Here is a 142730-nt window from a genome sequence, read left to right as displayed (position 1 = left end):
TAGAAAGTAAGAAAATGATAAATCACTATGAATTGCATTTAGCCTGTTCTGATCTAGATTTTCTATATACTTTAACATGCCATGTTCACAATGTCACAACTGAAATGCAACAGGAACATTGAGATGTTTTGGTAATGAGGAAGGAGGGACATGCCATGTTCACAGGGTCATATTTAAAAAAAATGGCACAGTAAAATTTCCTAAAGTTCAGAATTTTGATAGTCTGTTCAATTGTCTCTCACACCTCAATGTCAGACTTTTTAGATATTTTTTATAACCAGGGGGTAGGTTTATAGCAAGAAGCAGAAAGTGCCATCACCCGTTGCTCATCCTCGGTTAACCATATATTCTCATATGCCATGTTCTAAATGTCCCATTTATATTAAAAAGTTCTTGTAAAATGCAAGATTTTAAGACTTTTTATGATCAGAAGGTAAGGTCGTGGTAAATATGCAGAAAGTGCCTGTGAACTTATGTTTTGTCTTATTTACTTATTGTGTTTGTGTTATTGTGAGTTTTGAAAATTGGTTTACAATTTTCTGAAATGTGTTTCACACAAAAATTCTATTTGGATATTCACTACTTACATATTCCCCTTTGCTGAGGATAAATACAGTAATCCATCCCGATTAGTACTTTTAAAAATTACTGTAAAGAGCCATCTACAGGTGAAAGGCGGCATAACATCACAGCAGCAGCATTTAAGGCAGAAGAAGCTGGCGAATAAGAAGCCAGATTCAGCTTCGTTAATGCAATACCATTGGGTGAGGTGGAAAAATATTTCTTGCTCTGAATCCTAACATTTGTATAGGAGGTGTTCTAGTACTTCTTGCCTCAGATAAAACTACCAATACACTTATTTCTACTCCATCAATAGCAGCAGTGTTATCGGTACTGAGTCCTAAATGTACAGATGCAGCCATTCAAAATGGGTGAGGTATTTCGCGGCATACCCCGGTGGGCGTGTCGCGGTATCACGCGGTATCACGCAGTTCACGTGTGTCACGTGACTTACTATCCGGCGTTGCCTTGTAAAACCGCCAGGGGGAGCTTAACCTCTCATGTACAGCATTTGAGCCTTTAATTTTGAACTGTGTATTACAGCATGTTAATCATCAGTCATTAAAATGTTGGTATATTTTATGAAAGCAAGATTGCTCAGTTGGACAAAAGTACACAACCTACCTTTATCAGAAATATTTATGCATCAAAGCCTTTACTGAAGATATTACTAATAGTATTAATAATGGATGACTTTGGACAAGCTGTATACTCAAAGTATAATTTCTTTAGCACATTTGTACAAGCACTTGGAATCTGTACAAGCCATACTTTGTCAGGCATTTTGTTTTACTTCAACGGGCATAAAAACTTCCTTGCTTTTAACAGGGCGTTTCATAATTTCTAGCTACGAAAATGATTTAAAATGCGACACCTATCATTCAACTAGAGCTTAAAATATCACAAGGAAAAATACACTCCGGTATTCCATTTCTCCCTAAACATTGTAAGCTTCGAAGTCTTTAACTAACGTGATACCGGAGTCAACAAGCATACTTTTAGAATTTGATTAAAAGGGAATATAATATGGAATTGCGTATCTAAAGAATTTAATAACGGTATGATTATATCCGTGTACTGCAACAGGGCTGTGTAGGGCTGTTTCGCCTGCCTGATCATTGTGTTTACAGACATTGCGAGCTGTCTTGTAGCCTACTGGTCTAGGTGCATGACTACCAACTGGCAGGTTGTGTGTTCGAATCCAGCTGGTGCTGGACTTTTCTTTTAACAAACATTTCTTCGAAAAAATAGGTAAGCGATATTATGGACAATCAATTGACTTTTATATTTCAAAATATCGCAACATGATCGATATTTGCGATATTTTGAACATATCTTCCCTTCTGACAGCGGTTCCTGCTTCTATTGTGTGTGTGTGTGCAACAGTAAATTTTTATAGAGAAATGGAGGCTGGACAGTATGCGTTACAATATAAACATTTATATTGATTTAAATCGTGTTCTGATTTAAATCGCAAACGCGTGTTTAATTATGTGTTTTTTAATCATAATCAGGCTAATGCATTTCTACATTTTCTGTATGAACCAGCTTAGAGGTTCATACAGAAAGACAGCTTGTGTTTAAATTGAGTGTAAGGTAATTTATGCTTCTAAAGTCATGGTCAGTATTATTGTACTGTGTCACATTATTTTATAGCGTTTTTATTGCGTTATTAAATCCGGTGGCGCTGTGTTAGTTTCCTGACTCACATTATTTAAATTACGACACTGATCATTCATCTCTAAATAAACTTTATTTTATATAGCGTTTTAAGCGAATAGGTAATTAGATTGCTCATAAACCTAATCGCTTTTTCTACATAAACACAGCGTGATTGCTCTCTGAAAATGCTTTTCCTTTATTTTTAAAGTAGGCTCAGATTTCAACTATAGATCGTATTATTATAAACTTTCTTGGAAAAATGTATTTTATGTAAACCATGTTTGCTATTAATTCATTTAGGGCTAAAATACGTTCATTGTCTTCCAATCGAGTCGAGTTGACATTGGAAGCCTGCCACACCCGGACTGTTAAACCAACGCATTAGCACGTCAAAGCCCATTGAGCCAGTATTGGCTTTAGTATTCCCCCCCTTCTCCCCTCAATTCAATTCAATTCAAGGTGTTTTATTTGCATGACAGATGGGTACAAGCAGTGTTGGGTATGTATATTGTAATGCTTACGGCAGACAGGCACTGTGTAGGAGCCGACGCACCAGAGCAGCGCACTGAGGGAGCGTCTGCATTTATAACTTAGTTTTTAAAATTAGTCAAGCAATACGAAGCATCTCCTTTTACTTAGTGCCTGAGCATACTGCAACGCGTGTGAGCCCATAAACGATATTAATTTTGGAACTTAAACATACAGTATATGGCTGGTCTCGGTACTTTAAAGAAAACATACACACCAGTATTCCATTTCTCCCTAAACATTTTAAGCATCGAAGTCTTTAACTAACGCGATACCGGAGTCAACAAGCATACTTTTAGAATTTGATTAAAAGGGAATATAATATGGAATCACGTATCTCAAGAATTTAAAGACCAGACAATCGCAAACTCGTTTTCAATAAAATTATTTTATTCATTCAGCAGTTTGTGAGAGGGACATCCAGCAGGGAGAGACACACACACCGGTTTTCATTGACAAAATTGTTTTTTTTCAATTCCTCTTGTCTAACAGGAATGTTTTGTTTGTGGACAGACTGTTAGACAAGAGGAAAAGACCGCCTCCTCCTACGAAGCATTTCGTTGATCCGATCACGAATTCTTTTCCAGTCGTACGCAGCAAGGGTTGAGAATCTCCGATTCACCATCGTACTAATGGTTTCCCGGAGATTGCAAGGCAAGGCACTTTTGCCTCTGGACCCATCGAAATTTACAGACGTGGTCCACCCCCAGTAAATTTCAAAAGTCACAAGATTTCGAAACACGAGGGCGGCGTAGCGGTCGGCTCTTGCTTTCCCGTCTATGCCGATGCACTGCAAGTACAACCCCCCCTCCATCTCCTGGGTGATGGGTAGCAGTTGGACATCTGGGAGAATTATTCGTCCCACTGGCATCTGTGAATTCCGCTGTGCTTCCTGGGGGGAGATAGCCGGCGGGGACAGCATCAACAGATTCCTGCGCGGTGGTGAACTGAGAGGCCGGGATGGAGTGTCCTGAGGCAGTGTGTGCTCTGCGGGGGGCAGAGCTTCCGCCAGGCATTGCAGCCTGCGCGGCGGGGAGAGGCACTTTTCGGGAGACAGCTGCTCAACTGTTTGACTGCTGGAACTCTAGCCTCCCAATCCTCCCCAGTAATGCATCGTAATGCTCCCGCTGCTGCCGAAATGTCTCCATACAGGTGCTGCTTCTACAGGTTGGCACCCTGGCCAGTGGCCGAGAGCAGAGACCCACGGCCTGTGGCAAAATAACATAATTCATGTAAGAAATAAAGTCACACAGTAGTATTCATCAGTCGCGGAACAGAAGTCAAAATAAACTTTTCTTTTTTTCCGTCTTACCGCTTTCTTTTTTACTGTCCTGGTGGTAGATCGTTTCGCCCGTGCGGTGTTTTCTTGAAGAACAGGCTACGAAGAAATAATTATAATTGAATTTAAAATTCAAAACGGCAATAATACCTTGTAATATGCGCTGTAATCGCGTATTTCAGATGAAGTCTGCTGTATTTGCTTACCCTTCGCTCTTTGGAAGCTGGGGCGGCAGAAGCACCCCGTCTCTTCCCGTAAAACGCCTTGGTCTCCATACTGTACTATGGTCGCTGTAGTGCAGGTTCGCAGTTTTTTTTTTGTGATGGGAGCTCACCCAATCCCTTGGTGTCTTTTATGCGTCACACATACTGTATTTCAGCGCCATATATTTCATGGATATTATGGAATATAATGGATGGATATCTTAGTTATCTTTCTAGTTCACAGGTTTGCATGCATAATTTAATTTTGAAAGCCACTGAGACATCAGGTACTACTGTTGTATTTATGAAAAAGAAACAAAACAAAAAACATACTAACAACTGTGCCATCCTACTCCTTAGTTAATACATTTTATTATTCATAAACAGTTAACATTGTTAGCAAAATATTTTGAATTATATTTAACCCTATTTTTTCTTTAGTTTTGTATTTAACTTATTATATGATAGTCAGACTTAATGTATATTTGAACAATGAAAATATATTTTTACAAGATTTTACATTAAGCACTTAAAATGAATATGGTTAATAATAGTAAACTGTAACATGCTGTAACAAGATCGGTTAAACTGCGAAGAAAATGCTTTCAGAGAAAATGTTTCAGGTGTGAAGAACATAGATCTCCAATGCAATTTCAACCAAACCTGTTCCCACACACCCTGCCCCCACTACCATTAGAATATACACAAACATTTTAGCATTTCATTCTGAGCAGAAGACCCTCACACCTGAAGAGTGCTGGCTGTGACGAATTAAACCGGTTTTACAGGTTTCAATCACAGACCATGTGACATGGGACTCAGTAAAGTAACACACAGCGCCACTGGATTTGATAATACCTAACCAAAATCCGCAATATGGAAACAGAACCTGTGTAATTATTGATAGATGATGTACTCGTAACATTTTTTCAAGACGAACTACAACATTTAAAAAATGACTTGTATATACTTGATATCTCTAATCAATCCACGGGTTCCAGCACAAAACGAAACTAAAACGCATACCGTTTCGCGCTTCTTATTAGTTGCTCAAAAGTAATTTGACCGTATGAAATGCATAATATAAACCTAGAAACATATACGTGAGCAGTACTTAAGCACTGTAGTATCGGTGTTAAGACATACCTCTCAAATACTGTAAATCAAGTTAAAAATATCTCAAGACCGATTCTGGTCGTAATGAAACCATGTTTCGTGTATGTTTTCTTTTTCATCTTGAAATAACTCATTTCTAAATACCTTTTTCACTGTTAACATCTTGCAGCAACTTTGCGACAAAATATACACTCTGACAGTTCATCCTGCTACCAACATTAAATAAAACAAATCTTAAGATTTCTATATTTATGTCTTTATTTAGTGGTTTCATTCGAAGCTTACAATGTTTAGGGAGAAATGGAATACTGGTGTGTATTTTTTTCTTTAAAGTACCGAGACCAGTCATATACTGTATGTTTATGTTAAGATTTCCCTTCAGTGGTAAACTTAGATATGAATATTCAGTACTTAAACGGGCACAGTTAAGACATTAAATATACATATACATATGGTATACAGTACAGTTTGCATACGGTAATATGTTTATGTTACGCGATTAAAAAATAAATAAATAAAAATGAAAGGTCCAGCACCAGCTGGATTCAAACACACAACCTGCCAGTTGGTAGTCACACACCTAGACCAGTAGGCTGCAAGACAGCTCGCATGAACAGGCAGGCGAAACAGCCCTACACAGCCCTGCCGCAGAACATGGATATAATCATACCGTTATTAAATTCTTGAGATACGCGATTCCATATTATATCCCCTTTTAATCAAATTCTAAAAGTATGCTTGTTGACTCCGGTATCACGTTAGTTAAAGACTTCGAAGCTTACAATGTTTAGGGAGAAATGGAATACTGGTGTGTATTTTTTTCTTTAAAGTACCGAGACCAGCTATATACTGTATGTTTACGTTCCAAAATTAATATCGTTTATGGCCTTCACACGCGTTACAGTATGCTCTTATTCTTTTTATGCTCAGCTACTAAGATTTCCCTTCAGTGGTAAAATTCAATATCTACAACGGGCACAGTAAAGACGTTTACAGTAAGTCTTTCTACGACAGACCAACGGATCACGAGTGCCCCTGTCGGTCAACCAATCACGCACCGCTGTACCCCGTGTCATCTTACCTGCGGTACGTGTCTGTACCACACACTTTGAATGGCTGCATCTGTATGTCTTGTCATCATATAAAATGTCAAAAGTTTCGACTGCATTCAACTGATCAAATTTCTCTTCGATGACAGTTATAATTTTATCCAAAATACATCCGAAACAAATTTGCACTGTTTTTTTTTTTTTATCCAGAAGAGCATCATCATGAGACTCAAAACATACCTGTTTTTTCTTCTTTCCAGGAGGAAGGATTGTTCAGATGCAAACATTGGTCCAAAATCAATGTACTCTCCTATCGCTGTTGCTTCTTTAAATCCTTCATTTGAACGTCAATATTGAGGGATGATATCGTACAAATTGTGGTTTTCTTTTAAAGCAAATTATATTAAAATATGAGCCTTTGTTATAGTTGTCTTGGAAGTTTCGGAAGGTATAATAGACCCCCTTGTGCCATCAGCTAAAATATGATAAAATACAACAAAATGTATTTACATAGAACAGCATTTATGGTTACATGTATATTAAAATTAAGATAAATATACAAAAGTATTAAAATACAAATGTACAGTCCTAACATAATCATGCTGTCTGAAGAAAGATGTGAAGACGGGGGTTTGAATTTAATCCTTTCTGTAGGGGGTTTAGACTTCACAAGCTGGGGTTTATGGCAGGAAAGGGGGTTAACTGATAAGGATTGCAGATGCAAGCTAGGAACCCCCCTGGGTGTAATGTTAAACTGACCATTTGTCCAGAACATCGTAAACTGGCCAAATACCATGAACTCTTTACCATCAGACCGAGTGACATCAGAAACGGAGAAGAAAACACTATATAACCCAAACGTTTGTAACAGTACGGGGAACAATACTTCGGTTTTGTTGTTTCTTGCAGGAAACAAGACTTCGGCTTTATTGTTCCTTGCATGCAATAAACTCATTTGTTTTACTTCATCTCGGGATCAAGAACCTTATTTCTTCTGTTACAACAGTCCAACTGTCTTTTTTGCTTGTCAAGTTCTTCAACAAATCTGTGTCGTAATTTTAAATATTCTATCTAAGGATGCATCGAGAGCATAAACGAATTCTTCTGCCAGCCATTCGAAGATCAAACTGTTCTCTGCTGCATTCTGGATTAGCAGGTAAATATTGGTTTCCATGCATGTGTAGGGGTTTTGTGTATTTACTGGGACAATTATTAATTGTAGCAGTAAGTCACAAAATGATTCTTTGATGGCTATGACCTTGCGGGTTAACTCATTAACGCACACACACAGATACTAATACACTTATTAATACATAAAATGTGCATATAAACACAACAGATCTTAAGAGTGTGGGTTAGCAGAATACAAAAGGTATATATTAAATCATGAAGAGTTCCAAACCAAGAGGGACATTCAGTATACCATTCAGAGGTAGCGTGTGACGTCATAAACACAGTCACAGCCAGGCTACAAACAAAGCACCCAAGCGCTTTTATAGCTATTTCAGGAGACTTTAACCACGTATCTATTTCCACCACTCTGCCTACTTTCCACCAGTTTGTTAAGTGCCCGACCAGGGAAAACAAAACACTGGACTTATTATATGCCAATGCTAAGGATGCATATAGTTCCACAGCCCTTCCCCCCCTTGGCAGATCAGATCACAACCTTGTCTTGCTTACACCACTATACAAGCCTATTGTCCAGCGCCAACCTGTGACCATGAGGACCGTGAGGAGATGGTCTCAGGAGGCTATGGAGGATCTACGTGGTGCTTTGGAGGCCACCAACTGGGATGTGCTGTGCGAACCACATGGGGAGGACATAGACAGCATGGTGGACTGTGTCACTGACTATATTAACTTCTGCGTAGACAACAGCATCCCCACCAAAGACGTACACTGCTTTTCAAATAACAAACCCTGGATCACCAGCGACCTGAAGGCTCTTCTGAATGACAAGAAGAGAGCCTTTAGGAGGGGAGATAAGGAAGAGGTCAAGCGTGTACAGAGGGAGCTAAAGCAGAAGTTAAGAGAGAGCAAGGATGCCTACAGGAGGAAGGTAGAGGACAAGCTGCAAAGGAATAGGGTGAGAGATGTATGGAGCAGCATGAGAGAGATCACTGGCTTCAAACAGGCTGGGGTTGCAACAGAAGGGAACCTGGAGATGGCCAACAAGTTGAACCAGTTCTTTAACAGGTTTGATTCTGGGTCCTCTGTGGCGCAACACCCATCCCCCCACAGCCACACGCTCCCTAACCCTTCACAGCTGCAACTGCCCAACACCTCCTCCATCCCCCCACAAACATGGCCGCCTACAGCTACAACCCCCGACGGCTGCTCACCCACCCATCCCCCACAGCTGCCACTCTCCAACACCTCCGCCATTAACACCTCCGGCACTGAAAGCACTATGAGCATCATCCCCCGGGCCAGGCTGACCATCACAGCTGACCAGGTGAAGAAGGAGCTGAAGAGGCTGCACGGGGGTAAGGCCACAGGACCAGATAACATCTGTCCCAGAGTTCTGAGGGCCTGTGCTGATCAGCTGAGCGGAGTGCTCCAGCGACTGTTCAACCTGAGCCTGCGCTTGGAGAGAGTCCCGGTGCTCTGGAAGACATCATGCCTGGTCCCGGTACCAAAGAAAGGGCGCCCCTCTGTCCTCAACGACTACAGACCAGTTGCACTGACTTCTCACATCATGAAGACACTGGAGAGACTGGTCTTATCCCACCTGAGACCCATGGTCAGCTCATCACTGGACACCCTACAGTTTGCCTACCAGCCCAGTGTTGGTGTGGAGGATGCGATCATCTACATGCTGCAAAGGGCCTACTCACACCTGGACAGGGCTGGCAACACTGTAAGGATCATGTTTTTCGACTTCTCCAGTGCCTTCAATACCATCCAGCCCTTACTTCTAAGGAGGAAGCTGGAGGAGATGCAAGTCGATGCCTCCATGACCTCGTGGATCACTGACTACCTGACGGGCAGACCACAGTCTGTGAGACTTCAGAACTGCGTGTCTGAACTGGTAGTGAGTAACACAGGGGCACCTCAAGGGACAGTTCTTTCTCCATTCCTCTTCACCCTCTATACTTCGGACTTTAAGTACAACTCAAAGTCATGCCACCTGCAAAAGTTCTCAGATGACTCTGCGATTGTGGGATGTATCAAGGGTGAGCAGGAGGAGGAGTACAGAGGACTGGTCAGCAGCTTTGTGGAGTGGTGTGGGGTGAACCACTTGGAACTGAATGTTACAAAGACAAAGGAACTGGTGGTAGATTTCAGGAGGAAAAAGGTCAAACCTACTCCTGTCTACATCCATGGGAGTGGCGTGGAGATGGTGGACTCGTACAAGTACCTGGGAGTGCACATCGACGATAGACTGGAATGGTCTAAGAACATCGAGGCCATCTATAAGAACGGACAGAGCCGACTTTACTTCTTGAGGAGGCTCAGGTCCTTCAATGTGTGTAGTAAGATGCTACACATGTTTTATCAGTCGGTGGTAGCGAGTGCCATTTTCTACGCAGTGGTGTGCTGGGGCTCTGGGATTAGAGCAGTAGATTCCAAAAGGCTGAACAAGCTCATCAGGAGAGCGAGCTCTGTCATTGGGTCTGACCTGGACCCCTTGGAGGTAGTGGCTGAGAGGAGAATGATGTCCAAACTGGAGGCCATCATGGACAACTTCTCCCATCCCCTCTATGACAGGCTTGCAGGAATGAAGAGCACGTTCAGCAATAGACTGATTCACCCACGGTGCGACAGGGAGCGCTACAGGAGGTCATTCTTGCCGTCTGCCATAAGACTGTACAACGCATCCACCTTGCGTCTTGGCAGAGGCAACAGCGACAGTGACCTGTTTCTGGACTAAACGCATATACACATATACTGCTACATCTGTTCTCTTTCTTTTTCTTTTTCTTTTTCTTTTTCCCGTTTACAACCACTTTTGTGCAATATATGCCAGGGACCTGTGCAATACATTTATATTTATATTTATATCTATGGTTACATCTATATTTATATTCATACGTGTGATACGATTTTCTGTGTACTGTTCTGTTCTAGTTTCCTCTTGTGTGTCCGGACTGTGAGTAACTCTTGTATTGTATTGTATGTATTGTACTATTAGTATATAATTCGTTACACTGTGGCTGTGTTGTGTGTGTTAAGCTGCTGTTGCACTGCAATTTCCCTCACGGGATCAATAAAGTATCTATCTATCTATCTATCTATCATTTAGACTGTTTTGTAAATGGGATTACAACTTCTACACTAGATACTCAAAAGCAAGTACATCACTCATAGGTATTAGATTGATATCAATTGTGGTTGAGGTAACAATTGAATTCTCAAGCTGTAATGCAGAATGTTGAATACTTATCCGATCTGTGTGGATTCAGATCTCCCGCGGAAACAAAGAAGCAGTGGCAGGCTGTTGCTGTGTCCAATCGGCGCTCTCTGGCTCGGTGCCAGGCAGTGGCCGGTGCGGCTGGCGAGAAGGAGAGGAGGGAGAGATTCCTGCTGCGATGTGCTGCTAATGCTCTTAGAAGACCGGCTAGTTAGTGTTCACTGAAACTAGCAGAGCTTGTGCACGTGGAAAGTGACTGCAGGTCCAAGCAAGTCACACTCTTTAGATGGGAAGAAGACCAGTTCGTTCCCGATGTAGTGCTTGTCCTGAATCCTGTGATTCAGCTGTCGACAGTTCCAACCGTAGTTCAATCGTTGATCAGGCGAGCTTTGGCGGTGGAGTACAGATCTTTTTATTATGCACGGGCAACCTCCGTTCTCGACTCTTAAAACAAAGTTAAGTCCTGGCACTCGGACACACTGGCCGTCACGTGATTTTCCGAGCTGAGTCTGAGAACGTCCTGGAGGGGCACCTTCTGGGCATTGTGCTGCCTGTTTTATCTGGAGGAACTACGGTAGTTCAGTGGCTTAAAGTTATGCAGGCATTCGAGACCCACGTGGGGTTACCCTGCCCTTCCAGTTCCTGATTGGCTGATTGAGGTGGAGGATGAGTAACAATGACCTCTGACCTTAGGGTTGTAAACCTTGGGATGAGACTCTCCCATGGAATCTCCCAGACAGTAAGGCGCCAGAAATGACCATTTATTAGGGTGGCTGGTGAATCTCAGCCTTGGGAGCTGTTCCTTATCAGGAAACTCTATCAGCTCGAAAAACACCTTAAATGTGAACCAGATGGAATGGCCTCTCTGTATACAGCTGCACTGAGGTGAGGGAGAGAGGGACTGGCAAGGGAGCAGCAAACTTAATTCCTGTATTTTAAATAAGCCTTGCCGCTACAGAAGTGTCCTTAGAAGAAAAACATCTTCTATGATAGTGGTACAGTCCATCATGCCCCTCCTATAGCCTTTCGAAGAGAAAAAAAACTGACAACAAAGTATGTCTATGTGTGGTGTAACGTTGCCATAGCCAAAATGTAATGTAGTGTGCTCTCTGAAGGCACCAGTTCTGTAGGGTTTGGGCATTTACTGGGACAATTATTAATTGTAGCAGTAAATCACAAAGTTGATTCTTTTGATGGCTTTAGAATCCAACCATGCGATATAACTCAAACAACGCACACACACAGGTACTAATACACGAGGATACATTTATTAATACACAAAATATGCATATAAACCTAACAGATCTTATCGAGAGGGTTATCAGAATACAAAAGATATATATTCAATCAGTTACAAAGAGTTACATATATCAAGAGGACATACGTTCAGTATATCATTCATTTAGACCGTTTCATAAATGAACTTGGTTATAACTTCTACATTAGATACTCGAAACAAGTACATAACTCTTAGGAATTAAATTGATATCAACTGGTTGGGATAACAATTGAATTCTCGAGCTGTAATGCATTGAAGTTGAATACTCATCCAATCTTTGGGGATTCAGATCTCCTGCGGGCACAAAGAAACAGTTGCAGGCTTGTTGCTGTCCAATCCGCACTCTCTGGCTCGGTGCCAGGCTGTGCTGTGCGGCTTGCGACGGTGCGCTGCAGATGCTCACTGACCGGCTAGTTAGTGTTGGCTTTAACTAGCACCGTTAGTGCACAGGAGAAAAGATGACTGTGGGTCCCAGCAAGTCAGGAAGAGGACCGGTTTGTTCCTGATGAAGAGCTAGTTCTGAATAGTGATTCAGCTGTCCACAGTTCTGACCTGTTCACGAGGCCTGCTGCTGATGCTAACCTTGGGTGGATCCTCTGGTTACTCCCTGGCAACCTCCGCTCTAGACACTTGGACACACTGGCCGTTCCGTGGTTGTCCGGGCTGAGTCTCAGGATGGTCAGGAGGTGCTCTGCGAGAATGTCCTACCCTTGGGGGTCTTCTGCTCCTGGGCCGTCCTGCCCTGGAATTCTCCTTTGAATTCCCTTTAGAAAAGTCCACAGAATTCTCCTGAATCTTACTGAATCTCTTGAATCTCTCAGGCTCTCTGTGTTGCCTGTTTTTACCTGGAGGAACTTCAGCTCGTTGATTGGCTGAAAGTTCCAGGGGCAGAGTCCCACGTGAGTTACTCGGCCCTACCAGTCCCTGATTGGTTGATCAAGGTGAGATATGAGTCACTTACTCCTGACACTTAGGAATGCAGTCCAGATGTCCATCTGGCACTCCCTAGACAGATAGGCGCCAATGGATGACCATTGATCATGATAGCCAGGCTTAGCTAAGTGCATCCCCCTTTGGGAGCTGTCCTAGGAAACCTTATCAAAGGAAACCTTAAATCAGCCTGCATGAATAGTTTCTCTGTGGCTGCACCACAGAGATGAACAGAGAGATGAGGCCTAATTTGGGAAAGCTCAGAAACACTTAATTCTGCCTTATTAATAAGCCTCGCCGCTACAGTGGTAATCAACCAGGTCTTACAAACATTCTTAAACCCTTCCACCTCTTTTCATTGCAAATGATTTGTACATGTTAGAAGGTTAATTTTGGCTTCTGATATTATGGTGGATTAAGAGTCCTGGAATCTTTGTAGAAGTACAAAGATGAAAGAAAGAGCAGTGTAATCATGGCCAAGAGAAGGCAAATGTTGGATTATCTGCTTGGAGTGAATGGAGCAAAACGTAGGCAACTCCTTGAGCAGAACCTGCTTCATCCTTCAGACTGGGGTTTCTGAAGATCTGTACATTTGAACTTTCAAAGTGACTAAAGTAAAGGAGTTTTCCCTTTTTACCACATAATTCCCACAGATCAACACTAACAGAGAGCCTAATTCCAGCCAGGATTCAATCACTGTCTCTCAGGCATCCCAGCAGTGGATTTCATGACTTCAGAAAGCCATCTTCACCAGTGGAGAACTCAATGCTCTGAGGTTTACTGGCAGAGTCTCACACTGGGTAATGTTAGATGTTGATAAATAATGTCCTATGGAATTCTACTATTGATAAATTCTACTATGGAACTGCGATGTGTCCTGAAAAAAATCTTCTATGATAGTGGTACAGTCCAGCACAGCCTTTAAAATAGAAAAAAAAAACGGACAGCAACAAAGTAAGTCTGTGGTGTAATCAACTAGGTCTTGCAAACAAACTTTACCTCTTCCAGCTACCAACATTACAAATGCTGTTTACACATTAGATGGTTATTTTTGGCTTCTGATATTATGGTGGAAAAAGAGCCCTGGAATCTTTGTAGAAGGACAAAAGATGGAAAGAAAGGGCAGTGTAACCATGGCCAAGAGAAGGGAAATGTTGGAGAGATCTTTTTTCATTCACTTTTTATCATTGTTTTTCCAGCCCAACAAAGATTAACATATATGAGCAGGCGTCCTGTGTCAAATCCAATCTGCCTTCCTTCCAAGCATACAGGAATGTCAGTGAATTAAATATTGACATATGAAAATACACAAAAATATGCAATCACACATATGGAGTTTGAGCAAATATAAGACAATAACAAAGTACCACAAACTACCAGGCATCTAGTATCATTAGCAGTTCAGGTGGGGAGCTGCGTCAGCATGTGTAGGCTGCAAAGGAACAAGTAATAGGTCTATTCCATGCTTAAAAGAGAAGAAAGAAAACACAACATTTCAGCCGTGGAGCCCTCACACCTGAAGAAGGCTCAACGGCTGAAACGTTGTGTTTTCTTTCTTCTCTTTTCATCTAGTGTCATTAGCCTTTTAACAGTTCCTGTCAAAATAAAATAGAAATGGATAACATTCTAGAGAGAGTTTGAAATACCAAGGTACAATTTAAACCATATTTCTTCCACTACAACCACAATATTTTGGAGAGATCGTTGAACCTCACTGGTCTGACATGTCCGTTAGCCTCCGTCCTGCTTCAGCAATGAATGTGGCGGGGCACATTCTGAGGGAGATGAGGTCAATCAGGTGGCAGGAAAACCACACTATGCTTTTTTTTGAGATCCTGAAAAGGACAGAGGGGCCATCTATATGTGTGCAGCTGGATATGTAATTGCAGGTGGCGAAGCAAATTCTGCTGAAGCCCCACTGCCTGGTGTGGACAGTAGCTGTGCATGTTGCAGCAGAATTGTGCATGTGAGATCAAGGGGGCATGTCATGTGTTTCAGCACTTCACTCCCTTCAGTAGCACATGATTCCCTGAGTTCTTTGGATGACCTGTGGACCGATCTTTCATGATGAAGAATTCCTTAAGAAGAATAGATCTCGGCCCACAATCCCAATGCCTCCGTCTCAAAACAGCAACCTTCCACTGCCCTTAATCTGCAAGGCAGTCCTTTCAAGTGCGATGACGATGCCTGGACCTTCGTTGCCTATTGTACAAGCTGAACTTTTGTGCTCATCAATTCAACGCTCTTTCCATCAACTCATCTTGTCTTTTGATGCTTCGTGTTTTGCGCTCCTTTGCCTATCGACATATCGGGTGACTGCAAACACTGAAGTTTTTGCTTACGGAGTGTGGAACATTGTTTTGAAATGATCGCTGTTCTGTTATGTTGACGCCAAGTGAATCTTTCTTTGGCAACATGGGCAGGCTGACAGCAGCGCGAGCGAAAGTAATGGCAAATTTCTTGACTTATTTCTGAATGTGAATGTTCTTTAGAAAAGGGATGCGGCGTTGCTTCTCCCCCTTGTAAAGGTCATGCATTCCAGACGTGGTTATGAGCGAACAGTTGCCGCAAGTGTTCTGCCCCGTGTGAGGATCAAACTCAGGCCTTTCAGATGATAAGACTGACGCACTACCAATTACGCCAACGAGCCCAGCTGCAGTACACACACCAGAAAGTTTGCCTCACATGGATTTCAGTCGCCCGTTCCCTAATCTTTAGATGCCCTCTGCTGAATGTTGCATTTGCCTTTTGATCTCACCGATACAGTTTTGGTCTGTTTCTGTTGCGAGTCCGTCTTTCAGATCTCACCTAGCACAAGTCTCTCTGGCTGAAGTGGCCTCTCTGCTTCAGCATCGTGCCCTCACTCAGCCATTAAAAACGTCACTCGGACTTCTGATATGCTGACATGAAATGTCAAGAGAGAGTGGCGGAGACGCTTAAGCCAGAGAGAAGATGAAAAGGGGGCGTGGCTGCGAAACGCTTGACAGCTGCACAAATGCTCTCCACGCAAGGCGTGACCACAGGCTAAAGGACACCTTTCGGCACATCAAGCTCTAAGCACACACCTGGAGAATGCAGGAATTGATCCTGCTACCTCGCACGTGTAAAGCAAGCACTGTACTATACAAGCCAACCCCCATCACTGGGGCGCATGCCTCGGCGTCACCTAGTGCCGCTTGTTCCCCTCTTACCGGGCGCAGTTCACTGCCCTTTGTCTGCAAGGCAGTCGTGTAATTGCGGCTTTCTTGACTTATTGATGAAGGTCTGACTGGACGAGTGAATGACACCTCTTCCCCATCCTCAAGCTCGCTGACAGATTGAAATGGAAAGTGCTGCTGTGGCTCGTTGGTCTAGTGGTATGATTCTCGCTTAGGGTGCGAGAGGTCCCGGGTTCAACTCCTGGACGAGCCCTTGTGTGCTCTTTTCCTCCTCTTCCACAAGACTGGGAACTTATATCCACATCACTTCGCAGCGTCTGCTTATGGCAAACGATGGAATGTGACTAATGACTGAACGAGCCTGGTGAATTCTCATCACGTGGCACAATGAGAGCATGCAGTCAGCTGTCCAAGGTGGCAACCTCATTGCTTGTTCAAAAGAACACGTACTGAAAACTCATCACCACTATGTCGTAGATGAGCACCGCGATCGCTTGTTGTCATGCGTCCTTACTTGGGAAATGCAGAAGCAAAAACTGCCCTCTCTCAGCCACCGAAACGTGTGTGGTTCGCCTTGCGCTCTCAGCGCCTCGCATATTTGTGGAGCTGTCTGCTCTTCTTTCCGTTGAAGTACTCAAGTTACAAGGCGTCCTGCAGACTATGATGTTCTCACTGAGAGCTTTCAAGATTTTAAGGAAAACTACGAGCTTGATGGCTCAAGTCGAACGAATGTGATTGTTAAGCAATCGATGATCAAAAGCACGTCTTCTAACAATTCGTGAGAGTATTAACAGCACTGTTTTCACTCAGATATACTTTTCACTTGCTAAGCTGACAAATTGGACGAGAAAATGCCGGAGACGCACTCAGTGCAGACTGAGGTTGGGAAGGAGGTGTGGCGCACAGCGACAAGAACACCTTGAACTTTTTCTATAAGTGAAGGAAAATTCAAAAGAGCATGAAAAGTATGGATCATATAAAATATCCATGATACAACTCGAGAAAAAACTGAAGGACTAAACAACGACTTTTGATGATTACTAGAGATTCAAGAAGCACAACAGTCCGCACACGGGCTTGGATCCTGAACGCTTAAGTTAAAAGACAAAGCGAAGGATACGAACTGTAAACTCTCTTCTCGTCTTACGGTTTATGAAATAAAACAATTTCTTACATTCTTCATAATTTATTACTGCTGATAGATGATTTATTGCATTTTAACAAAATCACAATTACAAACATTTCGGGTTGAACTGTTATTCACATACTTGAACAGAGAGAAACGTTAGTGTCTTCAGGTGTGTGAGCCCATTTAAAAAAAAAAGTTATATGAAATTAATTGTTCTACTTTTTAGGCTTGCATAGCCTTATGAATGTTTCGGTTAAATCTTTTTTTCTGTAGTAATTTCGGTTGATATTAATATTAGTCATGATTTACAATTTTTGGACAAGGTTCATCTTAAATAATTTTGTAATTAGTTTCGGTTTTGGAAAATCGCACCCAGAAGCTACCAAAACTGGTAATGTTCATATAATGTGTAATGCAATAGCAGTATTTTGGGTGGGAAAACAAAGAGTATTTCTTGGTATGAATCCCAATGCTTCATAAGCGGCGTTCGAGGACTTCTCACTTCAGATAAAGCTGTCAATACATCATAGATATTTCATCAATTTCAGCAGTGTTATCGCTACTTAACGCTAAATATAGATCCTGGCAATACTTCGTGAGATCTTCGTAAGAAAATCCAAAATACAACAGAAGCAATCAAAGGTATATGTTTCTTTTGGATCGAGAAGAGGATAATTATGAGACTCAAAACATTCCTGTCTTTTCTTTTTTTGAGGACAAATGGATTATTGAGGTGGAAAGATGGGTTCATAACCAATCATCTGCTATTGCTGCTGTTTCTTTGATAGTTTCTTCAAATCCTTCAACTGATCATCGATATCGAGGAATAATATTATACAAATTGTGATTTTCTGTTAATTGCCAATTTTATTGTAGTTACATCTTCGTTTACAGATGTAAGACAAAAGTACAATATGCTTAACAACATTTATGGTTATATCTATATTAAAATGAAGGTAAATATACCAAGATATTATAATACAATTTTAAAGCCCTAACCTAATAATGCTTGTGAAGTTTTCCAATAAATCCGAACTGTAATTTTGAAATATTATTGCTGAGAATGCAAAGAGAGTACAAATATCTAATTCAATGAGTGAAAATACAAAAGTAGTTCACTAAACTGAGTTTCTTCCCTGAAATGATTTGCTTGCGAAACACTGAGCAGCTTTGAACGGATCGCTGGAATCAAATATACAGATGGGTTCAGAGTGTGCTTTCCAACTTTTGAGTAACATTTTTCTTTGATAGGGCGGAGTTGTCTTCACAATCTGGTTTAAATAAAAAGGAGTGACGTCAATACAAAACAGCTTTCCTTCTTGGGGAACAATGGTTGTGTTCCATATTTCTAACTATTTTGGTTCCAAGATCTCAATTTAGTGAGATAAAAAAAAGCCAGCTGGCTAAATGGTCTTTCAACTAATCGCCCGTGCAGGGATCAAACCCCAGCTGCTGGTACGAGTAGCGCAAGGCTCTGCAACATGCAGATGAGGAACTAATCTCTGCTTCTTCATTATATACACAGTGAGCTATATTTGGGAGCCTACTGCCCCCTACGGGCTCTGTATTTCATTGCGGTACAAGACTGATCGTGGAGACTTCTCGGTCTCGGTGAAAGTGATACACTCCATAAAATTTCCGGACATTCATTTGTTTTTAAAGGAAAATCACCAACAGCGGCCGAGATCTGTTGGAGTTTTTTTTTCATTCTATACTGCGATTTCTGAAGGTTACCCTGTGAAAATACGAGTTTTGACGAGAAGGGATGGACATATATGGTCAGCAGGCTTGGGGAATTGGACCTTATGGTGAAGGGTGAGGGCTCAGCAGCAGCAGAACCTGATCAGTATCGGTTGACTCCGATATTTACCTAGTATCGGTATACTAAGATGTTTTGGTAACGAGGAAGGAGGGACAAAGCAAATTGGCAGAATGTGTGCTATTTTGTTGACTATAAATCCCCACATGCTGTGTTCAGAGGGTCATTATTAAAAAAAACGTAACAGTAAAATCTCTTGTACTTCACGATTATGAGTGGCTGTTACATTGTGTCTCACACCTCAGTGTCAGAATTGTGAGACGATTTTGTAATCAGCAGAAATTGTATTCACCTTTTCCCAATGCATTCTCACATGCCATTTTCTCACATGCCATGTTCAGAGGGTCATATTTTTAAAATGGTACAGTAAAATGTCCTGAAGTTCAGGATTGTGACAGTCTGTTATATTGTGTCTCACACCTTGATGTCAGAAATATGAGACAATTTTAAAATCAGGAGGGAGGGCCCTAGCAATATAGCAAACATAGCATTTACCATTTGCCAATGTATTCTCTCATGCCATGTTCAGAAGGTCATATTTAAAAAACGGTACGGTAAAATGTCCTGAAGTTCAGGATTTTGATAGTCTTTTCCATTGTCTCTCACACATCTGTGTCAGAATTTTTAGACATTTTTATAACCAGGAGGTAGGTTCACAGCAATAAGCAGAAAGTGCGATCACGCCCTGCTCATCCTCAGTTAACCATATATTCTCATATGCCATGTTCTAAATGTCCCATTTAAAACTGCTATATTAAAATTTCTTGCAAAATGCAAGAGTATGAGACTTTTTATGATCAGAAGGCAAGGTCGTGGAAAATATCCAGAAAGTGCCAGTGAACTTATGTTTTGCCTTTGTCTTATTTACTTGTGGTATAACATGCCAGATTGTTTTATTGTGAGTTGTGTTTCTGAAATGTGTTTCATACAAAAATGCAATTTGGACAGTGTCTACTTACATATTCCCCTTTACTGAGGATATGTACAGTAATACATCCGGATAAGTATTTTTAAAAATGACTGTAGAGGGCCATCTACAGGCGAAAGACGACATAACATCACAGCAGCTGCATTTAAGATGGAACGAAAAATGCAAAGCAAAGCTGGCGAATAAGAAGCCAACTTCAGCCTTGTTAATGCAATAGCATTAGGTGAGGTGAGGTAAAAAATAAAAGCAAATTTTATGCTTCAAATTAAATACATTTTATTTATTATGAATGTGCCTGACATTTTTCAGTACTTTGGAGGGTTCTGCCACTTTAGATGTTATGCTGTTCCTGTCTGATTTGTCAAATGTGTCATTTAAATCTCCCGTCATTTCTATATCAATCTGAAGGCCTTGAAGTAAAGATTGCAATTCATCCAAAAATACAATTCATCCAAAAAAAGTTTCCCACTGGTGATACATACAAGGAAATGAATGTACATTTTCCCCCCAAATCAACAAATTTAAAATCAAATACCTCCCTCATCTGCAGGTGGAGAGAATAATGTCAGAATAAATACAGGTTTAAAAGTCAGGAGCATTGATAGTGCTATTTTAAAATGACACTGCAATGCTCACAATATATTAAAAAGCTCTGTAAAATTATAAAAAAATTAAAACAAGGTAAAAAGAAATAATACACAGTTATAAAGCTCAGGAATTATCAATGGGAACTTACAATGGGTTGATATGATTTGAAAAATAAAATTTTTGAAAAAATCCACTTACAATATGCTAAAAATGGCAAGAATACTTAAAACAGGTTTTAAAATAAAAAAAAAATAAAACAAGTTAAAAATAAATACTAAATGGGTTTAAAATTCAGGAATGTGATTGGTCAGATGCTTACAATGAGTGTTGCTGGTGTTTCGTGTGATTTACTGAAATGAAAAAATATTCAATTTAAAAACGGCAAGAGCTCGTATGAAAAAAAAAGTTCTTAAGTATCTTTGTTGTAAGAGCTGCGCCAGAACTCGTGTATTCATATAAATCAGAAAAGTAGCTGAACTTGACTGGTTTATATTCAGTTATATGCATTGGGGACGAAAAGGAGACTTACATGGATTTTATTAGGTTTTAGGAATCAGAACATTTATTTTTACACATTTATGCCTACGAGCAGAAATAACTTCCTGCTTTCAGCGCTTTTATTGTTTCTGCTTGTAACCTCGAACAGAGAAACCTAGTACTGACTCACAGAAACGCCCCGGAGTTTCTGTGTTTCTGGGATTTAAGAGGGATGTACTGTATGAAGACAGTAAAGGGAGTTTTTTTTTCCCGCTGTAGAGTATGAAGGCGGTTTGATGAGTCTGGAGGGAGGAGACGAGCACGGGGAGCACAGAACAACGAGTTTCACCTGCAGCTCCTGTCCTATATAACCGCTGAGCCTGGAACACACTGAGTCTCTAACCAGTGTTGGAGATGTAAAGGGTTAAACCCAGAAATCGAGAGTGGAGTTTTTGTATAAGTGTAAGATTAAGGGAATAGGGTTTTGGGGGGTTTGGTGCACAGAAGAGGTTTCAGTTTAGGTTTAGTTTGCTTTTGACACATTTGGAACGGCCATGGCGGCCTGTAGAGTCGGCATGCGCCGTTACTTTTGCGGACGTTTGGTGTATAAGGGTGGTGAGGTTTCGGCTCACTCGGGTGATATTTCACGGTTGGACTTCTCAAGGAAGGTGTTACAGAAAGGATTAAGGCATTAGATGTCAAATGCTTAATCACTTTGCTGAAGGGAATTGGTTTTGACATTAGTTTCAATCGGCAAAGTTACTGGAACAATTTTGGATGAAAATAGAGGAGAAAAAAAGATGTGGGCCTGATTAGAATGTTTGAATGGCAGAAGCTGATGGATCTTTCTAATGTGGTGTGAGCCTGGTCAGTACCTGGATGGGAGACCTCCTGGGAAAAACCAAGGTTGCTGCTGGAAGAGGTGTTAGTGGGGCCAGCAGGGGGCGCTCACCCTGTGGTCTGTGTGGGTCCTAATGCCCCAGTATAGTGACGGGGACACTATACTGTAAACAAGCGCCGTCCTTCGGATGAGATGTAAAACTGAGGTCCTGACTCTCTGTGGTCATTAAAAATCCCACGGCGTTTCTCGAAAAGAGTAGGGGTATAACCCCGGCATCCTGACCAAATTTCCCATTGGCCCTTACCAATCATGGCCTCCTAATAATCCCCCTCTATGAATTGGCTACATTACTCTGCTCTCCTCCCCACTGATAGCTGATGTGTGGTGAGCGTTCTGGTGCACTATGGCTGCCAACGCATCATCCAGGTGGATGCTGCACATTGGTGGTGGTGGAGGGGAGTCCCCATTACCTGTAAAGCGCTTTGAGTGGAGTGTCCAGAAAGCGCTATATAAGTGTAAGCAATTATTATTAATTAATAGGACTGTGATTGTTTGCATGTTTAATGAGATGGTGATGAAGGAAGATGTTGTGACATGGTTGTCTAAGTATTGTTCAGTGAAAGGTGAGCTTCAGAAAGTCTTGGATGATGATGGCATCTGGAACTGTGCATGGAGAGTACCTGTTTCATTGCATGAAGACAAAAAATGGTTATGGTGGATTTAAACACATTCCTTCTTTGATTGGATTAGGTGAAAATAGAGGCCTTGTGTTCTACCAAGGGCAGCCAAAACCGTGCAGGAGATGTGGGGAGATGGGTCACTTTGTGGATGCCTGTACAAAGGTGGTGTGTGGTAAGTGCAAGGAAATTGGACATGCATATACTGAATGTACAAGCGTGAGGAAATGTAATCTCTGTGAGTGTGAAGGTCATGTGTTTAAAGACTGTCCAAATTCCTTTGCAAATAGAACAAAACTGGGAAGACCAATGCTCTTCCAATAGCCTGCCACCTGTGGAGACTGAAAGTGCTCAAATGAAATGTACAGAACAGAGGGTGCAGTCTAAAAGAGACATTGGATTTAGAAAATGATTGAACTCAGAGCAGAAGAGTGAGGGAAGATCATTTTCCAAGTCCTCAGGTAGGTTCTCCCATGGGTTTAGATGTCTCCAATATATGTGATCTTACTGACCAAGCTTTAGAACCAAAGACTCAAGGAGGGCAGGTGGTGAAATATCCTATGGATTGTGGGGGTGGTAGAGGAGGAGACAATTAAAGCAAAAAGGGGGGGGGGGAGGCCTGTATAGTAGGTGTCACCTACTGAATGATTGTAGCCAGAGCTTTTAGTCTCCCCTGGTCCTACTTTAAGTATGGCTCTTAATATTGTGTCAATAAATGTGAGAAGCATTCGCTCCAAGTTAAGGGCAAGGACTATACTATCATTTGTGAGGAAGGTAAATGCTGATATTGTGTTGTTACAGGAGTGGGGGTTACCCTTTAAAAACTGCTATAAGGATACGGAAGAACTGTGGACATTGGGCCCATCAATCTGGAGTGGGTCCAAAGAAAATAAATCTGATGGTATAGCTGTTCTAATTAAAAATAAGATGATAGAGGTACGTCAACACCTTGTAATGAAACCAGGGAGAGCACTGGTGGTGTATCTGGGTTTCATGAATGTCTAATTTAAACTCTTAAATATATATTGTCTGAGTTGCTCACATGACAGATATGTCCTAATTCAGGAACTGAGTAAATTGATTGGGATGGGATTTGAATTCTCTTTTAGAAAGAGAAGGCAGAATGAGGGGCTAGAGACGGGTCCAATTTGATAAATCATCAATATTATTGCAAACATTATGTAAAGATTTTAAACTGAAAGATGGCTTCAAACTTCATAGTCAGGGGAGGGCAGGTTTCACATGGCACTAGTCTCATGGGACCCAAGCCTCACGCATTTTGTTTTGATACGTGATTTTACTTGCAAGACCACAGGCCTAACTATCTATTCCAACAGCTGTTACTGTGGGGAAGGGTGTGTGGAAGCTCGATATTTTGCTTTTGGAAGGTGAGGAAGTGACGCAGAGGTTCAGGGAAAGATATAAGGAATGGCAGTCTTTGTATGACCTGTTTGGCACAAGAGCACAGTGGCTGACCCTGCGCTCTGACCCCCAGCTTCTATCCCTGTCTGTGTGTCTCATGGAGTTAGAAAGGAGTTACAAGCTGTGCAAACTTCCAAATCTGTAACATCATTTCAAGGGTGTATGATAGATCATTCACAAGATCAAATGGCTGTTTATTATTGTAAGATTGTAGTTCACTACTGTTCTTTTGACTCTTGAGCTTGCATTATACAGCCGTTGAGTGCATTTTGAATCTAAGAGATATCCAACTGATTCAACCTGTCTGATGAATGTCTGATGAATGTTAAATGGGTTGTGACTTTTGGCAAAGTTTTTTGCAATATTATTTGTTTCATGAATACCATTCATCTCTAAAACAATAAAACAACTTAAAACAACTTTCCTGTCCCCTGAACATATGTTTTACATTGCTTGATCCCATTGGGTGCAACCTTTCCATTGTACTCATAATGTGTTTGCATTAGGAGTGTGTTAAATAAGCAGAAAAGAGCCCTTTTCTTCAACTGCTTCTGATCTTATACAGTGGTCAGAATCTGTCATCCAAAAGCTGATGAGTGGGGGGGGGGAATTAGTACAGATGCACAATCCATAAAAAAACATTAAAGTGCATAAGGGTTTTCATCACATGGACTTGTTTGACTGTTGAGGATTAATGTTTTGGTGGCAGATCAATTAAAGGACAATAACCAGAAACACTGGTTCTCACACTGAACGCATTCTCCTTCAATCTTTTTTACCAACAGGTGAGTGGAGTTGCCATGGGCACCAGAATGGGACCCAGCTATGCCAATCTCTTTGTTGGCTGGGTAGAAGAGCGCTTTTTTGCTTCCTACACTGGCTATGTCCCTGACCTCTACAAGTGATATATTGATGACTGCGTCGGTGCTGACATATGCTCCGACGATCAGCTTAAGTGCTTCCTGCACCATTTCACCAACTTCCACCCGTCCCTCAAATATACGGTTAACATATCTTCCAACACTCTTCCGTTTCTAGACATCAACTACCCCAGACTCTCCACTTCAGTTTATTACAAACCCATGGATTCACACAGCTATCTCTTGTATAACTCATTTCACCCCAAACATAATAAAAACTCTCTCCCTTTTTCACAGTTCCTTCGGCTACAATGACTATGCAGGGACGACACTGACTTTGAGAACCAAGCCCTCAAAATGTACTCCCTTTTCATCAATGGAGGATACCCCAGCACTGTTATTGACGGGGCCCTTGCCCGAGCCAAAAACACCGCTCGGACCATCAACCCAATCAGGAACTCCTGCAGTAACAACCGTATTCCTTTGGCGTTTCCCTACCACCCTAACACACTTCCTATCCCCAGGACTGTTAACGACAACTTTTCCATCCTACACGATGATCCCTCCATTGGGGCCCTCTTTTCTGACCGCCCTATCATCTCATATCGCCGATCACCTAATCTGCGCAACCTTCTTGTTCACAGCTCCCTTGATCGCCCTCAGCAACCATCCACACCAGCTACTTTCCCTTGCAACAGAGCTCACTGTATCACATGCAAGTACACATCCAACACCACACTCATTCAAGGCCCCTCAGGACAATTCTGGATCACCCAGATGGCATCTTGTACCTCCAGCAACCTTATTTACTGTATCTCTTGTAGTAAATGCCCAGTTTCTCTCTACATTGGAGAAACATGAAGGAGACTTGGAGACCGCTTCAGAGAACATGTCAGGGCTGTGAAGATTCACTATATTACCTTTGCCTACTGCCTTGTCTCTCTCACACCTGAAGAAGGCTCCACGGCTGAAATGTTGTTTTCTCTCTTCTTTTTTTCAGCATGGAATAAATCTATTACTTGTTCCTTAACAACCGGAAACACTATCTTCGGTCTTTCCAGAGCTGTAAGTAGTCATTCCAAGTTTATTAACTTGTCTCTGTTTTGTATGTACTCTTCAATAGCCACTGATGTTATTTACAACAGCTATTTTTAAAAATAAATTTGCATTTTTTAAAGAATTGGCATATTAGGTGGAGCGGTGGCTCTGTGGCTAAGGATCTGCAACTGTGCCTGGAAGGTTGCTGGTTTACATCCCAAGGTCGGCAGAGGAATCCTACTCCGTTGGGCTCCTGAACAAGGCCCTTAACCCCAACTGCTCCAGGGGTGCCGTATAAATGGCTAACCCTGCGCTGACCCCCAGCTTCTCTCCCTGTCTGTGTGTTAATGGAGAGCAAGGTGGGGTATGCAAAATAGGAATTCCTAATGCAAGAAATTGTATATGGTCAATACAGTGATCATATCTTATTGGCACATGGTAATCTCCAAAGAACACGGAATAGGTTTATTCCATGCTGAAAAGAGAAGAAAGAAAACACAACGTTTTGACCATGGAGCCTTCTTCAGTTATGATTTGATTTTTTACAATCATACCCACACAAACTTTGCAAAATCTTGCACACACAACCCAGATATGTTGACTTTTTTTAAATTTGGGGGTAAGTTTAAGAAACACATAGTTCTTTTCTGGTTTTGTTTATGTGGTGACTATCAGGAATCCTCAGTGAAAAGGTATGCAGATCCTGTGCAGATGCAGGAGCAAGTAGTTATTGAGACAGTCGAACAATCCAGAACGTCAGGCGAGGTCCAAGGTCGAGAGGCAAAAGGGAGTTCAGTAACCAGTAAGCGAGATTCAAACAGAAGACTCAATACCGAGTAGCAGGAAGCGGGTTTAAAAAGGGATGGTTAAAAAAGTGCTGCAGAGCATGTGCTGATGGATTAACACATGTTATTATTAACCTGCTGCTGGTACTGGTTAGTTCTTTTGTGAGTTGATCCCCAGTGGTCGTGACAGTGACAGAATGCTGTTTTGTGATTGATGCTATATTAAAATATAGGGCCCGTAAAATTAAGCACAGAAATAAAAACATTTAATCGCACTATCTCTATCGCACTCCTACACTATTAACATCCATTGGGAGTTGAATTTCAATTATGTTTCCACTTCATTCAGCTGTGTTTTCTATTTTTCAGATTGTTGGCAATGCCACATGTTAAAGAAGGACAGAGGAGTAGGAGCCCAGAAGTGTGGTCAAGGGTTGGTGGAGTAGGCAATGTGATCAAAAACTTTCTGAAGTTTCTAAGCTAGAAAAATAAATTAGGTGGCATGACAATATGTGGTCAACACTGTCAAACAGAGTCCTTGGAGAGGATTGCTCCAGCAACAGGAAATGTTTATCAGTGATTTGGCATGAAGATAGAAAAAAAGTTAGAACCCAAGTGCTTAGGGCACAGAAGGGGGTGAGTATTGGTAAGGATTCCAAACCAGATGACAGTACACAATCTATAGTCAGTATTTCAAGTCAAAGTGAGGGACATAGTTTGGAAGGCAACACAGAGCTCAGAAGTTCCTCAGAAGATACAGAAGATACATGGGCAGCACACGGCAGCACAGACAGTGGTGACATGTTAGAGGGAGAAAAAAAATCTGTGTAGAATCAGAAAAAAAGCATGAAGAGCACAGTGAATATTCCCAGGGGGCAAGCTCGTCTGGGACGTCACCTCAGGATAAAAAGGGGATTAAGAAAGATTATGTCTGTGCCTAAAACTTTCCAAGTATGTCTGAAGGCTGAATAATGGAGAAAAATAGCAACAAAAAGGTACATCTAAACTAAGATGACCATGGACCCATATCTTATATAGCGAATTCAGGAAGATTAATCCTTGCTGCCCAATAGCCTTCAAATACCAATACATCAGGAAAGAGAACAGCAGAAAAAAAACATTTCTGATGATTAAAGCAGTCTGTAATTTCAGTTCCTACCTTCAGTACCTTCAGTTCCTATAATGTAAATAATGACAACAAGACATAAACCAATGGGCAATGATGACATCACAATTGATGTTGTACGAGTAGGGCAAATACAACACAGTGAAAGGGAAACAAAATTTCGACAGGCACGTCAGCCTTATTGTTGAAAGATTGCCCGTGCCCTCACAAAAGAAATCGGCAATGTGTACTACAGGCAGCAGAGCAGAACTCCGCTTGCTGAAATTGCAGCAGGCAATTTATCTAAGCCACTAACACGGATTATCCTGAAAGTCATCTTATCAGAGTTCAGGAACAGTAAGCGCCTTCACTATGATCCAGTGATTGAATTACATATGACACAAACATTAATGAAAGCATGCGACTTTGACACTGTCCATTTTCCAGGATATGTACAGATTTTGCAGTTAGACACATTTGCTGCCTATCTTTACACAGAACAGAGTATGCAAATTCTTATTGCCCATCTAAAGATGAAGGAGAAAGTCAGCCTTTACCTGGATGCGACAAGAGGGGTAGTCAGAAAAATTCCATCGGAGAACAAAAGAATTCTGTACTACAGTCTCACATTACCTGGAGGTGGAAAAAGAAAGCCTCCATTACCAGTGTCTGAAATGTCGACAAATGACCACACCATAGTCAATATAGAACGTTGGCTCTGGAAATTCATGTTTGACATCTCAACATGTACTACCAAGAGAGTGCAGCATGTAGAAACTGACTACAGCTAAGCCCTGCTTCACAGTGTTCTTTTTGCCTTCAATGGGGACACCATCCATGCATACTTAAATCGTGCAATGAAAGTCTTCCAAGGCAAACTTAAGTACACAGAACTTCAGATGTTCACTGTTCTGCACCTTTGCTCTGCCCATGTCATAAAGGCTGTCTCTCAAGCAATTAGGAAAAAAACAACAGACAAAGGACTGTGAGACTTTGCAACATTTTCCTTTGCCATCCTGCAAAACAGCACAACTTTGAGTGTCGCCAGAAATGTTTTCAAACACATGTGCATTGTACTCTCAAGCAGGAGGTTCACAACTGAAGTCCAATCTAGTGTCTGCCTCCTTAATGCTTACATTACTCAAACAACGATACCAGACCAGATGGAAAAGGAAGCAGAAGTCAAAGACACAGATGAGGTACTATACCCAAAAATGAGAGGCAGCCTGGGCTGCTCTCCTTTCGCTGTGGAGTTCAAAGGTATTTATGAAGACAGCATATCAGTTCAAGGACATGATGACTATGGGACACAACACAATGTGAACCCCTATTTCTGTGAAGACATAATTAGATTTCTGTTGCAAAGATACATGGCATTATTTCCACTGTGGAGTGGAATTTTGTTGGGTGACCTGACAAGATATGCTTCAGACAGCAAAAAAGACATATCAATGTCAGAGGTAGCATAAACAAGAGCCACTAATTATCATGTTGAGACCTGGTTTGGCATTGTCAAGCAATCAATACTTCAGCACAGGAGGAAACTGAGGCCAGCAGAGTTTATTACGATAATGAGAAAATCTCTCTAGGGCGGTACAGAGAACATGATCAAAAAGGTTTTGATGACACCATTGATCACCACTAAAACACGTCATGAACATGCACAGGAACAATGGGCAAAGAGGGCACCAGGTGTAGGCAAAGAAACAAAAAATAAATTCTACAGCGCACCACAGAAAATTCCAATCCCCCCAAAAATGAGAAAACAGGAAAAAAAATTAGCAATAGAAATATTGAAACAAGTGAAAAGTCGCCAGATGACAGCAACAGCCTGCAAGTACAGCAGGGGAAAGCAGGAACCACAGAATATAAAGAATGGCAGCACAAAGAAGAACGGAAAGTGTCACCCAAGCAAGCTGCCATGGGCATGACTGAAGTGATCACACCACACTGTGATGCACACCCCATCTCAAAACTTATAAAAGAGAAAACAGATTTCAGAAAGAAGGTAGGATTTGTATTTCAAATATTTGTCTGTGTGGACATTCACTACTTTTTCAGAGCTTATGAATGTCATCTTCTACTACTGTAGGTGTTCTTTGTCGTTTCTCTCTAACTTGTTATACTTGTTGATAGTGGTGTGTAATCTCAATTTTCGTTATGTTAGCTCCAGTGATCTCTTGTGTATGCTTTTGGCTTGGTAAATCTTTTTTAGGTTCACGCCCTTTGGAACATCAATCCGAGTGAATTAGTGGTTGCAGTTTTGCCATCCATGCACAGTGCAGACACATATATTCTCAGACACTCGGAGTTTGTGTCTCTGAAACCAGATGAGTGGCTCATAGGCGAGGTGAGATGAAAGTGTTTGATTGCAAGGTTTGTTAAGGTTTCTGAGCTTTTGTGTAATCAAATGTGTGTGAGTGCGTGAAATCATATCTTCTTCAATTGTATTTGCTTTTTTCCATAAGACCATTGAGTGTTACTTTCAAGTAGTGAAAGAATCCATGGACTTGGGGAAGAAGGTTTTCCAAATGAACCACTACACAACTAGTGTAATCATGAGGGGGAATAGAGAGCACATGGCTAGACAATGTTTGTCCAAGGTAAGGACATCAAACACAAATGTTGATGGATTACATTAGTGAGGGGCAAACATGGTTTTTCACTAACTGATGATTGTTTTATCAATAGAGAAACAAGGAGAGCTACAAGCAATCAAAACAGGTCACAACTGTGCCCATGGTGCTGCCTAAAGAAACTACCTTTATAGTCAGAAATCAAAATTCATAGGTAGCACACCATCCATGTGAGGCAGCCTGTCGTGCTAATCTCGTCATTCTTTTCATTACAGGTCAACTTTGAAAACTATGAAGCCATAATTAGTTTTTTTTTAACACTGGTGTCCATTGGAAGCTGTTGGTAAGTGTGGTGCAGGTAATCCAAAACAGCGTAGGTTTATAATTACACTTGGAACCATAACACAGTTCAAGTGATTATCCCTGTTGCATCTAAAAAAAGTACAATGTATTGGTTCCTCTCCTGTTAAAAAAGGCGGACATGGATAGTGAGTATCCAAGGCAATAGTGACAGTGCACTTTTCCTAAAATATTATTGTGAATACTGCTGTGTAATAAACAGAAAACCAAGTGTCATGAATTGCACCCCCGCAGGCAGGCGCTCATGCATTCCCACGAGCTCCTCCCATCCCAAACGTGCACGCACCAATCTTTCCTCTATTTAAACCCTCGCCAGACCCCCTTTCAGTGCTCACGATTGAGATCTTCTCCCTGAGCTTAGTTCCTAGTTTACATTCTGCGATACTACTCTTTGACTCCTGGATCTTGACCCTGCTGTTCTTCTGCTACGTCTTTGCCTCCCGACTTTGTACCTACGCGCCTACTACTCTCTCCTGGATTTTGGACCCTGCTCTTCTTTCCAGACGATGCCCACGCCTACCGATTCTGTACCGACGCTCCTACTACGACTACCCGGATTTTGGACTCAGCTACTTCTCCGACTACGCCTTCGCCTATCGTTACCCTTCCGAAGAGCTCCACATAGAATCCCTATCCTCCGCAGTCACCCCCTCCGTGACACCAAGCAGGTCAAAGTGTCATGTAGGAAAAAAATAAGTACTGTTAGGTCATTTCCTGACTGTCTTTGCTGAGGTTTGCAAAATATTACATGTTAAATAATATATAAATAAAATATTTAAATATTAAAAATGTTTGTTTCCACAACATTAAACTCCTGAAACTGCCTGTGTGTCTGGCCCCACATTAAATGCAACTTCATGTCTGATGACGGGCCATTTGTTTCTTGCAGTATCTGTATGCTCCATCCCAGAAAGTCTTTGTGGTCGACCCTATGGGGAGATGGCAGACTCCACTGCAGTGGCAAAAAGTTTCAGGTAAGAAATCAAGCATTGGTTTCGTGGTGAAACTCTGCACGGGCACACATTCATTTCACATTCAAATTCAGCATGACAAATATGTCCTCATTTATCAATAACCTATTATTTTGATTCACAGGGACTTTCAAGATGCGAAGGAACGTCCTAGGAAAAGAAGACTGGTTGAATATCATCTGGCACCCAAGCGTGATTGGTCACACCAAGCAAGCAGATGCCTCAAGCTGTGGGGTCTTTGTGATGCAGGTCAGCATAACCTTTCCATGCAGAAATTTTGGACTGTCTCAAAACTATTGTATGAGAGATTTTTAGGGAAATAATAATTGTGACAAACCTTCGTCTGTTAGATGGGCGCAGACATCATGTACAATTTCCCGGATATTCCAACATACATCGAGATGAACAGCAGCGCCAAAGAAATAAGAAAGTTGCGGGAAGACCTGTCAATCAGAATTCTTGAAGCTTCAGGTATTGTACCATTTGATCATCATTGCCTGCGTTTATTGGTGTATGTTGTTTTCCTGAAGCATGCTCTGTCTATGTAACAAGTCTGAATGAAAAAAGATTCTCGATTTATTTATATGCAGAACTCATTTGGGTATTCTTTTTGTACCGTATAACACAGAGATGAAAAGTTAATTAAATCACATTTCGCACAGTTAAAATTCAATTACACTTTGGCCTTCGTCGTGGTTGACACAACCATAGTCTGGGAAAAGTGTGGGTCTTGATTGCCCATAGTGAAACAAACTGGTTGAACATGGCTGTGTTATCATGTGCCCCCTTAAAGTCATAGCAACAAAAAAAGGGTAACAGGTGTTGACAGGAGTATTCTGAGACATGACAATGTGCGGTTTAAGAAGCAATAGAACACCTAATCAGGAAAGTGCATACGAAAAGGTCTCTATCAAATGGTCTTCAATTATGCAACAATGCTCTGTAGATAACATTGGAAAAATCAGTCTATTTGGCATGTTTATTATAGCTCCTCTCCAGGACATGTGTCTGATGTGTGGAGAAACACTGGTGCGGCAGACAAACTGGGAAAGTGAACATCATTTTTATCTGTATGTGTAATTGTTACGTCCCAGTGTGTGGTCTGTGTTTTTTTATGTTCCACACTGCTGACCCTTTGATTGTTCTCCCTCCCCCATTGGCCTACCATTACACCACTGTTCTGTATGACATCATGATCAATTAGCTTCTCAGCCAGCGTGCATCTTATTCACTATATAACATGGAGGTTTTCTGAAGGAAGAGCCTTTCGTTTGACTTTGGTCCTGCTTGGTTTTGCTTTGCTTCATTTAGTTGTGGTTATCGCTTTGTTTTGCTATTGTTTTGGCTTTGTTGGTTTGTTGTTTTCTGTTCATTTCTTTGTACTTTCGTTTGTTTGGGTTTTCCTTGTTTTGCCATTATCTTGCCCTAACGTGTTACATGTTCAACCTTTGTGTTCTTTTGTACCCTGTTCCTGTCGATTACTCTCGTTTTCCCTTATTTGTATTCCTAGTTCACTTGTGTTTTTGTGTAAACTTTTGTGTATAAGGTTAGTTCAGGTTGTTGGGTACATTCTACACACTTAATTGATTTTGTATTAGTAACACTAGTTAAGTACGGGTGAGTGCCATTTTTCTTGTATGGTTTTGAGTAGTCAGGGGAGGTTAGCTAGGGTGTTGAAGACGCAGAAGACTGTGTGTTTCGGGTTTTCTTTTGCAGTCAGGTTAGCTTTCCCTCACTTTTTTTAGCCAGCTCCATTTTGTTTGGTTATTTTCTTTTCTTTGGCACCACTCTAGTTCCCTTACCCCTGTGTGTTATCGTGTCTTACCAGTCACTTATTTAACTTAAAATCATCACTTTTACACCCACCTTTGTTATCGCGCTTCCTAGTCACTTACCAGAACCCATCTGTTTCCAAAAGAATTATTCTAAATGTTACACCCCTTTACCCCTAGATACTTGGGGTTGTAACATTATTATGTGTAATGTATGCACATAATAACAAAACATGCCAATGAAATGTGATAGCTGAACTAATATAAGGTTTACTCTGTGTAGGTCCAGTGTGACAGTTGTGAAAACTGGTTCCATGAATTGTGCATCTCAAAAGAAGAGCGCAAAGAATGAAGTAACGTGGATATGTAAATTTTGCCAACCCCAGTTTGGTGAGTATGCTCTGCATGCAAACTATCACTATGAAAGGGTTTTTTAAGCAGGACATGTAGTTTTAGATTCAACAGAAACATAGGATGACATATTTCAGTGGATGTTATAATTGTTTGTTATTGTTAGGAAGTTTGGATTTCAGGGTTATCTTCTGGCATTAATGGTTCTAAGAAGGCATAAAAAGGCATAAAAGATTATTGATAATCTTTGCAATTTATTACATGACACAGGCATCTCGAAGATAGAATTACTGTGTATCAGATTGATGATTAGATATGGATGCATCAAATCAATTACTAGGTTTCTTTCCAATAATATAGAAACAAAGGCACAAACATGAACACCTAAAAGAGCTTGCCATTTAGCACAGAAACAATATAATGTCTTGCTATAAAAACACAAAGTAAGAAAAAAGGAGTTTGATCAAGAGAGATCTGTCAAATTCTGCAAATACCTAGATCTTGATCTGTGACCCATTTATACTCTTTGGATTCTTTGCAGTTCGTAACCCTCCTTACGGTTTTATATTTCAGGCACTATTGATGAGTGAGCAACCACCCCCTACTCCCGAGCATTACATAAAAGACATGCTGGAAACTCAAGAAGACTGTCAACGTGTTCTCAGCAGAACTCACCTCCAAAAGACACGTAAGTACAAGTTTCAATATCCCCCCAAAAATCTCTTGAGTAAGAGTAAACTTTCAGACACTTTGCGAAAAAATAATGAAAAAAATCACTAGAAACCATTTGTTATCTATTGCCAGAAACCAAACAAAGTATGTATGAAAACAGTAAAAAAGTTCATCATAACACAACACAGTCCCTTTTAAATATAATCACTACACAGTGTTACATCAAAGTAGTAGTGCAAAGAATTCTAAATCAGCAATATATCACCATGACATGATTTATTCCACTCCGTTGTAAGAAAGATCAAAGAAAACTGGCTTCTATCCAACAGAGGTGTATCTAATGTGATTCCTTATTATTAGGTTACCCAAATAGTACCATCTCTACGGTACCTTTCAGACAGGACACACTACTAAAAGGATTCTAACCGAAACAATAAAACACAATCACATCATCGAAAGTCCGAACCCCACTGACTTTCAATATCATACCGTGTACATCTCCAGGCTTGGAGACTCATCAAAAAAGAACAGCCTAGACACCAAAGTGATCCTTTTCTTCCAGTTAGATTATGGCATTTGCAGGATGCTGTCTAGATCAATGAACAGATTACGTTAATAATAGCGAGCAGGTAGCAGAGCATTTAGGCACACAGCCCCTAAATTGTGAAAATATGTCAGACCTTATTAAGGATGCCCCATACCTACAAGCATATTTAACAATGCTGTAGTCTTCCACATCATCTCTCTAGTCGTATTGATCCTGAGTGATCTATTTTTTTAGGAGGTGCAGAAACATAGATATCGAGTGGGTAAGTAGACAACCAGGTTGCAATTGTTTTTTCTGTGTCTATCCCATTTTTTTTTCTCTCCACACCATGCCTGCCACTGTTCTCTCTTCGGTGCCTTTGGTTGATATCGAGCTCTGTCCCCCCTGACAAGGGATCCTCCTGGATTTCTGAAGCAAGGAACCCAGCCGATATGAGTCCCTACAAAACTCAAGATCCTGTACCGCTCAACCCAGTGGATGGGACATACTCAACATTAACATCTAGCCTGACATAATACAGGGAATAGAATTCACCGTGTCAATCTGCATGGTGGTGCATGTGAACTGCTTCTAGTAACTACTTGTCATACCTGGAGGGGAGGTCAACCATCAGGCCTTGGACCCCCAGAGATTTTTTTTCTGCTTTGGAGTTTTTTGTTTTTCTCTCCTTCGCGCCTGATGGTTACACAGTCACATCTGCATACCACACCTTCATTGTGATTTGCTACAGATACAGCTTATTTAAAATGTGAAATTAGGAAAAACTAAAAGAAAGCGTGAAATAAAAAGAATGTCAAATCTAAAATTTTCACATGTTGTGATGAAGCTTTTGACTCATTAATAGCACCCCCATCCCAGTGTAATGCATGTTTAATGGTGCCGTATTGAAAAAAGCATTAAAAAAAAGGTCTCACAACCCCAAGCAAGGTTGTATAAGGTGAGGGGGGCTGTCTGGTGTGTAAAACACTTGGTTGCAGTATTGTGGGTGCTGTGCTTAAAAAGCTATCGAGTCATTAAGAAGACCCCACTATCTCAGTGTATTGCATGTCAAATGGTGCCATATTAAAATATATATATATAAAAGGTTTCACAAGCCAAAGCAAGGCTTGGGAAGGTCAGAGGACCTGCTTAGTGTGTAAAACACTTACTTGCAGCATTGTGGGTGCTGTAGTTTAAATGCTATTGGTTTGTGAACAGCATACCCCTATCCCAGCGCATTGTGCCACATTAAATAATAGCATGAGAAAATGAGATTCAGAATGCAAAGCTGTGTTAGTCTTCTTTGTAAAAAATCGGTTTGAACATCATTGGAGCTGTTTTAAATAAGCTGCTGAGTAAAGAATATTTTTAATTTTCCCACTGTCAGCACTATAGTGTATATATAGTTGACCCTTACCTGAATGAAAACAGGACATAAAGAAAGGGTTTCAGAAATCAAACAAAGCTTTATTCCTGTGCATACAGTCTGGGTAATTGGAGACTGCGCTGTCCTGCTTCCTATGGTGATATACAGTAGCTCTGAGCAGTGGGACTTAGATCACACAGAAGACCTGTCTGTGTGTGATTCCACACCAGCCCTGGGATTCAGGTGCTCTCACACATCTCTCACAGAGAGTCTTATAAAAATACAGTTAAACAGAGTCTGATAACAGTTATACAGTTAATTAAATCATCAAATCGGCCGAGTTACCGAGACCTCGAGTGGAAATAAAACCAGAAGATGCATTTCTACCTCCAGGATCAGGAGTCTGATCCTCCTGGCTTCTATTCGGTGGAGATTCATGTAAAACGCTTAAAAGCGCTCAGTACAGGGACTTGTGCTCTTTCTATTCTGCTCTATGGGAGTACGCTATACAACACATTATCTGTGAAGTAAACTACTTTTTTTTTTCTGTTTAATGAATTTCATTTCTCGGTGAGTCGCTCTCCTTCTCCAACTGTTATGAATCGCTTCTCTTCACAGCCCGGTGTGTTTTTTTTTGTGTGGAGATGTTATATCTGTAAGAAAAGCCCCCCGGTCCTGGGGAAATATAAACTCTTTTAAAGAGTTGTAATAGTAGTCCTTTAGAAACATTGGAAGAATTTACAGCTCATATTAAACTACAAGGAAAGGATATTGTGAGTTGTGGATGTAATAACCAATTTTTGAGACTTGCGACTACAATATATTGGAATTCCGCATTTGGAAAGCGCATTGATTGGAGAAAGATTTGGATGATGCCCAATAAATATTGTATAACCAATAAAATTAAGGAGGTTTCATACAAAATAATTCATTGAATTTACTCAGTTAAAACTCTTGTTACCCAACGATTTAAAATTAATATAGATGACAAATGTGTTTTTTTGTGACAATAGCCCTGAAACTATTCAGCATTTGTTTTGGTTATGTCCCAGGGTAAAAATGTTCTGGACTAAGTTGCAGAATTATATAAAAGAAGAGACGGATATTGATATTTGTTTTGTTGAAAAAGATATTATGTTAAGTTTCAGCCCCAGTGAAAACAATATAAAAATTTCTTTTGTAATAAATTTAATTATTATATTGGCACGTTATCACATACATGAAATGAAGTGGTCTGGGAGGTACCCTGTGTTTGAGCATTTTAAAATGGAAGTAAAGGGGTATTTGCAGACTATTTCGAAACGCAAAACTATGAAAGCGGTGCGGACATTATTTATATTTAATTTGTTTAATCTTTTTTCATAACTTGAATTGATGTAGTAGTATGTACCCCTGACAATATTTTTGTTTGGAATTGTTATATGTACTCTTGTTTGTATTGTAATGTTTGTTCTTTTGTTAAGCATAAATAAAAATTAAACAAAAAACAAAACAAAAAAAAACAATTAAAAAAAAAGAAAAGAAAAGCCCCCCGGGCTCCGGACAGGAGTCTCCTCCAGCAGAGACGCGCTCTGCTCTGTCAGAAAGAGCCCTGTGACGTCACAGACATCAGCCAGAGCGCCTGGATCAGAGAACGAGACTGCGGGAGGCGAGCGGAGCGCACGGAGGAGAGTTATTGATCACTTATCTATCGACAACCAATTAATTCAACTGAAGAACCGTAGAATAAACGATTAACTTAACAGATTGGTGAGTACTGATTCTTTTCCCGTTATTGACCCAGTTTTAAATATCTAGAAAACAGTCAATACAGCCTGTATCGATCAATTACCATAGTGCGTTTAGTGCTAATAACGTTCAATCCGAAATTAAAGAATTATTATTCAAATTATTATTTAGGAATTGTATCCTAGAGCTAGAAAATTATATTCCAGGTTGATAAGTTTGTATAGGTAACAGTTTAAATGCATTTTCCCACTGTTTACAAATAATTAAGTATGGTAACCACGGCAACAGGCGCCACGTCACTTTGCCCGGCTAGATATCTCTCCTTCGTCACAAAGAGCGGTGTGATATCACGTACAGCAACTAATACTAATGCTAGTGTATTCATGTTAATATTAGTGAGAGTACAACTGGTAGTTTTAATATTAATGCCAGTGTTCATGTGAGTATTAATGATGATACCGCTACTGATAGTTTTAATGCTAGTATTCATGTTAATATTAGTGCTTATTATAGATTTAATGTTAGACTATTTACACTAGTAGTCATGTTAGTTTTAGTGATAGCATTACTGTTATTATTAGTATTATCAGTGTAGTAGTAGTTTGTGTCAGTGATGATGATAGTGTAAGTCTTACAATAATGATAACAACAACATCACTTTATTAACCCTTTACAATTTCTTGATTTAAGAATTATCTTTTCACATACCCCAGCTTGCTCTCCTTGAGACACACAGATAGGGCGAAAGACAGCACAGGGTCTGCCATTGTACAGCACCTTTGGAGCAGTTGGGGTTGAGGGCCTTGCTCAGGAGCCCAACAGAGCAGGATTTCTCTGCCAGCTGCAGGATTTGAACCAGCAGCCTTTTAGCCATAGGGGCAGATCCTTGACACAGAGCCACTGCTCCATCCTGTTGTAACTGTTGTAATGTTAGTGGCATTTGTGTTAGTTATAGTGTATTTGTAGTTATGAGTGTATGTGGAGTGTATCTGTGTGTGTGAGGTGTTTGTGAGTGTGTGGGTGTGTGTGTCTGTGAGTATTTGTAGTGTATATGTGTGTGAGTATGTGTGCAAGTGTCTGTGTCACATCCGCCACTAATCGGAACCCTCCTCATAAACGTCCCAATTAAGCACCAGGTGGAGGCTCAACAAACACTGCAAACACTGCTGGTCTATCCCTCCATCCAATCTGAACACCTCACTTGTTAACTCACCCTCTACTTCCAGACCTACTTAAGCTTTTCACTGAACACCGCTCGATATTGTTAGTTTCTACGGAACGTCTCGCATTATTCTCTTGCCTTTATTGGATACCCGAACCTGGATCTCCCCTTCTGACCTCGACCTAATCTAACACTTAAGATTTGTCTGCCTCTCTCTCCATTTGGATAACCTTTGGTATCGAACCCGGAATTCGCCCTTGACCACGTCTCTAACGTTTTGGACTCGTCAGAAAGCTCTCCTGCCTCAGCTCCCCTTGCTCCGCATAGGTTTCCTCACTCCAACAACAACGTGGCTTGTTACAGTCTGATTGTGTGTATAAATGTGTGAGGTGTCTGTGAGTGTGTGGTGTTTATCAGTGTGTGAATGTGTGTCTGTGAGTGTGTGTGAGTGTCCATTTGTATAAATGTGTGTGGGGCCTGTGAGTGTGTGTAATGTCTGTGTGTGAATGTGTCTGAGTGTGTGTCTGTCAGTGTGTGATAATGTGTGTGAGTGTGTAGGTGTATATCTGTCAGTGTTTGTGAATGTGTGTGCAGATGGGCTTGGGCTCCGCTGTTGTGTCTGACAGAATAGACCCATCAACAGGTGTTGAGGTCCAGAGTTGCCTGGGAATGGAACCACGTCCAGACCAACGTCCAGAGAGCTGTGAGTGCTCTGTTTTTATCACTATTACTAGTAATGACAGCAGTATAGTAGCAGGAGTATTAGTATTAGAATTAGTATAAGAATTTGTAGTCATGGTCGAGTAGTAGTAATAGCAGTAGCAGCAATAACAACAGTGGTAGTTGGATTACCCAAGCAGTTACTTCAGAGACTATAGTATAACACATTTTTACTCTATTTTCTAGGCATGTTTTGTAAAGAGCTTTGATGCTCTGGTGTATCAAAATATTAGTGTGACAGTGGAACACCTCTCCCACTGCACTTCCTACTCAGCGGCGCGTGGGAATGTGCAGCTTCCACACCTAACACCCATCAGCACTGCGATTTAAGATCCCCACAAGGCCACAGCTGGTGTTCACAATAGAACTGAATGTGCTCCCCTCACAGGAGGCACAAACTAATTTCTCCTTAGAGAAAGATTTCCCTCCTGTACGAGAGAACCAAAATCTCTGCAGACGACTACTCACCGGCACACCGCAGGGAAGACGCTCTGCCGGTGCTCAGGTAGCCTCCTAAATCTACCAGCACTATCACATTTGGTGCCCAACGTGGGGCTGCCTGCTTTTGTAGTCATCATGGGTGATTGCCTGACCCTGATGGAAGAGGCAATCCAAGCCTTCACTGTCTCTGTAACGGGAAACCAACGAGTTACAGCGACAAGCTCAGGGCGCCCTCCAGGCTCAAATCTCCATCGTTCAGGAGTCAGCTTCTGCTCAGACCAGATATTTACAGGACCAAGTAACTGCTTTACAGGACCTGTGTCGACAGATGGGAGACCGAATTCAGATTTCACCCCCCTACCAGCGCCCACACCACCAGCACTGGCTCAGGTCCAGCCCAGTCATGTCCTGCAGAAGATGACGCCTGAAGACGATGTGGAGGCTTACTTGAGGGCCTTTGAGCGGACGGTGGAGCGCCTGCAATGGGACCGCAACCTATGGGCCAGCATCGTGGCTCCCTTTCTTTGTGGGGAGGCCCAGAAAGCATACTACGATCTGGACAGCGTGTCTGCCTCGGTCTATACCCGCCTGAAGGCAGAAATCCTCGCCTGGGAAGGGGTCATGACTCGCATCAGAGCCCAGTGGCTCCATCAGTTGCGCTATGACCCTCCGGTCTCCATCCGCTTTCAGATGTACAACTTGATATATCTGGACAAAAAAAAGGCTCGAGCCAGACACCCTGTTTCTGGGTCAAATAGTCAAGCGGATTGTCCTAGATGTGTACCTGCAGCAATTGCCCCCCGAGCTGCGACGTTCAGTGGCCCAGAATGACCCACAGACAGTGGACAATTTCATGGCCACCCTGGAGAAACACCTGGCCGCAGCTGACCTTGCAGGGCGGGAAGAGGATGCCACCAGCGCAGGTGCACAACAGGAGGGGAAGACATCAGAAACCTACCGGGGGGTCCGCCCCAAATTTAAGGTGCCCTCAAGCCCCGCGGACTGGGCCACCAGGAGAATTCAGGGGTCATCTTGCTATACCCGATGTGCCATAGAGGGACACGAGTCCGATCAGTGTCTTCCTGAAGATACAAAATGGACTGCAAGATCATCCACTCTTCCCGTAATTGGCATAAGGGATGGTGCATACAAATCCTCCAGTAGAATGGACAGCCCCTCCTAGCCCTCGTTGATTCTGGGACCGCTCTCTGTTTGGTCACCCCTGATGTAGTCCGACCACACCAGGTCGAAAAACTTCATGAGATCTCTGTCGGCTGCATTCATGGGGAGCAACGAGAACACCCGGTAGCCCGCCTACGGCTTCATTTTAGAGGGTGCACGATAGTGGTCACAGCTGCAGTAGTACAGGGGCTGCCACACCCCCTGATTCTCGGAAGGAACTTTCCCCTGTTCACTGAGCTGTAATCTGGAAACAGCTCTGAATCGAACTGCGACTCCGCAAAGAAACCGAAACACCAACAAAACTCCAAGCCAGAGGTAGGCATTTTCGCCCTGGGGAAGTGTAAAAGGAAAGGAGGCATTACCCAAATTAATACTAATGCATCTGCCTCACCATCTTCGCCCCCCGGATCTAAGCAAGCCGGGCCGTCTACGGACCCCCTTGACAACTGGGAGATGGGCATCCTCACTGCAGACTTCCCCCGAGACCAAGCGGAGGACCCTACCCTGGCCCATGCCCAAGCCCAGGCGATTGAATTGAAAGGACAATCGATAGAGGCTGGTCAAGGAACGCATGGATTCTTTTATTATAAAGAATGACCTGGTATACCAATTTAATGGTCCCAATCAGGAGCGTCTTCAGGTTCCTTCGAAACACCGCCGGTTTGTCCTCCATCTGATGCACACACCTCTGCTGGGGGCACACCTGGGCATAGACAAAATCCGGGAGTGAGTCCTGAAAAGTTTCTTCTGGCCAGGAGTATACGCTGAGATACGCTTTTGTACATCTTGCCCTGACTGTCAGCTAAGTACCCCGAAACTGCAGTTCCGAGCACCATTACAGCCCCTGCTCGTCATCGACGAGCCCTTCATTCACATCACCATGGATTTGAACCATGGATATAGTGGGTCCCCTTCCTAAATCCTCCCGGGGACACGAATATATCCTCGTGATTGTGGATTATGCTTCCAGGTGTCCGGAAGCGATACCTCAACGTAGGGCTGTCAGCACCAGCATCACTAAGGAGATGGTAAATCTCTTCACCCATTTCAGCTTGCTAAGGGACTCCGTTCACTTCACACCTGATGCAGGAGATAGCTAACTTCAGTACAGCATCCACAAACAGATGGGCTGGTGGAGAGATTTAACAAAACCCTGAAGCAGATGCTGAAAAATGAATGATTGGGACTCCCTCTCCTGATGTTTGCCATCCGAGAGGTACCCCAAGCCTCCACAGGGTTCTCCCCCTTCGAGTTATTATATGGGAGACAACCCAGAGGAATCTTAGATGTCACCCGGGAGGTTTGGGAGTCACAGCACTTGTCCTCCCACAACGTGCTCGACTATGTCCATTCCCTTCAGGACAGGCTTGCACAGCTAAAGCCACTAGTGGGGAAACACATCCAGCAAGCGCAAGGTAGACAAAAAGAATACTGTGATCGTTGAGCGCAGCAAAGGATGTTTCACTCTGGGGATCGCATAATGGTACTACTGCCCTCACCAGAGTGCAAGCTTTACGCCAGATGGCAGGGACCCTACGAAATCCGCGAACAAACAGGGCCAGTCACATACAAGGTATACCATCCGGACTACCGTTAAAAAGAAAAGATATACCATGTGAACGCCCTGAAACCTTGGAGAGAGCCCCAGTCAGAAGAGGCCTTACTGGCATTACTGTCCAGCGACACTCCCTCTTCCTCCGTGGACCTCATTTCCCTCTCTCAAAACCTCTCCCCCCCTCAGATCAAGGAGGCCCAGATGCTCCTACACCGGAACCGTCACCTCTTTTCAGATCTGCTCAGGTGGACACGCTTGGTACCGCATCAGGTGGAGACGCCCCCTGGAGTTGTTGTACGGGTCCCCCCTTACCTGGTACCAGAAGCGAAGCGTGAGGGGATCCAAAAGGAAGTCCAGAGGATGTTGAAACTGGACATCATCGAGGAAAGCCACAGCCCCTGGTCCAGCCCCGTTGTCAGAAACCTGAGGGCTCCTGGCGTTTCTGCAATGACTTCAGGAAACTCAATGACGTCTCCCGTTTTGATGCCTACCCGATGTCCCGGATAGATGAGCTCCTGGAGAAGCTGGGCAATGCCAAATTTATTACAAAAGGTTATTGGCAAATCCCACTGTCGAGCTCGAAAAAGCCGAAGACGCCCATGGGGCTTTACCAGTACAAACTGCTGCCGTTCAGACTCCATGGAGCCCCCGCCAAACTTCAACGCCTGATGGACCGGCTTCCGAGACCCAATCTTCACTATGCGGCTGCCTACCTGTTCAACCTGGTAATTTTCAGTGAAACTTGGTCAGCACATTTGGAACATTGCCTGCCCGTTCTTTCTTCACTGGAGGAGGTGGGTCTGCATATTAACGGTTTGTTTGTTTTTTTCTCAAGAAATTCGTTCAACTTCCCAAAGATAAAATACAAATCGATGCAGAAGAAATATTGTCGGTTGACGAGAAAATGCCAGCTATTTTATTTTTCTTTGACCAAAAGCCTGCTGATTGAGTTGGCCAGCCGTGGAAGTCTCTGTCGTGCAATCGGTTAGCATGTTCAGCAAAATGTTTAGCGCTCTTGAAAGTTGCAGGAAATGCATGTCCAACTACAACAAGTAAATAAATAAGTTCAGACATCACCAGGAATGCCAGATAATGTCCCAACGTTGGTATCACACTTACCCATGTAATTTGATCTTCGAATGGGTCACAGGAGAATTCATTTCTACTCACGTTGCATCCTCAGCTAAAATATTTTAAAATTCTTTGGGGAATTTGACAAGCAAAAATGACAGATCCCTGACATTGTTAAATTGGGATTGTAGACTTGCATTTTAATATTTTTATAAAGTTACCTGAGTTTGAATATGAATGTAAACATGAATGATGCTCAGTATATGGTAATTTTGATATTTTTTATATGTATCATTGATGAACTTCCTTTCCTTGTCTGAATAGATGAATCAAAAACTCTGCATTCAACATATTCACAACAGGCGCTAAGACACAGATAAACCCAGAGAAGGTCTTTCCGCGTTTAAATCTGTAACTGCAAGAGTAAACAAATTAATTACCTCAACCATAAGTTTCAAACTTTACTTACAATTTCTCTGCTTTGGACAACATTTGACTCCGACACCCTGCAATGCTGTACCGGACTATGTAGTTACTGAAACTCAGCTATTAAACCTTTACAAGGTAATGAAAACAACCACCAGCCATCACTCGACTGGCTCAGTCATTGAAGCAAGAGGCTCTGCATCTCAGGTATATGGATTTGAACCCAAGTTAAGCACTGGGCATCTTATTTACAGTACCTGGCACTACATCACAAGACACAGACTGTGCAAGACTCTGTAAACAATAAATACACAACAGGTGCTTGGGCACTGAAAAACTGTGAAAATATTCCCTTGTAAAAGTATGTTACTGTGTGAGAGAACTGAGCTTTTATTTTTCTTACAAGCGTACATTGTGATGATTATTGACATTTGCACTGCTTTCAGTAATCAACAAAGAACACCACATAATGAAAAGACAGCTAGTATACCTTTTTCAAATTGACATCAGCAGGGACTAATAATCTCTTCAGCAAATGCCAGACTAGCTCAGCCAGTAGAGCATGAGTCTCCTAATCTCAGGGTCATGGTTTTAAGCTCCACATTGTCCAATACAGATATTTCTTATTAACGAAATTTCCCACTGGGCACTTGGACGCAATTAAGAGCTACATATATCAAAAATTGTATTTAAAATAATAATAGCCCCTGTCTACTTACAGTATAATTTACACTATCATTACCTTAAAAGTTGCTTGTAAGAATGCTAAAAAATTCCAAAGGTATTCTAATAAAATAAACATTATGAATCTTTTCACCATAAGAGTTTCACTGTGACTTTTCAGGTAAAATCATGTTTCGAACGCAATCAATAACCACACTGGAAAAATATCGGAAAGAAATGGCGAAAATCAAGAAAATCGTCTCCTCAACACGTGGAAATATATTCCTGAGAGGGGTCCTTTTCTCGAAGGTCAGCTCTCTCTAAAAGAGTGACTTCTCCCCACTCATGACCAAAGCTTTCCGTAGTAAAAAAGAGCAATTAATTTGAGACAGGCACATGTCCCGGTTTTATTTAACAAAGCTATAGTCACATTTTCTAATGCAGCCTATATTCCAATAGACAGTTTATTTCTTGAAAGCTTCTTATGTAAAAAATAAAAAAAATAAAACATGGATGACAATCTTTCAAAGTTGAAGATTTTACTTTTGAGAAATTTACATTTTATGTATCTAGACGCTTTTCAAGCGCTGGTTTTAGAACTTTGCTGTGCTTCCAACATCATTTTCAGCCTTATAAACTGGTTATCGAGTTGCTGATCACTTTGTAAAACAGTTGATAGGCTGGAGCTGTTCAGGCTGCTCTTACTATTTCCTATAATAATAATTGCTTACACTTATATAGCGCTTTTCTGGACACTCCACTCAAAGCGCTTTACAGGTAATGGGAAATCCCACTACCACCACCAGTGTGCAACATCCACCTGGATGATGCGAAGGCAGCCATAGTGCACCAGAACGCTCACCACACACCAGCTTATCAGTGGGGAGGAGAGCAGAGTAATGAAGCCAATTCATAGATGGGGATTAATTAGGAGGCCATTATTGGTAAGGGCCAATGGGAAATTGGCCAAGATGCCGGGGTTACAACCCCATCTTTTTGAGAAACACCCTGGGATTCGTAATGACCACAGAGAGTCATGACCTCAGTTTTACGTCTCATCCGAAGGACAGCGCCTGTTTACAGTTTAGTGTCCCCATCACTATACTGGGACATTAGGACCCACACAGACCGCAGGGTGAGCAACTCCTGCAGGCCCCACTAATACCTCTTCCAGCAGCAACCTTAGTTTTTCTCAGGAGGTCTTCCATCCAGGTATTGACCAGGCTCACACCTGCTTAGCTTCAGTGGGTTGCAGAGTGATATGGCTGCTGGCGATAAGAAGCTCTAAACATGTTTTTTTTATTTTAGGAAGTTTTTCAAGTCTTGCACTAGGTTTGTTTTTTCAAGCTTTTAAATCAGAGACACGAAAATACTAATTAAGTGCTTCAACCCTATTAAGTCACAGCTTTACAAACTAGAATATTGAGGAAACACCCATACAAACTGTGCGAAGGGGAAGAAATCGAAATCCTTGACTGCTGTGAAGGAGATTCTCAAATGCTTCCATCATATTGCTTTCACGCTAGGACACGGGTGTGCATATGTGTTTGGCTTTCATTTTACCGATTCTCATTGAAGAAAAATTAAAGAATCAGTAGGCTAGGAAAGTTAAACTGCAGGACGTGAGGTTTTCTTTTCATCGCGTTTGTAAGAGCATAAGTCAAATCAAAGGCAATTTCTGCCTCTAACATGACTATAAATGCTATTCAAAATACAACAACTTCTCAACACTTGTCCACATTTCTCCGTGGTTGACTTTTTTCTAACAAAGTTCCATTTTCCATTTCCGAACAGAGAGACTTTATCATTCCAACTGTAAACAACCTTAAATCCTCTGGAGCGTTGTTAGCATGTATTTTGTAAAAGTTTTTTTTTAAATAAAAAGCGATTTTGAAAAGTGTTTCTGCCACCACCTCGCACTCCATGTTAGATTGTAGCAAGACAGCAGCACTTGCTGTACACATGGTTGAGGGTTGAGTGGTTAAGGTTATAGCCTAGAAATCCTTTGGGCTCTCCTTGTGCAGGTCTGAATCCTGCTAACTGTAGCAACCTTCTCAAGGTGTTGTGTGGCTGCACAAAAAAAGGAAAAGCACCCTTTCTCTTTTCCTGGTACTTTTAAAACGCTAAATCGTTTGGACCTGCTGCCTTGGAAATAAATTCTTCAGCATTTACGAACAACATTTCGCAGCTAGAAGCAGATAACAACGCTTTTTGTGTCAGTGTGTCTGGTGCCCTACTTCCAGCCTTTGAAAACCTAAATAATAAATCTGAAAGAACCGACTCAATAGGTGTTCGTAAAGCACAAGGAGGAGCAGTGACAATAGTAGAGGAGGAGTGGGGATGGCACAGATGGAAACTTGATTTCTTGCACTCCTCTGGAAGGAATGAAAATGAATTTTGAAAACGAGCCATAGGAGGAAATGCTTCCTAAGAGCAAGCATGTGCTCCTATTAGTACAGTGGTTAGTACCACAGCTGCCATGTGGGAGACCAGGGCTTGATTCTCTGATAAGGAAAGGGTGGCTTTTCTCCAATCAGATTCCCATCTCTCATGTGGTGTGTAAGAGCTTTCTTCGTTTTCCTTTCCCGTCATTATCTGATGGGTGTTCCAAAGGGGCAACCTGTCAACTACTTTTGAAAATCTGCCTGAGTGTTTGATTACTGTTTTTTTTTCTTCAAAAAAGTTAAATATTGATCTCCAACAGATGAAAAAAGGGCCAAACATGCAAGGAGTTTTTGAAGCACAGCTGAGCTAAATAGGTATCTGTTGAGTGGTGGTCAGGATATATTAGTACCAAATACTAATTTGGTACTAAGAGAAGAGAAAAGAGAAATCGCTTCCCTCCTATTAAGCATGAGCTGAAACGGGAATGGAAGCGGACATTTTGTGTGTTTTTGTCAACGTATTACCTATATGCCTTTCTTGTGTGCACGCTTTTCGAAAGCCCAGAGAGCAAACTCCTTTTCATGAGTGAGTTTCGAACCCAGTGTGACACCAGTATCAAAATGTCCGAAAAATGTGTCAGCATTTATAATACATCTTCTTTGTAGAGTGAATGTTGTATTTGGAACGGCAAATGATATTCGTACAAGGCAATCAGAAAATAATGTTTACTTGCATTTAGTAATGTAGCTGTTAAAGAATATATATATATAGTTTGTCCTGTCTGGGTTTTAAAAAAAAAGGTGCATTGAAAAAACAAATATATATAAAAATATGGAATTATTAGTAATGATGCCAAAACAGATTTTTTTTTATTGAGAGAGATTCATACAATATCTCTGATTCCTTATTATTTACCATGTATTGCATAAATATTTATTGTATTTGATATTTATCTTCTCAGGGGATAAACACATTCTAGATTGTGCAACAAAGATTTTGAGCTTTTTGGTAGAATTTAATCAGATTTGTGACTTTTTTTCTTAGAGTGGAAATAAAGGATTTGAATCTGTTTTATACACATTTCCTGCTTTACACGGTAAGTTAAACCTGTTACACAATTCGAAGCCTCTCCAATGAGAACAGTCTTAATTGTAAATTAAACAGGGCTAAACCGAGCATTCCAAGACAATAAAGAAATAAACTAAAGAATTAATTCAGTTTAGACTTAATTCAAAATTGAATAAAACTAAAACCTTTATACATTTTATTATACACATAAATTAAACTGCATGACTAGAACTAATTCCATTTTAGTCAACCACAAGAGTAATTATATTCAAAATGTATTTAACTAGACTTAATCAAAAGTAGGTGACTACAAAGCTACTATGACTACTAGACATTTTAGTAATAAGTAAAGGTTTTTCCATGCTGAAAAGAGAAAAATATTTCGGCTGTGAAGCCTTCTGTGGGTGTTACACGCTGACTCAGCTACCTACTTGAACTAATAAACATTTTAGTTGACTTGACTAAGACTATGATTAAATGAAAAACTGGTGACTAAATTGGTGTTTTTAAGTCACCTGGCTGGACAAAACTTTTCCCACGCTGACTGCAGCTAAATGGTCTCTCTCCTGTGTGAGTGCGCTTGTGGGCTCTTAAGTTACTTGAGTTCCTAAAACTCTTCCCACACTGACTGCAGCTGAATGGTCTCTCTCCTGTGTGAATGTGCTGGTGGACTCTTAAGTTACTTAACTGACTAAAACTCTTTCCACACTGACTGCAGACGAATGGTCTCTCTCCTGTGTGTGTGCGCTGGTGGGCTCTTAAGCTCCTTGAGGCAATAAAACTATTTCCACACTGACTGCAGCTGAATGGTTTATCTCCTGTGTGAATGCGCTGGTGGGTTATTAAGGTACATGAGTGACTAAAACTCTTTCCACATTGACTGCAGCTGAATGGTTTCTCTCCTGTGTGAATGTGCTGGTGGGCTCTTAAGTTTCTTGAGTCACTAAAACTCTTTCCACACTGACTGCAGCAAAATGGTTTCTCTGCTGTGTGAATGTGCTGGTGGCGTTTTAAGTGTTGTGACTGTCTAAATCTTTTCCCACACTGACTGCAGCTGAATGGTCTCTCTCCTGTGTGAATGCGCTGGTGCTTTTTTAAGTAATGTGATTGACTAAAACTCTTCCCACACTGATTGCAGCTGAACGGTTTCTCTCCCGTGTGAAGGTGCTGGTAGGGTTTTGAAATGCTAGACTAACAGAAAGGCTGCTCCTGTCTTTGCCATAATGGCAGTTTGTCCACTGCATCTGAGCAAGACCTTGACTGATTCTTCCTCACCCTCTGATTGTGCTGTGGTCTCTTATTCTGCAAATGCTCCATGGAATGGTCTTGCTCTGTGTGTTGAAACTGAGCTGTGTTTTCTCCCTAGTGTCCCTCAGTGTGCTGCTCAGAAGTGTGAATCATCTGGGGCTCCATCTCTAGCTCTCCAAGACTAAAAGCATCAAATTCATTCAGTTGTTCATCTCTGTGCCCAAGAACAGACACAGACTCCAGTTCATTAAGTTCAATAATTTTCTTAGTAACAAGATTATTTAACCTGTGTGTAAAGTCATCAGATACTAAGGGATTGTGTGACTGTTTAAAACACTTCTGGAATGACAGTCTCTCCACCTTAACAGAACAAGGCTTTGTTATAATCAAGCCCTGTAGGTTCTGCTGTTGTTCCTCTCTGTACTGACTCTCTTCTGTGTGCTGTATCTCAGTACTGTTCTCTTCACCAGGTACATCAGTCTGCTGCTCTGCAGGGTCAATAAACTGGGGCTCCATGTCCTGCTCTGTGGGGTTAAAGACATCCAGTTCATTACAACTGTTTTTGAAAAGGTTTGAGTCCAGATTATTAAACTTATCTGTAAAACCCTCAGCTACTAAGGGCACAGGTGTCTCACTCTCAAGCTTCATCATGGGCACAGTTTCCAGATCCCCCACACTCTGCCTGCTCTCTGTGTGCTGCTCACTGAGTGTCTCTTTCCCTTCTGGAGCAGGGAGCTCTGTCTCCTGCATCAGACTGGAGCCCCACTCCTCCTCACTGTGCTGCTGTTCAAGAGGAGCCCTTTCCCCCGCATCAGGGAGAGCGCTGACCTCTGACCCTGAAAAACACAGGACAAGAGATCAAGGTCTTTAACAAGGGTTTTGAGAAGAGTTCTTGGAAAAAAAGAAAATGTAAAGTACTATCATTGTAAAAAATGTCTATTCACCACTATCTAGCAAGAATTATCAATTTCCGAATAATAAGGAAGAAATTATGATGATAATTATGATAGTGCTAGAGATTTAAAAAAATGTCAAAACTTTCAACTGACAAGTTAGCTAAATGTAAATTAATAATATGGTTATTTTAGAAAAAGAAACAAGTACAAATGCAATACATGCATTAGCCTGCATCCATGGATCCTCACCAACCAACCAGCTGCATCACAGGCCGACTGCAAGGCACTGCAGCAGGTGGTCAAAACTGCCCAACACATCATCAGCAGTGCCTTAACATCCATCCAGGAAATCTACAACACCAGGAGTCTGAAAAAATTGTCTGACCCCACTCACCCCAGTCATAACTTCTTTGTCCCCCTACCATCTGGAAGAAGGTTCCAAATGCTCCAGTCGCACACAACAAGACTCCAAAATAGCTTCTTCCCCAGAGCTGTCAAGCTGGTGACGCCCCCACTCCCTCCCATCATACTATGATCTCTCCTCACTTTTTCCTATACCCACAAGGACTGTACTCCTACACCACTACATACACGACAACTGAATGTAAGCCGAAATTGTACAAGTTGTACTATTTATTAATCGCGGTATTATTTTTGCACTATTCTCCATATTACTTTTGCACTGTTTTTGTCCTGTTTGTATACTTTTCTCTGTGTATTTGCACAGTTTCTGACAATTTTGCACTGGTACCATACTGTTGTTTACACTGTTGTTGTTATTGTATTTCTGTCTATTATATACTGCACCTGAGAGACTAATGAGAAACACTTTTCACTATACTATGCACCCGTAAGTAAGACAAATAAAGCTGAAGTAAAGCGAAGTAAAATAATAATAATAATGATAACAACTGTACATAGATAATAGTAAAATATGCAATAAATGCGTTTTTGTCCCTGCAAACAAAATACGAGTCTAGCCCTAGGAATCAGATCCATAAGACACTCACAGAAAAAATATAACGTACCTGCAAATTAATAAACAAAATGAGAAATTTCAATAAATGTTAAATTCAAGTATTTGAAGTACCATAGATGTCATATGCCAAGATTAAAGTGAAATGAACACAAATGAAGACACAACATGTTTCAGCTACTGAGTCAATGTTAAAACTCTGCATACAAATATTCACATCCCATTCAAAAGAAAAAATAAAAGCCATACTGAATCAAGACACGAACTGTATTTGAAAGCAATTTCAATTCAATTACTATGCAACTGCATCATAACATTTATTACACATTAAAGCTGATTTATTGTATACCAATTATTTTAAGTTGTTTAAAACATCTATAGATATCAGGAAACACAAAGACAAGTAGAAGATCTACACAGGTGAATCACACATAAGACAGAAGAATACTCTATCCTAATACGCACTGCAGCAACTCAATTTCTTATTAAATAATAAATAATACTGACCACTGCACACAGTCATTACAGATACACTGTCAATGACACAGCATGAGGGGCTGTATACAGGATAGTGAGGAGTGAGGGAGATGCTGAGGGCTGTAGAAGTAAGCTGGGCAATTTTTTTAAGTTTCTTTTTCTAAGTCCCTTAATTATCATTAAGCACAGGTTTCTCACCACTTAGACTTCTTTTTGATACCATCGTTAGACCAAGAAGGAACGTATTGTACTTTTTAATTTGATTACACGTGGAGAAATGACAGATTTTAATCGTCTTTAACTTTGTTATACATTTTAGAAAAGTTTCATCTATACATACACCACAAAACTATTCTCGATTGTATTTCTGAATGCTATGTCACACTTAGTTCATTGGTTTAAATACATCTAATTAAGAAAGTGAATTTAGCATAAACTATTAGTAATCAATAATATTAAATTTAGCACTGTAATAAATTGTTGCACTTTTCCCCGCACCTTGTAAAAATATATTTTTATTGTTGAAATATACATTAAATCTGACTATAAGAAAATAAGTTAAATACACAAAGAAAAAATAGGGTAAAATGACATTGTTAGCCAAATATTTTGAATTATAACTGTTTATAAAAATAACATGTATTCACTAAGGAATAGTATGGCACAGCTATAAGTATGCTTTTTGTGTTTTTTTTTCATAAATACAACAGTAGTACCAGATGTCTCTGTGGCTTTCAAAATTAAATTATGCATGCAAACCTCTGAACTAGAAAGATATCCATCCATTTCTAATGGTGGTGAAGTGGTTAGCATTGCTATCTTGCAGCACTGGGGTCCTAGGTTCAATTCCTGCCATCCTGTGTGTGTGTGTAATTTGCATGTTCTCCCTGGGTTCCATGGTTTTTCTCCATATGTGTGATATGATTCCCTCTCGCACTCCAAAACATACTGGTAGGTTAATTGGCTTACGAGAAAACTGGCCCTGGTGTGTCTGTTTGTCCTGTGATGGACAGGCGCTATGTCCAGGGTGTATTCTGCTTTGTGTCCATTGCTTACTGGGATAGGCTCCAAATCCCCTGTACTGGATAAAGATTAGAAAATGGATGGAAGTAAAGTCACTGTGTGGATGGAACTATACACACTGTTAGAAACCCACTATGAGAAGGCAGCATCTCACTGAGGATAAATAATTTTATAGTGCTGGCTTAAGGAAACAGCCTTTCCATCTCTCTTGCACATCAGTATACATAACTAGACTGTATTTTAACAAATTGCCTCTAAATATTAACATTTTAAGATGCTGGTTCTGTGGATCAGTATCAGCTATGTTTGCCCAATCCTTCAATTCATGTGCATCCAACACACAGTTCAATGCTAGCAACTACACAGAATCTAAAATACAATCTTCATTTCAGTATATATACAAACATACAGTCTGTTAACTTCATCATCTTCCTCTGCAGTCTATAACGTCTCCTGACATTTTGTCAAAAGCATGCCTAACCCCATTAGGAAGTGTTCTTGTTATCAGTGTATTCCTCAACTTTACCCAAATTATATTTTTCCTACCTACATCTCTAGTCTTACATCCTGCAATAACTCAGCCAACACTTAAACTAAAAACTGCTTGTGTTAATTTGTTTGAATCACAAATATCATTTGTAAATACCGGCTATGTAGTACTCTGCATTTGGAATAATAGTTTCTTTTAAAGGGAACTAGAGAAATCAAGAAAGCTTTTTTCTAGAATTAATAAATGCACATTCTGTTCACTGGGGTAATTAAATCCACATTGAACAATCTCCAATATGTTCAGAACTGGACAGCCAGAATGCTGATTGGGATGCATTACGCCGGTCTTCAAGTCCTTGCACTGGCTTCCTATCAGGTTTTGAGTCAATTTAAAAATCCTCATCCTCATTCAGTCCCTGGCTTATTATCTGTCTACTTCCCACCTTTGTCCATCTGACTCTGGTCTTCTAGCTGTCCTCGAGAACATCTACATTCTGTGGGTAACAGGACGTTCTCTAGCTGCACCCCAGAATTTGTATCCCCAGTGATATCAGAGTCCCCAACCTGAGTGCATTTAAATCAAACCTCAAAACCTCTTTTCAGAAGACATAGTGTCTGTATCTGCTTCATTTTCTACCTTTGGTAGCACTTCTAACTAGTTGTCTTTCTTATATGTATTTACTTTGTAATCTGTGGTCCTTATAACTGTTTTTACACCTACTGTATTGCTTTGAGATGCCACTTTTAAAGGTGCTATATAAAATAAAGTTTTTATTATTGTTATAGAGAAACATGATCAGATTTTCCCTGGTTCACAAAAAAGATCTAAAGTATACTAGTCTGTCATTTCCTCTTTGCTAAATGGCTTTTCATACTAATCTGATCAATCTGTCTATTTTCTGTGCTTTCTCTATCCTGCTGGATATATAATAATTCCAAAAATTTTCTTCCTGAAATGACTCATTTCTAAATACAAGTTTTTACTGTTAACATCTTGCAGCAACTCTGTGACAAAATATACACTTAGCTCAACCTGACAGTTCATCCTGCTACCAACATTGAATACAAAAATCTTTAGAGTTTTATGTGTATGTCTTTATTTAGTGGTTTCATTAGTGATGAAGGCTAAACTTTCTTGGAAAAATATATTTTATGTGTTGCAAAAAACTGACTTGCTTTAACAAAACATTTTTACAAATCCTTTCGCCTGGCAATCTACCTGAATGCCCAACTATCTGAGAAGGCCTTCGTTAAACCATGTTTGCTATTAATTCACATAAGGCTCTCTAACAGAATTCAGGTTCAGATTTTAACTATAAATCGTACACTAATTACTTGCAGTAAATTCTGTCTTCCCGCCTCCATAACTAAAAAGCCAAACAGGAGTGGCTTAAGCGACATACACAGTCGTGTAGCTGACAGTTTGAGGTAGCCTATCGTGCAAATTTCGCTTTGCTGCCGATAGGTTAAGCTTTTGTCATGTGACCGATATTTCGCCCTGCTTCGTTGGTTAAACGCAAGGATCACAAGCACCACCATGTTAACTGGGATGTGTAGTTTTTAATTCAGTTTGAATTATAACTGTACGTACTGTCTTCGTATTTGGTCAGGGCTTTAAAGAGAGGGCGCGCCAAACATTTTTGGTGCCATCGTCTCCGCTTTAAAGGTATCCCCCTCGTGGAAGAATATTGACCTTGAACGTTTGCTCAGCATAGTAGAAGTGTTGTATACAGCCTAGTAAGGTGTGAGAGAGACACTGAGGGCTGTGGGAGTGTTGTAAACAGGCTGGTGAGGTTAGAGAGACAAGGAGGGCTGTAGTAGTGTTGTGTACAGGCAAGTGAGGTGTGAGAGAGATGCTGAGGGCTGTAGGAGTGTTATATACAGACTGGTGAGGTGTGAGGAAGATACTAAGGGGTTTAGTAGTGTTGTATACAGGCTAGTGAGGTGTGAGAGAGATGCCGAGGGTTGTAGGAGTGTTGTATACAGGCTGGACGGTGAGAGAGAGATACTGAAGGCAGTACTAGTGCTGTACACAGGCTGGTGAGGTGTGAGAGAGACACTGAGGGCTGTAGGAGTGTTGTATACAGGCAGGTGAGGTGTGAGAGATGCTGGGGGCTGTAGGAGTGTTGTATACAGGCTAGTGAGGTGTGAGAGACACTGAGGGGTGTATTAGTGCTGTATACAGGCTGGTGAGGTGAGAGAAAGAGATGCTGAGGGCTGTAGGAGTGTTGTATGCAGGCAGGTATAGTGTGAGAGAGATGCTGAGGCTTGTAGGAGTTTTGTATACAGGCTGGAAGGTGAGAGAGAGATACAGAGGACTGTATGAGTGTTGTGTATAGGCTAGAGAGGTGTGAGAGAGATGCTGAGGGCTGTAGGAGTGTTGCATACAGGCAGGTAAGGTTTGAGAGAGTTGTTGAGGGTTGTAGAAGTGGTGTATATAGGCTAGTGAGGTGAGAGAGAGATGCAGAGGGCTGTAGGAGTGTTGTATACAGGCTGGCGAGGTGAGAGAGATGCTGGGGGCTGTAGGAGTGTTGTATACAGGCTAGTGAGGTGTGAGAGACACTGAGGGGTGTATTAGTGCTGTATACAGGCTGGTGAGGTGAGAGAAAGAGATGCTGAGGGCTGTAGGAGTGTTGTATGCAGGCAGGTATGGTGTGAGAGAGATGCTGAGGCTTGTAGGAGTTTTGTATACAGGCAGGTAAGGTTTGAGAGAGTTGTTGAGGGTTGTAGAAGTGGTGTATATAGGCTAGTGAGGTGTGAGAGAGATGCAGAGGGCTGTAGGAGTGTTGTATACAGGCTGGTGAGGTGAGAGAAAGAGATGCTGGACCTGTATATAGACTGGTGGGGTGTGTGAGAAATGCAGAGTTTGTAGGAGTATTGTATACAGGCTGGTGAGGTGTGAGAGAGACACTGAGGGCTGTAGGAGTGTTGTATACAGGCTGTTGAGGTGTGAGAGTGATGCCAAGGACTGTAAGAGTGTTGTATACAGGTTGGAGAGGTGTGAGAGAGACACTGAGGGCTGTGGGGGTGTTGTAAACAGGCTGGTGAGGTGAGAGAGACAAGGAGGGCTGTAGTAGTGTTGTGTACAGGCAAGTGAGGTGTGAGAGAGATGCTGAGGGCTGTAGGAGTGTTGTATACAGGCAGGTATGGTGTGAGAGAGATGCTGAGGGTTGTAGGAGTGTTGTATACAGGCTGGAAGGTGAGAGAGAGATGCTGAAGGCTTTAGAAGTGTTGTATACAGGCTGGTGAGGTGTGAGAGACACAGTGAGGACTGTATGAGTGTTGTATATAGGCTAGTGAGGTGAGATAGAGATGCAGAGGGCTGTAGGAGTGTTGTATACAGCCAGGTAAGGTGTGAGAGAGATGTTGAGGGTTGTAGGAGTGTTGTATACAGACAGGTAAGGTGTGAGAGAGTTGTTGAGGGTTGTAGAAGTGTTGTATATAGGCTAGAGAGGTGTGAGAGAGATGCAGAGGGCTGTAGGAGTGTTGTATACAGGCTGGTGAGGTGAGAAAAAGAGATGCAGAGAACTGTAGTACTGTATATAGACTGGTGGGTTGCATGAGAAATGCTGAAAGTTGTAGGAGTGTTGTGTACAGGGTAGTGATGTGTGAGAGAGATGCCAAGGGTTGTATGGGTGTTGTAGACAGGCAGGTAAGATGTGAGAGAGATGCTGAAGGTTGTAGGAGTGTTGCATACAGCCTAGTGAGGTGTAAGAGAGATACTGAGGGCTATAGGAGTGTTGGACACAGGCAGGTAAGATGTGAGAGAGATGCAGAGGGCTGTAGTAGTGTTGAATACTGGCTTGTGGTTGTGAGAGAGATGCTCAGGGCTGTAGGAATACCGTATAAAGGCAGGTGAGGTGTGAGGAAGACACTCAGGGCTATAGGAGTGTTGTTTACAGGCTGGTGAGGTGAGAGAGAGATGCTGAGGGGTGTAGGGGTGTAGGGGTGTTGTATACAGGCTGGTGAGTAGTGATATAGATGCTGAGCGCTGTAATATTGTATACAGACTGCTGGGCTGCGTGAGAAATGTTAAAGGCCTGTAGGAGTGTTATATGCTGGCTGGTGAGGTGTGTGAGAGATGCTGAGTGATTTAGTATTGTAAAATACTAGTGACCTGTAAAATCACTAGAATCATGATAGCAGTTCAATCTCACCTTTAGAGTCCTGGACTGTCACAGTGAGAGACACGACTGCATGTTCACGACTGTTAATAGGCCTTGTTTCACCTAAGACAGGGGTAAAGACAAAATCTGTTAGGTTTAGTTTCACAGGAGAAATTTCTTCTTTCTTTTTTGTAGCGTCAAGTGACAAAATCACATTTCATGTCATTCACATTTCCAGTTGCTTCACCAGCTAATATTTCTTTAGGAAAAAAAACAGATTATTGCTCACTACTTAAATGGATTAGACTTTTTTTATTTAATCACGGCTAAACACATATCACACGTTCACATGGTAAGGAGATCGTTTTGCTGGTCATTTTGTGGGGAGTGCATATCAGTAGGCCTCAATCCGTTAAAAAATAAACACCAATAATGCAAAAAATTCAAATATAATTAATATTTGTTGTTATTTTTAAGATTATATAACCTGGACCGCAATAACGAGACTTTGACAACCCTGATTTGAAATGCTTCTCTAAAAAATAAACAAACATTCTAGTTAAGTCAATTTAAGTCTGATTGAGGAGTTTGCAGACCTGTTACTGTATCAGATGTTTTTGTTCTGAACCATACAACAACAGTGAGGAAGTTACAAACACTATTTTTTAACACATGGATATTGCAAAACTCTACAAAAAACTTGATTATCAATATTTAGCTTATTTCTGGTATTTATAATAATAATAATAATAATAATAATAATATTTATTTTTTATAGCGCCTTTAAAGGTGGCTTCTCAAAGAGCTTTACAGGATGACAACAAACAATAAAAAGAAGAATACACAAGATAAAACACAATTACAATATATAGAGGAGAGGGTGGTACTAAGAAAAGCAGAGGGGTGAAGAATGGAACCAGTTCAGTAAAGGCTTTTCTGAAGAAGAGGGTTTTGAGTCTGGATTTGAAGCAATTTAGAGAAGGTGACTCTCTGATATCCTTGGGCAGAGAGTTCCAGAGCTTGGGGGCAGAACAGGAGAAGGCCCTGTCACCCATACAATGTAGATGGGCTTGGGGGACAGTAAGAAGAACAGAATTAGAAGAGCGAAGGTTGCGAGGTGGGGAGTAGGGCGATAAAAGTTCAGACAGGTATTGAGGTGCCAAGCCATGCAGAGCCTTATAGGTGAGCATGAGGATTTTAAAGTCTTCATGGAATTTGACCGGAAGCCAGTGCAAGGACTCCAGGATAGGAGTAATGTGAATACTTGGACTAGACCTGGTCAGGATTCTGGCTGCTGAATTTTGGACATACTACAGTTTGTTCAGAGTAAATTTAGATACCCCATTGAGTAGAGCATTACATTTATGGTATTATTTATGTCCTGTTCGAAGTATGTTTACCTCTAAACTAAACCACTGTAACGAGAGTTTGACACACCTGATTGAATTAATAAACACCCGGTCATTGTGAGTATAAAGAAGGTGTTTTCAGCCCTTCTGTAATTGCATGTGTTTTAAGCGCCATAACCAGACAACAACAGTTCAGTTTCCAGTAAAATAATCCCGTTGCTACGTCACACAAGTCTTTCCCACTTCACTCTGCATCTCTCCACTATATTCTCACCAGTGTGGAAGTTAAAGACACTGTTTTTAAACACACAGACACACTGACTTCATATAAGTCACCACACTGACCTGACAGCTCTGGTTTCGTGTCCATTTCTTCTTTTATTCCTACAGTGACTTCACAGGAAAGTGTGTCCAACACGACCTGTCTGTCCCTGATCTCCTCCAGCTCCCGACTCCTTCTCCCACAGCTGTAATCTCAACTTCAAGCTCTCGTTTTCCTTCTTCAGCTGCGCCATTTCACTACCGACACTGTCTTCCACACACTGTGTGATTTTAAACACGGCCCGTCTCACCAGGATCTGGGAGACGCTGCGGAGTTTCTCTTGAAACTCGTCCTCAGAATCACTCATCCTGTTTCGGAAAACGTCTGACACTTCACACACGATCGAATTGAGCAAAACCTCTAAGAAACAATGGAGCTGGGTTTGCAGATTTAACAAGCACGCCGCCATCCTTCTTCACAGACAGTCAGAAACAAAGTCTGACATGCGGAGTTTAAACACAAGACCTTCCTTCTATATTTTTTATTCTTCACAGTTCCTGTGATCAGTCCTGATCAACCGGCAAGACAATTATTTTTTTAACAGAATTACTTTCTTCTTTATTATTTATCTGAAGCAACCGGTTCAATCACCGCCACACGGGTAAAATAACTTCACAGCCGCGCAGCATGATGACATCATTTCTCAGCGCCGCCGCGCTTTCAAAACAACTGAGGAGCAGAGCTGAGAACGACTTTCTGCAGCCGAATATAAACTTCACTGCAACTGCGAGCGCCACCTAATCAAGAATAGTGAATAGTCTGCGAGTTATGCTGTTTGAATTTTGTACAAATTCAAATGTATTTCTACGTTTTACTTACAGGACATAACAATGCACGTTCTGAACAGTGCAGGATGTAATGAAAAAAAAACAATACTTAAATCAAGGCACACATCACTCATCAGCTGCTCTGCTCAGTTTTGTAATAATAAAATATCAGATACAGGTGAATACAGTCTCTTGAAGAAACACTAGTGTGTGCAGCTCGGGATCAGATAATCAATTAAATGAGGACTGTGGCCGAGTTAGGATTGGAGACTGTGGAGAAATTGCACCGGTTCACATCATGCTGTGTAAGGAAAGTGTTGCACCATGGAAAAATCAGGGACTGAGGTGGAATGATTTCACAGATGTCTGCTTTTTATTTTGCATAACTCAGCACTGACACAGAATGGCAAAAAAAAAACACCAAGGCACCCAAGTGCTGTAAAGTGTCAACAGCATTGTAAACCCCAAACGGACGCCATAACATCCCCCCTTCAGAAAATCAACAAACAGTTCCTCCAGACAGCAAAAAGCACTGTTGGAAGTAGGGCACAATAAAAGCATCATAATGTCTTTAAGCCAGGCTGGTTTGGACCTGACACTGGCTGGCCATGGAGAAGGGGCTATGGGCTGCTCTCCCACAGGACCGGACAGCTCCACCAGGACTTCCACCTCGCCGCGATCCCAGGTGGCTTCACCCTGTGCAACCTGTCATACCGCCTTTTCTTGACTTTTCATGACTTTTCATGAGGGGTCGGAGCTGGGTATGCCCGGAGCCTGTCCAGGGGCAGTCGTGGTGTACTGTGTGACCCTGGGATAAAAGTGCGGAGGAGCTCGGCAGAGAAGGAACAACCCTCGGACAGGTGGGCTCTAATACTGTTTTTGAGAGTCTGGTTCAGTCGTTCCACAACCCCAACCGCAGTGCGGACATGTCGAATGCCCATTGTCGGTGGTGATGACAGTTGGCAGCCCCCAGTGGGCAAAGAGGGATTCAAGGATGTCTGTGACAGCTTGAGTAGTGACCAATCCTGTGGAAGCTTCTTCTGGCCATTTTGAATGGAGGTCATAGGCCACTATGAGGAAGTGCTGAAGGAGCAGGACACCATGTAGCTCCCCACAGATGTCCAGCTGGAGGTGATCCCAGGACTTGGCCGGGCAGTCTAGGGGCTGAAGAGGAGGCAGAGGAGGACCTCTTGTTTTCCCGCTAAGGAGGCAGGCATCACAGTTTCTGACCATTGCTTCTATGTCCCGGTCGATTCCTGGCCACCACACCAGATCCCGGCACCGTTGCTTGACCCTAACAAAGCCCAGGTGGCCTGCATGTGCCATCTGAAGAACCTGTGCTTGGAGACTGGCTGGATCAACCATGCAGGTCCCCCAGGCAACAAAGGACATGAAAGAAGGGGCCCAGTTCGGCAGAGACTTTGGAGGGCCAGCCTGAGCGTATAAAGCTGTGCAGCTGGGAGAGCACTGATCTGAGGCCTTCTGTAGGTCCTGGAGAGAGACTATAGCCTGTAGTGAAGTGTAGAGCATTTGGATGAGGTCGGGGTCGAGCGTGTCTGAATCAGGGCCTCCAAGCAGGTTAGGAAAGGAGCAGGACAGTAGATCTGTAACTACACTCTCACATCCTGGAGTGAACTTTAGTGTAAAATTGTATTGCTGGAGCCTCTCAGACCAGCTCTGGAGTAGGTGTGGTCGATGCCCTGTTCCTGAAGTGGCGAGCAGTGCGTTGACGGCCTGGTGGTCCATCTGTAGTATGAATGCATGACCATATGAATACATGTGCCACCTCTCACATGCCCAGACTCAGGTCGGGGCCTGTTGCTCCCCCACAGAGTAGTTCTGTATCGTAGGACTGAGAGCCCGGGATGCAAAGGCTATAGGTTGTTTCACCCCATTGTGAAGCTGGGACAGAACAGTCAGGTGACAAAGGTGGGGCTGGAGAGGTCAAAGTGTGCCAGGAGAGGTGAGGAGGTGAGCTGAGCCTTCAGGAGACGGACGGCTTCGGAGCAGGCAATAGTCCAAACCCAAGAGGCTTCCTTCTGCAGCAGCTGATGCAGCGGGACTGTAGTGGCTGAGCAGTGTGGCTGAAACCGGATATAGTAGGCAGTCATTCCAAGGAAGGAGGTGACCTGAGCTGGTGTGGTAGGCTCTGGGATGCGCTGAAAGGCCTCGATGTTGGACTGCAGTGGGATGAGGCTGACAGCTGTAAGACGAAAACCCACAAACTGGATGGCGCCAGCGGCAAACACAGTTCTCTTTGTTGAGGATGAGGTAGTTGTGGTGAAGAACCTTGAACACCCTGTGGAGGCGCTCATCATGGCTGGCAAGGGTTGGGCCATGAACCACAATGTCATCGAGATAAATGACTACTCCAGTGATTCCAGCGAAGATAGTGGACATCACTTTCTGGAAACAGCTGGGGGTGGAGCACAATCCAAAGGGCACCGTTGTGTAGCAGAAGAGACCGATGTGTGTGATGACAGCTGTCAAGTTCCGGCTGTCAGGGTGGAGAGGAATCTGGAAATAGCCCTGACGAAGATCCAGTTTCATAAACACAATGGAACCAGAGAACTGTGAGGTGAGCTCTTCCACTGTTGAGAGGGGGAACTTATCTGGTATGGCAGTTTTATTCACTGATTTCAGGTCCATGCAGACTCACTAGCCCTCGGGCTTTTTCACAACCACCAGATTGGACACCCATAGGGAGGCATTGACCGGTTCAATGATGCCCGCCTCCTGGAGTCCCTGGAGTTCGGCAGTGACCTCATGACAGAGACTGGGTGACATGATGGTGTCAATCAGGGGCTTGTGGATAAAAGCGGTGATGCAGCTGAGGCCATGGAACACTGGAGGCCACTGGGTCTGCCATGGAGAGCTGACCGTGAGAATGGCTGAGCCGCTGTTGTCAAGCAGAGAGAACTCGAGGCGAGAAAAAAGTTCCAGTCCCAGGAGGTCGGCGCCATGACGAGACACGTGGAATCTGAAGGGAGAGAGAGCTTTGAGCTATAGCGCACTGATAAGCTGAGTGAGCCTACTATATTAATTTCAGAACTGCCATAACCACACAGGGTGTGGATGTTGCTGAGAGAGGCAGGTGAGAGAAAAACTGCTCTACTGTTGAGAGATTGAAGATAGAGACAGCGGCCCCAGTGTCCAGCAGCAGGGGAATACACACACCCTTCAGCTCAACAGTGCACATTTTGAAAGCTCTGGATGCTGCGTACACTGAGTGAACTGTGGTAGGAGCAGAGGACAGAGAAGCTGAAGCTGAGTGCCGCGGGCGGGCTGCGGCTACTCCACATGGCCGGCAGTGAGTGCAGGAGAAGGAGCAGGGGAGCACAGTCTCCATTTGAAGCGCTATTTGGACAGCCTTGTGCAGCGTGAGGTCATCCAGTGTTGCAAGCAATCTTTCTCTGACTTTCGTGTTGTTCCTGTGCTCTGCTAGCTGATCCCTTGTGAACTTGTCCTGCATCGCGCTGAGTTGGCAAGGGGGAGGCTAGGGCGCGCAAGTCCGCAACAAACGGATGCACAACCGGCTGCTGTTTGTGCTGTCTGAAAAGAATCCTGAGGAGGATGACACTCTGGGGGGCGGTGAAGTGCACTTTCAGAAGCTCCACGGCTTCAGTATAACTTTTTGTTTGTTCTTGCAGGTGCTGCGCTTCTTTTGAGCCGACAGAGCTCGTCTTGGTCTGTCGGCACAGCCCAATTGCAAATGATCGGCTCCGCATACAGAAGGAACATGCGTTTGGTACAAAAGTGCATGAAGGCACCGGAAATACATTGGGAACAAATGACCGGTCGCTCAAAACCTCTGTGAGGTACAGTAGCATGCAAAAGGAGGCTGTTTCCACCCGGTCTCAAACTGGGGACCTTTCACTTGTTAGGCAAACGTGATAACCGCTACACTATAGAAACCTGCAGGGGCTGCTGCTGGTGTCTCGTTTACGTTTCGGGCTGAGAAAGGGAAGCCTCACTTTAGGAAGGGGGCGCTGGAGAGAGGAACAAAGGGCACGATGAAACAAAATGCCGAAACCCGGGATCGAACCAAGGACCTTTAGATCTTCAGTCTAACACTCTCCCAACTGAGCTATTTTGGCTGTGTACGCAGCCCACTGCCACCTGCTCCAGCCTTCCTGTGTTGCGGCATGAGCGCACCAAGAGGAGCGGGAGAGTGTTGCAGGAACGTCACTCAGAAGGAAAGCCACCCAGCTGCGCCCTCTGAGCTCTGTCCAGCGCATCTTCCTCGCATGGACTCCTGCCTGCGACGGGCAGGAAAGAATTAGCAAGAACAGAACGACACCACATGGGTGTCTCATGACCGCACCTTAGGTTGTGACACGTGCAGGTGTGAGGGGTTGCCAGGCTACTTTGGAGCAGAGCTTGGGCGGAGGGGGGTCGGGAAAGCAGACAAAGAGGTGACACCTCAAGGTCTGCACGATCACAGCTCTCCGCCGCCCCAGGCTTCCGCTCGATAAGCTACTGGACACACCCGCCCCTCCTCACACAGACCGTGGAAAAGCCCCCGAGTGGGAGGGCTCTCTCTTCTTCCCAGGAGCTCTTGGACACGACGCACAGACAGGGCGCGGGGAGCCGCCACCTGCAAACACGGCTCCAGGCAGGACTCCACTCCGCAGGAGCCGCAGAGCAGAGGAGATGAGGGCAGCTTAGCTCCTGTGCAGAGACCTGAGCTGTTGTTGCTGTGGATGCTGTCTTTTCTGCACTCGGGGTAGGAGTGAATGTTGAGTTGCCCTTAGAAATGAAGCAGAGCACTACAACGGCACGGGTGTGTGTGTGTGTGTGCGCCCTGGTGATTCTGGGAGACAGATCGAACCTGGGCTAAAAGAGAGGGGGCTTAGCCCTCTTCCATTTGCTAGTTCAAAGTTGTACAACCCATTTGTATCTGCTAGGCAGCGCAGTCGTCGTGCACAAAGAACGCTTTGAAAAGCGTCAAAGGCAAGTCATTCCGAGTTGGTCGTTTGTGTTTTCCGTTCAGACGCGAAATGCTGAAATGATCTCTCGGCTCCTCGGTTGTCATTTCTGCTCCGTAAAGGGATCACCGCACGCGTCGGCTTCCAGCATGCTGGGTCGGGACACGATGCCGGGGGTTGGAGAGAGTGATGTCTTCCTCGTTAGTATAGTGGCAAGTATCCCCGCCTGTCACGCGGGAGACCGGGGTTCGATTCCCCGACGGTGAGTAGCTTTTCTTTCACCTCCTTAGAGAAATGACTGCCTTTCACTTCTCTGTTTTCTTTCACAGCGTCGTGCACCTTTTCATTGCTCTCGCTTTCAGAGCCTCCGCACGGCACACGACTCGACATCAGGAAGCACATTGAAGTGAAAGCAGGAAGCGCTGCGACATGCACTGTGCAGATCCCGCCACAATAAGAGGTGAGTGGGTCTGTTCGATGCACAAAGAATGCTTTGAGAAGCGTCAAAGGCAAGTCATTCCGAGTTGGTCGTTTGTGTTTTCCGTTCAGACGCGAAATGCTGAAATGATCTCTCGGCTCCTCGGTTGTCATTTCTGCTCCGTAAAGGAATCACAGCACGCGTCGGCTTCCAGCACGGTGGGTCGGGACACGATGCCGGGGGTCGGAGAGAGCGATGTCTTCCTCGTTAGTATAGGACCTGTCACCTGTCCCCACCTGTCACGCGGGAGACTGGGGTACATCAGGACGCGCATTGAAGTGAAAGCAGGATGCGCTGTGACATGCACTGTGCAGATCCCGCCACACTAAGAGGTGAGTGGGTCTGTTCGATCACAGCGCTAGGCGAATCCCCAATCCCCTTTTGTGCCTGGCGACAAAGGAGGTCTGTTTCCGCCCGGTTTCGAACCGGGGACCTTTCGCGTGTGAGGCAAACGTGATAACCACTACACTACGGAAACGGTGGTAAGACGTGCCCAGCGGCCCAGTGCTGAGCTTCGCCAATGCGATTCAGCTGCTTCCAGTGCCTTTATTGGAGTGCGCTGATGGACCGTGCTCTCTCTCCAGAGACCAGCACGCCTGTCATGGACGGAGCAGGAAAGGCGGCGCCACATTCTACAGCCCTTTCCACGCAATCGACAAAATCGGGCTACTGAAGTGGAGAAAATCGCCTCTCCAGAAAGTGCAAATATCATCTTGGAGACTATAAATCCTATTGCCGAAGGTCAGCCCTGTCTACCAGAGTAACCCTCCCACAGCGATGATCAGCTCGTCTCACACGCGAGAAGTTTCGGTTGGAAACAAGCGCCCCCTCTTCTCGCACGTTTTGCACGTTCGAGTAGTTTTAATGCGGCTCTTTCGTACACGGTGCTGATCTTTTGGAAAGCAGGAGGCAAAACCGAGTCGAACCGCCTGGGTGAAAACCAGGAACCCTAACCGCTAGACTATATGGCAGCGAACAACCAAGCTGTTCCCGGCATCATGCAAGCAAACTACATAAATATGAGAAAACACGCAAGAGAGTTGTCACTCAGAGTGTCGAAGGGTCGATGTATACTGGGGCTCAGTTGAAATGCAACGTCAGGACTTTTCCGAATTATGTCACACGAAGAGAGCACAGCCCTTTCCGCGCTGCCACGTGTGTCTCGGTAACTCGCTGTGATCGTATAGTAGTCAGTACTTTGCGTTGTGGCCGCAACAACCCCGGTTCGAATCCGGGTCACGGCAGAATAGGGGCGTCCACTTTTACTACTCGCACGAATGAAGGCAAAAAAAAGCCAATCGATGTGAACGAACGGCGCTTTACAGAGGAGTACTGCCTGACTGGATCGTTGATGAACGACAGAGGCCACTCCGACCTCTTCTCGGTTTTCTTCAATGACTTACTAAGGATCTTCTTCACATTCGCCCATGCAGGGGAAGCCAGTTACAGCAAAGCAAACGCAGGAAAGTGCATTTCAAGCAGAGACCAGGAGGGACTTGTTTACACCGAGAGTGGGTGGAGAATGGAACAATGCACGCAGCCCTGTTGCTGGAGCCGATTCTTGATGAGCTCTTGGGCTCACTAAGAGGCCCCCGCTGGATGCTAATCTTTCTGTTGTTCTTGCAGGTCCTGCACTGCTTTTGAGCCGACAGAGCTCGTCCTGGTCTGTCGGCACAGCCCAATTGCAAATGATCGGCTCTGCGTACAGAAGGAACGTGCGTTTGGTACAAGAGTGCACGAAGGCACCGGAAATACATTGGGAACAAATGACCGGTCTCTCAAGACCTCTGTGAAGTACAGGAGCGTGCAAAACGAGGCTGTTTCTGCCCGGTCTCGGACCAGGGACCTCTCGCGTGTTAGGCGAACGTGATAGCCGCTACACTAAGGAAACCTGCAGGGACCGCTGCTGGTGTCTCGCTTGCGTTTCGGGCTGAGAAAGGGACGCGTCACTTTAGGCAGGGGGCGCTGGAGAGAGGAACAAAGGGCGCGATGAAACAAAATGCCGAAACCCGGGATCGAACCAGGGACCTTTAGATCTTCAGTCTAACGCTCTCCCAACTGAGCTATCTCGCCAAGTCCACAGCCACCTGCTCCAGCCTTCCTGTGTTGCGGCATGAGCGCACCAAGAGGAGCAGGAGAGTGTTGCAGGAACGTCACTCAGAAGGAAAGGAACATGTGACCGGTCGCTCAAGACCTCTGTGAAGTACAGGAGCGTACAAAAGGAGGCTGTTCCCGTCCGGAACCGCTGCACTACGGAAACGGTGAGAAAAGGGGCCCCCCGGCAGTGAGTATTCAAGCTTATTGCATTACTGCTCCCAACCAGTTGATATCAATTTAATTCCTAAGGGTTATGTACTTGTTTTGAGTATCTCATGTAGAAGTTGTAAACAAGTTCAATTACGAAACGGTCTAAATGAATGATATACCGAACTTATGTCCTCTTGATATGTGTAACTCTTTGTAACTGAATGAATTCTGATAACCCTTACGATAAGATCTGTTAGGTTTGCATGCATATTCTATATATTAACAAATGTATCCTCGTGTATTAGTACCTGTGTGTGCGTTGTTTGAGTTATGTCGCATGGTTGGATTCTAAGACCATTAAAATAATCAATTTTGTGATTTACTGCCACAAAAATAATTGTCCCAGTAAATGCCCAAACCCCTACAGAACTGGTGCTTCGTGAGAGAACACTACAACAGTGGGTGATATCCTGTCCCAGCCTGAGGAGCAGACAGCGAGCCTGTCTCTTAATAATACTAATAATACAGTGTGTGATTCCCTGCCCCAGCCAGAGGAACAGACAGTGAGCCTGTCTCTCAATAATAATACAGTGTGTGATCTCCTGTCCCAGCCTGGGAAACAGTGAGTCAGCCTCTCAATAATTATAATACAGTGTGATCTACTGTCCCAGCCAGAGGAACACACAGTGAGCCTGTATCTAAATAATAATAATACAGTGCGTGATCTCCTGTACTAGCCTGAGGAACAGACAGCGAGCCTGTCTCTCAATAATGATAACCTAGTGTGGAATGTCTTGTCCCAGTCTGAAGGACAAACAGTGAGCATGTCCCTCAGTAATAATAGAACAGTGTGTGATCTCCAGTCCCAGCAGGAGGAACAGACAGTGAGTCTGTATCTCAATACTAATAATACAGTGTGTGATCTCCTGTCCAAGCCTGGGGAACACTGAGGCTGTCTCTCAATACTAATAATACAGTGTGTGATATCCTGCCCCAGCCTGAGGAACAGACAGTGAGCCTGTCTCTCAATAATAATAATACAGTGTGTGATTTCCTGTCCCAGCCTGGGGAACAGTGAACCAGATACTCAATAATAATAATACAGTGTGTGATTTCCTGTCTCAGCCTGGGGAACACTGAGCCTGTCTCTCAATACTAATTATACAGTGTGTCATTTCCTGCCCCAGTCAGAGGAACAGACAGTGAGCCCGTCTCTCAATAATAATAATACAGTGTGTGATCTCCTTTCCCAACCTGAGGAACAGACAGGAGTGAGCCAGTCTCTCAATAATAATAAAGCAGATTATGATCTGCTGTCCCAGCCTAAGGAACAGTCAGGAAAGAGCAGGTCTCTCTATAATAATAATACAGTTTGTGATCTCCTGTCCCAGCCTGAGGAACAGACAGTGAGCCTGAGTCTCAATAATAATAATACAGTGTGTCATTTCCTGTCCCAGCCTGAGGAACAGTGAGCTTGTCTCTCAATAATAATAATAATACAGTTTGAACTCCTGTCCCAGCCTGAGGAAGGGTGAGCCTGTCTCTCAATAATAAAAATACAATGTGTTATCTCCTTTCCCGGCCTGGGGAACACTGAGGCTTTCTCTCAATACTAATAATACAGTGTGTGATATCCTACCCTAGCCTGAGGAACAGACAGTGAGCCTGTCTCTCAATAATAATAATACAGTGTGTGATCTCCTGTCCCAGACTGAGGAACAGACAGTGAGCCTGTCTCTCAATAATAATAATACAGTGTGTGATCTCCTGTCCCAGCCTGGGGAACATACAGTGAGCCTGTCTCTCTATAATAATAATTCAGTGTGGGATCTCCTGTCCAACTCTGCGGAACAGACAGTGAGCCTGTCTCTAAATAATAATAATACAGTGTGTGATCCTCTGTCCCAGCCTGAGGAACAGACAGTGAGCTTGTCTCTCAATAATAATAATACAGTGTGTGATCTCCTGTCCCAGCCTGAGGAACAGTGAGCCTGTCAATCAATAATAATACAGTATGTGATGTCCTGTCTCAGCTTGAGGAACAGAGAGTAAGCCTGTCTCTCAATAATAATAATACAGTGTGGGATCTCCTGTCCCAGCCTGGGGAACAGTGAGCCAGACTCTCAATAATATTAATAATAATAATAATACAGTGTGATCTACTGTCCTAGCCTGAGGTACAGTGAGCCTGTCTCTCAATAATAATATAGTGTGTGACCACCTTCTGTGGTCTGTTTCAAATCCACCCGCGATGAGACACTGAGGAGAAATGAAGAGCCCCAGTCGCGCTAGAAAATCACCAGGGAAAGAGACTTTCAATGTAGGAAAAAAAAGTCGTTAGTAACAGACATAATATGTTTGTTTTGTTTTTGTAATCGCTGCGATGTGTGACTAAGCTCATACGACTAAGAGTTGCCCCCTTTGTCTAGATCTGGTAACCTGCTTGTCGCTGGTGGGCCAGATCGTGTCCCCCGTCACTACACTGGGGCATTAAGACCCACACAGACCGCAGGGTGAGTGCCCCCTGCTGGCCCCACTGAGAGGTCGTATCCCAACTCCTCCGCTCTCTGCGAAAAGCAGTATCTTCAGGCCCTGACATCCCACCCCTGCCACTCTCTGCGTAAATAAGTATCGTCAGGCCCTGACATCACACCCCCACCACTCTCTGCGGAAAGCACTGTCGTATAGCCCTGACACCCATCCCTCCACTCTCTGCATTAAGCACTGTCGTATAGCCCTGACACCCACCCCTCCACTCTTTGAATAAAGCAGTGTCGTCAGGCCCTGACATCCCACCCCCGCCACTGTCTACGTAAAGTAGTATCGTCAGGGCCTGACATCCCACTCCCGCCACTCTCTGTGTAAAGTAGTGTCATATGGCCCTGACACCAATCCCTCCACTCTCTGCATAAAGCAGTGTCTTATGGCCCTGAAACCCTCCCCTCCACTCTCTACATAAAGCAGTGTTGTCAAGCCCTGACATCCCTCCCCCGCCACTCTCTGTGTAAAGCACTGTCGTATGGCCCTGACATGACACCCCCACCACTCTCTGCGTAAAGCACTGCCGTATAACCCTGACACCCACCCCTCCACACTCTGCGTTAAGCTGTGTTGTCAGGCCCTGATATCCCACCCCCGCCACTCTCTGTGTAAAGCAGTGTCATATGGCCCTGACATCACACCCCCACCACTCTCTGCCGAAAGCACTGTCGTATAACCCTGACATCCCACCCCTCCACTCTCTGCATAAAGCAGTGTCGTCAAGCCCTGACATCCCACCCCCACCACTCTCTGTGTAAAGCAGTGTCATATGGCCCTGACATCCTAGCCCCGCCACTCTCTGTGTAAAGCAGTGTCATATGGCCCTGACATCCCACCCCCACCACTCTCTGTGTAAAGCACTGTTGTATGGCCCTGACATCACACCCCCACCACTCTCTGCGGAAAGCACTGTCGTATAGCCTTGACACCCACCTCTCCACTCTCTGTGTAAAGCAGTTTCATCTAGCCCTGACATCCCACCCCCTCCACTCTCTGAATAAAGAAGTGTTGTATGGCCCTGACACCCACCCCTCCATTCTCTGCATAAAGCAGTGTCGTCAGGCCCTGACATCCCACCCCTCCACTCTCTGCGTAATGCGGTATCGTCAGGCCTTGACATCCAACCCCCGCCACTCTCTGCGTAAAGCAGAGATGTTACAGACATTTACAACAAAGACATATTATAAAATATTGACATATACTGTAGGCGGCTGGAGCATTATTGGGAGACAGACTCACTGTTCCTCAGGCTGTGTTATTTTTTATTTTGGTCAAATATTCAGCTAGTGTGTATTGTCTGTTTAAGGTTCTGTAGCATTCCAGTTTATGTTGTGTTTGTGTGTGTGTGTCCCAGTGTGTGAGATATTGCTGTTTGATCTGTGCTGTGATGTGGTTGAGTCTGGGTTGTGGTGCTCTAGCAGTGCTGTCCTGAGGCTGGTTAGTGTCGGTGTCACTCACTGCGAGTGTGATCTCAGCAGAGTCTCTGTACTCTTGGGACACTTGACTCACTGTCTCTCTCTTTCTCTCCCTGTGCTGTTCCTCTCCTGCCCCCTCTCTCCCTCCTTGGACTCCAGCTGGAGGAGGTCCAATCACCACCTCCTGTGAGACAGAAGAAAAATAAGGTGGGTAATGCTCTGATCCTCTCTTTACTCCTGTCCAGTGTCCAGTCAGTGTCCAGTCAGTGTGTCTGTATGAACCCCTCTCTCTCTCAGTGCAGTGTTCATGTACTGGAGTGTCCAGTCAGTGTGTCTGTATGAACCCCTCTCTCTCTCAGTGCAGTGTTCATGTACTGGAGTGTCCAGTCAGTGTGTCTGTATGAACCCCTCTCTCTCTCAGTGCAGTGTTCATGTACTGGAGTGTCCAGTCATGTGTCTGTATGAACCCCTCTCTCTCTCAGTGCAGTGTTCATGTCCCGGTGTGTCCAGTCCGACTCTTAACGTGACTCTCCTGTCTCTGCTTCAGAAGCGCTGGTGCGTCTTTTTAAACTCCCTGAGCTGCGTGTCGGTGGAGACAGATGATCAGGACGAGCCGATGGAGGCGGCGGAGACCGTGGGTCAGGAGAGGAAGAGCGAGGGAGAGGAGAAGCAGGCTGCCGGGAAGGACAAGAAGAGGAAGAGGAGGTGCAGGTGAGCAGACAGGGGGGCGCCGCCCGGTCGTGTCTGTGATTCAAGGAGGAGTCTCCTCTTGCTGTTTGATGTCATGGTGACGTCTGTGTCTGTGTCCCTCACACCTGCAATAACAATATTCTTTCCAGGTTCCTTTCCTGGTTCTGTGCCAGCTAAGATCTGGACTGGACTGGACTGGAGCTGAGGGACGCCAGACTGGACTGCACTGAAGCTGAGGGGCCCCAGACTGGACTGGACAGGAGCTGAGGGACACCAGACTGGACTGGACTGGAGCCTAGGGACACCAGACTGGACTGGACCAGAGCTGAGAGACACCAGACTGGACTGCACTGGAGCTGAGAGACACCAGACTGGACTGGACTGGAGCTGAGGGGCCCCGGACTGGACTGGACAGGAGCTGAGAGACACCAGACTGGACTGGACTGGAGCTGAGGGACCCCAGACTGTGCTGGACCGAAGCTCAGGGACCCCAGTCTGGACTGAAGCTGAGGGACCCCAGACTGTGCTGGACCGAAGCTGAGGGACACCAGACTGTGCTGGACCGAAGCTGAGGGACCCCAGTCTGGACTGCACTGGAGCTGAGGGACACAAGGTTGGACTGGAGCTGAGGGGTCCCAGACTGGACTGTACTGAAGCTGAGGGGCCCCATTCTGGACTGGACTGAAGCTGAGGGGCCCCAAACTGGACTGGACTGAAGCTGAGGGGCCCCAGACTGGACTGGACTGAAGCTGAGGGGCCCCAAACTGGACTGGACTGAAGCTGAGGGACCCCAGACCCCAGTCTGGACTGAAGCTTGTAATTTTTGTTCTTTTGTTAAGCATCAATAAAACATTTTTTAAAAAAATCTGTTTAGCTTTTGGTTTCCCCCCCCCAAAGTTGCTGCTGGGAGAGGTGTTAGTGGGGCCAGCAGGGGGCGCTCTCACCCTGCGGTCTGTGTGGGTCCTGTTGCCCCAGTATAGTGACGGGGGACACTGGACTGTAAACAGGCGCCGTCCTTCAGATGAGACGTCAAACCAAGGTCCTGACTCTCTGTGCTCATTAACAATCCCTGGGTGTTTCTGGAGAAGAGTAGGGGTGTTACCCCACTATCCTGGCCTGATTCCCCCCCTGGTCTTGACCCATCATGGCCTCCTAATCACCCCCCTCTCTGAACTGGCTCCATCCCTCTGCTCTCCTCCCCACTGGATCCCCCTGACCTGGGAAGAGCTCTGAGTGGAGAGTCCAGACGAATTAATTATTATTATTATTCGTGCTGCACTGGGCTTCAGTTCTGGCAGTGAGAGGGGGACTCTGTGATCAGTACAGATACTTATGACTGTATAATAATACACGATAGAAATGGAAAACAGGGTAGCGCTGTAGTCTCTTCGAAACGTTTTGAACTGCCAGAAGAAGTTTTCACAACCCGGACTCTTGAAGGTACAGGTCTTCTCCCATCGTCCGGAGCAAAGTGTATGGTGTCCTGGTGATTTCTCCCGTTTTGAACGGAGTTTAATGTCGCGTTTCTACTTTATTAGAGAGAGGCACTGAACATCCTGTGATGGACTGGTGTCCTGTCCAGGGTGTGTGAGTGTGTGTGTGTCCTGTGATGGACTGCTGTCCTGTCCAGGGTGTGTGAGTGTGTGTGTGTCCTGTGATGGATTGGTGTCCTGTCCAGGGTGTGTGTGTGTACTGTGATGGACTGGTATCCTGTGAAGGACTGGTGACCTGTCCAGGGTGTGTGTGTGTCCTGTGATGGACTGGTGGATCACAATATTGATTCTCCTCCTTGATTCCCTCCTTTATCGCCAGAGTGAAAGCGGGACACGGCAGTAAAAGCTCAGCCCTGCGGGTGGTGGTCCTCTCGGCCACACGGGGGCGCTGTGGCTCCACGGGGGGGGGGGTTATGTTCAAGTCCCGCTGGGAATCGCACCGACGCGGCGGAGTTCGTGAACGTCCCAGACACCAAGAAAACGAGAGAGAGAAAAAAGGTCGTTTTTCGGGGTTCAAGAAGCAACCCCGAGATTCAGGGAGTTTCCCCGCTGAGCTTACTCTGCCGAAAACACGCAGGTTTTATTTTTTTCCCGTGCCCCCCCTCACACAGGCCGTTTCTGTAGCGTGAAGTTGTGTTTTTTTGCGCGGCGGTCGGTGAGGGGTGAAATTTTCTTTTTTCCCACGGTCTGAAACAGAAACGGCCGGGTGGTGTTGTAGAGAGGTTGACGTGCCTGGTTTTCCTCGTCTCCGAAGCCCGTTTTTTTTGGGGGGGTCGTGAGGTCCCACGCAGCGCTCGGAAAAGAAAATGCCGTCTCTTTTCCCCGCAGGACGGGGGGGGGGGAACCCGTGTTTTTTGGACGTGGCGTGGCCCGAAATTTCCGCCCTTGGCCGCTAGAGGGGGGTGGAGGTTGGTCTTTCTTTGACTTGGGGGTAGGGGGGGTGCTAATTTCACTGAACCAAACCCCACGGAAACCCGTGTTGGACGTGGGGGTGCTGAATGCGCCCTCGACGTGATTTTGTTTTTAAATTCAAGTGCAGCTTTTGTTACCCTTGGGCCGGAAACAGCTGGACCCGTTTCCCCTGCCTGTCCGAGGTGGCGACTACCGGGGTCGTACAGGGACACCCGGCTGGCCGCTGAGAGTTGGAAAAATAAAATGTCCACCTAAAAAAAAAAACAACCACGAAAAATGTCGGCCATTTTTGTTTCGCGGCCAAGCCGTGAGCGCGTCGGGGGCGACGTCACGGGGGCGTCACAATGAGCCGCCTGACGTCACAGAGCGGCGGAATCTAGCGGGGGGCGGCGCTGGAGCCCCGTGAGCTCAGAGGAGTGAAGAGAGAGGAGGAGGAAAGGACTATATAGCGCTTTCTAAACACGTGTTTCTTCCAAAAAAGATTCGCGGGTTACTTCGACTTCAATCAAATAATAGTTTCAGCTTCAGATTCACTCTGAAGTATCCCCGTGAAATCGGTAAGTCAGTTAAAAATGCCGCTGTCGAGAAATAACAAAATAAGTTGAGAAATAAGTTGTTTTTTTTCCCGTTACTCCACTCTTATGGGTGTGATCGTGCTGTAAAAAGATATTAAGAGGAGGTGCACCTCTACACAGAGAGTGGTGGGGGTGGGGAACAAGCTGCCCAGCCCTGTGGTTGAAGCCGATACCCTGGCTTCTCTCCAGACACAGCTGGGTGAGCTCCTCCAGTCAGGACAGGAGGGTCTACTGTACACAGAGAGTGGCGGGGGTGTGGAACAAAGCTGATACCCTGGCTCCTCTCCAGACACAGCTGGGTGAGCTCCTCCAGTCAGGACAGGAGGCTCTTCTGTACACAGAGGGGGGCGGGGGTGGGGAACAAGCCGCCCAGCTGTGTGGCTCCGCCCCCTCCCCTCCCCTCTGTGACTCTGCTTGTCTCGGCAGGACGATGGACCGACAGAGATGCCGCACGGTACAAAGATAAATGCTGACCATGACTTCAGAAGCATAAATTGCCTTACACTCAATTTAAATACAAGCTGTCTTTAGCCCTCTAAGCTGGCTAGGCTCAGAACACACAGCTTCATTAGCGAATACATATGCAGGACAACTAGAGAAGACGTTTTACAGAGGATGGATTTTTAGGAACATCCCATCAGACATCCCATCATATTCACAACGTGAAATCTAGAAAATAATATTACGTAACCAAAATCCGCAATATGGAAACAGAACCTGTGTAATTGTTGATAGATGATGTACTCGTAACATTTTTTCAAGACGAACTACAACATTTAAAAAATGACTTGTATGTACTTGATATCTCTAATCAATCCACGGGTCCCAGCACAAAACGAAAGTAAAACGCATACCGTTTCTCGCTTCTTATTGCTCAAAAGTAATTTGACCGTATGAAATGCATAATATAAACCTAGAAACATATACATGAGCAGTACTTAAGCACTGTAGTATCGGTGTTAAGACATACCTCTCAAATACTGTAAATCAAGTTAAAAATATCTCAAGACCGATTCTGGTCGTAATGAAACCATGCAAGGGAGTTTTTATGTCCGTTGCAGTTCTTTTGCAACATGAATATAATTATATCGTTATTAAATTCTTGAGATACGCGATTCCATATTATATTCCCTTTTAATCAAATTCTAAAAGTATGCTTGTTGACTCCGGTATCGCGTTAGTTAAAGACTTCGATGCTTAAAATGTTTAGGGAGAAATGGAATACTGGTGTGTATGTTTTCTTTAAAGTACCGAGACCAGCCATATACTGTATGTTTATGTTCCAAAATTAATATCGTTTATGGGCTTCACACGCGTTGCAGTATGCTCAGGCACTAAGTAAAAGGAGATGCTTCGTATTGCTTGACTAATTTTAAAAACTAAGTTATAAATATAAAAATTGCAGGCGCTGCTCTGGTGCGTCGGCTCCTACACAGTGCCTGTCTGCCGTAAGCGTTACAATATACATACAGTACCCAACACTGCTTGTACCCATCTGTCATGCAAATAAAACACCTTGAACTGAATTGAATTGAGGGGAGAAGGGGGGATACTAAAGCCAATACTGGCTCAATGGGCTTTGACGTGCTAATGCGTTGGTTTAACGGTCCGGGTGTGGCAGGCTTCCAATGTCAACTCGACTCGATTAGAAGACAATGAACGTATTTTAGCCCTAAATGAATTAATAGCAAACATGGTTTACATAAAATACATTTTTCCAAGAAAGTTTATAATAATACGATCTATAGTTGAAATCTGAGCCTACTTTAAAAATAAAGGAAAAGCATTTTCAGAGAGCAATCACGCTGTGTTTATGTAGAAAAAGTGATTAGGTTTATGAGCAATCTAATTACCTATTTGCTTAAAACGCTATATAAAATAAAGTTTATTTAGAGATGAATGATCAGTGTCGCAGTTTAAATAATGTGAGTCAGGAAACTAACACAGCGCCACCGGATTTAATAACGCAATAAAAACGCTATAAAATAATGTGACACAGTACAGCACAGTACAACAATACTGACCATGACTTTAGAAGCATAAATTACCTTACACTCAATTTAAACACAAGCTGTCTTTCTGTATGAACCTCTAAGCTGGTTCATACAGAAAATGTAGAAATGCATTAGCCTGATCATGATTAAAAAACACATAATTAAACACGCGTTTGCGATTTAAATCAGAACACGATTTAAATCAATATAAATGTTTATATTGTAACGCATACTGTCCAGCCTCCATTTCTCTATAAAAATTTACTGTTGCACACACACACACAATAGAAGCAGGAACCGCTGTCAGAAGGGAAGATATATTCAAAATATCGCAAATATCGATCATGTTGCGATATTTTGAAATATAAAAGTCAATTGATTGTCCATAATATCGCTTACCTATTTTTTCGAAGAAATGTTTGTTAAAATAAAAGTCCAGCACCAGCTGGATTCGAACACACAACCTGCCAGCTGGTAGTCACGCACCTAGACCAGTAGGCTACCAGACAGCTCGCATGATCAGGTAGGCGAAACAGCCTTACACAGTCCTGCCGCAGTACACGGATATAATCATACCGTTATTAAATTCTTTAGATACGCGATTCCATATTATATTCCCTTTTAATCAAATTCTAAAAGTATGCTTGTTGACTCCGGTATCACGTTAGTTAAAGACTTCGAAGCTTACAATGTTTAGGGAGAAATGGAATACCGGTGTGTATTTTTCCTTGTGATATTTTAAGCTCTAGTTGAATGATAGGTGTCGCATTTTAAATCATTTTCGTAGCTAGAAATTATGAAACGCCCTGTTAAAAGCAAGGAAGTTTTTATGCCCCGTTGAAGTAAAACAAAATGCCTGACAAAGTATGGCTTGGACAGATTCCAAGTGCTTGTACAAATGTGCTAAAGAAATTATACTTTGAGTATACAGCTTGTCCAAAGTCATCCATTATCAATACTATTAGTAATATCTTCAGTAAAGGCTTTGATGCATAAATATTTCTGATAAAGGTAGGTTGTGTACTTCTGTCCAACTGAGCAATCTTGCTTTCATAATATATACCAACATTTTAATGACTGATGATTAACATGCTGTAATACACAGTTCAAAATTAAAGGCTCAAATGCTGTACATGAGAGGTTAAGCTCCCCCTGGCGGTTTTACAAGGCGACGCCGGATAGTTAGTCACGTGACACACGTGACACCGCGTGATACTGCGTGATACTGTGACACGCCCACCGGGGTATGCCGCGAAATACCTCACCCATTTTGAATGGCTGCATCTGTAGCAGCGCAAAGCACTTGACAGACCAGGTCTCACGGTAACACCTCCAGACGAGGAGAGACACTTCCAGTGGTGATCTTGACTGAGGACACGCCTCGGCTCAAGAGACAGGGTCGCGGGTCCGAGGAAAACCAAGCTGCAGGTCCATTATGGCCTTCTGAGAGCACAGATTGCCTCTGGACGTCCTACACTCTTCCTGGACACACTGTAGAGACTCACCTGTCCGGACTCTCACTGGACACACTGTAGAGACTCACCTGTCCAGACTGTTACTGGACACACTGTACACACTCACCTGTCCAGACTCTCACTGGACACACTGTAGAGACTCACCTGTCCAGACTGTTACTGGACACACTGTACACACTCACCTGTCCAGACTCTCACTGGACACACTGTAGAGACTCACCTGTCCAGACTCTTACTGGACACACTGTACACACTCACCTGTCCAGACTCTCACTGGACACACTGTAGAGACTCACCTGTCCAGACTCTTACTGGACACACTGTACACACTCACCTGTCCAGACTCTTACTGAACACACTGTACACACTCACCTTTCCAGACTCTTACTGGACACACTGGTCAGACTCACCTGTCCAGACTCTCAATGGACACATTGTAGAGACTCACCTGTCCAGACTCTTACTGGACACACTGTACACACTCACCTGTCCACACTCTCACTGGACACACTGTACACACTCACCTGTCCAGACTCTCACTGGACACACTGTAGAGACTCACCTGTCCACACTCTCACTGGACACACTGTAGAGACTGCCCAAGGCCCCTAGTCTCGACACGACTGGGCTGGGCTATTTGGTCAGAGCTGTCTCGGAGATGGGCTGTTTGGCGTCTTCACAGGTCACACCGGTCAGGCCGAACCCGGACTGGCAGCGGGAGAGGTCCCGGCCCAAGTCCCGGTGCTTTTCTGTAAGTCTGACCCGGTCGCCTTCCGCGAGACTGGACCGGCCGCCCTGTGGTGGGCCCGGTGCCCCACATCTACCCTACAGCTCCCCACACTGACCCCTAAACTCCCGATACCCTACAGCTCCCCCACTGACCCCTAAACTCCCGATACCCTACAGCTCCCCCCACTGACCCCTAAACTCCCGATACCCTACAGCTCCCCACTCTGACCCCTAAACTCCCGATACCCTACAGCTCCCCACTCTGACCCCTAAACTCCCGATACCCTACAGCTCCACACTCTGACCCCTAAACTCCCGATACCCTACAGCTCCACACTCTGACCCCTAAACTCCCGATACCCTACAGCTCCCCTCACTGACCCCTAAACTCCCGATACCCTACAGCTCCACACTCTGACCCCTAAACTCCCGATACCCTACAGCTCCCCACTCTGGCCCCTAAACTCCCGATACCCTACAGCTCCCCACTCTGGCCCCTAAACTACCGATACCCTACAGCTCCCCACTCTGACCCCCACAGTCCTGATGGCCGAGAGGTCTCTGCTTGCTGTAGTGATTGAGTGAGCTCTGTGGACCTAACCTCTGTCTTGTGTCCTCGTTTCCAGCATCTCCTAGTGGTCCGTCATTTCACCAGAGCTGAAGGTGAGATCTGGGGAGGAGACAGAGCACCCCCTAACACCCGTGAGCTAGGTTACAGGGTAAGACAGCTTCTTACTGTTGGACACACCTGTCCACACTCTTTCTGGACACACTGGACACACTCGCCTGTCCGGACTCTTACTGGACACACTGGACACACTCGCCTGTCCGGACTCTTACTGGACACACTGTACACACCCACCTGTCCAGACTCTTACTGGACACACTGTACACAACCACCTGTCCAGACTCTCACTGGACACACTGTCCACACTCACCTGTCTGGGCTCTTATTGGACAAACTGTACACACCCACCTGTCCAGACTCTCACTGGACACACTGTCCACACTCACCTGTCTGGGCTCTTATTGGACACACTGTCCACACTCACCTGTCCAGACTCTTACTGGACACACTGTACACACTCACCTGTCCACACTCTCACTGGACACACTGGACACACTCACCTGTCCAGACTCTTACTGGACACACTGTACACACTCACCTGTCCAGGCGTAGTCTCTGCTCCTCATCCCCCCTCCGTTGTGTCTCCCCCTCTCCCCGCTGGACAGAATCCCGTGGTGTCTTCGTGTTTCCCCGAGCTCGTCCAGAAGCTTGAGAGGGCGGCCGAGCTGCAGCTGGAGCTCCCGGGGTCGTCCGGCTCGTCCCGCTCGGGCTCGCCCAGCTCATTCGGCTCGGTGTCCCCCCCCCCTCGCCCAAGAGCCCCCTCCGCTCCCCGGCCCCGGCCCCCCCCTCCGGCCCCCTCAGGCCCCTGACCGCCCCGCCCCACCGCCCCCCCTTCCTCCCCGCCATGCCCCTCGAGCCCCCCCTGCTGCCCGGGGCGGTGCCCCTGCCCCTGCCCCCGCCCGTCCTGCCCCCCATCGCCCGCCCGGCCCCGCCAGGCCCCGCCTGGGGCTCCCCAGTGCGGAGGGCAAGGAGAGAGGCTGAGATGTCTGACGAGGCAAGTGGGGCAGAGTCTGTCCGTCTGTCCGTCTGTACGTCTGTCTGTCCTTCTGTCCGTCTATCCTTCAGTCCATCTGTCCCTCTGTCCATCTGTCCCTCTGTCCTTCTGTTCTTTTCTCTGTCCATCTGTCTTTCTGTCCTTTTCTCTGCCTTTCTGTCCATCAGTCCATCTGTCCTTTTCTCTGTCTTTTTGTCCGTCTGTACTTCTCTCTTTCTGTCTTTCTGTCCTTCTGTCTGAGTTTCTCCATGTCTCCCTGCTCTCTGTCTGTCCTGCGTTGTCCCAGCTGGGTCTCTCTCCCTGTGTCTCTCCGTGTGTCTCCCTGCCTGTCTCTCTGTCTGTCCTGCGTTGTCCCAGCTGTGTCTCCCTCCCTCCTCTCTCTCTCCATGTGTCTCCCTGCTCTCTGTCTGTCCTGCGTTATCCCAAATGGGTCTCTCTCCCTGTGTCTCTCCTTGTGTCTCCCTGCTCTCTGTCTGTCCTGCGTTGTCCCAGCTGGGCCTGTCTCCCTGTGTCTCTCCGTGTTTCTCCCTGCTCTCTGTCTGTCCTGCGTTGTCCCAGCTGGGTCTCTCTCCCTGTGTCTCTCCGTGTGTCTCCCTGTCTGTCTCTCTGTCTGTCCTGCGTTGTCCCAGCTGGGCCTGTCTCCTCTGCTCTCTGCCTTCAGCTCTGTTCGCCAATGTCCCGCCAGCCCGTCACTCTCTCAGCCTGTCTCTTGACTTGCAGGAGGAAGAGGAGGTGGAGACAGCTCTACCGGCAGGAGAGAGGAAGGAGGTCAGTGCTGGTCCCACCCTGCCCCCTGTCCTGTCTGTGGTGGAGTTTTGCCGTCTTGTCTGTCCCTGGGTCTCATTGTCTCTCTCTCTTTCAGCCCTGTCTCTCAGTGTCTCTCTCAGCCTGCTGTCTGCCTGTCCCTGCCTCTCTGTCTCTCTCTCTTTCAGCCCTGTCTGTCAGTGTCTCTCTCCTCCTCCTCTCTGTCCTCAGTGTGTCTCTCTCCTCCTCCTCCTCTCTGTCCTGTGGTGTCCAGTGGGTCAGTATTAGTGGGCTACACCCAGGCTCACTCACTGCGAGTGTGATCTCAGCAGAGTCTCTGTGCTCTTGGGACACTTGACTCACCTGTCTCTCTCTTTCTCTCCCTGTGCTGTCCCTCTCCTGCCCCCTCTCTCCCTCCACGGACTCCAGCTGGAGGAGGTCCAATCACCACCTCCTGTGAGACAGAAGAAAAAGAAGGTGGGTAATGCTCTGATCCTCTCTTTACTCCTGTCCAGTGTCCAGTCAGTGTGTCTGTATGAACCCCTCTCTCTCTCAGTGCAGTGTTCATGTCTTGGAGTGTCCAGTCAGTGTGTCTGTATCAACCCCTCTCTCTCTCAGTGCAGTGTTCATGTACTGGAGTGTCCAGTCCGACTCTTAACGTGACTCTCCTGTCTCTGCTTCAGAAGCGCCGATGCATCTTTTTGAAGTCCCTGAGCTGCGTGTCAGTGGAGACAGAAGATCAGGACGAGCCGATGGAGGCGGCGGAGACCGTAGCTCAGGAGAGGAAGAGCGAGGGAGAGGAGGAGCAGGCTGCCGGGAAGGACAAGAAGAGGAAGAGGAGGCGCAGGTGAGGAGACAGGGGGGCGCCGCCCGGTCGTGTCTGTGATTCAAGGAGGAGTCTCCTCTTGCTGTTTGATGTCATGGTGACGTCTGTGTCTGTGTCCCTCACACCTGCAATAACAATATTCTTTCCAGGTTCCTTTCCTGGTTCTGTGCCTGCTAAGATCTGGACTGGACTGGACTGGACTGGACTGAATTGGACTGGACCAGAGCTGAGCTGAGGGACACCAGACGACTGGACTGCAGCCTAGGGACACCAGACTGGACTGGACCGGAGCTGAGAGACACCAGACTGGACTGAAGCTGAGGGACCCCAGACTGTGCTGGACCGAAGCTGAGGGACCCCAGACTGGACTGGACAGGAGCTGAGGGACACCAGACTGTGCTGGACCGAAGCTGAGGGACCCCAGTCTGGACTGAAGCTGAGGGACCCCAGACTGTGCTGGACCGAAGCTGAGGGACCCCAGTCTATGCTTGACCGAAGCTGAGGGACCCCAGTCTGTGCTGGGCCGAAGCTGAGGGACACCAGACTGTGCTGGACCGAAGCTGAGGGACCCCAGACTGTGCTGGTCTGAAGCTGAGGGACCCCAGACTGGACAGCACTGGAGCTGAGGGACACCAGACTGGACTGGACTGGAGCTGAGGGGCCCCAGACTGGACTAGACTGGAGCTGAGAGGCCCCAGACTGGACTGGACCAAAGCTGAGGGACCTCAGGCTGTGCTGTACCGAAGCTGAGGGACCCCAGACTGTGCTGGACCGAAGCTTAGGGACCCCAGTCTGGACCGAAGCTGAGGGACCCCAGTCTGTGCTGGACCGAAGCTGAGGGACCCCAGACTGGACCGAAGCTGAGGGATCCCAGTCTGTGCTGGACCGAAGCTGAGGGACCCCAGACTGGACCGAAGCTGAGGGACCCCAGTCTGTGCTGGACCGAAGCTGAGGGACCCCAGACTGTGCTGGACCGATGCTGAGGGACCCCAGTCTGGACTGAAGCTGAGGGACCCCAGACTGCACTGGACTGAAGCTGAGGGGCCCAAGACTGGACTGAAGCTGAGGGGCCCCAGACTGGTCTGGACTGAAGCTGAGGGGCCCCAGACTGGACTGATGACCTTTTGTTAAGCATCAATAAATTTTCTTTTAAAAAAATCTGTTTAGCTTTTGGTTTTTTCCCTCCCCCCCCCCCTAAGGTTGCTGCTGGGAGAGGTGTGAGTGGGGCCAGCAGGGGGCGCTCTCACCCTGCAGTCTGTGTGGGTCCTGATGCCCCAGTATAGTGACGGGTATAGTAAACAGGCGCCGTCCTTCGGATGAGACGTAAAACCGAGGTCCTGACTCTCTGTGCTCGTTAACAATCCCTGGGTGTTTCTGGAGAAGAGTAGGGGTGTTACCCCAGTGTCCTGGCCTGATTCCCCCCCTGGTCTTGACCCATCATGGCCTCCTTATCACCCCCCACTCTGAACTGGCTCCATCCCTCTGCTCTCCTCCCCACTGAGAGCTGCTGTGTGCTGAGCGGACTGGAGCATCATCCAGGTAGGGGCTGCATACTGGGGGGGCTGGAGGGGATCCCCCTGACCTGGGAGGAGCTCTGAGTGGAGAGTCCAGACTTATTAATTATTATTCTTATTCGTGCTGCACTGGGCTTCAGTCCTGGCAGTGAGAGGGGGACTCTGTGATCAGTACAGATACTTATGACTGTCTAATAATACACGATACAAATGGAAAACAGGGTAGCGCTGTAGTCCCTTCGAAACGTTTTGAACTGCCAGAAGAAGTTTTCACAACCCGGACTCGTGAAGGTACAGGTCTTCTCCCTTCGTCCGGAGTAAGGTGAGAGGTCACCCCCTTGGGGCGCAGTATCCCCGATGCACCCCCCCACCACCACCCAAAACGACACACACTACTGTGACGATTGGGAGACCCCGGTTCGACCAGCCCCTGCGGTGGAGGAAACGACCCGCTGGAGAGAACACGCAGACTCCACACAGAAGGGTCACCTCGGCATTTATTCCAACAGCAAAACACCAGAGCGAAACGGGTCTCCGAAAGATGAGCGCACACCGGGAAAAACACTACGGGGTCATTACACATGGGAATAGGAGTTATTTTTTTCTTTTCCGGACGTCAGTTGTATCGTGTCCTGGTGATTTCTCCCGTTTCGAACGGAGTTTAATGTCGCGTTTCTACTTTATTAGAGAGAGGCACTGAACTTTGGGGAACATGACATCCACCCAGTATTACTAGTAGGTTGATAAATATAAATGTTCTTTTTCCCCCCGTATGATACCTCGCGAAATATAACGATGGCCAACTCCTTAAGTCGAAATTTAAACCCTTCTCACGCTACAAGACAGTCCGTCAACATCGCCGCGGCCCAAAGCGCGACCTTCGGTATGACGTTGGCGGAAAGGGGGTAGGGTAAGTACGTCACAGCCGGGGGAAGCCCCTATCACGTGAGAGGGGTGCGGCGGGCGACGAGCCCCCGGGGGCGAAGAGAAGTTGATTTGCGTGGGGTGTGGAAACACTACACGACCGGGCAAGCGAGCCGTTTTTTTTTTTGTTTTGTTTTTTCCAGAACATCAGAACAACCGCAGAGATGACCATCGATCCACCTCCGGACGTTTCCTTTTTTTGTCCTCTTTGGCCCCCAAAATAAAAAAAAAAACTGGGATCCATCGTGGCGTTGCCAAATTAAAACGTCAACCACTTTTCGGGCTTTCGTGCTGTCCATGATGAAACCGTCATGGTTGTGTAAGGATACGTTACGTCACAGACCGGCGGCGCTCGGACGTGAGGAGTGTCGTTACGTTTTTGAAACGGGCACGTCAGACAAGATCTCTGACAAGATCTCTGAAAAACCCAAACCTGTAAGATTCAATTTCAATTCAGTTTTTTTATATAGCGCCTTTCACAACAAGAATGCCCCAAGGCCCCGAACAAAGGAGTTGTTCCACCCCCCCGCCACCCTCTGTGTACAGTAGAGCCCCCTGTACTGACTGGAGGAGCTCACCCAGCTGTGTCTGGAGAGAAGCCGGGGTATCGGCTTCAACCACAGGGCTGTGCGGCTTGTTCCCCACCCCCACCCCCTTCTGTGTACAGAAGAGCCTCCTGTCCTGACTCCAGTAGGAAATGTCACCTGGAGGCAACACACCGGCTTCTTTTAACAGATCACCTCGGGAATCGGGAACAACGGAGCTGTGTGCGGCCGTCTGTACGGAGGGTTTCAGCGCGGCGGGGCTCCGGGCTCAGGTCTGGACCCGGGGGGGGGGGGACTGTCTGTGTGGAGTCTGCATGTTCTCCCTGTGTTCTTCGGGTCCAAAGACAGGCTTTTGGGCTAATTGGCTTCTGGGAAAACTGGCCCTGGTGTGTGTGTGTCCTATGATGGAGTGCTGTCCTGTCCAGGGTGTGTGAGTGAGTGTGTGTTTGTCATGTGATGGACTGGTTCCTGTCCAGGGTGTGTGAGTGTGTGTGTCTGAGTGTCCTGTGAGGGACTGGTGTCCTATCCAGGTTGTGTGTGTGTGTGTCCTATGAGGGACTGGTGTCCTGTTCAGGGTGTGTGTGAGTGTGTGTGTGTGTGTGTGTCCTGTGAGTGACTGGTGTCCTGTCCAGGGTGTGTGAGTGTGTGTGTGTCCTGTGATGGACTGGTGTCCTATCTAGGGTGTGTGTATGTCCTGTGATGGACTGGTGTCCTGTCCAGGGTGTGTGAGTGAGTGTGTGTGTGTCCTGTGATGGACTGGTGTCCTGTCCAGGGTGTGTGAGTGTGTGTGTCTGTGTGTCCTGTGATGGACAGATGGTACCAAGCCTGGACACCCATGAGACACTGGCTTCCTCAGAAGACTCTCACGGAGGGCACACTGTCCCTAACCCGGGTCCAGAAGAAACTACAGTGATCTATAATTCCTGCGCCTCGGAAGGGTTTATGACGTCTATGTCCGGCGCCCGCGCCCGTGGACCGGCGGTTTGGCATCGCGCTCCGCAGCTCGAGCTTCGGTGCGAGGCAGGGCGGGAGGGAGCCGATGTGGCCTCGGCGCCATCTTTGCTGGTGAGTCAATTGTGACCGTTGCGGTACAATAAACCATCAATAAACCTTTTCCCACCCCGTCCAGTATTTCTGTCGCGGCCCACGTCCCTTACAATCGACAAACTATAAAAAAAACAGTAGCCCTTCGCAACATTACACGCCATTTTTTTTTATTTTAAACGTCCGCTAGATACGCAGGTGGCTCGATACCTGTCTTATCCTCGCCGGCGTCTTTATACCGGCAAGTGAATTTTATTTGGGGTCCCTCAGAATTGTGACAGAAATGTCAGTGAACCACAATAAAAAACGAAACTTTTTTTTTAAAGGCGGTGAATGGATTTTTTGAGTAACCGTGTAGCGACTAACGTAAGGAAAAAAAGTTGTCTTTCCCTACGAAGACGTTTTGGTACAGGACTTTCTTTAAATATCAGTTGTGCATAGCGTTTTACAAAAAGTTGATGATGATCTTGGAGATAATTGCAAAGGAAAATTGAGATAACTACCAAAACATTACGTGTGAAACGACAGGACAGAACTTTGAACCCACAAAGAAACAAAGGTATGAAATATTGCCTCGTCATGGGGGGTTGATAATTGTAGTAAGTGTTCCTAATTTTCGTAAAGAAATGTATATTATGGGAGTCACACGTGAGATTTAGTGTATATACGTTTCATATTGTGCATATATACGGGGTTAAAAAGTGGAATGAGTATGATTATAAACTCGTGTGTCCTATAATCAGATAATTTTTGAACAAGCTTTGATTAGACAGGTGAAAAACAACATCAGATCCTTTATTTTAATATATTCTCACGTCTGAATATCAGCTTCTCCCCTCTGGCCAACATTTCAGGGCTCCCAGGTGTAGATCCCAAATTGAAACAAATATTAATTTGTTACCCAGTTAAACAGTTAATAGAAGTGAGTGACCAGGGTAAATTAAGGTGGGTCAGTGTAAACTGTTTATTCTGGACCAGACTTCGTCATGTGTGATATGTCATGACTTCTTATATTAAGTTTTATCTTTATATTTAGTTCTACATGTGTAATAGATGCGATGTGTGTCCATAAAAAGGTTTCTGCAGGGGAAAATCAAGTTGGTTTTAAGACCGTGTTTCCTTTTTAGGGTACGTTTGCATTCCAAGTGTGGGGTTTTTGCCTTTTTATCATATTTTGGATGTGAATCCGTGGTATTTTTGCTGAGACAAGTTGCCTTTCTTATACGCGGAGGGATCTGCTCGTGAGATGTCCGCTTGGTCCATTTCTGAGCTCAGTATAAGGTGTAGAAAGCATGACTGTCATCATAACCCGCATCTCACCCAGGTGTGGAATAATGTTGTGACTATTGCTTCAGCAATAACATGCTGATTGCATGTTTCTAGATGGGTATAACAGAGATCTCAACTACTGAGGGGCCTTATTAATAAAGTCTCCACAGCCGAAGCGCTGTGTCTCTTTTCAGCTGGCGATAAACCTTTCCTCGATCTTTTGCGGACTTGTAAAACTGTTCCTGATCAGAATAAAAAACGCTCACGCTAATACACAAGCACCCGTGTCTCGCCAAAGCTGACAAATAAACAGACGGACATGCCGCACTGCACGTGTGAACAGGGGAATGAGCGAGCGAGCGGGGATAGGGCGCCTCCTGCGCTTAAAAGCTTACAGCACCTGGTATTCCCAGGCGGTCTCCCATCCAAGTACTAACCAGGCCCATCCCTGTTTAGCTTCCGAGATCAGACAAGATCAGGCGTGCTCAAGGGGGTGTGGCCATAAGGGAGAGCAAAGCTCGCTGGCTCCCTTCTTATTGAGAGGACAGCTCCGTCGCCTCTTTTACGACGCTGCTTTTTTTCCCTTGCGTTTTTCTCTTCTTCCCACGTTCTCTCTCTTCACTGCCTTCGTCCCCGCTCTATTTCACTTCAGCCTTTCACTCTTGCTTCCTTCCAATGAGGACGGAGCTGCGGGAGAAAGGGCCCTATAGAGGATCGCTGTGGAGAGCTGCTGCTGTGTTTTGACATCTGAGCTCTGTTGAAAACGATCTCAATACAATTCTGAAAAACGCGAATCTCCGAACGCCAGCCGAACAAGTCTCCACAGCCGAAGCGCTGTGTCTCTTTTCAGCTGGCGATAAACCTTTCCTCGATCCTTTGCGGACTTGTAAAACTGTTCCTGATCAGAATAAAAAACGCTCACGCTAATACACAAGCACCCGTGTCTCGCCAAAGCTGACAAATAAACAGACGGACAAGCCGCACTGCACGTGTGAACAGGGGAATGAGCGAGCGAGCGGGGATAGGGCGCCTCCTGCGCTTAAAAGCTTACAGCACCTGGTATTCCCAGGCGGTCTCTTATCCAAGTACTAACCAGGCCCATCCCTGTTTAGCTTCCGAGATCAGACGAGATCAGGCGTGCTCAAGGGGGTGTGGCCGTAAGCGAGACCAAGGCTCGCTGGCACCCTTCTTATTGAGAGGACAGCTCCGTCACCTCTTTTACGATGCTGCTTTTTTCCCTTTTTTTTTTCTTCTTTCCACGTTCTCTCTCTTCACTGCCTTCGTCCCCGCTCTATTTCACTTCAGCCTTTCACTCTTGCTTCCTTCCAATGAGGACAGGGCTGCGGGAGAAAGGGCGCTATAGAGGATCGCTGTGGAGAGCTGCTGCTGTGCTTTGACATCTGAGCTCTGTGGGAAACGATCTCAATACAATTCTGAAAAACGCGACTCTCCGAACGCCAGCCGAACAAGTCTCCACAGCCGAAGCGCTGTGTCTCTTTTCAGCTGGCGATAAACCTTTCCTCGATCCTTTGCGGACTTGTAAAACTGTTCCTGATCAGAATAAAAAACGCTCACGCTAATACACAAGCACCCGTGTCTCGCCAAAGCTGACAAATAAACAGACGGACAAGCCGCACTGCACGTGTGAACAGGGGAATGAGCGAGCGAGCGGGGATAGGGCGCCTCCTGCGCTTAAAAGCTTACAGCACCTGGTATTCCCAGGCGGTCTCCCATCCAAGTACTAACCAGGCCCATCCCTGTTTAGCTTCCGAGATCAGACAAGATCAGGCGTGCTCAAGGGTGTGTGGCCGTAAGCAAGAGCAAGGCTCGCTGGCACCCTTCTTATTGAGAGGACAGCTCCGTCACCTCTTTTACGACGCTGCTTTTTTTCCCTTGCGTTTTTCTCTTCTTCCCACGTTCTCTCTCTTCACTGCCTTCGTCCCCGCTCTATTTCACTTCAGCCTTTCACTCTTGCTTCCTTCCAATGAGGACGGAGCTGCGGGAGAAAGGGCGCTATAGAGGATCGCCGTGGAGAGCTGCTGCTGTGCTTTGACATCTGAGCTCTGTGGAAAACGATCTCAATACAATTCTGAAAAACGCGACTCTCCGAACGCCAGCCGAACAAGTCTCCACAGCCGAAGCGCTGTGTCTCTTTTCAGCTGGCGATAAAACTTTCCTCGATCCTTTGCGGACTTGTAAAACTGTTCCTGATCAGAATAAAAAACGCTCACGCTAATACACAAGCACCCGTGTCTCGCCAAAGCTGACAAATAAACAGACGGACAAGCCGCACTGCACGTGTGAACAGGGGAATGAGCGAGCGAGCGGGGATAGGGCGCCTCCTGCGCTTAAAAGCTTACAGCACCTGGTATTCCCAGGCGGTCTCCCATCCAAGTACTAACAAGGCCCATCCCTGTTTAGCTTCCGAGATCAGGCGTGCTCAAGGGGGTGTGGCCATAAGCAAGAGCAAGGCTCGCTGGCACCCTTCGTATTGAGAGGACAGCTCCGTCACCTCTTTTACGACGCTGCTTTTTTTCCCTTGCGTTTTTCTCTTCTTCCCACGTTCTCTCTCTTCACTGCCTTCGTCCCCGCTCTATTTCACTTCAGCCTTTCACTCTTGCTTCCTTCCAATGAGGACGGAGCTGCGGGAGAAAGGGCGCTATAGAGGATCGCTGTGGAAAGCTGCTGCTGTGCTTTGACATCTGAGCTCTGTGGAAAACGATCTCAATACAATTCTGAAAAACGCGACTCTCCGAACGCCAGCCGAACAAGTCTCCACAGCCGAAGCGCTGTGTCTCTTTTCAGCTGGCGATAAACCTTTCCTCGATCCTTTGCGGACTTGTTAAACTGTTCATGATCAGAATAAAAAACGCTCACGCTAATACACAAGCACCCGTGTCTCGCCAAAGCTGACAAATAAACAGACGGACAAGCCGCACTGCACGTGTGAACAGGGGAATGAGCGAGCGAGCGGGGATAGGGCGCCTCCTGCGCTTAAAAGCTTACAGCACCTGGTATTCCCAGGCGGTCTCCCATCCAAGTACTAACCAGGCCCATCCCTGTTTAGCTTCCAAGATCAGACAAGATCAGGCGTGCTCAAGGGGGTGTGGCCGTAAGCGCGAGCAAGGCTCGCTGGCACCGTTCTTATTGAGAGGACAGCTCCGTCACCTCTTTTACGACGCTGCTTTTTTTCCCTTGCGTTTTTCTCTTCTTCCCACGTTCTCTCTCTTCACTGCCTTCGTCCCCGCTCTATTTCACTTCAGCTTTTCACTCTTGCTTCCTTCCAATGAGGACGGAGCTGCGGGAGAAAGGGCCCTATAGAGGATCGCTGTGGAGAGCTGCTGCTGTGCTTTGACATCTGAGCTCTGTGGAAAACGATCTCAATACAATTCTGAAAAACGCGACTCTCCGAACGCCAGCCGAACAAGTCTCCACAGCCGAAGCGCTGTGTCTCTTTTCAGCTGGCGATAAACCTTTCCTCGATCCTTTGCGGACTTGTTAAACTGTTCATGATCAGAATAAAAAACGCTCACGCTAATACACAAGCACCCGTGTCTCGCCTAAGCTGACAAATAAACAGACGGACAAGCCGCACTGCACGTGTAAACAGGGGAATGAGCGAGCGAGCGGGGATAGGGCGCCTCCTGCGCTTAAAAGCTTACAGCACCTGGTATTCCCAGGCGGTCTCCCATCCAAGTACTAACCAGGCCCATCCCTGTTTAGCTTCCAAGATCAGACGAGATCAGGCGTGATCAAGGGGGTGTGGCCGTAAGCGAGACCAAGGCTTGCTGGCACCCTTCTTATTGAGAGGACAGCTCCGTCACCTCTTTTACGATGCTGCTTTTTTCCCTTGTGTTTTTCTCTTCTTTCCACGTTCTCTCTCTTCACTGCCTTCGTCCCCGCTCTATTTCACTTCAGCCTTTCACTCTTGCTTCCTTCCAATGAGGACAGGGCTGCGGGAGAAAGGGCGCTATAGAGGATCGCTGTGGAGAGCTGCTGCTGTGCTTTGACATCTGAGCTCTGTGGGAAACGATCTCAATACAATTCTGAAAAACGCGACTCTCCGAACGCCAGCCGAACAAGTCTCCACAGCCGAAGCGCTGTGTCTCTTTTCAGCTGGCGATAAACCTTTCCTCGATCCTTTGCGGACTTGTAAAACTGTTCCTGATCAGAATAAAAAACGCTCACGCTAATACACAAGCACCCGTGTCTCGCCAAAGCTGACAAATAAACAGACGGACAAGCCGCACTGCACGTGTGAACAGGGGAATGAGCGAGCGAGCGGGGATAGGGCGCCTCCTGCGCTTAAAAGCTTACAGGACCTGGTATTCCCAGGCGGTCTCCCATCCAAGTACTAACCAGGCCCATCCCTGTTTAGCTTCCGAGGTCAGACGAGATCAGGCGTGCTCAAGGGGGTGTAGCCATAAGCGAGAGCAAGGCTCGCTGGCACCCTTCTTATTGAGAGGACAGCTCCGTCACCTCTTTTACGACTGCTTTTTTTCCCTTGCGTTTTTCTCTTCTTCCCACGTTCTCTCTCTTCACTGCCTTCGTCCCCGCTCTATTTCACTTCAGCCTTTCACTCTTGCTTCCTTCCAATGAGGACGGAGCTGCGGGAGAAAGGGCGCTATAGAGGATCGCCGTGGAGAGCTGCTGCTGTGCTTTGACATCTGAGCTCTGTGGGAAACGATCTCAATACAATTCTGAAAAACGCGACTCTCCGAACGCCAGCCGAACAAGTCTCCACAGCCGAAGCGCTGTGTCTCTTTTCAGCTGGCGATAAACCTTTCCTCGATCCTTTGCGGACTTGTAAAACTGTTCCTGATCAGAATAAAAAACGCTCACGCTAATACACAAGCACCCGTGTCTCGCCAAAGCTGACAAATAAACAGATGGACAAGCCGCACTGCACGTGTGAACAGGGGAATGAGCGAGCGAGCGGGGATAGGGCGCCTCCTGCGCTTAAAAGCTTACAGCACCTGGTATTCCCAGGCGGTCTCCCATCCAAGTACTAACCAGGCCCATCCCTGTTTAGCTTCCGAGATCAGACGAGATCAGGCGTGCTCAAGGGGGTGTGGCCGTAAGCGAGAGCAAGGCTCGCTGGCACCCTTCTTATTGAGAGGACAGCTCCGTCACCTCTTTTACGACGCTGCTTTTTTTCCCTTGCGTTTTTCTCTTCTTCCCACGTTCTCTCTCTTCACTGCCTTCGTCCCCGCTCTATTTCACTTCAGCCTTTCACTCTTGCTTCCTTCCAATGAGGACGGAGCTGCGGGAGAAAGGGCGCTATAGAGGATCGCCGTGGAGAGCTGCTGCTGTGCTTTGACATCTGAGCTCTGTGGAAAACGATCTCAATACAATTCTGAAAAACGCGACTCTCCGAACGCCAGCCGAACAAGTCTCCACAGCCGAAGCGCTGTGTCTCTTTTCAGCTGGCGATAAAACTTTCCTCGATCCTTTGCGGACTTGTAAAACTGTTCCTGATCAGAATAAAAAACGCTCACGCTAATACACAAGCACCCGTGTCTCGCCAAAGCTGACAAATAAACAGACGGACAAGCCGCACTGCACGTGTGAACAGGGGAATGAGCGAGCGAGCGGGGATAGGGCGCCTCCTGCGCTTAAAAGCTTACAGCACCTGGTATTCCCAGGCGGTCTCCCATCCAAGTACTAACAAGGCCCATCCCTGTTTAGCTTCCGAGATCAGGCGTGCTCAAGGGGGTGTGGCCATAAGCAAGAGCAAGGCTCGCTGGCACCCTTCGTATTGAGAGGACAGCTCCGTCACCTCTTTTACGACGCTGCTTTTTTTCCCTTGCGTTTTTCTCTTCTTCCCACGTTCTCTCTCTTCACTGCCTTCGTCCCCGCTCTATTTCACTTCAGCCTTTCACTCTTGCTTCCTTCCAATGAGGACGGAGCTGCGGGAGAAAGGGCGCTATAGAGGATCGCTGTGGAAAGCTGCTGCTGTGCTTTGACATCTGAGCTCTGTGGAAAACGATCTCAATACAATTCTGAAAAACGCGACTCTCCGAACGCCAGCCGAACAAGTCTCCACAGCCGAAGCGCTGTGTCTCTTTTCAGCTGGCGATAAACCTTTCCTCGATCCTTTGCGGACTTGTTAAACTGTTCATGATCAGAATAAAAAACGCTCACGCTAATACACAAGCACCCGTGTCTCGCCAAAGCTGACAAATAAACAGACGGACAAGCCGCACTGCACGTGTGAACAGGGGAATGAGCAAGCGAGCGGGGATAGGGCGCCTCCTGCGCTTAAAAGCTTACAGCACCTGGTATTCCCAGGCGGTCTCCCATCCAAGTACTAACCAGGCCCATCCCTGTTTAGCTTCCAAGATCAGACAAGATCAGGCGTGCTCAAGGGGGTGTGGCCGTAAGCGCGAGCAAGGCTCGCTGGCACCGTTCTTATTGAGAGGACAGCTCCGTCACCTCTTTTACGACGCTGCTTTTTTTCCCTTGCGTTTTTCTCTTCTTCCCACGTTCTCTCTCTTCACTGCCTTCGTCCCCGCTCTATTTCACTTCAGCCTTTCACTCTTGCTTCCTTCCAATGAGGACGGAGCTGCGGGAGAAAGGGCCCTATAGAGGATCGCTGTGGAGAGCTGCTGCTGTGCTTTGACATCTGAGCTCTGTGGAAAACGATCTCAATACAATTCTGAAAAACGCGACTCTCCGAACGCCAGCCGAACAAGTCTCCACAGCCGAAGCGCTGTGTCTCTTTTCAGCTGGCGATAAACCTTTCCTCGATCCTTTGCGGACTTGTTAAACTGTTCATGATCAGAATAAAAAACGCTCACGCTAATACACAAGCACCCGTGTCTCGCCTAAGCTGACAAATAAACAGACGGACAAGCCGCACTGCACGTGTAAACAGGGGAATGAGCGAGCGAGCGGGGATAGGGCGCCTCCTGCGCTTAAAAGCTTACAGCACCTGGTATTCCCAGGCGGTCTCCCATCCAAGTACTAACCAGGCCCATCCCTGTTTAGCTTCCAAGATCAGACGAGATCAGGCGTGATCAAGGGGGTGTGGCCGTAAGCGAGACCAAGGCTTGCTGGCACCCTTCTTATTGAGAGGACAGCTCCGTCACCTCTTTTACGATGCTGCTTTTTTCCCTTGTGTTTTTCTCTTCTTTCCACGTTCTCTCTCTTCACTGCCTTCGTCCCCGCTCTATTTCACTTCAGCCTTTCACTCTTGCTTCCTTCCAATGAGGACAGGGCTGCGGGAGAAAGGGCGCTATAGAGGATCGCTGTGGAGAGCTGCTGCTGTGCTTTGACATCTGAGCTCTGTGGGAAACGATCTCAATACAATTCTGAAAAACGCGACTCTCCGAACGCCAGCCGAACAATTCTCCACAGCCGAAGCGCTGTGTCTCTTTTCAGCTGGCGATAAACCTTTCCTCGATCCTTTGCGGACTTGTAAAACTGTTCCTGATCAGAATAAAAAACGCTCACGCTAATACACAAGCACCCGTGTCTCGCCAAAGCTGACAAATAAACAGACGGACAAGCCGCACTGCACGTGTGAACAGGGGAATGAGCGAGCGAGCGGGGATAGGGCGCCTCCTGCGCTTAAAAGCTTACAGGACCTGGTATTCCCAGGCGGTCTCCCATCCAAGTACTAACCAGGCCCATCCCTGTTTAGCTTCCGAGGTCAGACGAGATCAGGCGTGCTCAAGGGGGTGTAGCCATAAGCGAGAGCAAGGCTCGCTGGCACCCTTCTTATTGAGAGGACAGCTCCGTCACCTCTTTTACGACTGCTTTTTTTCCCTTGCGTTTTTCTCTTCTTCCCACGTTCTCTCTCTCTTCACTGCCTTCGTCCCCGCTCTATTTCACTTCAGCCTTTCACTCTTGCTTCCTTCCAATGAGGACGGAGCTGCGGGAGAAAGGGCGCTATAGAGGATCGCCGTGGAGAGCTGCTGCTGTGCTTTGACATCTGAGCTCTGTGGAAAACGATCTCAATACAATTCTGAAAAACGCGACTCTCCGAACGCCAGCCGAACAAGTCTCCACAGCCGAAGCGCTGTGTCTCTTTTCAGCTGGCGATAAAACTTTCCTCGATCCTTTGCGGACTTGTAAAACTGTTCCTGATCAGAATAAAAAACGCTCACGCTAATACACAAGCACCCGTGTCTCGCCAAAGCTGACAAATAAACAGACGGACAAGCCGCACTGCACGTGTGAACAGGGGAATGAGCGAGCGAGCGGGGATAGGGCGCCTCCTGCGCTTAAAAGCTCACAGCACCTGGTATTCCCAGGCGGTCTCCCATCCAAGTACTAACCAGGCCCATCCCTGTTTAGCTTCCGAGATCAGACAAGATCAGGCGTGCTCAAGTGGGTGTGGCCGTAAGCACGAGCAAGGCTCGCTGGCACCGTTCTTATTGAGAGGACAGCTCCGTCACCTCTTTTACGACGCTGCTTTTTTTCCCTTGCGTTTTTCTCTTCTTCCCACGTTCTCTCTCTTCACTGCCTTCGTCCCCGCTCTATTTCACTTCAGCCTTTCACTCTTGCTTCCTTCCAATGAGGACGGAGCTGCGGGAGAAAGGGCGCTATAGAGGATCGCTGTGGAGAGCTGCTGCTGTGCTTTGACATCTGAGCTCTGTGGAAAACGAACTCAATACAATTCTGAAAAACGCGACTCTCTGAACGCCAGCCGAACAAGTCTCCACAGCCGAAGCGCTGTGTCTCTTTTCAGCTGGCGATAAACCTTTCCTCGATCCTTTGCGGACTTGTTAAACTGTTCATGATCAGAATAAAAAACGCTCACGCTAATACACAAGCACCCGTGTCTCGCCAAAGCTGACAAATAAACAGACGGACAAGCCGCACTGCACGTGTGAACAGGGGAATGAGCGAGCGAGCGGGGATAGGGCGCCTCCTGCGCTTAAAAGCTTAGAGCACCTGGTATTCCCAGGCGGTCTCCCATCCAAGTACTAACCAGGCCCATCCCTGTTTAGCTTCCGAGATCAGACGAGATCAGGCGTGCTCAAGGGGGTGTGGCCGTAAGCGAGAGCAAAGCTCGCTGGCACCCTTCTTATTGAGAGGACAGCTCCGTCACCTCTTTTACGACGCTGCTTTTTTTCCCTTGCGTTTTTCTCTTCTTCCCACGTTCTCTCTCTTCACTGCCTTCGTCCCCGCTCTATTTCACTTCAGCCTTTCACTCTTGCTTCCTTCCAATGAGGACGGAGCTGCGGGAGAAAGGGCGCTATAGAGGATCGCTGTGGAGAGCTGCTGCTGTGCTTTGACATCTGAGCTCTGTGGAAAACGATCTCAATACAATTCTGAAAAACGCGACTCTCCGAACGCCAGCCGAACAAGTCTCCACAGCCGAAGCGCTGTGTCTCTTTTCAGCTGGCGATAAACCTTTCCTCGATCCTTTGCGGACTTGTTAAACTGTTCATGATCAGAATAAAAAACGCTCACGCTAATACACAAGCACCCGTGTCTCGCCAAAGCTGACAAATAAACCGACGGACAAGCCGCACTGCACGTGTGTACAGGGGAATGAGCGAGCGAGCGGGGATAGGGCGCCTCCTGCGCTTAAAAGCTTACAGCACCTGGTATTCCCAGGCGGTCTCCCATCCAAGTACTAACCAGGCCCATCCCTGTTTAGCTTCCGAGATCAGACAAGATCAGGCGTGCTCAAGGGGGTGTGGCCGTAAGCGAGAGCAAGGCTCGCTGGCACCCTTCTTATTGAGAGGACAGCTCTGTCACCTCTTTTCGACGCTGCTTTTTTTCCCTTGCGTTTTTCTCTTCTACCCACGTTCTCTCTCTTCACTGCCTTCGTCCCCGCTCTATTTCACTTCAGCCTTTCACTCTTGCTTCCTTCCAATGAGGACGGAGCTGCGGGAGAAAGGGCACTATAGAGGATCGCTGTGGAGAGCTGCTGCTGTGCTTTGACATCTGAGCTCTGTGGAAAACGATCTCAATACAATTCTGAAAAACGCGACTCTTCGAATGCCAGCCGAACAAGTCTCCACAGCCGAAGCGCTGTGTCTCTTTTCAGCTGGCGATAAACCTTTCCTCGATCCATTGCGGACTTGTTAAACTGTTCATGATCAGAATAAAAAACGCTCACGCTAATACACAAGCACCCGTGTCTCGCCAAAGTTGACAAATAAACAGACGGACAAGCCGCACTGCACGTGTGAACAGGGGAATGAGCGAGCGAGCGGGGATAGGGCGCCTCCTGCGCTTAAAAGCTTACAGCACCTGGTATTCCCAGGCGGTCTCCCATCCAAGTACTAACCAGGCCCATCCCTGTTTAGCTTCCAAGATCAGACGAGATCAGGCGTGATCAAGGGGGTGTGGCCGTAAGCGAGACCAAGGCTTGCTGGCACCCTTCTTATTGAGAGGACAGCTCCGTCACCTCTTTTACGATGCTGCTTTTTTCCCTTGTGTTTTTCTCTTCTTTCCACGTTCTCTCTCTTCACTGCCTTCGTCCCCGCTCTATTTCACTTCAGCCTTTCACTCTTGCTTCCTTCCAATGAGGACAGGGCTGCGGGAGAAAGGGCGCTATAGAGGATCGCTGTGGAGAGCTGCTGCTGTGCTTTGACATCTGAGCTCTGTGGGAAACGATCTCAATACAATTCTGAAAAACGCGACTCTCCGAACGCCAGCCGAACAAGTCTCCACAGCCGAAGCGCTGTGTCTCTTTTCAGCTGGCGATAAACCTTTCCTCGATCCTTTGCGGACTTGTAAAACTGTTCCTGATCAGAATAAAAAACGCTCACGCTAATACACAAGCACCCGTGTCTCGCCAAAGCTGACAAATAAACAGACGGACAAGCCGCACTGCACGTGTGAACAGGGGAATGAGCGAGCGAGCGGGGATAGGGCGCCTCCTGCGCTTAAAAGCTTACAGGACCTGGTATTCCCAGGCGGTCTCCCATCCAAGTACTAACCAGGCCCATCCCTGTTTAGCTTCCGAGGTCAGACGAGATCAGGCGTGCTCAAGGGGGTGTAGCCATAAGCGAGAGCAAGGCTCGCTGGCACCCTTCTTATTGAGAGGACAGCTCCATCACCTCTTTTACGACTGCTTTTTTTCCCTTGCGTTTTTCTCTTCTTCCCACGTTCTCTCTCTTCACTGCCTTCGTCCCCGCTCTATTTCACTTCAGCCTTTCACTCTTGCTTCCTTCCAATGAGGACGGAGCTGCGGGAGAAAGGGCGCTATAGAGGATCGCCGTGGAGAGCTGCTGCTGTGCTTTGACATCTGAGCTCTGTGGGAAACGATCTCAATACAATTCTGAAAAACGCGACTCTCCGAACGCCAGCCGAACAAGTCTCCACAGCCGAAGCGCTGTGTCTCTTTTCAGCTGGCGATAAACCTTTCCTCGATCCTTTGCGGACTTGTAAAACTGTTCCTGATCAGAATAAAAAACGCTCACGCTAATACACAAGCACCCGTGTCTCGCCAAAGCTGACAAATAAACAGATGGACAAGCCGCACTGCACGTGTGAACAGGGGAATGAGCGAGCGAGCGGGGATAGGGCGCCTCCTGCGCTTAAAAGCTTACAGGACCTGGTATTCCCAGGCGGTCTCCCATCCAAGTACTAACCAGGCCCATCCCTGTTTAGCTTCCGAGATCAGACGAGATCAGGCGTGCTCAAGGGGGTGTGGCCGTAAGCGAGAGCAAGGCTCGCTGGCACCCTTCTTATTGAGAGGACAGCTCCGTCACCTCTTTTACGACGCTGCTTTTTTTCCCTTGCGTTTTTCTCTTCTTCCCACGTTCTCTCTCTCTTCACTGCCTTCGTCCCCGCTCTATTTCACTTCAGCCTTTCACTCTTGCTTCCTTCCAATGAGGACGGAGCTGCGGGAGAAAGGGCGCTATAGAGGATCGCCGTGGAGAGCTGCTGCTGTGCTTTGACATCTGAGCTCTGTGGAAAACGATCTCAATACAATTCTGAAAAACGCGACTCTCCGAACGCCAGCCGAACAAGTCTCCACAGCCGAAGCGCTGTGTCTCTTTTCAGCTGGCGATAAAACTTTCCTCGATCCTTTGCGGACTTGTAAAACTTCCTGATCAGAATAAAAAACGCTCACGCTAATACACAAGCACCCGTGTCTCGCCAAAGCTGACAAATAAACAGACGGACAAGCCGCACTGCACGTGTGAACAGGGGAATGAGCGAGCGAGCGGGGATAGGGCGCCTCCTGCGCTTAAAAGCTTACAGCACCTGGTATTCCCAGGCGGTCTCCCATCCAAGTACTAACCAGGCCCATCCCTGTTTAGCTTCCGAGATCAGACAAGATCAGGCGTGCTCAAGGGGGTGTGGCCGTAAGCACGAGCAAGGCTCGCTGGCACCGTTCTTATTGAGAGGACAGCTCCGTCACCTCTTTTACGACGCTGCTTTTTTTCCCTTGCGTTTTTCTCTTCTTCCCACGTTCTCTCTCTCTTCACTGCCTTCGTCCCCGCTCTATTTCACTTCAGCCTTTCACTCTTGCTTCCTTCCAATGAGGACGGAGCTGCGGGAGAAAGGGCACTATAGAGGATCGCTGTGGAGAGCTGCTGCTGTGCTTTGACATCTGAGCTCTGTGGAAAACGATCTCAATACAATTCTGAAAAACGCGACTCTCCGAATGCCAGCCGAACAAGTCTCCACAGCCGAAGCGCTGTGTCTCTTTTCAGCTGGCGATAAACCTTTCCTCGATCCTTTGCGGACTTGTAAAACTGTTCCTGATCAGAATAAAAAACGCTCACGCTAATACACAAGCACCCGTGTCTCGCCAAAGTTGACAAATAAACAGACGGACAAGCCGCACTGCACGTGTGAACAGGGGAATGAGCGAGCGAGCGGGGATAGGGCGCCTCCTGCGCTTAAAAGCTTACAGCACCTGGTATTCCCAGGCGGTCTCCCACCCAAGTACTAACCAGGCCCATCCCTGTTTAGCTTCCGAGATCAGACGAGATCAGGCGTGCTCAAGGGGGTGTGGCCGTAAGCGAGAGCGAAGCTCGCTGGCACCCTTCTTATTGAGAGGACAGCTCCGTCACCTCATTTACGACGCTGCTTTTTTTCCCTTGCGTTTTTCTCTTCTTCCCACGTTCTCTCTCTTCACTGCCTTCGTCCCCGCTCTATTTCACTTCAGCCTTTCACTCTTGCTTCCTTCCAGTGAGGACGGAGCTGCGGGAGAAAGGGCGCTATAGAGGATCGCCGTGGAGAGCTGCTGCTGTGCTTTGACATCTGAGCTCTGTGGAAAACGATCTCAATACAATTCTGAAAAACGCGACTCTCCGAACGCCAGCCGAACAAGTCTCCACAGCCGAAGCGCTGTCTCTCTTTTCAGCTGGCGATAAACCTTTCCTCGATCCTTTGCGGACTTGTAAAACTGTTCCTGATCAGAATAAAAAACGCTCACGCTAATACACAAGCACCCGTGTCTCGCCAAAGCTGACAAATAAACAGACGGACAAGCCGTGGAGAGCTGCTGCTGTGCTTTGACATCTGAGCTCTGTGGAAAACGATCTCAATACAATTCTGAAAAACGCGACTCTCCGAACGCCAGCCGAACAAGTCTCCACAGCCGAAGCGCTGTGTCTCTTTTCAGCTGGCGATAAAACTTTCCTCGATCCTTTGCGGACTTGTAAAACTGTTCCTGATCAGAATAAAAAACGCTCACGCTAATACACAAGCACCCGTGTCTCGCCAAAGCTGACAAATAAACAGACGGACAAGCCGCACTGCACGTGTGAACAGGGGAATGAGCGAGCGAGCGGGGATAGGGCGCCTCCTGCGCTTAAAAGCTTACAGCACCTGGTATTCCCAGGCGGTCTCCCATCCAAGTACTAACCAGGCCCATCCCTGTTTAGCTTCCGAGATCAGACAAGATCAGGCGTGCTCAAGGGGGTGTGGCCGTAAGCACGAGCAAGGCTCGCTGGCACCGTTCTTATTGAGAGGACAGCTCCGTCACCTCTTTTACGACGCTGCTTTTTTTCCCTTGCGTTTTTCTCTTCTTCCCACGTTCTCTCTCTCTTCACTGCCTTCGTCCCCGCTCTATTTCACTTCAGCCTTTCACTCTTGCTTCCTTCCAATGAGGACGGAGCTGCGGGAGAAAGGGCACTATAGAGGATCGCTGTGGAGAGCTGCTGCTGTGCTTTGACATCTGAGCTCTGTGGAAAACGATCTCAATACAATTCTGAAAAACGCGACTCTCCGAATGCCAGCCGAACAAGTCTCCACAGCCGAAGCGCTGTGTCTCTTTTCAGCTGGCGATAAACCTTTCCTCGATCCTTTGCGGACTTGTAAAACTGTTCCTGATCAGAATAAAAAACGCTCACGCTAATACACAAGCACCCGTGTCTCGCCAAAGTTGACAAATAAACAGACGGACAAGCCGCACTGCACGTGTGAACAGGGGAATGAGCGAGCGAGCGGGGATAGGGCGCCTCCTGCGCTTAAAAGCTTACAGCACCTGGTATTCCCAGGCGGTCTCCCACCCAAGTACTAACCAGGCCCATCCCTGTTTAGCTTCCGAGATCAGACGAGATCAGGCGTGCTCAAGGGGGTGTGGCCGTAAGCGAGAGCGAAGCTCGCTGGCACCCTTCTTATTGAGAGGACAGCTCCGTCACCTCATTTACGACGCTGCTTTTTTTCCCTTGCGTTTTTCTCTTCTTCCCACGTTCTCTCTCTTCACTGCCTTCGTCCCCGCTCTATTTCACTTCAGCCTTTCACTCTTGCTTCCTTCCAGTGAGGACGGAGCTGCGGGAGAAAGGGCGCTATAGAGGATCGCCGTGGAGAGCTGCTGCTGTGCTTTGACATCTGAGCTCTGTGGAAAACGATCTCAATACAATTCTGAAAAACGCGACTCTCCGAACGCCAGCCGAACAAGTCTCCACAGCCGAAGCGCTGTCTCTCTTTTCAGCTGGCGATAAACCTTTCCTCGATCCTTTGCGGACTTGTTAAACTGTTCATGATCAGAATAAAAAACGGTCACGCTAATACACAAGCACCCGTGTCTCGCCAAAGCTGACAAATAAACAGACGGACAAGCCGCACTGCACGTGTGAACAGGGGAATGAGCGAGCGAGCGGGGATAGGGCGCCTCCTGCGCTTAAAAGCTTACAGCACCTGGTATTCCCAGGCGGTCTCCCATCCAAGTACTAACCAGGCCCATCCCTGTTTAGCTTCCGAGATCAGACGAGATCAGGCGTGCTCAAGGGGGTGTGGCCATAAGCGAGAGCAAGGCTCGCTGGCACCCTTCTTATTGAGAGGACAGCTCCGTCACCTCTTTTACGACGCTGCTTTTTTTCCCTTGCGTTTTTCTCTTCTTCCCACGTTCTCTCTCTTCACTGCCTTCGTCCCCGCTCTATTTCACTTCAGCCTTTCACTCTTGCTTCCTTCCAATGAGGACGGAGCTGCGGGAGAAAGGGCGCTATAGAGGATCGCTGTGGAGAGCTGCTGCTGTGCTTTGACATCTGAGCTCTGTGGAAAACGATCTCAATACAATTCTGAAAAACGCGACTCTCCGAACGCCAGCCGAACAAGTCTCCACAGCCGAAGCGCTGTGTCTCTTTTCAGCTGGCGATAAACCTTTCCTCGATCCTTTGCGGACTTGTTAAACTGTTCATGATCAGAATAAAAAACGCTCACGCTAATACACAAGCACCCGTGTCTCGCCAAAGCTGACAAATAAACAGACGGACAAGCCGCACTGCAGGTGTGAACAGGGGAATGAGCGAGCGAGCGGGGATAGGGCGCCTCCTGCGCTTAAAAGCTTACAGCACCTGGTATTCCCAGGCGGTCTCCCATCCATGTACTAACCAGGCCCATCCCTGTTTAGCTTCCGAGATCAGACGAGATCAGGCGTGCTCAAGGGGGTGTGGCCGTAAGCGAGAGCAAGGCTCGCTGGCACCCTTCTTATTGAGAGGACAGCTCCGTCACCTCTTTTACGACGCTGCTTTTTTTCCCTTGCGTTTTTCTCTTCTTCCCACGTTCTCTCTCTTCACTGCCTTCGTCCCCGCTCTATTTCACTTCAGCCTTTCACTCTTGCTTCCTTCCAATGAGGACGGAGCTGTGGGAGAAAGGGCGCTATAGAGGATCGCTGTGGAGAGCTGCTGCTGTGCTTTGACATCTGAGCTCTGTGGAAAACGATCTCAATACAATTCTGAAAAGCGCGACTCCCCGAACGCCAGCCGAACAAGTCTTTAAGTGGAAATCTAATAAGTAAATTGATTCTTAAAATGTAGAGAGCTTTGCAAAGAAATATATTGGGGCTTTTAGATAATATATTTCAAGGATGTAATTGCTGTGCTACAGTACGTGCGGAATTTTAGAAAACAGTGCGTCAACAAAGTACACTGTTTAGGTTACTTTAGAAGACAATGTACCAAAACAATATATGCTGTCTGGGTCGTTAGAATTAGCTGAAAGTAACTGATAAGCTTTGAATAACATATCTAGTGCTTCTTCTTTCGCTTTTTGATGTAATCTGTTTTCTCTTAGGGAAAGTGGAAGTTTTAGAATGGACAAAGCGCTGAGCTTTTTTACAGCGCAACGTCTTATGAAAACCCTGTACTGCTTGTAACAAATTGAGTCTCTGGTTGCTCCCAATATTGAAATAAAGACCTTACTCAGGTGAGAACTCTCTCTTGTGGCTTCCTTGATAGTTATATTTCCATGACACCGGTTTTAATGTCTGTAGATTGTATCTTATTTTTATTTTTTGTTTTGTTTCATGTTCATATTATGTGTTTTCACCCAGTTGACTCCAGTTAATAACAGTTCACCCAGTTAATAGCCACTTTTTATGCGCGAAAAACGGGTGATCTTTCTATCTCGTGATCAGCTTAGTATCTTTCTGTAAGTTTTTTTCTTCTTAATTAAACGTTTAAAATACATGAATTTCATAAAGACAACACACGTTTCGAACAGAAAAAAATCATATTCTGTTCTCTTCCTGGTATGTATAACAGATCAGCATGTCTTATTTTCCCAATTGCTTTTTTCCACTGTATTTATCATAATGGCTAGCCAATGTCCTCTCTTTGCTAGGTAATGTTACTTGTGGATGTGCTTCTGCGTTGCGTAGAAGCACATGTATCCATAGAAAGTGTATTATACTACTATTTGAGCTACAGTACATAAAAATAATTATATCGTTATTAATTTCTTTAGGTACGTGATTCCATATTATATTCCCTATTAATCAAATTCTAAAAGTATGCTTTTGTTTACTCCGATAACGAGCACATTCACATAAAATGTGAATATCTTATGACTTTTCACAAAGTATATAAAGTTAAGATGGTCAGAAGGAGCATGTAAAAACGTTTCCGAAACGTGGTAAAATCTTACTACATGTAAGACTTTGATGCTTAAAATGTTTAGGAAGAAAGTGGAATACTGGTGTGTATTTTTTCTTTAAACTACCAATACCAGCCATATACAGTTTACACTATATGTTTATGTTCCTAAATTAATATAGTTTATGGTGGTGTATCGTGGTTGTAGAGGTTTGATGGGTTTACTGAGACAATTATTAATTGTAGCAGTAATCACGAGGTTGTTCGTTGTGGCTTTTAGAAAATCAATCGTCAGAACAACTAACAACGCACACACACGGGTTCAATACACGAGATACATTTATTAACATAAATTGTGCACCAAACATATACTAGTCTGCCTGGATACGAGCGGCAGACCTTACTGTGAGGGTTATCAATATACAAGGTATATAATCTCGAAGAGATGCAAACACAAAGATACACAGCAGAGAATATATGTCAATATATATCGTTCGGTTACCAAATCGCTAATCAGTGTTATTACCCACTGTTACTCTAAACTCGGAAGTAAATACATTACTCATGAATTAAATTGATAACAACTTTTTTTGAGGTACAACTGAATTCTCGAGACAGAATGTAGAACATGGGGTTTACTTATCCACTGTGTATGGATTTGGAATCTCCCGCACGAACACCAAACCAGCTGACAAGCTCTGTTGCAGCCTCTGTTCCAGCAGTTGTCCAATGGGCGTTGTCCCGGTGTCCTCTGGCTACCAGTCTGAATCCATCAAGAAGACAGGAATTTTAATATCGCACTGCCGTCTTGTGTACAAAATATTTGTTCAGCTCTAACGTCTGTGTGCGTTGACAAGGCATCTCAAAAGGAGGTATTAAATAAGAAAATGATCCTTTCTGTTACCATTCCTGTGGTTGGAGCGTTGTTTCACCCTTTTACGTTCTGCAATATTTACAGACAAGGTTTTATCACTGGAGTTGTACAGAACAAGTGTGCATCAGTCCATGAAAATCATCAGTACTGCTGTTTTTCTATGCATAGTTTAATCAAGAGCACTTAAAAGATGCAAAAGATGGATTGTGGTCTGTGAGCACCTGCACATCTTCGGAAGTTCTCTATGTCGGGGGTGTAGCTTAGTGGTAGAGTGCTTGTCTTACATGTATGAGGTCCCAGGTTCAATCCCTAGCATCTTCAAGTGCTTTATGTTACTGTGCTCACATCGCAGTCTTCTGTCGAGTGAGAACTCTTTGCTCGTGTTCATAGAGAGCCAGGTTTACACAATTAAACTTGAAGTGCTACAGTGTTCTCTGCAGTTTTAGATGTACCTCCAAAGCATTTAGTTCTGTTAACTACCAAAGAATGTGAACTAATTTAAAGTCACATTCAGGAAATCCAGAGAACGTCTTCACACTTGTCGTGGCTGTTGCAGAAAAACCTCACCCGGGATTTCCTGAGAGATCATTCACCGAGCGAGTCCTCCCTCTGGATTCCGCACTGAGCTGAAAGCTGCGCGAATTCCTCACTGCGTGTCCTGTACTGTGTAGCACAGTGACAAGAATGCCTTGAGTTCTTTTCCGTATGTGAAGGAAAATGCAAAAGAGCATGAAAAGTATTGATGGAATAAAATATCCATGGTACAACTCGAGAAAGAACTGACGGACAAAACAATGCCATTTGATGATTACAAGAGAAACACAACCGTCCGAATATGGGCTTGGATCCTGAACGCTTGTGTTAAAAGACAAAGCAAAGGATATAACCTGTAAATGTCTTCATGTCTTACAGTTTATGAAATAACACAATTTCTTACTTTCTTGATAATTTCTTACTATTGATAGATGCTTTTTTTAATTTTAACAGAATCACAATTACAGAAATTTGGGGTTAAACTGTTATTCACATATTCTAACGAAGAGAAACGTTAGTGTCTTCCGGTGTGTGAGCCCATTTCTCAAATAAGAAAAAAATAAGTTATATAAATTGAATTATTCTATTTTGTAGGCTTGCATAGTCTTATTCATATTTCAGTTAAACCTTTTCTTCTGTAGTAATTTCATTTGATATTGTATTAGTCCTGATTTACAATTTTTGGACATGGTTCATCTTAAATCATTTGTATTTAGTTTCAGTTTTGGAAAATCGTGCCCAGAAGCTACTAAAACTGGTAATGTTTGCATAATGTGTAATGCAATATTAGCATTTTGGGTGGGAAAACAAAAGGTATTTCTTGGTATTAATCCTAACACTTCATAAGCGGTGTTCGAGGATTTCTCGCTTCAGATAAAGCTGTCACTACATCATAGATTTTTACTCAATCAATATCAGCAGTGTTATCGCTACCGAACGCTAAATATAGATCCTGGCAATACTAAGGAAGCAATCAATTTATACATTTTGATCATTGATATTGAGGAATAATATTATACAAATTGTGGTTTTCTGTTAATTGCCAATTTTATTGTAATTACATCTTCGTTTACAGATGTCTTGCATGTATCACAAGGTATAATAGTCGCCGTGTGTCCTCAGCTAAAATGTTTTAAAAAGTACAACAAAAGTACAATATGCTTAACAACATTTATGGTTATATCTATATTAAAATGAAGGTAAATATACCAAGATATTAAAAAACAATTGTACAGTCCTAATCTCATAATGCTTGTGAAGTTTTCCAATAAATCTGAACTGTAATTTTGAAATATTATTGCTGAGAATGGAAAGAGAATACAAAGATCAAAATCAACGAGTGAAAATACGGAAGTAGTTCATTAAACTGAGTTTCTTCCCTGAAATGATTTGATTTGCTTGCAAAGTACTGTTGTAACAGAAGAAATAAGGTTCTTGATCCCGAGATGAAGTAAAACAGATGAGTTTATTGCATGCAAGGAACAATAAAGCCGAAGTCTTGTTTCCCGCAAGAAACAACAAAACCGAAGTATTGTTCAACGTACTGTTACAAACTTTTGGGTTATATAGTGTTTTCTTCTCCGTTTCTGACGTCACTCGGTCTGATGGTAAAGAGGGGGGTTCATGGTATTTGGCCAGTTTACGATGTTCTGGGCAAATGGTCAGTTTAACATTACACCCAGGGGGGTTCCTAGCTGGCATCTGCAATCCTTATCAGTTAACCCCCTTTCCTGCCATAAACCCCAGCTTGTGACTTGGAAGTTTAAACCCCCTACAGAAAAGATTAAATTCAAACCCCCGTCTTCACATCTTTCTTCATTCCCCCCTTATAAAATATGGCATACGTCAGTGTAGCCTATTTTTATACATACAATGTCAGGGCAGATCTTTCCTTTCTTGGCGAACAGGTATGTATTGCCATGACATTGTACGTTCCACGGTTATGGCAAGATGTGATACATGTTTTTGTGCACGTGATGATTACAATTATACATATAAACAATACTACTCCTACAGATAAACACTATAAAAAGGTTCCACCCCAGGCCCCAAACACAGACTTTACCCAAAACCCAATTCCCCAATTTTCAGTATAATAGTCCTGATATTTCTGTCCCTCATTGTAAATGTGTTGGGCCAGATCTGAGATGTGCTCAGAATTATCAGGAATATATGTGCAGCATTCAGTGCCAATTACTGCACAAGTTCCTCCTTGGGCCGCCAGTACATAATCTAAAGCTAGTCGGTTCTGCATGGCCACTGTTCTGAGGGCTACCATCTCATCATTAACAGCCTTCAGACTAGATGAGGTAGACTTTGCTAATTCTTCTAAAGTCGAGGCCATTTGAATTAACTCTCGACTCAGAAAGTTCATGCCGGCTTGTGGAAATATTATACCTAAATAATATTCCCAATCAGCCAATTTTCTTTGTGGTCTGTGGTTAGGTCCGAAGGGGCTGTGGGTTTGAACACGGATATGAGGAACCACATATCCTAAATAACATGAGCCAGACCACTGGGCTGGCAGCCATGGGTAGGCTCGTTTTCCACAAATGAAATATGTTCCGTTTGGCGCTCCCCATGCCTCTGAAAATAAGAAGCTTATACCGAATTGTGGGGTGTGCCGATCCCATCCTGGAATTTGGAAGGTAGAGGTGGATATATTTGCAGCGCTGGTAAGGTTGCAACGACTCCATCCAACCAAGTGCAGACCAATTAGTGTGCTGAAAACATATGTTTCCCTCACGTTCCTTATTGAGAGTCAGGTATGGTGGTGTATGGCTTCTGTTATATTTAGGAGCGTAAGAGCCTGTGAAACTCGTGGGCTCTAAGCCTCGCTCCTGTAGATATTGTAATGTTGTGCAGGTTAAAGTCGTGTTATGGCAACCCCCCATAGTTTGTCATATTAAAATCTCCTAAATTATCCCTCCAAATGATCATGCCTATGACTTCCTCGCGACGCCAAGTAATGGCTCCCATAGGAAGTCCTCCCTGTACATATCTGGGTAATGCGGCACAGACCCAGCAGGCACTTTGGTTGGTTTTCTTAGCTGTCAAATAGGAGAGGCCTAAAAAGGAATTAATTCCATGTTCTCCTTTGTGGGAGAGATGATCATTAATTCCTGCGGAACATAGTCCTACAGCAACAATTATTGTTATAAACAGAAATGATTTCATTCTGAGTCTGTAAATGGGGATGAGGCTCGTCGGCAGTGTGGCGCGTGGATCCAGCGATCTTTTCCTTCCACTCGAACCGCAGACTCGGTTGTCAACAGGATCTGGATCCCACCTGGGCTGGAGAACCTGTGAAGGAAATTTCCTGATCCACACCCACTCTCCTGGGATGAGGTTGTGCCCTCCTTCAGGTGGTGGTCCCCACGCCTCCAGGACCTGCTCGCGGGCTCCTTGGGTGGCCTCTGTCAGCTACTTGCAATAATACAAAGGAATGGTTGATCCCTCTGAGGAAACCCCAGTCTCAGCACCTGTAAGAGAACTTGTTTCAAATTATTAAAGGCGGCTTTTGCTGCAGGAACCAAGGCAATCTTGTCCTTGTACTGCACTCCCCCCTTAAGCAGATCTGTTAAGAGTTGTGCTCACCCTGTAAAAAACATATTACCCAGGCCCTGTTAAAATTCCACAATGCTAGACACAAAAGGGCCTTATCATAACTGCTTCTATTAGACACTCTAAAGCTGAAGCAACTCAGACTTGTGGGTTTCCTCGTCAGGGGAAGCACTCAGAATACCATCAACATACTGAGTGATCACAGCCAGTTGAAGCCACGTGATACCCTGTTCTGCATAGTCATTCTTTGTAATGCATAATATTTCAACCCAATAGATCTGGGATCAAACCACCCATTAAAATCTGGTACTCGGCAAGTAAAACTTGCTGTCCCAATACTCCTGTGGCCTCCTGCCATCTTCCCCTATACATTGCTCTATAGTACACTGTTGAACAGAGGAGTGAAACAAGCATGACAGTAGTGCTCCAGTATCCCCTAACAGAGAAACCACCACTCCATTAACAGTACATTTTTTAACCACTGGACTGGGACAGACTTAGGGAGGCTACAAGGGATTTACAGGATCTAATCGTTAGGTAAACAGATTTTCTCACAAGACGTTATTCTCCCCAGTCTCGATTCTAAACCTACAGCGTTTCAGCATGTCTGGTCTCGAGACATTCGAATAAAACCAAATTGTTTCCACTATTGCAACTAATTGTATAAATTACAATTTATAATAATTTCTAATAATACAAAAACTGTTTAACTACTTTTACGTCCACCTGTACTGTACTTATACGTTTCAGACGCTCTTATATTTTCCAATCTCCTTAAGTTGATTTTCGTCAAGTCTCTTTAGTTACGTCTCTAGCCAGTCCCGCTGGCTAAACACACTCACACCGTCATTTAGTAGACCAAAACTCACAGTTACACACATACATGCCGGCACACAAATTCATAAAACACACATACACATCGAGAATATATTTTTCTCTTCGTAATACAATGTGCTGTATTCTTGTTTTACTTCTACATGAATCATTTTAATTCCTGAAGCGCACTCCAGGTTCGCTGCATTTCTAATTTCGGGTGCGGTACTTTAGCCCACCGGTCAATATCTTACGGTTTTGGATTTGATCGTATGGGGGAAATCAGGGAAGGTAGGTGCGATTGCAGACCCCCTTGACGGGGTGCGAGACAGTATTAGAGTGGCGCTGTCATCAACGGCGCCAGCCCCTGCTACATCAAGTCCTTTCCCACTTCGAGTGAGAGTACAGATCTGCGGGCGCCCTCCCTCTAACAGGGGAGACCCTGATCCGTCTTTATCACACTCATACCAAGTGTTATCCCAATCAGACCCCCCTTCTCCATATGGCCACTGAGGGAATTGATCCCAATTATTTTCGTTTCCTGCCTGTTTGTTCCCCTGTGGGAGAGCAGGACATAACTTAGTCGCTGGCTGCAGCACATTAACCAGTGCAGCGTGACCAGGAGTTAATTCCTTCTTTAGTTTCTCATTCTCCTGTACTGCCTCTTTTAGCTTTTTTTTCTATACTCTTTCGTAGCGAGTAAAGTATATTTTCTTCCGGGTATTTATTTTCCCCGTAAACACACTTTTAAGTCACATCCCAATTTCTTTCTTTTTCGTCATGTATCTGCCACTACTGGTGCCGGCCGTGCACCAGGGTGGGAGCTACATGCTTGTGCTTTTGCCAATCAATACTCATATATGCTTTCTTTACAGGCGTCTTCGCCCCAAATTCCCTCTGACAAGCTCAGCTTTTTCCATATTTTTCTCCTTCTTTTCCGTCAACTTACACTTTTCCGATATTTAAACGGACCCTTCCACCACTTTCTCAAACCATCAGTTAGCGCACATGTTCGGTCTCTTTAAGATTTACTTTTGTCGTGTGTGAGGTAACAGCTCATTCAGTAGGGGGATGTTTTCACTTGGAAAAACCTGTGCATTCCTGCACTCATTCAGCTAAGGGCGTCTGTTACCTCCAGATCTAAATGCCTCTCCGAGACTTTAGAGAGGACTTACACCGCACTGTTCACAGGTAAGAAACGAGACCTCGAAAAACCCCTTTCTTGATCAGTAATTCACCATCCCCAGAACGCCAGCATCGCTGCTTTTGCCCCGGGGTGGATTTACGCACTGAGCTCAATCAGGGCGATTCTCGGGTCTCAACGTCCCCCAAATCCTGCCACTTAATGCCCCGCTCCCCACTATGAGGTGCGCCCATGCCAGTGTCGCGCGTGTGTATATGTATTTCACAAACAAGGAAAACACCAAAAACATACATACATATATCTCCTCCACTCCTGCTTCCTTTAAAACAAAAAAAAACCACGCCACGCCAGAAACCACGCCACTCCAATCTGTGCACGATCAAGGCGTAGCTAATCTCAGGACCCCGGGCGTAATTAAAGCCCACACCAATCCTGGATTATACGTGCATTTAATGCACCACTCAGCTCCAGAACCCCGGGCGCAATTAAGGCCCACACCGATCCCGAGCCACAGAACTCCGGGTGCAATTAAGACCCAAACCAGTTCTGACCTTCAGAACTCCGGGTGCAATTAAGACCCACACCAGTCCTGAATTATACGTGCATTTAATGCACCACTCAGCTCCAGAACCCCGGGCGCAATTAAGGCCCACACCGATCCCGAGCCACAGAACTCCGGGTGCAATTAAGACCCAAACCAGTTCTGACCTTCAGAACTCCGGGTGCAATTAAGACCCACACCAGTCCTGAACTACGTGCATTTAATGCACCACTTGCTCTAGAACCCCGGGCGCAATTAAGGCCCACACCGATTCTGAGCCTCAGAACTCCGGGTGCAATTAAGACCCAAACCAGTTCTGACCTTCAGAACTCCGGGTGCAATTAAGACCCACACCAGTCCTGAACTTCACGGTAAGGGTCCAAAACCCGTTCAAAACTCCACGCGCAATTAAGGCATACACCAGCTTCGAACGCCTGTACACAATACCGCGGAACCCCTGCCAGACCAAATTCTGGGCTTACAGCAAACAACCCATTACATACACCGGTGCCTTCCCCGGGCCAGAGGAATTCAGAAACTCACGTTTACTCCGTCATCTCGGGCGATTCTCGCAGGGAGCAGAGATTTCCCAATCGGTCAGAGAGAGTCGGGACTTTTAAATAAAAGAGGAGTCCTTACCTCTTAGTTATGTGCGCGCTGACCGTCTCTCCTGCCGATGGGAAGTTCTGCGCCTTCTGGAGCATCCGCCGACTACGCCAAATTTGTTGTAACAGAAGAAATAAGGTTCTTGATCCCGAGATGAAGTAAAACAGATGAGTTTATTGCATGCAAGGAACAATAAAGCCGAAGTCTTGTTTCCCGCAAGAAACAACAAAACCGAAGTATTGTTCAACGTACTGTTACAAACTTTTGGGTTATATAGTGTTTTCTTCTCCGTTTCTGACGTCACTCGGTCTGATGGTAAAGAGGGGGGTTCATGGTATTTGGCCAGTTTACGATGTTCTGGGCAAATGGTCAGTTTAACATTACACCCAGGGGGGTTCCTAGCTGGCATCTGCAATCCTTATCAGTTAACCCCCTTTCCTGCCATAAACCCCAGCTTGTGACTTGGAAGTTTAAACCCCCTACAGAAAAGATTAAATTCAAACCCCCGTCTTCACATCTTTCTTCAGTACTGAGCAGCTTTGAAAGGATCGCGGGAATCAAATATACAGATGGGTTCAGAGTGTGCTTTCCAACTTTTGTTTAACATTTGTCTTTGATAGGGCAGAGTCGTCTTCACAATCTGGGTTACATAAACAGGTGACGTCAGTACAAAACAGCTTTCCTTCTTGGGGAACAACAGTTGTGTTCCATATTTCTAACTATTTTGGTTTCTGTGGTTATAGCTGTGACCTTGTGGCGCAAATGTAGCATGCCTGACTCCACATCAGAAGGCTGTGTGTTCAAATTATGTCGAGGTCTGCTTTTAGTTTTTCAGGTTCTGCTCGTCCTGAACACGGAATTCACACCATGTAGTTGAGTTCTATCTGTACACCACATAGATAATCTAAACAAAATAGAGCCCTACTGGACATACAGTTAGGATCTCACTCAGCGAATACCCTTGAACACAAGAGAGAAGGCACAGTTCACATCTGCGAAACATCACATCCGTCTTTAGAGACAGCTACATCAGAGAATGGAATCCCGGAAGTTTCAAATAACTTCTTTTAATACAGGTTCAAGCAAACCTGAAAGTTAGGGAGTTTCTGGACACTTTTGTTTTATTAAAAAGTGTCTGAAGCCTGAAAATGTAATTTGAAAAAAAAACGCTATTGGACATTAGCAGGTACTTTTTGTAACGCTTTGCTATTTCATGCTGGAAAACAGAGGAAACAGACCCAATGTTTGCTTTCAGGTGCGGTTCATTACATAATAGACATCTATTACTGAGGAGCTTGAATAAAATTTACACAAGCAAGGTAGAAGTCGAACCTACAATCTTATGATCTAAAATCAGATGTGTTATTTATTAAACTGCTGGTATTTCACATAACCTGAATTCCCCCATAGTGTGCTCAGCGTCGCTACTAGTAATATAACGCCCTGTCTAAAATTTCAAAGTGAGAAACATGTGTTTTCTGATTTTTTATGAGTTTTAAAATATAATCTCTTTAAATCAGACAAAGGGTTTATGTTTCGCACTGAAATTCCAATTGATTGAGAATTCAAAGAAAGACTGTTTTCTTCCACAACACCGTATATTTATCACATCCACCAGACTCTTCAACTTCTCCAGACCTTGCTGGGTGAGCATTTGCTCCTATAAATCAGGTCACGTATCATGTTAAATCACTTCTTCTCAACACAACATTTCCCGGTCCAAGTTTTCTCTATGAAAAAAAGACATTTTTCCCTTGCACGATTTCTCATTTTTTATCAAAGCGGACAGAAATAAAAAAGAAGAAGAAATAGTGTTGCAAAAGAACTCTGTTGCCCTTGGGAGATGTCAAACGCCAGATATGCCAGATAAAAGCCAATTCTCTTAGTTTCTCGTTGTCGGGGCTGCTACTGTATGTAAAAGAGGCCATTTGCTCTGAGAGCAGGTTCAGCGCTTTCTGAATGCAGATGTCTCAGAGCGATGTGTCCAAGTGGCTGTAAAAGGGGTTGGATGTCAAGTCACCGTAGCTTAGTTGTGTCACGACCACCAGGCAGTCAAGACCAAAGCGTAAGCGAGCTAATCAGACCCAGCAGCAGGTGATTATTAACAAACGCCGCCGCACGAGTTAAACCACCTGCGCACACTCATTGCGGTGCGCACTGCTATTTAAACCATCTTCACCTGCTTCCCACTGCTCGGTATTGAGTCTACTCCTTGAGAGCTCTACCTGGCGTTTTTCCCCGTACCTCGTTTATTCTGGATTTTGGATTCCCCTTCTGCCTTTTCGACTTTGCACCTCGCCTCTCGCCTCGGACTGTCTGCTACCGGAGAACTTCCTGGATTACGACTTGCCTTTCGCCTTTTGACTACGACCTTGCCTCTCGTTTTGGTTTGTTCGCCTGCCTCATCTATCACCCGTGCCTGCGTCTGCACAGGATCCGTGTATCTTCCCACCAGGGATTCCTAACAAGTTGGTTAAAGTCCCTCTTTATTAAACAAAAGAACTGCGGTTTGAATCCCAGCTGTGTATTTCTTCCTATCTTGTAGTACAGAACGTACCATTTTGGGCACTCACAAAGGGCTTGATTTCGTTAAATGCACGTGTTCATTTCCTTTCTGGAAAACTTGTTTTTGATTAAATTCACACAGCTTGCGAAACATGAAATTCAGTTCTTGGTTATCAGTGCAGAAGAAATATTACCGGCCGGCAAAAAGCACGGTAAGAGATTTTTTTGGGGGGATTTGAGAAAATTCTCCACCAGTCAGTGTCTGTGGCCTGATCGGTTAGTGCATTTGGTTGTTATCCAAAAGGTTGGTGGTTCAAGTCCAACCAGGGATGGGTTTCTTTTGTGATGTAAACATTGTTTTCGCATAGGTCGATTGGATTTTTGAGCTAAACCATAGCTATTTTAATATTTGTAGGAAATGCGACTGTTCAACACGTGTCAAAAATGTCCAATAATGCCCAACATCGCAACTCCCCAGAAAACCATATTCACCCAAGAAAAATGATCGTTGAATCGTCATTTATACTCCCGTCACATCCTCTGCTGAAATATTTTAAAAATACAATGCAGATTTGTTTGAGAACTTGACAAGCATTGTTTTGTTAGCACTGTGCAGTTGGATTTTAATATTTTGACATATTTACCTTAATTTTAAACTGTAAATACTGTACAATCTATTGTAATTGTGTTGTAATATTAAAATATGTTAGCTGAGGATGCAAAGGGGTGAAAGGGAAAGGTCAGAGGGTACAGTAACAACAAGGTTAGGATTGGTGGAGGTGTTGATGGTTTTTCTCTGTAGAGGATGATTGAGTTTTTTATCCTTCTCTGAAGTGAGAAACTGGAAGAGTTGGGAGTTGAGAGATCTGATGAGGTTAGTTATAAAAGGAAGTTGATGTGGAGCTGTTAGCTGTAAGAATTCCTTAATGTCTTTGATGTTGTCATCAAAGATAAACTGCAGTCAGCAAAGCTAAAAAGAAATGTATCTTTGCATACTGCCCTGTCTTTCTAACACCTGAAGAAGGCTCCACGGCCAACACGTTGTGTTTCCTTTCTTCTCTTTTCAGCATGGAATAACCTTTTACTTGTTCCTTTGCAGCCTACGCATGCTGACGCAGCTACTCACCTGATATTTAACATTCCTATAATCACAAATATGAATGTCCACTGTGGGTATTTTTTCCATGGTTATTTATTCTGTCATTGAAGCATACTTTATGTCATACCGAAGTGTCATAATCACTGAATTTTATTTTTTTATTTAGAAAGTAAGAAAATGATAAATCACTATGAATTGCATTTAGCCTGTTCTGATCTAGATTTTCTATATACTTTAACATGCCATGTTCACAATGTCACAACTGAAATGCAACAGGAACATTGAGATGTTTTGGTAATGAGGAAGGAGGGACATGCCATGTTCACAGGGTCATATTTAAAAAAAATGGCACAGTAAAATTTCCTAAAGTTCAGAATTTTGATAGTCTGTTCAATTGTCTCTCACACCTCAATGTCAGACTTTTTAGATATTTTTTATAACCAGGGGGTAGGTTTATAGCAAGAAGCAGAAAGTGCCATCACCCGTTGCTCATCCTCGGTTAACCATATATTCTCATATGCCATGTTCTAAATGTCCCATTTATATTAAAAAGTTCTTGTAAAATGCAAGATTTTAAGACTTTTTATGATCAGAAGGTAAGGTCGTGGTAAATATGCAGAAAGTGCCTGTGAACTTATGTTTTGTCTTATTTACTTATTGTGTTTGTGTTATTGTGAGTTTTGAAAATTGGTTTACAATTTTCTGAAATGTGTTTCACACAAAAATTCTATTTGGATATTCACTACTTACATATTCCCCTTTGCTGAGGATAAATACAGTAATCCATCCCGATTAGTACTTTTAAAAATTACTGTAAAGAGCCATCTACAGGTGAAAGGCGGCATAACATCACAGCAGCAGCATTTAAGGCAGAAGAAGCTGGCGAATAAGAAGCCAGATTCAGCTTCGTTAATGCAATACCATTGGGTGAGGTGGAAAAATATTTCTTGCTCTGAATCCTAACATTTGTATAGGAGGTGTTCTAGTACTTCTTGCCTCAGATAAAACTACCAATATACTTATTTCTACTCCATCAATAGCAGCAGTGTTATCGGTACTGAGTCCTAAATGTACAGATGCAGCCATTCAAAATGGGTGAGGTATTTCGCAGCATACCCCGGTTGGCGTGTCGCGGTATCACGCGGTATCACGCAGTTCACGTGTGTCACGTGACTTACTATCCGGCGTCGCCTTGTAAAACCGCCAGGGGGAGCTTAACCTCTCATGTACAGCATTTGAGCCTTTATTTGGGAGTACTTTCAATTGATGTTAATCCTTGTCCCGATGCACGATTCTGGGCCATGTTGCATCTTGAATAATGTTCTTATACAGATGCAGCCATTCAAAATGGGTGAGGTATTTCGCGGCATACCGCGACACACCCACCGGGGTATCACGCGGTTCACGTGTGTCACGTGACTAACTAACCGGCGTCGCCTTGTAAAACCGCCAGGGGGAGCTTAACCTCTCATGTACAGCATTTGAGCCTTTAATTTTGAACTGTGTATTACAGCATGTTAATCATCAGTCATTAAAATGTTGGTATATTTTATGAAAGCAAGAATGCTCAGTTGGACAAAAGTACACAACCTACCTTTATCAGAAATATTTATGCATCAAAGCCTTTACTGAAGATATTACTAATAGTATTAATAATGGATGACTTTGGACAAGCTGTATACTCAAAGTATAATTTCTTTAGCACATTTGTACAAGCACTTGGAATCTGTACAAGCCATACTTTGTCAGGCATTTTGTTTTACTTCAACAGGCATAAAAACTTCCTTGCTTTTAACAGGGCGTTTCATAATTTCTAGCTACGAAAATGATTTAAAATGCGACACCTATCATTCAACTAGAGCTTAAAATATCACAAGGAAAAATACACTCCGGTATTCCATTTCTCCCTAAACATTGTAAGCTTCGAAGTCTTTAACTAACGTGATACCGGAGTCAACAAGCATACTTTTAGAATTTGATTAAAAGGGAATATAATATGGAATTGCGTATCTAAAGAATTTAATAACGGTATGATTATATCCGTGTACTGCAACAGGGCTGTGTAGGGCTGTTTCGCCTGCCTGATCATTGTGTTTACAAATATTACGAGCTGTCTTGTAGCCTACTGGTCTAGGTGCGTGACTACCAACTGGCAGGTTGTGTGTTCGAATCCAGCTGGTGCTGGACTTTTCTTTTAACAAACATTTCTTCGAAAAAATAGGTAAGCGATATTATGGACAATCAATTGACTTTTATATTTCAAAATATCGCAACATGATCGATATTTGCGATATTTTGAACATATCTTCCCTTCTGACAGCGGTTCCTGCTTCTATTGTGTGTGTGTGTATGTGCAACAGTAAATTTTTATAGAGAAATGGAGGCTGGACAGTATGCGTTACAATATAAACATTTATATTGATTTAAATCGTGTTCTGATTTAAATCGCAAACGCGTGTTTAATTATGTGTTTTTTAATCATAATCAGGCTAATGCATTTCTACATTTTCTGTATGAACCAGCTTAGAGGTTCATACAGAAAGACAGCTTGTGTTTAAATTGAGTGTAAGGTAATTTATGCTTCTAAAGTCATGGTCAGTATTATTGTACTGTGTCACATTATTTTATAGCGTTTTTATTGCGTTATTAAATCCGGTGGCGCTGTGTTAGTTTCCTGACTCACATTATTTAAACTGCGACACTGATCATTCATCTCTAAATAAACTTTATTTTATATAGCGTTTTAAGCGAATAGGTAATTAGATTGCTCATAAACCTAATCGCTTTTTCTACATAAACACAGCGTGATTGCTCTCTGAAAATGCTTTTCCTTTATTTTTAAAGTAGGCTCAGATTTCAACTATAGATCATATTATTATAAACTTTCTTGGAAAAATGTATTTTATGTAAACCATGTTTGCTATTAATTCATTTAGGGCTAAAATACGTTCATTGTCTTCCAATCGAGTCGAGTTGACATTGGAAGCCTGCCACACCCGGACTGTTAAACCAACGCATTAGCACGTCAAAGCCCATTGAGCCAGTATTGGCTTTAGTATTCCCCCCCTTCTCCCCTCAATTCAATTCAAGGTGTTTTATTTGCATGACAGATGGGTACAAGCAGTGTTGGGTATGTATATTGTAATGCTTACGGCAGACAGGCACTGTGTAGGAGCCGACGCACCAGAGCAGCGCACTGAGGGAGCGTCTGCATTTATAACTTAACGATTTATAACCATAAACGATATTAATTTTGGAACTTAAACATACAGTATATGGCTGGTCTCGGTACTTTAAAGAAAACATACACACCAGTATTCCATTTCTCCCTAAACATTTTAAGCATCGAAGTCTTTAACTAACGCGATACCGGAGTCAACAAGCATACTTTTAGAATTTGATTAAAAGGGAATATAATATGGAATCACGTATCTCAAGAATTTAAAGACCAGACAATCGCAAACTCGTTTTCAATAAAATTATTTTATTCATTCAGCAGTTTGTGAGAGGGACATCCAGCAGGGAGAGACACACACACCGGTTTTCATTGACAAAATTGTTTTTTTTCAATTCCTCTTGTCTAACAGGAATGTTTTGTTTGTGGACAGACTGTTAGACAAGAGGAAAAGACCGCCTCCTCCTACGAAGCATTTCGTTGATCCGATCACGAATTCTTTTCCAGTCGTACGCAGCAAGGGTTGAGAATCTCCGATTCACCATCGTACTAATGGTTTCCTGGAGATTGCAAGGCAAGGCACTTTTGCCTCTGGACCCATCGAAATTTACAGACGTGGTCCACCCCCAGTAAATTTCAAAAGTCACAAGATTTCGAAACACGAGGGCGGCGTAGCGGTCGGCTCTTGCTTTCCCGTCTATGCCGATGCACTGCAAGTACAACCCCCCCTCCATCTCCTGGGTGATGGGTAGCAGTTGGACATCTGGGAGAATTATTCGTCCCATTGGCATCTGTGAATTCCGCTGTGCTTCCTGGGGGGAGATAGCCGGCGGGGACAGCATCAACAGATTCCTGCGCGGTGGTGAACTGAGAGGCCGGGATGGAGTGTCCTGAGGCGGTGTGTGCTCTGCGGGGGGCAGAGCTTCCGCCAGGCATTGCAGCCTGCGCGGCGGGGAGAGGCACTTTTCGGGAGACAGCTGCACAACTGTTTGACTGCTGGAACTCTAGCCTCCCAATCCTCCCCAGTAATGCATCGTAATGCTCCCGCTGCTGCCGAAATGTCTCCATACAGGTGCTGCTTCTACAGGTTGGCACCCTGGCCAGTGGCCGAGAGCAGAGACCCACGGCCTGTGGCAAAATAACATAATTCATGTAAGAAATAAAGTCACACAGTAGTATTCATCAGTCGCGGAACAGAAGTCAAAATAAACTTTTCTTTTTTTCCGTCTTACCGCTTTCTTTTTTATTGTCCTGGTGGTAGATCGTTTCGCCCGTGAGGTGTTTTCTTGAAGAACAGGCTACGAAGAAATAATTATAATTGAATTTAAAATTCAAAACGGCAATAATACCTTGTAATATGCGCTGTAATCACGTATTTCAGATGAAGTCTGCTGTATTTGCTTACCCTTCGCTCTTTGGAAGCTGGGGCGGCAGAAGCACCCCGTCTCTTCCCGTAAAACGCCTTGGTCTCCATACTGTACTATGGTCGCTGTAGTGCAGGTTCGCAGTTTTTTTTTGTGATGGGAGCTCACCCAATCCCTTGGTGTCTTTTATGCGTCACACATACTGTATTTCAGCGCCATATATTTCATGGATATTATGGAATATAATGGATGGATATCTTAGTTATCTTTCTAGTTCACAGGTTTGCATGCATAATTTAATTTTGAAAGCCACTGAGACATCAGGTACTACTGTTGTATTTATGAAAAAGAAACAAAACAAAAAACATACTAACAACTGTGCCATCCTACTCCTTAGTTAATACATTTTATTATTCATAAACAGTTAACATTGTTAGCAAAATATTTTGAATTATATTTAACCCTATTTTTTCTTTAGTTTTGTATTTAACTTATTATATGATAGTCAGACTTAATGTATATTTGAACAATGAAAATATATTTTTACAAGATTTTACATTAAGCACTTAAAATTAATATGGTTAATAATAGTAAACTGTAACATGCTGTAACAAGATCGGTTAAACTGCGAAGAAAATCCTTTCAGAGAAAATGTTTCAGGTGTGAAGAACATAGATCTCCAATGCAATTTCAACCAAACCTGTTCCCACACACCCTGCCCCCACTACCATTAGAATATACACAAACATTTTAGCGTTTCATTCTGAGCAGAAGACCCTCACACCTGAAGAGTGCTGGCTGTGACGAATTAAACGGTTTTATAGGTTTCAATCACAGACCATGTGACATAGGACTCAGTAAAGTAACACTCAGCGCCACTGGATTTGATAATACCTAACCAAAATCCGCAATATGGAAACAGAACCTGTGTAATTGTTGATAGATGATGTACTCGTAACATTTTTTCAAGACGAACTACATCATTTAAAAAATGACTTGTATGTACTTGATATCTCTAATCAATCCACGGGTCCCAGCACAAAACAAAACTAAAACGCATACCGTTTCGCGCTTCTTATTAGTTGCTCAAAAGTAATTTGACCGTATGAAATGCATAATATAAACCTAGAAACATATACGTGAGCAGTACTTAAGCACTGTAGTATCGGTGTGAAGACATACCTCTCAAATACTGTAAATCAAGTTAAAAATATCTCAAGACCGATTCTGGTCGTAATGAAACCATGTTTCGTGTATGTTTTCTTTTTCATCTTGAAATAACTCATTTCTAAATACCTTTTTCACTGTTAACATCTTCTAGCAACTTTGCGACAAAATATACACTCTGACAGTTCATCCTGCTACCAACATTAAATAAAACAAATCTTAAGATTTCTATATTTATGTCTTTATTTAGTGGTTTCATTCGAAGCTTACAATGTTTAGGGAGAAATGGAATACTGGTGTGTATTTTTTTCTTTAAAGTACCAAGACCAGCCATATACTGTATGTTTATGTTAAGATTTCCCTTCAGTGGTAAAATTAGATATGAATATTCAATACTTAAACGGGCACAGTTAAGACATTAAATAAACATATACATATTGTATACAGTACAGTTTGCATACGGTAATATGTTTATGTTACGAGATTAAAAAATAAATAAATAAAACTGAAAGGTCCAGCACCAGCTGGATTCGAACACACAACCTGCCAGTTGGTAGTCACGCACCTAGACCAGTAGGCTACAAGACAGCTTGCATAAAGAGGCAGGTGAAACAGCCCTACACAGCCCTGCCGCAGTACATACCGTTATTAAATTCTTGAGATACGCGATTCCATAATTAATATCGTTTATGGGCTTCACACGCGTTGCAGTATGCTCAGGCACTAAGTAAAAGGAGATGCTTCGTATTGCTTGACTAATTTTAAAAACTAAGTTATAAATATAAAAATTGCAGGCGCTGCTCTGGTGCGTCGGCTCCTACACAGTGCCTGTCTGCCGTAAGCGTTACAATATACATACAGTACCCAACACTGCTTGTACCCATCTGTCATGCAAATAAAACACCTTGAACTGAATTGAATTGAGGGGAGAAGGGGGGATACTAAAGCCAATACTGGCTCAATGGGCTTTGACGTGCTAATGCGTTGGTTTAACGGTCCGGGTGTGGCAGGCTTCCAATGTCAACTCGACTCGATTAGAAGACAATGAACGTATTTTAGCCCTAAATGAATTAATAGCAAACATGGTTTACATAAAATACATTTTTCCAAGAAAGTTTATAATAATACGATCTATAGTTGAAATCTGAGCCTACTTTAAAAATAAAGGAAAAGCATTTTCAGAGAGCAATCACGCTGTGTTTATGTAGAAAAAGTGATTAGGTTTATGAGCAATCTAATTACCTATTTGCTTAAAACGCTATATAAAATAAAGTTTATTTAGAGATGAATGATCAGTGTCGCAGTTTAAATAATGTGAGTCAGGAAACTAACACAGCGCCACCGGATTTAATAACGCAATAAAAACGCTATAAAATAATGTGACACAGTACAGCACAGTACAACAATACTGACCATGACTTTAGAAGCATAAATTACCTTACACTCAATTTAAACACAAGCTGTCTTTCTGTATGAACCTCTAAGCTGGTTCATACAGAAAATGTAGAAATGCATTAGCCTGATCATGATTAAAAAACACATAATTAAACACGCGTTTGCGATTTAAATCAGAACACGATTTAAATCAATATAAATGTTTATATTGTAACGCATACTGTCCAGCCTCCATTTCTCTATAAAAATTTACTGTTGCACACACACACACAATAGAAGCAGGAACCGCTGTCAGAAGGGAAGATATATTCAAAATATCGCAAATATCGATCATGTTGCGATATTTTGAAATATAAAAGTCAATTGATTGTCCATAATATCGCTTACCTATTTTTTCGAAGAAATGTTTGTTAAAATAAAAGTCCAGTACCAGCTGGATTCGAACACACAACCTGCCAGCTGGTAGTCACGCACCTAGACCAGTAGGCTACCAGACAGCTCGCATGATCAGGTAGGCGAAACAGCCTTACACAGTCCTGCCGCAGTACACGGATATAATCATACCGTTATTAAATTCTTTAGATACGCGATTCCATATTATATTCCCTTTTAATCAAATTCTAAAAGTATGCTTGTTGACTCCGGTATCACGTTAGTTAAAGACTTTGAAGCTTACAATGTTTAGGGAGAAATGGAATACTGGTGTGTATTTTTTTCTTTTCATGATAGGTGTCGCATTTTAAATCATTTTCGTAGTTAGAAATTATGAAACGCCCTGTTAAAAGCAAGGAAGTTTTTATGCCCGTTGAAGTAAAACAAAATGCCTGACAAAGTATGGCTTGGACAGATTCCAAGTGCTTGTACAAATGTGCTAAAGAAATTATACTTTGAGTATACAGCTTGTCCAAAGTCATCCATTATTAATACTATTAGTAATATCTTCAGTAAAGGCTTTGATGCATAAATATATCTGATAAAGGTAGGTTGTGTACTTTTTTCCAACTGAGCAATCTTGCTTTCATAAAATATACCAACATTTTAATGACTGATGATTAACATGCTGTAATACACAGTTCAAAATTAAAGGCTCAAATGCTGTACATGAGAGGTTAAGCTCCCCCTGGCGGTTTTACAAGGCGACGCCGGTTAGTTAGTCACGTGACACACGTGAACCGCGTGATACCCCGGTGGGTGTGTCGCGGTATGCCGCGAAATACCTCACCCATTTTGAATGGCTGCATCTGTATAAGAACATTATTCAAGATGCAACATGGCCCAGAATCGTGCATCGGGACAAGGATTAACATCAATTGAAAGTACTCCCAAATAAAAGATTTGACCGAAAAATTGAAAGAGTAGGCAAGTATTAAAACAACGCCATAAGTGCTCGATTTCCAGTCGCTTTTCCGGTTCAGGCTTTGTAAAATGACATGATCAGTGGAGTCATGCCGTGGTTGTGAGTTCAAGCCTCACCTGGAGCATCCCGGTATTCTGTCTTGACAGGTAAACAGTGTTTTGTGTTATTTGCTAAATGGAGAGAGGATTCTGTGTTAATTGTGCTCCTCCTGGGAGAGGTCAAGATGAGAAGTTCACGAGGCTGGTGGTAAATATCCTGTCCAGGAATATCGGGGGTCAGATCTATAGATGCAGTAAACACATCAGTGGAGACGGTGTGTCTGCTCTCTGTGAGAGAGCCAGGCGGAAAGAATAATCTGTGGTCTGGGAAGAAGAGACCCTCGTTGGGAGAGCGGCGCTCCTCACAGGAGAGAATGAAAAAAATCTTTTTCAGGGACGCTGATTGTTCTCTTTGGGGGAATTAAAAGCACTTGATGTGAGTGACCTCGAGGCGCAACGGTAGCGCGTCTGACTCCAGATCAGAAGGTTGCGTGTTCAAATCACGTCGAGGTCAGCTGAGGAGTTCGCAGGTGCTGCTGGTGTCGAACCCGGAAATTACACCATGCAGTTGGGTTTTATCTGTACACCACAGAGGTAATCTGAACGAAGTAACAGCGCAGTACAGAACACCCAGTCAGGAGCTTATGCAGCGAATCATCATGAACATGACAAGAGAAAAGGCACACTGCACATCCGTGAAACATCAAGTCCGACTTTAGAGACAGTGACATCAGAGAATGGAAGTTTCAAACCGCTTTTCTGTTACAGGTTCAAGCAAACCTGAAAGTTAGGGAATGTTTGGTCACTTTTGTATGAAAAAGTGTCTAAAGCCTGTAATTATAATTTGCCCTTCTTTTAATTGTGGTTGAAATCCACTCCCATGTACCAAGACCTTACAGTATATTCATGTTTACTTAAATGACTAACGCCATTGGACATTAGTTGGTGTTTTTTTTTTTTTGTAACGATTTGCTATTTCATGCAGGAAAGAAAGGAACCCAGACCCAACGTTTGCTTTCAGGTGCGGTTCATTTACATAACGGACATCTATTTCTGAGGAGCCTGATTTAAATCACACAACCCCGGTAGAAGTCGAATCGACAATCTTATAAACCGAAATCAGACGCGTTATTCATTAAACCACTAGCCCTTCACGTAAATGAATTGCACCATGGTGAGCTCAGCGCCGCCCCTAGTAATACCCCACCCCCATCTTAAATTTCTACGTGAGAAACGTGTTTTCTACATTTTTATCATTTTTTAAAAATCATCACTTTTAAGCAGACAAAGCCTTTATGTTTCGATCTGAATTTCTAATTGATTTAGAATTCCAAGAAAAAAGCGTTTTGTTCCACAACGGCATGAAATGATCACGTCTTTGACTCTACTTCTCTTTTGTAGTAAAGCAGACCTTGCTGAGTGAGTATTTGCTCTGGTAAATTAGGTCACGGATCATGTTAACTCACTTCTGCTAAACACAACATTGTCGGATTGTTTCGATGTAAATATAATCTCTGCTAAAAGCCCTCTTGAACTTTGCAGGAAATGTGCGTGTTTTAAACCATTTTCACGTATGAATTTTTATCTTCAGCTGGCCGTAGTTAGAATGCCTTATACACCCGTTGTGTATCCTTAGCAAAAATATTTTAAAATTATAACACAGAGTTGTTGGAGAACTTGACAATCCTTGACAATCATTATTAAATGAGCACAGTGCAATTACAAATGTACATTGATATTTTTGTTATATGTACTTTAATTTTAAAATATATAAACATAATTGTGCTGATATGGATGTTCATTTGAAGGATTTGAGGAATCTATAAAGGATGTCAGAACAACCAAAGAAACATTTGGGCATCTGCATATTTATAAAGATTAAAGAGCACCGTAAGTGTGAAGTTTGCACACACAAGAGAAGAAATCAGTTTCAATGCACGTCATTAAACTGATGGTGTGCTTATCAATCGTGCATAAAAGGTGTATAGCAGAGGATGGCTTTGCTCCATCGATCTTTGGGTTATGGACCCGGCACGCTTCTGCTGCGCCACTCAGCTATGTTTAACACAACTGCTTTTGCACCTGAGATGAAAAGTTTCAACGGTAAACGCAGACCTCACTGAGCACTTGGTCTTTTGTAGTACAAATCATCACACGCTGCTCTACATGGGCGTGTCTTCAAGATCGTTGAGAACCAAAGCTTCTGCCTTCCTGGCTACTGATTCTTTCTTCGTTAATTCCCAAATCTTCAATGAGAATCGGTGAAACGAAAACCAAACACATGTACACACTCGCGTCCTAGCGTGAAAGAAAAATGATGGAAGCGTTTGAGAAATAACAAGAGTAGTCTGAACAGCTCCAGCCTATCAACTGCTCTACAAAGTGATCGCTATCTCCACACCCAGTTTATAACACTGAAAATGATTCAGGAAGCCCAGCAAAGTTCTAAAAACAGCGGTTGAAAAGCGTCTAGATACATAAAATGACAATTTCTCAAAAGTAAAATCTTCAGCTTTTAAATATTGTCATCCATATATTTTCGTTTTTCTGTTTTTTACATAACACGATTTCGAGAGTGTCTTGTAATGAAGGCTGCATTCGAAAATGTGTATCTAAATTAAAATCGAGTTTATTACTTCTGCGTGTTTCAGCTTTCTTAGCGCTTGGGTCTCGATTCAAATATTGCAATGAAAGCAACAGGGGAGTAAGTTTTCCTTTTCTAAATCAAAGGTGATCTGCTCACAAGGAAGTATAAAAACGTCAGCGTTTACGTTTTGAAGACCGCAAATTGTCGAAACAATATTGCTTCATAAGCTAATAAGTAACGTTTCTGAGCACGCAATGTATTACTAATGCTGTTATTAATAAAAAAAGCTTAAATTCAATTAATGGAATTTGGACGGCTCAAAGTAGTCTTTTCCTTGTACAACTTTACTTGCCCGCTGAGTAGAGTTTAAAGCAACGGCAGCAGAAGTAGCAGTAATAGCAACAACGTGGTTAGAGTGTCACAATACACTCTATGAAAGAATTGCGGCTTCAGATCGTTTTGTTCTGTTGAAGCTGCCTACAGGCTCCGATTTGCTGACATTGGCTGTGATCTTTTTCATGAAATTCTTCACATATTTGAAATATTTAATTCGGGTTCGCCTAATACACGGTGCAAACAGTACCTGCAGCAGAATGCTGTGGCACATGAAGTCGTTTTGTTTATCGGTTGTAAGGATTGAGGAGCGTACTAGAAATCGAGGAAGCGAAAAGAAAATTAAACAGGAGTCACTTTTTGGATTGCTAATCCATTGTGCTCTGCTCGTCTAGGTTCAAATCCCATCCTTGTCATGGTTAAGGCCTGAGACGTGTGTGTTTTTTCTAAACGGTGTTTGCATTTGTTTCCTCTTTACTCCTGTAAACTCAGGATTTTTTTTCCTTGGTGGCAACAATACGCTTCTGTAAATGGTAGACTCTGCTTTCGAATTAGCTGCACCAGGCATTCGGATACAGAAAAACACAGGGATTTAAAATTCAGGAATATGAATGGCCAATGGCTTCTGTTCTGATATGATTGTACGAGAAGCAGGAGGAATCTCTTCTCTCCTATGGAGCATGAGCTGAATCAGGAGTGAGACATTTCGTATGCTCGTGCATATGTTAACACATGACCTACATCGTAAAACTAAATTAAAAACTAACATTAAGTTGTCAAAGACATTCATTTATATACAAACAATTGACAGACATAGTAATGATTCTACATTAACTTGTCCTGCACTGATCAGACTAATTGAAATGTATGAAAGCCCGTTTCCGCCAGGGACTTACAAAAAAACGCGCTATGGTATCGCAGAATTCCGACTAAGTAACTCAGAATTGCGACTTAGTAACTCACAACTCCGACTTTATATCTCACATTTGCAACTTCGAAATAGCCCATATTTCATTGTCTGTCCTTTTGTTATTGTAACGGATTCGGGTTCTAGCTAGCAAGACCTGGGTTTGAGCCACTACAGTGAGGCACGAAGTAGGGTGGGAGCGGCGAGGGCACAAGCCCTAGAACCCGAATTCGTTACAATAACAAAAGGACAGACAATGAAATATGGGCTTTTCGAAGTCGCAAATGTGAGAGATAAAGTCAAAATTCTGAGTTTTTAGGTCGCAATTCTATGATTCTAAGTCACAATTCTGAGATACCATAGTGCGTTTTTTTTACTCCCTGGCGGAAACGGGCTTCCATAGGTTCTCAGTGCTGCGAAGCAAAAGCAATCTCTGGAAAATCAGACAAATTATTATCAGATCATGTCAAAAGCTGATCAGTATTTCTTTACTGGGAAGCAAAGAAATGCTTGTATTACACATTTTAATATGATATGCAATTACACATGAAAAATAGTAAAATTATTTCCATTGCGGTACGTGTTGATAGAACAGCCCCCTCGATAAAAGAAAGTGTGGACGGACGTGTCGCATGTTCCGTACTCTGTCTGACAGCGAGTTTAACACACTTTCCTCGGAAATTAGAAACTAATTGAACAATAAATTAATCTGAGCAAATTTTACACGTGTGGGTGATTTAATTCTGTCGAAATTGCGTGGAACTCCTCCGCTGAGGTCAGATACACACGGGAAAGTGTTCAGGCGGCTTCACGGAGTCCCGCCTCAGACTGGAATCAGGTTCTAATTAGACGCTGAGAACAATCCGGGTCTCTGTATGTAATTGATTGTGTTGCTTGAGCGGTAGTGTGACCATGTGTGTGGTAGCATAGTCCTGCTAGTATAAAAACCTAGTCACGGCGTTCACACTTTATGCTCTCTTGCTTCAACATAGTTTTGTGGTTTATTTGTCTTACTTCTGTAGCAGTTTAGCGGGACGTCAATTTGGCAATGCGCTCGTTTCTCTTTATGCTGTGCCTGTGCGCAGGGGCCGGGCTCTTCGCACTGATCTCCGCCGGGCCGGCTGGCTGGGACTCTCGGGAATTAGCGCTCCAGGCCGACCTCCCGGCTCCTGAAGACGCAGCCCAGTAGGAGGACTTGAGCCTGGCAGATGTGCCCTCCGAAGACCTGTCTGCAAGCGAAAACGACTCGCAGTCCTTGGCTCCCGACTTTCGCTGCCTTCCCGTGTCCAGAGACGCGTACTCGCCCTACTTCGACAAGGAGAAGATGAAGCCCGAAGCCGGCAGCCGCCCCTTACCCGCCTACATCAAGAGCGTCCTGTTTCCTACCCAGCGAGGGCGGCTGCCGGCTCGCCCGGCCATCGGGGGCACCCGAGGAGTGGCTGTGTGGTGCGACTCCAGCAGGATGTACGTGAGGGTCAGTCGGCTCCTGTTCGGCTTCAGCTGTCGGCCATCGGAGGTGACCTTGGGCAACTGCAGCGTCAGCCGAACCACACGCAGTTACTTCTACTTCATCTACGGGCTTCACGAGTGCGGCACCGAGCGATCGGTAAGCGGGTCTTCATCTACAGGCAGTGTATCGATGTGAGCTGTAGGGCCAGTGTTGGGGTTGCCTTGCCTGTGAATATCCCTTCCTCTGTGACCCTGCAGGTTGTCCAGGCCGCCTGGTGTACTCCAACACTCTCCGCTATGCCCCGCCCTCCTCCAGTGCACCTGTGCATCGCTTCATTCCCTTCTCTGTGCCGGTCAAGTGCTCCTACAACAGGTAGGCAGGGCTCTGCTGCTGCTGAGAAGCCACTGGGAAAGTGTCCAGGAGCCCTTCATCCCCCTCTGTCATGCAGGTTCCACTACTCCTACAAGGTTGGCTATGTCCCCACGTGGGCCAGGAGAAGGACCTTCTTCAAGGACCTGAAGAACAAGCACAGCTTTGTGCTGCTCACCACCAACTGTAAGCTCCTTGAGTGAGTGGCTCCTCCTGCCTGCAAGGGGTGCTGTGTGCAGGTGTAATTCTCTCTCTCTCTCTCTCTCTCTCTCTCTCTCTCTCTCTCTCTCTCTCTCTCTCTCTCTCTCTCTCTCCCCCCTAAGGATGAGTACTTCCTGGGTCAGCCCATGTACTTCCAGGCCACTGCCTACTTTGCCACAGTGGAGCAGAGGCTGTACATCCACTCGTGTTACGTAACGGAGAAACCGGACCAGCACTCCCAGCCCCGTTTCCCCGTGATCGACAACTTGGGGTACGGACCCTTCTGGGAGGAGAGGTGGGCAGGAGCCCCGAGAGCCTGCAGGGGTTCATCCTTGTCCTTATCCCCAGGTGCATGGTGGACAGCAAGGCAGATGGCTGCCAGTTCAGGTTTGTCCCCTCCAAGCAGAAGGATGTGCTCCGCTTCACGATTGATGCCTTCCTCTTCCAGAAGAAGCTGTCCAGGAAGGTACTGCTCTCAAAGGCCGCTCAGCCTTCCTGCTCTACTGATCCATGGTCTGCTTTTCCATCCATGATCTAGATGTGAACCAGACTGTGGCAGCTGTAGTGCCTAGAGCTGCCAGCTTGCCTTCACTGATGGCAGAAGGCCCTTCTCTGTCCCTCTATTGGCCTTGATCCCTTAATGCTGTGACCTTCCCTCTTGTAGCATGAAGTGACTGAGCTGTACATGCACTGTGTCATGGCTGTGGCTCCTGCTAAAGCAACACCAGGGACCAAGTCCTGCACCTACAACAGGGAGGCGAAGAGGTACTTCTGCAAGGAGCCTGCCGTGGGTGCTCTGGGACATGCCAGGTGGAGGCCTCACCTGTCCTCCTCTCCTCCAGGTGGGAGGAGCTGTATGGTGACCATGAGGTCTGTGCCTGCTGTGAGTTCAGGTGTGCTGGCAGCTGGAATGAAGGTGGGTCTGGTTCTCTATCCCTTGTGGATGCATCTCTGCCCAAGAGACAACCATGCTTGGACAACTGAGGAATGATCCTGTGCTGGACAAAGGGGCTGTTTAGATGAGTAGACTGTGGGTCTCTGGGTGTAGCAGATCACTCAATCCTGGGTGTTGCTTGTCCACAGGTACCAGGAGCCTGGTGACCAGCAGTCGGGTGGCTGTGGCACCAGTAGAAGCTCCTCTGGATGTGGGAGCTTACTGGACTGAGGATGAGGAGGGAGACCCTCAGAGCTCCAGTGAAGATGCTGAGAGCACCAGTGAGGATGTGGAGGGAGCAGAGGACTTTGGAGATGTTGGCCAGTGGACAGGTAGGGTCTGGCAGGAGGAGCTCCTGTAGGGGTGGTGTCCTGCAGTGCAGCTGGATTGTTCTCCTTCTTCCTCCCCAGGTGCCTGAATGAAGGCTCCAGCCTGGCCCTTGTGACTCTCCTGCCTCCACTCGCCTTGTAATGGCAACATCTCAATAAAGCTGTGAAAGACCCTTCTGCCTGCCCTTGTTTCTTTATGGTTTATAGGTTTAAATGGTATGGAGGAATTCAAGGGAAGTGAGACCCATTAATCAATGGAAGTATTTGTGGGGGGGGGTTCCCCTTTCAAGAATGCTTCTTGTATTGCTGCCAATGAGGACTGAAAATGTCTGGAGTAATAAAGCATTGTACTGGGGGAAGATGGCTGCATAATTCTTTGAGCAGGGCAGTGTGCCTTTTTTTACTGGGGGAGAGACAGAGGTGTTAAATATACTGGAAATCCTCCCATTTCCGAGAGGGGTAGTGCTTATGGAGTGTGAGTTGCTACTGTAGTGCCCAGTAAGAGTGAGATCTGGTGTCCTATTCTGGGCTGCACAAACTGACTAAAATAAACACAAGGAAGGAATTGTCAACAGGGGCTTGGTGTAAAGTAGGCCTTCCCTTCCTTAGCAAAGGAACAATACTGGTGCCCAAACATCAGTGAATAATGGTACAGTTAGAATCTCGGAGGTCTTGTCTTATGGGCGTTGGTTTCACAGCAGTGGTATTGGACAGTCATGAGAAGTATTAGGATTGAGACTGGAGATCCCAGTACTTGACTGGGAAGACAGGTGTTCACAACCACCTCTACCAGCAGCACAGACTGTGTAGATTGAGACTGAACGCTTATTACACAAAGCCTCTCCACTGTTTCAGTGTCCCGTGTCATGGATTTCAAGTGAATCCTAGTCTCCCTTTGTGACTACCTATAATTTGCACAAATCATGATGGCCCACTACCAATGTCAATTTTTAGCCCTACTGCACTGCCCTATTAAAGCTTCAAGGTTTTAGGATAAACTGTTTTATAAAATGGTTCCAAAGGTGGCTTCTCAAAGTACTTGACATAATTACAATTAGAATACACAGGATATAACAGTTCCAATAGACAGAGGAGACCATGGATGGTGGTACTAAGGAAAGTAGAAGCAGAGGGGTAAAGAATCGAACCAGTTCAGTAAAGGCTCTTCTACAGAAGAAGGTGTTGAGTCTGAATTTGAAGGAGTTTAGGGAAGGTGACTCTGGTATCCTTGGGGAGAGAGTTCCAGAGCTTGGGGGCATAACAGGAGAAGGCCTTGTCACTCATACAGTGTAGACGGGCTTGGGGGACAGTTAGGAGACCAGAATAAGAAGAGCGACGGTTATGAAGGGGGGGAGTAAGGGTGATAATACCAAATATCACAGTCTTCTTTTAACACGCGTGCTGTGATTCCTCTATGTAGCAGAAATGACAACCGAGGAGCCGAGAGATCATTTCAGCATTTCGCGTCTGAACGGAAAACACAAACGACCAACTTGGAATGATTTGCTTTTGACGCTTTTCAAAGCGTTCTTTGTGCACGAGAACTGCGCCACCAAGCAAACTACATAAATATGAGAAAACATGCAAGAGAGTTCTCACTCAGAGTGTCGAAGGGTCGATGTATACTGGGGCTCAGTTGAAATGCAACGTCAGGACTTTTCCGAATTATGTCACACAAAGAGAGCACAGCCTTTTCCGCCCTGCCACATGTAACTTGGTAACTTCGCCGTGATCGTATAGTGGTCAGTACTTTGTGTTGTGGCCGCAACAATCCGGGTCACGGCAGAATAGGGGTGTCTGCTTTTACTACTTGCACGAATGAAGGCAAAAAAAAGCCAATTGATGTGAACGAACGGCGCTTTGCAGAGGAGTACTGCCTGACTGGATCGTTGATGAACGACAGAGGCCACTCCGACCTCTTCTCGGTTTTCTTCAATGACTTACTAAGGATCTTCTTCACATTCGCCCATGCAGGGGAAGCCAGTTACACCAAAGCAAACGCAGGGAAGTGCATTTCAAGCAGAGACCAGGAGGGACTTGTTTACACCGAGAGTGGTCGGAGAATGGAACAATGGGTCCCGCCCTGTTGCTGGAGCCGATTCTTGATGAGATCTTGGGCTCACTAAGAGGCCCCCGCTGGATGCTAATCTTTCTGTTGTTCTTGCAGGTCCTGCGCTGCTTTTGAGCCGACAGAGCTCGTCCTGGTCTGTCGGCACAGCCCAATTGCAAATGATCGGCTCCGCGTACAGAAGGAACGTGCGTTTGGTACAAGAATGCACGAAGGCACCGGAAATACATTGGGAACAAATGACCGGTCGCTCAAGACCTCTGTGAAGTACAGGAGCGTGCAAAACAAGGCTGTTTCCACCCGGTCTCGAACCGGGGACCTTTCGCGTGTTAGGCGAACGTGATAGCCGCTACACTACAGAAACCTGTAGGAACTGCTGCTGGTGTCTCGCTTGCGTTTCGGGCTGAGAAAGGGACGCGGCACTTTAGGCAGGGGGCGCTGGAGAGAGGAACAAAGGGCGCGATGAAACAAAATGCCGAAACCCGGGATCGAACCAGGGACCTTTAGATCTTCAGTCTAACGCTCTCCCAGCTGAGCTATTTCGGCGGTGCAGAGAGCACACAGCCACCTGCTCCAGCCTTCCTGTGTTACGGCATGAGCGCACCAAGAGGAGCGGGAGAGTGTTGCAGGAACGTCACTCAGAAGGAAAGGAACATGTGACCGCTCGCTCAAGACCTCTGTGAAGTACAGGAGCGTACAAAAAGAGGCTGTTCCCGTCCGGTTTCGAACCGGGGATTTTTCGCGTGTGAGGCAAACGTGATAACCGCTGCACTACGGAAACGGTGAGAAAAGGGGGCCACCGCCAGTGAGTATTCAACCTTATTGCATTACTGCTCCCAACCAGTTGATATCAATTTAATTCCTAAGGGTTATGTACTTGTTTTGAGTATCTCATGTAGAAGTTGTAAACAATTACGAAACGGTCTAAATGAATGATATACTTATGTCCTCTTGATATGTGTAACTCTTTGTAACTGAATGAATTTATATCTTTTGTATTCTGATAACCCTTACGATAAGATCTGTTAGGTTTGCATGCATATTCTATATATTAACAAATGTATCCTTGTGTATTAGTACCTGTGTGTGCGTTGTTTGAGTTATGTCGCATGGTTGGATTCTAAGACCATTAAAAGAATCAATTTTGTGATTTACTCCCACAAAAATAATTGTCCCAGTAAATGCCCAAACCCCTACAGAACTGGTGCCTCGTGAGAGAACACTGCAACAGTGTGTGATTCCCTGCCCCAGCCAGAGGAACAGACAGTTAGCCTGTCTCTCAATAATAATACAGTGTGTGATCTCCTGTCCCAGCCTGGGAAACAGTGAGTCAGCCTCTCAATAATTATAATACAGTGTGATCTACTGTCCCAGCTAGAGGAACACACAGTGAGCCTGTATCTAAATAATAATAATACAGTGCGTGATCTCCTGTCCAAGCCTGGGGAACACTGAGGCTGTCTCTCAATACTAATAATACAGTGTGTGATCTCCTGTCTCAGCCTGGGGAACACTGAGCCTGTCCTCAATACTAATTATACAGTGTGTCATTTCCTGCCCCAGTCAGAGGAACAGACAGTGACCCCGTCTCTCAATAATAATAATACAGTGTGTGATCTCCTTTCCCAACCTGAGGAACAGACAGGAGTGAGCCAGTCTCTCAATAATAATAAAGCAGATTATGATCTGCTGTCCCAGCCTAAGGAACAGTCAGGAAAGAGCAGGTCTCTCTATAATAATTATACAGTTTGTGATCTCCTGTCCCAGCCTGAGGAACAGACAGTGAGCCTGTCTCTCAATAATAATAATACTGAGTATGACCTCCTGTCCCAGCCTGGGGAACAGTGAGCTTGTCTCTCAATAATAATAATACAGTGTGTCATTTCCTGTCCCAGCCTGAGGAACAGTGAGCTTGTCTCTCAATAATAATAATAATACAGTTTGAACTCCTGTCCCAGCCTGAGGAACAGTGAGCCTGTCTCTCAATAATAAAAATACAATGTGTTATCTCCTTTCCCGGCCTGGGGAACACTGAGGCTTTCTCTCAATAATAATAATAGAGTGTGTGATTTCCTGTCCCAGCCTGAGGAACAGACTGTGAGCCTGTCTCTCAATAATAATAATAGAGTGTGTGATTTCCTGTCTCAGCCTGAGGAACAGACTGTGAGCCTCTCTCAATAATAATAATCCAGTGTGTGATCTCCTGTTCAAGCCCAAGCGAAGACACAGTGAGCCTATCTGTCAATAACAATAATACAGTGTGTGATCTCCTGTCCCAGCCTGAGAAACAGACAGTGAGCCTGTCTCGCAATAATAATAATACAGCGTGTGATCTCCTGTCCCAGCCTGAGGAACAGACAGTGAGCCTGCCTCTCAATAACAAGCCAATGTGTGATCTCCTGTCCCAGCCTGAGGAACAGAGAGTGAGCCTGTCTCTCAATAATAATACAGTGTGTGATCCTCTGTCCCAGCCTGAGGAACAGACAGTGAGCCTGTCTCTCAATAATAATAATACAGTGTGAATTCCTGTCTCAGCTTGTGGAACATACAGTGAGCCTGTCTCTCTATAATAATAATAATATAATGTATGACCTCCTGTCCCAGCCTGGGGAATACACAGTGAGCCTGTCTCACTATAATAATAATACAGTGTCTGATCTCCTGTCCCAGCCTGAGGAACAGACAGTGAGACTATCTCTCAATAATTATAATAATACTGTGTGAGCTCCTGACCCAGCCTGGGGAACATACAGTGAGCCTGTCTCTCTATAATAATAATTCAGTGTGGGATCTCCTGTCCAACTCTGAGGAACAGACAGTGAGCCTGTCTCTAAATAATAATAATACAGTGTGTGATCCTCTGTCCCAGCCTGAGGAACAGAGAGTAAGCCTGTCTCTCAATAATAATAATACAGTGTGGGATCTCCTGTCCCAGCCTGGGGAACAGTGAGCCAGACTCTCAATAATATTAATAATAATAATACAGTGTGATCTACTGTCCCAGCCTGAGGTACAGACAGTGAGCCTGTCTCTCAATAATAATATAGTGTGTGACCACCTTCTGTGGTCTGTTTCAAATCCGCCCGCGATGAGACACCGAGGAGAAATGAAGAGCCCCAGTCGCGCTAGAAAATCACCCGGGAAAGAGACTTTCAATGTAGGAAAAAAAAGTCGTTAGTAACAGACATAATATGTTTGTTTTGTTTTTTTAATCGCTGCGATGTGTGACTAAGCTCATACGACTAAGAGTTGCCCCCTTTGTCTAGATCTGGTAACCTGCTCGTCGCTGGTGGGCCAGATCGTGTCCCCCGTCACTACACTGGGGCATTAAGACCCACACAGACCGCAGGGTGAGTGCCCCCTGCTGGCCCCACTGAGAGGTCGAATCCCACCTCCTCCGCTCTCTGTGAAATGCAGTATCTTCAGGCCCTGACATCCCACCCCTGCCACTCTCTGCGTAAATAAGTATCATCAGGCCCTGACATCCCACCCCTGCCACTCCCTGCGTAAAGAAGTGTCGTATGGCCCTGACATCACACCCCCACCACTCTCTGCGGAAAGCACTGTCCTATAGCCCTGACACCCAACCCTCCACTCTCTGCATTAAGCACTGTCATATAGCCCTGACACCCACCCCTCCACTCTTTGAATAAAGCAGTGTCGTCAGGCCCTGACATCCCACCCCCGCCACTGTCTACGTAAAGTAGTATCGTCAGGGCCTGACATCCCACTCCCGCCACTCTCTGTGTAAAGTAGTGTCATACGGCCCTGACACCAATCCCTCCACTCTCTGCATAAAGCAGTGTTGTCAAGCCCTGACATCCCTCCCCCGCCACTCTCTGTGTAAAGCACTGTCGTATGGCCCTGACATCACACCCCCACCACTCTCTGCGTAAAGCACTGCCGTATAACCCTGACACCCACCCCTCCACACTCTGCGTTAAGCTGTGTTGTCAGGCCCTGATATCCCACCCCCGCCACTCTCTGTGTAAAGCAGTGTCATATGGCCCTGACATCCCACCCCCACCACTCTCTGTGTAAAGCACTGCTGTATGGCCCTGACATCACACCCCCACCACTCTCTGCGGAAAGGACTGTCATATAGCCCTGACACCCACCCCTCCATTTTTTGCATAAAGCAGTGTCGTCAAGCCCTGCCACTCTCTGCGTAAAGAAGTGTCGTATGGCCCTGACATCCCACCCCCACCACTAACTGTGTAAAGAAGTATCGTCAGGCCCTGAAATCCCACCCCTGCCACTCCCTGCGTAAAGAAGTGTCGTATGGCCCTGACATCACACCCCCACCACTCTCTGCCGAAAGCACTGTCGTATAGCCCTGACATCCCACCCCTCCACTCTCTGCATAAAGCAGTGTCGTCAAGCCCTGACATCCCACCCCCTCCACTCTCTGAATAAAGAAGTGTCGTATGGCCCTGACACCCACCCCTCCATTCTCTGCATAAAGCAGTGTCGTCAGGCCCTGACATCCCACCCCTCCACTCTCTGCGTAATGCGGTATCGTCAGGCCTTGACATCCAACCCCCGCCACTCTCTGCGTAAAGCAGACATGTTACAGACATTTACAACAAAGACATATTATAAAATATTGACATATACTGTAGGCGGCTGGAGCATTATTGGGAGACAGACTCACTGTTCCTCAGGCTGTGACAGGAGATCACATACTGGGCTGCCAGATCAACTGAGTTCCCTCCTCCCTCTCCCAGTAGGATTGGGACCTGTTGTGATTCTGGCGGGTGTGGGAACTCTGGGATTAGATTTCTGAATTTCGGGAAGAATGTTTCTCTAATCCCAGAGTATCTGTCACAGTGCAGTAGGAAGTGCACCTCTGTCTCTATTTCTCCCCGCTGGCAGTGGGAGCACAGCCTGTCCTCTCTGGGCAGCCAGGTCTGCCTGTGTCGCCCAGTTTCTATGGCTAGGTTGTGGTCACTGAGCCTGTACTTCGTCAGGGTCTGTTTCTGTTTGTTATTTTTTATTTTGGTCAAATATTCAGCTAGTGTGTATTGTCTGTTTAAGGTTCTGTAGCATTCCAGTTTATGTTGTGTTTGTGTGTGTGTGTCCCAGTGTGTGAGATATTGCTGTTTGATCTGTGCTGTGATGTGGTTGTGTCTGGGTTGTGGTGCTCTAGCAGTGCTGTCCTGAGGCTGGTTAGTGTCGGTGTCACTCACTGCGAGTGTGATCTCAGCAGAGTCTCTGTACTCTTGGGACACTTGACTCACCTGTCTCTCTCTTTCTCTCCCTGTGCTGTCCCTCTCCTGCCCCCTCTCTCCCTCCTCGGACTCCAGCTGGAGGAGGTCCAATCACCACCTCCTGTGAGACAGAAGAAAAATAAGGTGGGTAATGCTCTGATCCTCTCTTTATTCCTGTCCAGTGTCCAGTCAGTGTCCAGTCAGTGTGTCTGTATGAACCACTCTCTCTCTCAGTGCAGTGTTCATGTACTGGAGTGTCCAGTCAGTGTGTCTGTATGAACCCCTCTCTCTCTCAGTGCAGTGTTCATGTACTGGAGTGTCCAGTCATGTGTCTGTATGAACCCCTCTCTCTCTCAGTGCAGTGTTCATGTACTGGAGTGTCCAGTCAGTGTGTCTGTATGAACCCCTCTCTCTCTCTCAGTGCAGTGTTCATGTCCTGGAGTGTCCAGTCCGACTCCTAACGTGACTCTCCTGTCTCTGCTTCAGAAGCGCTGGTGCGTCTTTTTAAACTCCCTGAGCTGCGTGTCGGTGGAGACAGATGATCAGGACGAGCCGATGGAGGCGGCGGAGACCGTGGGTCAGGAGAGGAAGAGCGAGGGAGAGGAGGAGCAGGCTGCCAGGAGGGACAAGAAGAGGAAGAGGAGGTGCAGGTGAGCAGACAGGGGGGCGCCGCCCGGTCGTGTCTGTGATTCAAGGAGGAGTCTCCTCTTGCTGTTTGATGTCATGGTGACGTCTGTGTCTGTGTCCCTCACACCTGCAATAACAATATTCTTTCCAGGTTCCTTTCCTGGTTCTGTGCCTGCTAAGATCTGGACTGGACTGGACTGGACTGAATTGGACTGGACTGGAGCTGAGGGACACCAGACGACTGGACTGGAGCCTAGGGACACCAGACTGGACTGGACCGGAGCTGAGAGACACCAGACTGGACTGGAGCTGAGGGACCCCTGACTGTGCTGGACCGAAGCTGAGGGACCCCAGACTGGACTGGACAGGAGCTGAGGGACACCAGACTGTGCTGGACCGAAGCTGAGGGACCCCAGTCTGGACTGAAGCTGAGGGACCCCAGACTGTGCTGGACCGAAGCTGAGGGACCCCAGTCTGTGCTGGACCGAAGCTGAGGGACCCCAGTCTGTGCTGGGCAAAAGCTGAGGGACACCAGACTGTGCTGGACCAAAGCTGAGGGAACCCAGTCTGTGCTGGACCGAAGCTGAGGGACCCCAGACTGTGCTGGAATGAAGCTGAGAGACCCCAGACTGGACTGGACCAAAGCTGAGGGACCTCAGGCTGTGCTGTACCGAAGCTGAGGGACCCCAGACTGTGCTGGACCAAAGCTTAGGGACCCCAGTCTGGACCGAAAGTGAGGGACCCCAGTCTGTGCTGGACCGAAGCTGAGGGACCCCAGACTGGACCGAAGCTGAGGGACCCCAGTCTGTGCTGGACCGAAGCTGAGGGACCCCAGACTGTGCTGGACCGATGCTGAGGGACCCCAGTCTGGACTGAAGATGAGGGACCCCAGACTGCACTGGACTGTAGCTGAGGGGCCCCAGACTGGTCTGGACTGAAGCTGAGGGGCCCCAGACTGGACTGATGACCTTTTGTTAAGCATCAATAAATTTTTTTTTAAAAAAATCTGTTTAGCTTTTGGTTTTTTCCCTCCTCCCCCCCCTAAGGTTGGTGCTGGGAGAGGTGTGAGTGGGGCCAGCAGGGGGCGCTCTCACCCTGCGGTCTGTGTGGGTCCTGATGCCCCAGTATAGTGACGGGGGACACTGGACTGTAAACAGGCGCCGTCCTTCGGCTGAGACGTCAAACCGAGGTCCTGACTCTCTGTGCTCGTTAACAATCCCGGGGTGTTTCTGGAGAAGAGTAGGGGTGTTACCCCAGTGTCCTGGCCTGATTCCTCCCCTGGTCTTGACCCATCATGGCCTCCTAATCATCCCCCCTCTCTGAACTGGCTCCATCCCTCTGCTCTCCTCCCCACTGAGAGCTGCTGTGTGCAGAGCGGACTGGAGCATCATCCAGGTGGGGGCTGCACACTGGGGGGGCTGGAGGGGATCCCCCTGACCTGAGAGGAGCTCTGAGTGGAGAGTCCAGACTTATAAATTATTATTATTATTCGTGCTGCACTGGGCTTCAGTCCTGGCAGTGAGAGGGGGACTCTGTGATCAGTACAGATACTTATGACTGTATAATAATACACGATAGAAATGGAAAACAGGGTAGCGCTGTAGTCTCTTCGAAACGTTTTGAACTGCCAGAAGAAGTTTTCACAACCCGGACTCGTGAAGGTACAGGTCTTCTCCGATCGTCCGGAGCAAGGTGAGAGGCCACCCCCTCGGGGCGCAGTATCCCCGATGCACCCCCCCCCCCCACCACCCAAAACGACACATACTTCTGTGACGATTGGGAGACCCCGGTTTGACCAGCCCCTGCGGTGGAGGAAACGACCCGCTGGAGAGAACACGCAGACTCCACACAGAAGGGTCACCTCGGCATTTATTCCAACAGCAAAACAACACCAG

At 45.2% G+C, this 142730-nt stretch overlaps 1 protein-coding gene, 2 long non-coding RNA genes, 12 other non-coding genes and 17 pseudogenes across 17 annotated transcripts; 4 read left to right on the top strand and 28 right to left on the bottom strand.

Annotated features, from left to right (window-relative positions):
* The first annotated feature begins 16303 nt into the window (after positions 1–16303).
* On the top strand, positions 16304–16375 carry trnap-agg (transfer RNA proline (anticodon AGG)). Its single transcript has one exon. It is a non-coding gene; the product is annotated as a tRNA-Pro (tRNA).
* Positions 16376–49710: 33335 nt separating this feature from the next.
* On the bottom strand, positions 49711–60334 carry LOC148666413 (uncharacterized). Of its 3 annotated transcripts, XR_015936620.1 has the most exons (4): positions 59696–60334; positions 58053–58124; positions 50670–50870; positions 49711–50558 (listed from the first exon to the last, which is right to left on the bottom strand). It is a non-coding gene; the product is annotated as an uncharacterized LOC148666413 (long non-coding RNA). The 3 variants fall into 3 exon arrangements; XR_015936618.1 differs by having other exon boundaries at positions 49711–50870; XR_015936619.1 differs by lacking the exon at positions 58053–58124 and having other exon boundaries at positions 49711–50870.
* Positions 60335–66250: 5916 nt separating this feature from the next.
* On the bottom strand, positions 66251–66323 carry trnav-cac (transfer RNA valine (anticodon CAC)). The gene has a single exon. It is a non-coding gene; the product is annotated as a tRNA-Val (tRNA).
* Positions 66324–67845: 1522 nt separating this feature from the next.
* On the bottom strand, positions 67846–67918 carry trnaf-gaa (transfer RNA phenylalanine (anticodon GAA)). The gene has a single exon. It is a non-coding gene; the product is annotated as a tRNA-Phe (tRNA).
* A 20874-nt stretch (positions 67919–88792) lies between these two features.
* LOC148666410 (5S ribosomal RNA) lies at positions 88793–88911 on the bottom strand (annotated as a pseudogene).
* A 537-nt stretch (positions 88912–89448) lies between these two features.
* On the bottom strand, positions 89449–89567 carry LOC148666409 (5S ribosomal RNA; annotated as a pseudogene).
* Positions 89568–90101: 534 nt separating this feature from the next.
* LOC148666408 (5S ribosomal RNA) lies at positions 90102–90220 on the bottom strand (annotated as a pseudogene).
* A 537-nt stretch (positions 90221–90757) lies between these two features.
* On the bottom strand, positions 90758–90866 carry LOC148666407 (5S ribosomal RNA; annotated as a pseudogene).
* A 537-nt stretch (positions 90867–91403) lies between these two features.
* On the bottom strand, positions 91404–91522 carry LOC148666406 (5S ribosomal RNA; annotated as a pseudogene).
* A 537-nt stretch (positions 91523–92059) lies between these two features.
* Positions 92060–92178, bottom strand: LOC148666405 (5S ribosomal RNA). Its single transcript, XR_015938557.1, has one exon. It is a non-coding gene; the product is annotated as a 5S ribosomal RNA (ribosomal RNA).
* A 536-nt stretch (positions 92179–92714) lies between these two features.
* Positions 92715–92833, bottom strand: LOC148666404 (5S ribosomal RNA; annotated as a pseudogene).
* Positions 92834–93368: 535 nt separating this feature from the next.
* LOC148666403 (5S ribosomal RNA) lies at positions 93369–93487 on the bottom strand. The gene has a single exon (XR_015937301.1). It is a non-coding gene; the product is annotated as a 5S ribosomal RNA (ribosomal RNA).
* A 537-nt stretch (positions 93488–94024) lies between these two features.
* Positions 94025–94133, bottom strand: LOC148666402 (5S ribosomal RNA; annotated as a pseudogene).
* Positions 94134–94670: 537 nt separating this feature from the next.
* On the bottom strand, positions 94671–94789 carry LOC148666401 (5S ribosomal RNA; annotated as a pseudogene).
* Positions 94790–95326: 537 nt separating this feature from the next.
* On the bottom strand, positions 95327–95445 carry LOC148666400 (5S ribosomal RNA). The gene has a single exon (XR_015938556.1). It is a non-coding gene; the product is annotated as a 5S ribosomal RNA (ribosomal RNA).
* Positions 95446–95981: 536 nt separating this feature from the next.
* On the bottom strand, positions 95982–96100 carry LOC148666399 (5S ribosomal RNA; annotated as a pseudogene).
* Positions 96101–96637: 537 nt separating this feature from the next.
* Positions 96638–96756, bottom strand: LOC148666398 (5S ribosomal RNA; annotated as a pseudogene).
* A 537-nt stretch (positions 96757–97293) lies between these two features.
* LOC148666397 (5S ribosomal RNA) lies at positions 97294–97412 on the bottom strand (annotated as a pseudogene).
* A 537-nt stretch (positions 97413–97949) lies between these two features.
* On the bottom strand, positions 97950–98068 carry LOC148666396 (5S ribosomal RNA; annotated as a pseudogene).
* A 536-nt stretch (positions 98069–98604) lies between these two features.
* Positions 98605–98723, bottom strand: LOC148666395 (5S ribosomal RNA). Its single transcript, XR_015938555.1, has one exon. It is a non-coding gene; the product is annotated as a 5S ribosomal RNA (ribosomal RNA).
* Positions 98724–99259: 536 nt separating this feature from the next.
* Positions 99260–99378, bottom strand: LOC148666394 (5S ribosomal RNA; annotated as a pseudogene).
* A 535-nt stretch (positions 99379–99913) lies between these two features.
* LOC148666393 (5S ribosomal RNA) lies at positions 99914–100032 on the bottom strand (annotated as a pseudogene).
* Positions 100033–100569: 537 nt separating this feature from the next.
* LOC148666392 (5S ribosomal RNA) lies at positions 100570–100688 on the bottom strand (annotated as a pseudogene).
* Positions 100689–101227: 539 nt separating this feature from the next.
* Positions 101228–101346, bottom strand: LOC148666391 (5S ribosomal RNA). Its single transcript, XR_015937237.1, has one exon. It is a non-coding gene; the product is annotated as a 5S ribosomal RNA (ribosomal RNA).
* A 798-nt stretch (positions 101347–102144) lies between these two features.
* LOC148666390 (5S ribosomal RNA) lies at positions 102145–102263 on the bottom strand (annotated as a pseudogene).
* A 539-nt stretch (positions 102264–102802) lies between these two features.
* LOC148666389 (5S ribosomal RNA) lies at positions 102803–102921 on the bottom strand. The gene has a single exon (XR_015937235.1). It is a non-coding gene; the product is annotated as a 5S ribosomal RNA (ribosomal RNA).
* A 537-nt stretch (positions 102922–103458) lies between these two features.
* On the bottom strand, positions 103459–103577 carry LOC148666388 (5S ribosomal RNA). Its single transcript, XR_015938183.1, has one exon. It is a non-coding gene; the product is annotated as a 5S ribosomal RNA (ribosomal RNA).
* A 537-nt stretch (positions 103578–104114) lies between these two features.
* LOC148666387 (5S ribosomal RNA) lies at positions 104115–104233 on the bottom strand (annotated as a pseudogene).
* A 22029-nt stretch (positions 104234–126262) lies between these two features.
* trnaw-cca (transfer RNA tryptophan (anticodon CCA)) lies at positions 126263–126334 on the top strand. The gene has a single exon. It is a non-coding gene; the product is annotated as a tRNA-Trp (tRNA).
* A 5453-nt stretch (positions 126335–131787) lies between these two features.
* LOC148666385 (zona pellucida sperm-binding protein 3-like) lies at positions 131788–132651 on the top strand. The gene is made up of 4 exons (XM_088632916.1): positions 131788–131938; positions 132016–132133; positions 132332–132432; positions 132510–132651. The coding sequence occupies exons 1-4, from the start codon at positions 131814–131816 to the stop codon at positions 132649–132651; spliced, it is 486 nt and encodes a 161-aa protein (XP_088489042.1). The 5' UTR covers positions 131788–131813.
* Positions 132652–132753: 102 nt separating this feature from the next.
* Positions 132754–133103, top strand: LOC148666384 (uncharacterized). The gene is made up of 2 exons (XR_015936633.1): positions 132754–132933; positions 133012–133103. It is a non-coding gene; the product is annotated as an uncharacterized LOC148666384 (long non-coding RNA).
* Positions 133104–135471: 2368 nt separating this feature from the next.
* On the bottom strand, positions 135472–135544 carry trnaf-gaa (transfer RNA phenylalanine (anticodon GAA)). The gene has a single exon. It is a non-coding gene; the product is annotated as a tRNA-Phe (tRNA).
* Between the last annotated feature and the right edge of the window lie 7186 nt (positions 135545–142730).

Source organism: Lepisosteus platostomus, chromosome 5 (genome assembly GCF_059453375.1).
Source record: "Lepisosteus platostomus isolate fLepPlt1 chromosome 5, fLepPlt1.hap1, whole genome shotgun sequence".
NCBI classification, from domain to species: Eukaryota; Metazoa; Chordata; class Actinopteri; order Semionotiformes; family Lepisosteidae; genus Lepisosteus; species Lepisosteus platostomus.
This window is presented reverse-complemented; position numbering and strand designations above follow the sequence as displayed.

Coding starts and splice junctions, on each gene's coding strand:
- LOC148666385 (XM_088632916.1), top strand. CDS start 131,814: ATGTACTTCCAGGCCACTGCCTACTTTGCCACAGTGGAGCAGAGGCTG. Junction 131,939..132,015: donor CCCGTGATCGACAACTTGGG/GTACGGACCCTT, acceptor CCTTATCCCCAG/GTGCATGGTGGACAGCAAGG. Junction 132,134..132,331: donor AGAAGAAGCTGTCCAGGAAG/GTACTGCTCTCA, acceptor TCCCTCTTGTAG/CATGAAGTGACTGAGCTGTA.